This window comes from Myxocyprinus asiaticus, chromosome 7, assembly GCF_019703515.2.
Source record: "Myxocyprinus asiaticus isolate MX2 ecotype Aquarium Trade chromosome 7, UBuf_Myxa_2, whole genome shotgun sequence".
NCBI classification, from domain to species: Eukaryota; Metazoa; Chordata; class Actinopteri; order Cypriniformes; family Catostomidae; genus Myxocyprinus; species Myxocyprinus asiaticus.
Window position 1 is genome coordinate 25283712 of NC_059350.1, and position 128973 is coordinate 25412684.

Sequence of the window (128973 nt, forward strand, 5' to 3'; positions counted from 1 at the left end):
CATTACAGTAATCCAGTCTAGTTATGACAAGTGACTGGACAAGGAGTTGTGTGGCATGTTCAGAGAGGAAGGGTCTTATCTTCCTGATATTGTAGAGTGTAAATCTACATGATCTTGCGGTCTTTGAGATGTGGTCTGTGAAATTTAGTCTGTTGTCGATGGTTACCCCTAGATTTCTGACCAATTTGGAAGGCTTTACTGTAGTTGCACCCAGCTGCACAGTGATGTTGTGTTCAACAGCAGGGTTGGCTGGAAAGACAAGGAGTTCAGTCTTGGCTGGGTTGAGTTGCAGGTGGTGCTCCAGGCCGAGATATCCGCCAGGCAGGCAGAAATTCGAGCAGTCACTGTGGTGTCGTTGGGCTGGAAAGACAAGTAGAGTTGCATGTCATCAGCGTAGCAGTGGTAAGAGAAACCATGTGCCTGAATGATGGGTCCCAGTGATGTTGTGTATATAGAGAAGAGAAGTGGCCCAAGCACTGATCCCTGAGGTACCCCAGTAAGTAGCTGATGTGGCTTGGATACCTCACCTCTCCAGGCTACCTTGAAGGACCTACCTGAGAGATAGGAATTAAACCATTCAAGCACAGTTCCTGTGATGCCCAGCAAGGAGAGGGTAGAGAGTAAGATCTGATGGTTGACTGTGTCAAAGGCTGCAGAAAGGTCCAGCAGAATCAGGACTGATGATCTGGATTCAGCTTTCGCCCGTCTCAGGGACTCAGTGACAGACAGCAGGGCAGTCTCGGTGGAGTGTCCACTTTTAAAACAACCACTTTAAAGTCCACTTTTTAAAAAAAAAAAAAAACAACAGGCAAATTAAAGCAAAGTCATCAGAATTGCAAACAAAATCATGTTTTCCTTGGTTATATTGCTGTTTTTTGTGCATTGTTTAGCCTTTTAAACTTTCATAAAAAAAATTCACAAAAATCTAACCTTTAATTAAAGTAAAACAATTGAAACAGGGAAATATCTCATTATTAAATAAATAATTTTCTCCAAAATGCATTGGCCATAATTATTGGCACCCTATTATTCAATACTTTTTGCAACCTCCCTTTGCCAAGATAACAGCTCTGAGTCTTCTCTTATAATGCCTAATGAGGTTGGAGAACACATGGCAAGGGATCTGAGACCATTCAACCATACAGAATCTCTACAAATCCTTCAAATTCAGAGGTCTATGTTGGTGGACTCTCCTCTTCAGTTCACCCCACAAATTTTATATGGGGTTCAGGTCAGGGGACTGAGATGGCTATGGCAGAACTTTGTGGTCAGTGAACAATTTTTGTGTTGATTTTGATATTTGTTTGGATCATTGTCCTGCTGGAAGAACCAACCTGGGCCCATTGTAAGCTTTCTGACAGAGGCAGTCAGGTTTTGATTTTTTATCTTTTGGTATTTGATAGAGTCCATGATGCCATGTATCCGAACAAGATATCCAGGACCTCTGGCAGAAAAACTGCCCCACAACATTCAAAATCCAGCACCACATTTAAGCGTGGGCATTGGGTACTTCTTTATCTCTGTGTACGCCAAACCCATCTCTGGTGTTTGCTGCCAAAAAGCTCTTTTTTGTTTGTTTCATCTGACCATAAAACCCTGTCACATTTGAAGTTCCAGTAGTGTCTGGCAAACTGAAGACACTTGAGTTTGTTGTTGGATGACAGCAGAGGCTTTTTTTCTTGAAATCCTCCCAACAACTTGTGGTGATGTAGGTGACGTCTGATATTTTTCTGAGACTTTCTGACCCCAAGACCCAACTAATTTCTGCAGTTCTCCAGCTGTGATCCTTGGAGTTTCTTTGGCCACTTGAACCATCCTCACTGTGCGTGGAGACAATATAGACACACGACCTCTTCCAGGCCAATTCTTAAGATCTCCAGTTGATTGGAACTTGTTAATTATTGCCCTGGTGGTGAAAATGGGCATTTTCAATGCTTTGGCTATTTTCTTATAGCCACTTCCCATTTTGTGAAGCTCAACAACCTTTTGCTGCACATCAGAACTACAGGTGCATCTCAATAAATTAGAATGTCGTGGAAAAGTTCATTTATTTCAGTAATTCAACTCAAATTGTGAAACTCGTGTATTAAATAAATTCAATGCACACAGACTGAAGTAGCTTAAGTCTTTGGTTCTTTTAATTGTGATGATTTTGGCTCACATTTAACAAAAACCCACCAATTCACTATCTCAAAAAATTAGAATACATCATAAGATCAATAAAAAAAATATTTTTAGTGAATGGTTGGCCTTCTGGAAAGTATGATCATTTACTGTATATGTTCTCAATACTTGGTAGGGGCTCCTTTTGCTTTAATTACTGCCTCAATTCGGCGTGGCATGCAGGTGATCAGTTTGTGGCACTGCTGAGGTGGTATGGAAGCCCAGGTTTCTTTGACAGTGGCCTTCAGCTCATCTGCATTTTTTGGTCTCTTGTTTCTCATTTTCCTCTTGACAATACCCCATAGATTCTCTATGGGGTTCAGGTCCGGTGAGTTTGCTGGCCAGTCAAGCACACCAACACCATGGTCATTTAACCAACTTTTGGTGCTTTTGGCAGTGTGGGCAGGTGCCAAATCCTGCTGGAAAATGAAATCAGCATCTTTAAAAAGCTGGTCAGCAGAAGGAAGCCTGAAGTGCTCCAAAATTTCTTGGTAAACGGGTGCAGTGACTTTGGTTTTCAAAAAACACAATGGACCAACACCAGCAGATGACATTGCACCCCAAATCATCACAGACTGTGGAAACTTAACACTGGACTTCAAGCAACTTGGGCTATGAGCTTCTCCACCCTTCCTCCAGACTCTAGGACCTTGGTTTCCAAATGAAATACAAAACTTGCTCTCATCTGAAAAGAGGACTTTGGACCACTGGGCAACAGTCCAGTTCTTCTTCTACTTAGCCCAGGTAAGACACCTCTGACGTTGTCTGTGGTTCAGGAGTGGCTTAACAAGAGGAATACGACAACTGTAGCCAAATTCCTTGACACGTCTGTGTGTGGTGGCTCTTGATGCCTTGACCCCAGCCTCAGTCCATTCCTTGTGAAGTTCACCCAAATTCTTGAATCGATTTTGCTTGACAATCCTCATAAGGCTGCGGTTCTCTTGGTTGGTTGTGCATCTCTTTCTTCCACACTTTTTCCTTCCACTCAATTTTCTGTTAACATGCTTGGATACAGCACTCTGTGAACAGCCAGCTTCTTTGGCAATGAATGTTTGTGGCTTACCCTCCTTGTGAAGGGTGTCAATGATTGTCTTCTGGACAACTGTCAGATCAGCAGTCTTCCCCATGATTGTGTAGCCTAGTGAACCAAACTGAGAGACCATTTTGAAGGCTCAGGAAACCTTTGCAGGTGTTTTGAGTGGATTAGCTGATTGGCATGTCACCATATTCTAATTTTTTGAGATAGTGAATTGGTGGGTTTTTGTTAAATGTGAGCCAAAATCATCACAATTAAAAGAACCAAAGACTTAAACTACTTCAGTCTGTGTGCATTGAATTTATTTAATACACGAGTTTCACAATTTGAGTTGAATTACTGAAATAAATGAACTTTTCCACGATATTCTAATTTATTGAGATGCACCTGTATATTCTTAAGTCTAACCCACCGTGATTGATGATTAAGGGAATTTGGCCTGTGTGTTACCTCATATTTATACCCCTGTGAAACAGGAAGTCATGGCTGAACAATTTCATGTTCCTAGTCACCCAGGTGTACTAAAAATGTAAAATATGAATGGGAATATACTTCAGATATGTTTTACTCATAAGAATTTCCAGGGGTGCCAATAATTATGGCCAACGTGTTTTGGAGAAAAATATTTATTTAATAATGAGATATTTCCCCTCTTTCAATTGTTATACTTCAAATAAATGTTCGATTTTTGTGAATTTTTTGAATGAATGATCAAAAGGATAAACAATGCAGATTTCTTTTCACAGCCTTCTTCGATCATATTTACCAAGGGTGCAATATTTTTGGCCACTAATGTATTTTAATTTTTTTTTTTTTTTTTTTTGGTATGCTTACGCTGTATTTTTCTTTGCTTTTGTTTCCAAATTCTGCGCTTTGTTTTCCAAAACTTGTGAGTAGATTTTCATGTAAATCAGGGGGCGTTTTGCATCCCCATTGGTCCACTAGTTCTTGATTGACAGCTCCTCCTCTAGCCTATCATCCGAAGAGGGGAGGTGACGTCACTCCAATGTGACTCCGACGGCTGCTGCTTAGTTACACGATGGTAGATGAAGATGGATAACCATCAGTTGGCAAATCCTGGACAATCACAAGTAACTGAATATAACTATATTATTTGTGGTTGATAGATACGCTGCTTGTGTCTGTTTTGAGTATTTTCTGCCAACTCTAGGAAACAATGTGTTGTCCGAGTAGGCCATTATCAAAGTCCGTTAACATGTACCGAGTCAGCTGAATTTAGTTAGCAGAGTCTTTAGTTCAGGCATTATTTAAGACTTCCTTTTTTGTAGGTTATTGGCTGCATATCTAAAAAAAAAAAACAAGGCTGGGTTGGTGTGGATGTTTGATGCATGTTTTTACTAGCTGTACCAGTGTAGATGCAAGATCAGAACCCAACTTGATACGCTTTTCCATGTTGCTGAATGTGCCATTATGTACTGATCCTACATTGGCATCACTGGCACGGCTACATGTAGTTTCTCTTCCACGATAATGCAGCGAAATCAGAAACAAGTGACCAAGCGTCCCTACATCAATAAATAATGCAATAAAGTTGGCTTGACATTGGACGTTCTTTATTCACAAATAGTCGCAAATTTAGGGACCGTCTCTAGAGATACAGGCAACATTGGAGCATCATATCCAAAACATTTACAAACATTTACATAACATAGAGTATACAACTTCAATAACATTTGAAGCAAATGATTTACAGTCATACAACCAACTTCAAAGTGTGCATGTAGGTGTCAGCAATAATGCACACCTTTTAGATTTTTGATATATGTAACGAACTTCACAGCAGAAGGGAAGGAATTCACAGGGAAGCGGGTTTTCCAGGCTCAGGTAAGACTTTTAATCGGCCACTTCAGTGCTTTACAACTTCACAAACTCATCACTTCACAGGCACGTAGTCACTTAAACACATTAGCTTTTACAGGCACGTAGTTACTTAAACACATCAGCTTCACAAATACAACAGAATGAATGCAACAGCTTCAGGAGCACCATGGCCTTCCTTATGCCAGACTCTCTCTCTCTCCTCTGCTGGTGGCGTGGCTGCTTATATGCTGCTCTCCCCATGCTCACTGGAATTTGAGACAGGTGTTACATATAATCTAGCTCAGGTGCAAGTGCCCTTACTGCTTTCTCTCTCTCCGGACGGACACTTGACCACGCCCCCGCTGCCACAATATCATAATAAAAAAGCCCAAATAAATGTAAGCATTTCTATAGTCAGCTGGCCACCAGGTAAGACCCTTTTGGATATAACATATTTTTGTAATTCCCCAACCTTCAGTACTTCAATAACTGTGTTTACAGTATATAAAGTTGATGTATCTTTGTGTAAATTTAATAGGCTACTCTTGTTTGGGTGAGGCACAAAGAGTCTGCAAAGTAACATACAAACAAGTATTTCCTGACCTAAGATAATAATTATGACACCAAGGCCTATTACAATACTGATGAATATAGAAATGCTTACATATAATTTTACTTTTTTTTTTTTATTAAATAAAAAATCTAAAAGGTGTGCATTATTGCTGACACCTGCATGCACACTTTGATGTTGGTTGTATGTGTCACAAACTCAAGGACTCCTCCTGTTCACCACCAGAGGTCCCTCTCGCCCAAGTTCTCAGGGCACCTCAAACTACACTTCCCAGCATGCCAACCTGGACTGATTACACACACTTGTTCCCTGTTTCATAGACTATTTAAGCGCTATCCAAACAGTAATCATTGCGAAGTCTTGTTTTGCTCCTGCTAACATTTCTGAGCATTTACCTCTGTTTATACTGCCTGCGTTCGACTTCTGCCTGTTTCCCACCGTTTGATACTCTGCTGCCTGCCTTGTTTACCCATTGTTTACCTGGACTCTTACTGTGATTGTTTGCTGCCTGCCCTGACCATTGCCTGTTTATTACTACATCTCTCATCTGCCTACTCTGTTCCATTACTGGTGATTTACCCTGCCTGTCTGTTTATGAGTTGCACATTTACAATTAAACTGCATATGGATCTTAACCTCTGTTCCCCGGAGTCTGTGTTACAGAAGACTTTGCCAACTACAGATTCAGCGGTGCTCCAGCAATTGTCTACTGAAGATTTCGCTCAATCTAATGTGTTGGCTGCCCACCAACAGCAACTCACCCAGCTGACTGCTTCTATGGAGGAATTAGTAAAGATCTTGCAAAACCTCCGCATTCATGCATTGGACCAACCACCACACACATCTCAACCCATTCTGGTGAATAACCTTCCTTCTCCAAACACCTTCACCGCCAACCCACATCTTGCTTTTCCGGAGAAGTTTGATGAACATCAGCTAGGTGCAAGGGTTTTTTGATGCAGTGTTCGATATTTGTGAAGCAGCAATCCACACTATATCCCACTGATGACAGCCGCATCTCTTTTGTCTGATCCTTATTAACCGGAAGGGCTCTAGACTGGGCTACCGCTATATGGTCTTGTGAGGTTTCGAAGTTCACCACCATTGATTTTCTCCAGCGATTCCGAGAAGTATTCGAACATCCCGAGGGAGGAAAGAATGCTGGTGACCTGTTACTCTCACTCCAACAGGGGAAGGACACCGCTGCCGAGTATGCGCTTGCCTTCCGCACTCTCGCCACTCAGATTGTATGGGTAGAGGACACAATCAAGTTGCTTTTCCAAAGGGGACTCAATCTGGAACTGCAATCCGAGCTGGCATGCCACGATGAAGGGAGAACCCTGGGCCAGTTTATCGACCTAGCCATTCACCTCAATCTCATCTGCTCTCGAAGACCGGTCCACTTCTCTACTGTCACTTCACAGACCACATCCAGCACTGGTGGTACTGAACCCATGCAGATTGGGCACGCTCATCTGACATTGGAGGAGAGAGAATGCCGCATGAAGCTCCATCGGTGTTTATACTACGGTCTGGCCGGACATCTATGAGCAACCTGTCCCATACAGTCCAGTCCAATCATCTAAACCGGCGGTGAGTGATGTCTTGACTCCTCTTTTCACTTTCTCCTGTATTAAAGTACCTGTCACTATTACTGGTTGTCAGAACATAATCACCACCCAAGCCATGATTGATTCTGGTGCCGCAGGCAATTTTATTGATGAGGGCTTAGCCAAGAGGTTTGAGATACCACTAATCCCCTGTGAATCTCCTTTGGCAGTGGCAGCATTAGATGGATGCCCCCTGGGAACCGGCCATGTTCACTTCACTGCTACGGACATCACCCTCCAAGTTGGCTCTATTCACACTGAAAGAACATGCCTCTATATCATTCATTCTCCTCACAACCCTGTAATACTTGGATTACCATGGCTTCAACTACACAATCCTCAAATCTCTTGGTGTGAAGGACAGATTTCCCAGTGGGATTCAACTTGCTTCTCCAGCTACCTAAAGTCCATTTCACCTGTTTCCATCGGATCCACTACTGTCATGGAGGTTCCCTCTTCGGTGCTCAAACTACACTCTGAGAATGATGACCTCATTGAAGCCTTTAGTAAGGCCAAAGCCTCTCAACTTCCTCCTCACCGCTCTAGTGACTGTGCTATTGAACTGTTGCCCGGCACTACATTACCCCAAGGTAGGATCTTTCCTTTGTCTGAACCTGAGTCTGTGGCTATGAAAAACTACATTGAGGAAGAACTGGCAAAAGGCTTCATCTGACCATCCACCTCACCCGCGGCAGCCGGGTTCTTCTTCATAGGCAAGAAGGATGATGGGCTCCGTCCTTGCATTGATTACCGCGCTCTCAACGACATTATGGTAAAGTTCTGTTATCCTTTCCCTCTGGTCTCAGCAGCACTTGAACAGTTACGCACCGCAAGATACTTCACCAAGCTCGACCTTCGCAGTGCATAAAACCTCATATGCATCCGGGAGGGGGATGAATGGAAGACAGCATTCTCCACCAGCAGTGGCCACTATGAATATCTGGTCATGCCTTTCGGATTGGCCAACAGTCCTTCGATCTTCCAGTCATTCATTAATGATGTCTACAGAGACATGCTTAACTGGTGGGTTATTGTCTACATCGATGATATCCTAATTTATTCAAACTGGAAGAACACATCACCCATGTTCGAGCAGTCCTTCAGTGTCTGATCCACCACCAACTCTACGCCAAAGCCGAGAAGTGTGAGTACCATCAGACCTCTGTGTCTTTCCTTGGCTACGTCATCAGGCCAGAAGAGGTCACCATGGATGACAGCAAGGTACGTGCGGTACTAAACTGGCCTCAACCTACTTCCGTGAAGGAGTTCCAATGCTTCCTGGGATTTGCCAATTTCTACAAGTGATTTATCTGAAATTTCAGTTCAGTTGCTGCTCCGCTAACATCCATGTTAAGGGGAGGGGGATCCAAACTGTGTTGGTCTGTAACGACCCTCCAAGCCTTCAAGAACCTGAAGTCTCACTTCACCTCCGCTCCCATCCTGCACCATCCTGACCCCAACACTCCTTTCACAGTTGAAGTGGACGTCTCTAACATGGGAATCGGAGCCATTCTCTCACAACGTCATGGAACGCCCACGAAACTCTACCCTTGCACATACTTTTCCCGTAAGCTATCTCCTGCTGAGCAAAACTATGATGTGGGCAACTGAGAATTGCTGGCTATGAAAGTGGCACTAGAGGAATGGCGACATTGGCTGGAGGGGGCGAGACATCCTTTCCTCGTGTTAACAGACCATCGAAACCTCGAATATTTATGCTCTACTAAAAGACTGAATCCTAGGCAGGCTAGGTGGGCGTTGTTCTTTACTTGATTCAGTTTCACCATTATCTATCGTCCAGGTTCCAAAAATTCCAAAGCCAATGCTCTCTCTCGTCTGTTTGAGTCTGACACTCAGAACCAGACATCTGAACCCATCATCCCCACATCTCTAATCTTAGCTCCGGTTCAATGGGATATTATGACCGAGATCGCCCAAGCTCAGATTCAGGACCTGACTCCTCCTGACTGCCCTCCTGAGAAAACCTACGTTCCACAACTCCTTCGGGAAAAGACCTTACAATGGGTCCATACTACCACCAGTTCTGGACACCCAGGTATTGCAGCCACACTACAACTGCTTCGGAACCGTTTCTGGTGGAATACCATACAGGCGGAGACCATTGCTTATGTCAACAACTGTCCCACCTGTGCAGCAAACAAATCCTCCAGGCAACTTCCTGCAGGACTCCTCCAACCTTTGCCTATTCCCCATATACCTTGGTCTCAGATCGCCATCGACTTCATCACTGATCTCTCTGTCTCTCAAGGTAACACCATCATTCTTAGTGTCACTGATTGATTCTCTAAGTCATGTCGATTAATCCCTCTGCCCAAGCTCCCCACAGCCTTCGAGACTGCAGAACATCTCATTCATCAGGTGTTTCGCTTCTACGGACTACTGGAAGACATTGTCTCCGACAGGGGTCCACAGTTTACATCCCGGGTCTGGAAGGTGTTCTTTCAACAACTCAACATCAACATCAGCCTCACTTCAGGTTACCATCCTCAATCAAATGGCCAGACTGAGCACTTAAACCAGGAGATCATGTGCTTTCTCAGAATGTATTGTCATCAGAACCAGGCTGACTGGAACCGTTATCTGCTTTGGGCCGAGTACGCACAGAACTCCCTTCAGAAGCCATCCACAGGCATGACCCCCTTTCAATGTGTGCTGGGATTTCAACCCTCTCTGTTCCCCTGGTCTGGAGAACCCACAGAGCTACCAGCCATCATTGACTGGCTTCGGCGGAGCGAAGAGGTTTGAGACCATGCTCATGTCAACCTCCAAAGAACTGTTAGGAGGCAGGAACAGGCCGATCGTCATCTACGCCCCAATCCTGTCTACACTCCCGGCCAATGGTTTGGCTGTCCACACGTGATCTTCGTCTCCATCTGCCTTGCAAGAAACTCAGTTCCAGGTATGTGGGTCCTTTCAAAGTTCTTAGACAAATTACTCTGGTGTCTTATCACCTTCAACTGCCTCTAACTACCGCATTTCTCCTACATTCCATTTTTCTCTGCTTAAACCTGCTGGTGGCCCGAGGGAGGAGGAGGAGATCGATGATCCAAACCCCTGCCCATAATAGTGGATGGCGAGGAGGCCTATCAAGTTCGAGAGCTCCTGGACTGCAGATGTCGGGGTCGCTTTCTTTAGTACTTGTTTGACTGGGAGGGGTATGGCTCAGAGGAGCGATCCTGGGTCACAGCTGATGATATTCTTGACCCCACACTCACCACTGAATTTCACAGGTCGCATCTGGAAAGACCTGCCCCTCGACCCCGTGGAAGACCCCGGCGTCGAATGCCTCCTCGCGTCAGGATCCGCTCACGGGGGGTTCCATTACTGGTGATTTACCCTGCCTGTCTGTTTATGAGTTGCACATTTACTATTAAACTGCATATGGATATTAACCTCTGTTCTCCGGAGTCTGTGTTACAGTATGACTAAGTAATTTGCTTAATGTTTTTGAAGTTGTATACACTGTTATGGAAATATTTGTAAATGTTTTGGCTATGTATGCCCCAGTGTTGCCTGTATCTGTAGAGACGGTACCTAAATTTGCGACTATTTGTAAATAAAGATTGATGTGGGGATGCTTGGTAACTTTCTGATTTCAATGTATTATCGTTGAAAAAGAAAATACATGTAGCCGTGCCAACGATGCCAACTTAGAATCAGTACAACGGCACATTCAGCAACATGGAAAAGCGGATCAAGTTGGGTTCTGATCTCGTGACTACATTGGTACAGCTAGTAAAAACATACATCAAACATCCACACCAACCCAGCCTTGTTTTTTTTTTTTTTAGATATGCAGCCAATAACCTACAAACAAGGAAGTCTTAAATAATGCCTAAACTAAAGACTGCTAACTAAATTCAGATGACTCGATACATGTGTTAACGGACAATGATAATGACCTACTCGGACAACACATTGTTTCCTAGAGTTAGAGCAGAAAATACTCAAAACAGACACAAGCAGCATATCTATCAACCACAAATAATATAGTTATATTCAATTACCTTTGATTGTCCAGGATTTGCCAGCTGATGGTTATCCATCTTCATCTACCATTGTGCGATTGAGCAGCAGTCATCAGAGCTGCATTAGAGTGACATCACCTCCCCTCTTCGAATGATAGGCTATAGGAGGAGCTGTCGATCAAGAACTAGTGGACCAATGGGGATGCAAAATGCCCCCTGATTTACATGAAACTCTACACAAGTTTTGGAAAACCAAGCGCAGAATTTGGAAACAAAAGCAAAGAAAAATACAGCATAAGCGTACCAAAAAATATGAAAATATAACCAAGGAAAACATGATTTTGTTTGCAATTCTGATGACTTTAATTTTTCTGTTGTTTTTTTGCAGCATATTTTAAATGTATTTATATATTTTTGATTCATGGTTGTTATTTTTTGATCTGTGCTTATTATTTTGATCTGCACTTTTTATTTATTTTTGTGCTTATTATTTTTTTATTCATGCTTATTATTTTGATTCACACTTATCATTTTTGGATTCGTGACCACAATACTTTTGACGGGATTTTGATCTCATAGAATTACAGGACAAGAAACCTACTCTCAAATTCCTGAGAAATCAAGCCAAACATGTACAGGTAATATGCAAACACTGCCCAAACTATATTATAGATTTCCAAGGTCAAACTGATCTCACTGCAACAGAAGGTAAACAGTTCTTGAGCTAAACTCGGTCTGTGGTTACCAAAATCTGAAGCACTGCCCACAGTGACGAAAGAGGGAAGTTGTTTTTTTTAAACATATGGCCACGTGTGAGCTCGAGTTTCCAGGTTAAATGTCCAGTGAGTGGGGCCAAAAGCTGGTGGTAAAGCAAATTTTTTTTTAGTGGTAAATTATGTAAAACATAAAACCTTTAACCTCACTGTAACAAGGAAGGACACCGGGAACTGGATTCTTCAAACACAGGCAGGGAACTTTTAATTGACCACTTTTCTGGTTTACAGCTTCACAATAACTCATCAGCTTCACAGTAAAGTTCTCGACCCAGTCTCTCTCTCTCGATCTGGTGCTGGCAAGGTCCTTTTATGCCGCTCTCCCCAATCTCACTACAATTAGAGACAGGTGTTAGTCATAATTTGGTTCAGGTGTATGCACCCTTACTGCTCGCTCTCTCTCGACGGACGCTCGACCACGCCCCCGCTGCCACATATCCCCACCGCCCAACTCAGGCCGGGGAGACATCCGGACTGCCTACCACTCCCCCCCATTTCTGGACAGGAAGTCGGCGACAGCCATCTGCGCTCCCGGTTTGTGGACCACCTTGAATTTAAAGGGCTGGAGTGCCAGATACCACCGGGTGATCCACGCATTGGTATCCTTCATGCGGTGGAGCCATTGGAGTGGGGTGTGTTCTGAGCCCCAGCAGATAGTAACGGAGAGTGAGGACCGCCCTCTTGATGGCCTGACACTCCTTTTCTACGGTGCTGTACTTTGTTTCCCTCAAGGAGAGCTTGTGGCTGATGTACAGCACCGGCCACTTCTCCCCCTCCACCACCTGCGAGAGTACGGCCACCAGCCCCCTGTCTGAAGCGTCCATCTGCAATACAAAAGGGAGAGAGAAATTAGGTGCATGTAAAAGCGGCCCCCCACAAAGTGTGGCTTTAACCTGCGTAAATGCCTGTTGGCACTGCTCCGTCCACTGGACCGGGTCTGGAGCTCCCTTTTTAGTGAGATCAGTCAGCGGGCTGGTGACGTCCAAATAGTTAGGCACAAATCTCCTATAATAGCCAGCCAGCCCTAGGAACTGTCTCACCCCCTTTTTGGTCTTGGGTCTCAGGCAGGTCGCAGTCTCCACCGTCTTGTCAATTTGGGGACGCACCTGCCCATGGCCCAAGTGGAACCCCAGATACCGTACCTCCACCCACCCAATCGTGCATTTCTTAGGGTTTGCTGTGAGCCCTGCCCATCACAGCGACCTCAGAACTGCCCTCAGATGCTGCATATCATTGCTATAAATGATGACGTCATCCAAATAGGCAGCGGTGTAAGCCGAATGCGGTCTGAGGATTCCGTCCATGAGGTGCTGAAATGTGGCGGGAGCCCCAAACAAACCAAATAGAAGTGTCACAAATTGGTGTAATCCGAATGGAGTGGAGAAAGACGTTTTTTCACAGGAAATTGGTGTCAAGGGGATCTGCCAATAACCCTTTGTCAAATCCAGTGTCGAGTAAAAACGAGCAGTGCCCAACTCATCAATACGAGGCATTGGATAGGCATCAAATTTAGACACCGTGTTGCCTTTTCTATAATCCACCCAGAACCATACAGACCCGTCGCTCTTAGGCACCAGAACAACCGGGCTGGACCAGTGAGAGATGGTCTCCGCAAGTGACCGGGGTGATGTGATTGTGTTTTGTGTATACCTCCGGCCCAAGCTCTGCCCTCTCCAGAACTACTGTAGCCAACGTCACGGGGGCCGCCTCCCTCCACAATTTCAGGAGGTTAAGGTGATAAATTTGATGTGTGCCCCCTCTATTGGTTCGCTTTACCTCATAATCGAGATCCCCCACTTGTCGTGTGACTTCAAAGGGTCCTTGCCACTTGGCGAGTAATTTGGAGCTCGATGTTGGGAGTAATATGAGTATCTTAGCCAAGTTCCCCTGTCGTACAGTTGGCTCTGTCGTTCTTGAGCTTGGAGCAAATTCTCCTGTGTTAGTTGCCCAAGGTGTGGAGTTTTGCTCTAAGATTAAGAATGTATTGAATTTCATTCTTACTGTTTGAAGGTCCCTCCTCCCAAGCTTTAAATCGCTCCACCAGGCCATCTGTCTGTGGATGGTAAACGCTGGTGCAAATTGACTTAATGCCCAATAATTCGTAGAGCTCGTGTAGTGTCTGTGACATAAAGGTTGTGCCCTGATCGGTGAGGATTTCTTTCAGAATCCCCACCCGGGAGATTATTTGGAAAAGTGCCTCTGCAACACTGCATGCTGAGATGTTGCCCAGGGGCACAGCTTCTGGATATTGCGTTGCATAGTCCACTAGGACCAATACAAAGTGATGTCCGCGTGCTGACCGCTCTATTGGTCCGACGAGGTCCATGCCAATTCTCTTGAAGGGGACCTCGATCAGTGGAAGGGGCGCAATGGCGCTTTTGGGGTGGCTGGTGGGTTCACCAGCTGACATTCACGGCATGCCGCACACCACCTGTGAACCTCGCCGCCAATGCCCGGCCAATAAAAACGGGCTATTAGTCGGTTCAGTGTTTTTCTCTCCCCTAGATGCCCTGCCATGGGATTATAATGAGCCGCCTAGAACACCATTTCCCGGCGGCTCTGTGGTATTAAAGGCTGGGTTGTATCTTCCTTTGTTTGAGCGTCCTGCGTCACTCACTGCAACCGCTCATTTATAATTGCAAAATAGGGATATGAAAGTCCAACATTCGGCTGGAGTTGTTGACCATCGATCACTCTCACTTGGTCGAAGGCGTGCTTGAGGTTTTCATCTCATGACTGCTCCAAAAGGAAATCCCCTTCAGGAAATCCCCCGAGGATGGGAGGGCTGCAGCCTCTCCCCCTCACGTCATCCTGACATGGAGCTGACAAAGACGGCCCCGGCACCGCCTCCCCTGCCAGAGCATTGCACATTTCACATCTCGTCGCTTTTGTGCAGGAACCAACTGTGCATATTCCCTTTAACGCATTTCTAAAATCAGGCCAATTAGTCCCCAAAATCAGCGGATGGGTGAGGCAGGAACTAACCGCGGCCTCCACTCTATGCTTTGTTCCCCGAAATTTAATAACGAGGGTCACCGCAGAGTAGTTGTGAATATCCTCATGTACACATTTCACCCTCACCCTTTTAGTTGTGCCCAAAGCCTCGTGTTGAACCAAGCATTGGTGGATAGTGGTTTGGTTACAACCCGTGTCAACCAAGGCTTGGTGTGTACTCCCCTTGATTCCTACCGGTATCCAGTACCCTCCAGCCTGATCAGGGGCAGCCTGTGGTGCATCAGGGATCCGGACTACAGTTCCCAGCTCCATCACAGGACACTGATCCCGGAAGTGTTCCGGATCCCCACAATGCCAGCAGGCCAGCCCAGGCACTACACTCACACTTGTGGGGGTGGGTACATCTGCCTGAGGGGGAGAGTGGGTAGACCCTGAAGTCGCCATGAAAGGGATAAACAGTCGCAAGCGAGGAGCCGGCTTCGGCGGCGGGTTTCCACGCCTCCGGGGTGCAGGGCCTGGAGAGAGGACAGAGTGAGAGGGGAGTGGAAAGAGATGGGAAAAAACACAGGGGGAGGGGAGAGAGAGAGAGAGAGAGCTCCTCCGCGCTTGGGCATGCCGCCATATGATCCTCCGCCAGCTGGACCGCTTCCTCCAGCTATACCGGGCGATGCCACTGGACCCACTACGCCGTCCCTTCTGGAAGCCGGCGGATCAGCTGTTCCAGCACCACTTAGTCGACCACTCCCTCGACGTTGCGCCCGCAGCCATTTCTGGCAGGCATCACGGAGCCGCTGAGAAAAGGCAAACGGGTGACCGGCCCCTCCAACCTCATCGAGCGGAACAGTTGACTGTATTGCTCTGGGCTCCGGATGACCCGCTGCAGGATGGTCTTCTTCAGATCGCTGTAGACCAGGAGATTAGCCGCCGGCAGTTGTTGTGCTGCAAGCTGGGCTTCGCCGGGCCACCCACTGAGCATGCAGCCAGCCCCAGATTTCAGCGGTACGCTCAAATATGTTAAGGAAGGCTTCAGGGTCATCTTCCGCCCCCATCTTCAACAGCGTGGGCAGGGGCAGGGGGCTGCTGTTGTCCGGGGTTGCTGCCGGGGCTTTCTCCTGGGTGAGGAGGCTCCAAATGATCTGCCGGTCCTCTGCCTGAACTCTAAGGACCTCATGGAAGCGGCGTTCCTGATCTTGGCAAGCAGAGCCTGTTGGTGGGTGTGATGTAGGTCGGCGAGGGACTTGATGATGTCGGTCAGCGGGAAGGACTCCATGGGGTGTGCAGTCATCAAATCAGATCCCGGGTTTCGGCACCAGTGTAACAAGGAAGGACATCAAGAACTGAATTCTTCAAACACAGGTAGGGAACTTTTAATTGACCACTTCTCTGGTTTACAGCTTCACAATAACTCATCAGCTTCACAATAACTCATCAGCTTCACAGTAAAGTTCTCTACCCAGTCTATCTCTCTCGATCTGGTGCTGGCATGGTCCTTTTATGCCGCTCTCCCCAATCTCACTACAATTAGAGACAGATGTTAGTCATAATTTGGCTCAGGTGTATGCACCCTTACCGCTCTCTCTCTCTCTCTCTCAATGGACGCTCGACCATGCCCGCGCTGCCACACTCACCTTCAGTGGAGAAAAATTTTAATCTTAGAGCAGTTTATTTTTTACACAGTTTTGTATTTTAGTCATAGTTTTAGTCTTTTGATGAAAATATCCTTTTAATTAAGTCCTTTAAATCTAATATTTTGTCATGCCAAATTCATTCAAATAAGCCATTTTTACTCTGACTAAAATGGCATATCATTTTAATTAATGAAAATAATATATTCATTTTGCAAAATGACAAAAAGTGTCAAACTGTTACAGACCAAACTTTCATTAAATATTAAAGCATTTAGAAAAATGTATAAACATTTATTAAATGAATAAATTAATTAGCATATAATGAATACTAAAGTATTAGTTACGTTTTAGAAGTTACTGTATTCTTAATTCTTACTGCTTTAGAGACTGTTATTAATTTTCCATGTTTTAGCCAGTTTGTGAATTGCCTTGCGTGTAGTGCATTTTTTTGTTTTACAAAAACAGAATAATTACAAAGCATGTTACACATTACGACTAGCCCGTAAGTTATTTCAAGTTCACCTGTTCATTTGGGCCATTGTCTATGCACATGTAAATTGTACTACAAATATGTTTTATATATATATATATATATATATATATATATATATATATATATATATATATATATAGTGATTCATCTCATTTATTCAACAACAGTTAGTTCCGGTCCTCGAATCTGATTGGACGAGAGACATTCCAAGAGTGCTTATATAGGAGTCATATCAGCACTGGGACACTTTACTGTTTTTATCACTCCTTTTGTGTTCATTCTTTTCCAAACTTAATTGTAAGAGCAGTGCAAATGTGTTGCAGCTAGATGTGAGGATTTTTATTAATTCCTGTAACATTAAAGATTTCAGCCAGCAGGTGGCGACAAAAGATCATCCTTTATGTGTTATAAGCAGTTGAGTTGACATTGTGAAAGACCTTGTTATCAGTACAGGAGTTTCATTATTGTCATTGGCTTTCGGATTTCTGCTACACTTCCACTAAGAAATAGTTAAATTAATTTCAGCATTACTGCCAATCAGTGCTGGGGGTAACGCAAGTTATAAGTAACTCACTTTATGTAATCAGATTACTTTTTCGAGTAACGAGTAAAGTAACGCAATATTTTTTTATATTAGACCATAATATCTGAGTTACTTTTTAAGTAAAGTAACGCGATGCTTTTGTACACCTCTACTATCCCTGTAGAAATCAGGTGTAAAAGTGTGCAAATTTCAGGGAGGAGAGGTAGTGCATGATTGGCATTGTAGTTCTATAGAGTGTGAGTCACTTCTATTTAAATGAATGGGAGAAATTGGAACACCCAAACAAGAAGCTCTAGCACCCAACAGTCAATGGATGTAGAAAGGAAGTCCCACCTTGCAGGTAAAAGTGCCAATCACCTTTAAGATACAGACATCGCCTGTCAATCAACTCGCTAACGCACATGCACATTTCGTGTTTTAGAGTAATATGACGTCAACATTCAGTTGAGTGAAACGCGGTTGATTCATGTGTTAATACACATTGCATTAAAAAAATCAGTAAATGTGTTGAGACAGAGGGATTATAAGACTAGTCTTCCACTGGCCACGACATGATACACAGGGTGAAATACTCACTCAATTCACTGACTTATGCAACTGAACTGCTCCGTGTTACAGCTCCCCTGTAACTGGGATGAGAAAAGATGTTTCTGGATCAGTGGCTCCGAGAAAAGTTCTACATCGATTGTGTATGCAGATAAAATGTCTTAGTTTCTAAAAAGATTCTACATTTTTGTTTTATAATAAACAAGTAGTTTGATTCATGAAACAAACCATTTTTACGACATTTTGGTAGCATTAAAAATGAATCCATTCAAGTTGAGTCAAAATGCACTTTTGAAGTTGTGGCGTCTGTATGCACCATGGATCAACTCAAAACAAGCATGCACTGAGATTACTTTTTTTTTTTTTTGACACTGAGTGAAAAATATATATATATATATATTTTTTTATCAGAGTTATTCCTTGAACATGTTATACTGGCATTCCCCACTGAATTTTATCCTGACTGCTGAAGAACATCTCAAGTTGACTCTGGCATTGTCGATGGGTACCGCATATGATGACATATGATGCAGGTTCTAGTGTTGGACTTTGCTGCTATAGTGGTTATTCTTCATTATTCATACTGGCTGCCATGTTGATGGAAAAACAAATCATGCATATTGATTCTTTATTATAAATATGACGTGAAGACTTACTTTCTAAACATGTTATGTTGTATCTATGTTGTTTTGACATGAGTGTTGTACAGTAGCTAGCATGACCTGCAATGTCTCTTGTATGCAATGCATAGCATAGCAGAAGAGAAAGTGGCTGTGAGAAAAAAGTAATGCAAAAATAACACAAAAGTAAAGTAACGCTTTACTTTGCATAAAAATAACTTTTTTATTAATTAAGGTACTTTTTGAAGGAGTAGGGCAATATTCTAATGAGTTACTTTTAAAAATTAACGTTACCCAACACTGCTGCCGATCACAGCTGAAAGTCATGAGAGACAGAGTAAAAAAACATGTTCAGGGTGCCTACTTGGTGCGTTCAATTACTCCTGGAAAGTTCATACTTATGAGGTCAGAGATCGTAAATTAAGAGCAATTAGGTGTGTAAATTATGCTTTATAAATTTATTTTATCATTCTCGTGCGGCCACATATAATGATGGGAAATGTAGTTTTGTTGCACAAGCCTGGCGCTTCATAAACTAGCTAAATGAGTCTTATTTTCAGTCAAACTTTATCATTCATTTACAGCAATGTTCATTAACAGAACAAAAATGCATACAGACTGAACTGTGCAGTCAAACTTCACAATTAGAACTGAATTGTTACAAATAACAATATGCTTCAACCAAGATTCGTAACTCGATACGCCCCCAACTCAACAAAAGGGCTCAACAAAAATCCAGAGTTTCCCCACTCATAATTACGACATTGTGGTGGCGTTCATACAATCATTCTATACAATCATTCCGACATGACTTGAATGCACCATGATTCCCAAGTTTCCTAGGTGAGAGGAGATGTAAACTTGCAACAAGAGTACTGTAGTTTCTGTGTCTGTGTCATAAAAGAGTTCCCCAAGAAATATATAAGAATGAAACTGAAACATCCTCCATGTTTTCTCTCTGATAACAAAACACTTGAACATGAGTAAAATATTCGTAGGATAATTCTGATAGCAGGTCCAAAACGCAGCATCACTCCACGATAGCTTAGAGCAGATTACTACCACACTACAGCTGAGGAATAGAGTTAAATTAACAGCTTAAGCATTAATGTTCATAACTCCTTTTGAGTGGCAACAGGTGCTGGCGATCACACACACTCAGTCGCGCTTAGGGTTAGGGTTACTCTTTCTTTCTGTATAAAAACAATATCACACTCACCATCATGCTGTTTTTTTCATAGCAAACTTGCTCTTGTGATATTGCTTTAATATACATAGGATGTGTCTGAGTGAGATAATTAGCCTGTTTGTAAAGCGGTTCACATCTTTCTGTTCACACAGCTCAAGCGAGGAAATGCCAACATACTGGATTATATGAATCAATTCTTTTTAGATTCTTCTAAATTCTTTCTGTTTTTGCACTGTTAATATCTTGCAGTATTATTTTTTTATCAACATATTTTTGTCAACAGTATGTTTTAATTAAAATCGTTTACTTATTTTCATGATGTGTCTTTTACATCTTGTATTCGTTAGTAACTTGGAAGAATGGTGTCGATGTCAGTGTGCTGGAACATTCAGTAGTAACATGTCTGCTTCCTGTGTTATCATGTTGCTGAGGTAGCCATCTTTCCAGAGTTTGCAGATTAGTGCTATGTTTCAGCCAAATATTTAATTTGTATTTCAAGGACAAGCTGGTCCAGGATCAACACGAAAGAATAACTTCTTTCCAAGGCATAACTCACTACACTGGCCTACACTAGCAGTGAGTCTTTTATAGACAGCTTGCTCACTGCTGTAGTTGAGTGAAGGTTATTTGCCAGCTGAATGACCCCTCTTGTTTAGGTTTGATGGATGTTGTACAGAGTGAGCACAGCAGGGGGTCTAAGGGGCAGAATGTGTGTATGTGAGTGTGTGTAAGGAAAAGGATACTCTATGATCTGTAAAGAATCAGAGCGAGAGAGAAACAGTGTTAGCATCAATGCTTATGAGGCTTATCAATCAAACTCAACAAATAGCTAAGCACGAATGAATAACCTTCACCCTCTCTCCGCCTCAGGAGGAAAGGATAAAAAATTGCACTGCCGTTGAGGTCACAGAAGTTTTTGGAGGAAAAGTTCAGTTACACGTTTGAAAGGAAGTTTTGTTCTCAAAACAGGTTATAGACCTCTGGAACGCATGGTAAAGTGAAGAGAGCCCCATGAAATACAGTAGGGGAATGAAAAATCACTAGACAACTCTGATTGGTAAAGTTCAGATTCGGAATTGAAAGTATTTTTCCCAACAACATCGAAGGCTTGAACTAACAAAATGTTGATGTTACATGTGTCCCTTTTGTGTCCAAACTGCTAGGGACAGTATGTTTTGTAAAAGGCACTATTAAAATTGAAATAGTTTGACTCATTTGAGTACACAAGGCTGATCTAATCTGAAACAGTATAACAAAGCACAACTTGCTTCTTTTCCACAGATTTTAAATGAATGACTTAGCCATCCACAAACAGAGAACAGATTCTCATTAGTACATGGGAATAGGGGTTGCACGACTACTGAATTTAATAGTCAATTATTCTAGCCATATTAGTCAGGTCGAATTCAACTAGTCGTGACATCATTCCACACACAAACCACAGTACACCTGACCAACCTGCGAATGTGCAATACAGATTTGGAGAATGCATAAGATTGTTGTTGATATGTTGATGCGTTGCATTGTTGAGCAGAGTAATACATTAAACAAACAACATTTCTGAAGTACATTCTGTGTGTGCATCTGACAGAACATCACAACCTATATTTGAGCTGTATTTCCTACAGACACGTTTCATAAATCATGTGGTGAGCACCTAGTTGACTTCAGGCTGACGGTGTCAACTATGTTAGTTGTAGTCGAAGAGTCGGCTAGTCTGTGCAACCCCTACAGGGGAAAGAATGGATTTTAGAGTGTTGATAAGTGTATTCTGGCTGTTGATTTGCTACCAGTTGTTTCATGGAGAAACCGGACAATTCAGATTACTTCTATACTTCTATTACTCTTATTTTTAAAGGGAAGGTATGACAGATACATTTAGAAAAAAACTGCAAGTACTGTCACTTCTAATTTAACTTTTGTTTTGCTTTCACTTTGATTCACATCCCAGAGTCTTAAACTCATTGCTGCAACCTTGTTACCTCAGTATGATTTTACTCTCCTTTATATTTCCTTTCCTATAACACAGGAAGAGGACCAGGAGGAATGAAAGAAAGCTAGAGAGGTCTTGATTTTACAACCCCCCTATACACTGTGACACACAGTGAAGCAGAGGTGCAGCATATGGAAGAAAGGAGGTTAGCTTACTTTAACTGCTGGGTGATTGACTACTGTTGAAGGTATGTTGGATAATATGTCATATGTATAAAGAGCATAGTGACAACTGTCAATCACAAAGTACCAAGAACAAAGAATGTGTTACCTCGCATATGTCTAATAATAAAACGAAACTCGTTAATATATAGTGACATGTTCAAAAAAGTTCAGTTATCAGCTCTTTGGGAAAATATTGTTATGCATAATTACCCAAATTTGATTAGAACAGAACTTGACTTCTTGAGATGACTTTTAATGAATGTAAATCAGGCATCTCACATCCCCACAATTAATTTTGTCTGTACCAAAAAAATAAAATAATAATAAATAAATTGTTAGAAAACAGAAAAAAAATGTGCTAAAGCGCTGACGGAGGAGTGCTGTCAGGCATTTTCTGCTTGTGGTGATGAAGGCGTGGTTGTGTATCTAACTGTGGGAGAGAGAGAGCGGTAAGGCTTGTCACCTGGGTTGTCATTCTTTCTAACACCTGTTTCTTGTTGCAGTGATGGCAGGGGAAGACATACAAAGGCGCAAGTGGTGTCAGAGTACCAGAGAATGACCAGAGAGTGACTGTTCCTGTGTGTGTGTGTGTGTGTGTGTGTGTGTGTGTGTGTGTGTGTGTGTGTGTGTGTGATTGTTGACTAATTTATGTGTGATTGCTTGGCCACTGAGTGCCCTTTTTGTTTAAGTTTTGTGAACTGTCTCGCTGAACAGTAATAAAAAATACTTATGTTGACAGTTCGCTGCCTCCTGACTCCTTCCTTGCCCAGATTGCGAACCTGCTACACTGCTCCATCTCATCTCCATGTCTGGCACTCTAGAGATATTTCCCCATCCTGACTTTGATCATAGAAGTGATGTTCTTGATGAACCTGGAGTGAATTCCAATGTGAAGTGGGCACATCTTTAGCACACCTAAATAAAGTTGGACTGGACACTGGCATTTTGGCAGAGCTTGAGTTATTGCATCAAGCGTCAGTGGCTGCATCAAACTCCATTCTCTTCTGAAGGACCTTTGTGGAAATGGCATGATTAATCCATCAGGGAACATGGCTATGTGGGGTGTATTCATGGCGAAGGGAATTAAATTACAGGGCTGTTGAAGGGACCATCCCAGCACAGTGCATTTGAAAGTGTGGCAGCTTTAGCTGATGGATGTTGGTGGTCTTAATAGGCTGATGGTGTGTGAATTGAGGCATTGACTCCTTCACACTCTGTGTCCTGTGTATTGCTGTTAAGGCTGACATGGGAGATAAGAGAAAGTAAAACATGAAGCCTAGTGGATTCATATGCAAATGTGAGAGTGAGATTTAACAAAATGTAATGTTCATGAGGCCTAATGAGCACATATGATGGATGTTCTAATTGCATATGTATGTAGTAGGTGTATTGATTGTGGGAACAGCATCACTAAAAGACGTCATGGAGGAATCAATAAGCATGTGTATATCAATAGTACATACAGTAAATTCTCCTATTGTAAATTGTATGCGCATAATTCTCTATCTCTCTGTCTATCTCTCTCTAGTAAACATGATTGAACTTATTGATCGTGATTGTGCAAAGGCATCTGATGTACATTATAACAAATGTTCTCTTTGCAATAGGGAGTGACAAATGTGCCCAACCGATGAAGAGAAGGTCAGGGAATGGACTCTGGCCATAGCTCTAAAAGAGAAGTCAATGAGGAACTATTGTAATCACTGTAGTGAATTGAATAAAGGAATGTGGAACTGAGAAATGCAGGCAGTATAACTGCTTCAAAGTAACTTGAAAAGATCATCAGTTTGAAATTCCTCCAGAAATGCACACTGTAACATTTTTTGTAATTTTAACAGAAAAACAATGAAAAAATGCTACAATAATAATAAAAAGTTAAATTGTTTAACCTTTCCATATATGGTGAAAAATAATATTGTATTTAAAAAGACAGTACATTTTACTGTAAAATATTGTGTGCGGCACTGTGGCTCAGTGGGTAGCACTGTCGCCTCACAGCAAGAAGTTCCCAGTTCATGCAGGTGAAGTGAGTTGGAAACTCCAAAACTGCCCATAGGTGAGAGTGTGAATGTGTATGTCTGTGTGTGTTAGCACTGTGATGGACAGGCCATCTGTCCAGGGTGTTTCCCTGCCTTCGGCCCATGACAGCTGCGATATGCTCCAGCACTACCTGCTACCCTACATAGGAAAGCTGCTATAGAAGATGGATGGATGGATGGATGGATGTTAAATATTGCTAAAAAATATGATTTACCCTATAGTTAACGGTTACATTTTATATTATATTTAACAAGACAATACTTGTACTTTTATGGTACACTTCTGTTAAAATTACTGTAAAAAACTATAAATGGGCGTTCCTGGAAGTCCCTGCTTGACCATCATATTTGATTATATTTATTAAAATAGTTGTTTATTTTTTATATCAGTTATTTACACTGGTGTGTTTTGTTACATTTTATGTTGTTTAGTTGATGCTTATTAGATTATTTTAGTGTCCTGTGTGTCACTGTTTTTTGTGTTTGTGTGAGTGACACTGAACTGTTTATCCATGTGTATCGGCCATTACTCCTGGAAAGGCCAGTCTTGATGAAATTAAAGTAATCATGAGGCTTTATGTTTCACCACCTGTGTTATTATGGTGGTTAACAGCCATGGTTTTACTGTAGAGCTTTACTGTTGATGTTTGTGTAATGCAAATGTGCAAGGTTATTTAACATAAGAATACAGAACAGATCATTAGCGTCTGACAGATTGCATGTGTGAAATACACTAAACAAAGCATGAAAGCAGAAGTGAACTCTTAAATGTTGCATAAAAAAGGGGAAAAATAATTAATTTTCATATAGTGATAAAAAAAAATGTAAAAGGAAAAAAGATGGAAATTATTTTAAGTATAATTCACCATTTTTTTAAACACATAATCATGACCAGTGACATGATTTTTGAGAATTACAATGCTGCTGCTGTTGTTGTCGTTGTTAAGTCTATTCAGTGTATTTAAATTGTTCCACTATTCCTGCACACATGCTGAAAAATTTGTCAACTAAATGTGTTGTGCACTGTCACTAAACCCAAGTGACAGACCTTAAGTAGGGCTGAAATGAGGTACAAAAGTGACTTCCTGCATATATCATGAGGCCTAGAAAATGATATAACATCAATTGTGATTAATGCAAGTCTGACACAATACGTGTTAAAAATGAGAGTTAAAGATTAACAGCTGTAAATGTTCTGAATTCTCAGAAATCATAAGATCTACAGTCTGTGATGAGCACTTTGAGCATTTCCAAATAGTATATTTGAATTAAATGAATTCATTCATTTTTTTTTAATCCTTCACAATAGATGGCAGCATAAGCTTTAAGTCCTGTCTCTCTGTGTATGTGTTTGTGTTTGACATCACAATGTAACAAAACAGGAAAAGTATTCTTCTATAAGCAGCAAGTAGGCTATATTTCTTTGAACTTTACTCCACATCCAAGCAGTGTTATGGCATTGCACAGAAGTTGTTTACCCCACTCTCTCAGAGCTGACCCGTTATATGCTGATACCCATAATGTTCATAAGGGGATGATGTATAATTGCTTTAATAATTTCTTATTAAAAATTTCACCGTGCTTTCTAAGGCATATCAATTTTGTTAATACCATGTAATTAAAATATGTCAGTGCACTACAATGCTCTGGCTGTATTAATGACCATGAAAATTGTTTTAATTAAATAGCCAATTATAGTAAAGCCCCAACCATGAGAAATGACATATAAATGAGCTTTATTTAAATTGCTTTCAATTTTGTTTCATCAGAATTTCTCACGTGGCAAATTAATCACTTACCCATGTGCACGTACAAACGGCCACTAACTATTTAAGTGCTGTTATTATTCATTTCACCTCAAGCTTGCAATGATACAGTACAACTTTATGTGACTGAATAAACTGAGTTTTAACCCTGGATACAGTACAGTAGACACTTATTGCGTAGGTCAACATGATCACGTGAAATCGACATGCTGCTTCCAAAAGTTCATGTACCCTGAAATCGACGCCATTCTGCCGAATTACTGAAAAGCGGTAGAAAGGTAGATTTTTGTATAAATGGCTGCAAAAATAAATGCTAAATACGAAAATGTTATTTCACACAACCTCAATGTATTGTTCTGTTTATTTATCACTAGTGCCTAAGTATAAAAGGGTACCTTGTAAATCACGCACAATAGCATGATTCTTCTGAAGTTCATTGTTTTGTTTCAGATGTACCTGCTCTGAAAGAGAGAAACACACGTGCGTGCTGTGTCTCTTCCAAACTCTCTTTGTTTCTTGGCTCCTCCTCCGGACCACACTAAATGTGACAGATTCAACCCTTCCGAGCACCAGCTCAGCTCTTCACTTATTACCTGTCACTACCACGCTTTGATCTATGTCGTGACGCACAGACAATTAATTGTTTTTTTCACAGTGCCAGGCTGTTTTTATTTTTCAATCAAAACGGAATCGTTTCTGTAGTTTTTCCATCAGTTTCCCCCGTAATACATTACTTTTTGTCCGAAGACTTTGAAGACATTTATTTTGTGTTAAACATGGCCACACCGGCTGCGCTGCTGCCCGCGACACCGATGGCTCACGCGCCTCCAATCTCGGTCTCCGCCGCTGCCAATTCCTCGACCCCCGCGACCCTCTCCCCTCCACAGACAGTGGTAATCCCCGCCGGACCGAGCCTCTTCAGATCGGAACTGCTCTCCTCCGCAAGCCCGGGTATCCCCATCGGTGGTCTCCCTCACAAACCCGTATATTCCACCCCTTCTCCTGTGGAAAACACCCCACAGAACAACGAGTGCAAAATGGTCGAGGTCCGAGGCTCAAAACTCGCATCTTTCACTGTAAACGGCAATGAGCTAATTTGCCTCCCGCAGGCGTTTGACCTCTTTCTCAAGCACCTGGTCGGTGGACTGCACACCGTGTACACGAAACTCAAGCGTCTGGAGATAACGCCAGTGGTGTGCAATGTGGAGCAGGTTCGCATCCTCCGTGGACTGGGCGCGATTCAGCCTGGGGTCAATCGCTGCAAACTAATATCGAGAAAAGACTTTGAAGTCCTGTATAACGACTGTACCCATGCAAGGTAAATTTTGTGTTCTCTAAGTCACATAAAAAAAAAATAAATAAATAAAAAAAAACATGACTTTGCAAACTTTTTTTAAGTTTATAAAGTTGCAACAAACCAAAGAAGTAATAAAGTGCAATCACACTTGGCACCTTTAACTATTAGGTTAAGACAATTTGATAATGCTTCACTGTTTTATTGAGCTCATATCAGTACAGTATCTTGCATAGACCTTACTTGCATCTTTCTTTGCTGAGCTAAGCGCAATTATCTGCTTATGTTCCACAACAGTTTGGCCTTTGATAATCATGCACATATCAGGTTACTTTTATACTGAATGTATCAGCTTCAGCAATACACACTAAATATACACCACACACACTTTGCCAGGCATGGGACACCTTTGGGCAGGACAGTCTATCACCATCCATCATTCAGAATATATAGTCAGAATAGGATTGGATGTTATTCTTTGTCTCTTTCTACCACGTACCATGTGTGAACTAACACTTTGGAGACACAGATAGATATATCGAGAGAGAGAAAGAGAGATATGATATCAGTCTGTGAATATTTATTCTATATGAATATTTAATGGGACTTCTCTGCTTTTGTTACAAGATAAAACTGAATGTCAACTCACAGGTTAATCGCCAGTTGTCCCGTGCTTGGGTATCACATGTCCCCACATCTAGTTTGTTGTGTTCAATGATTTTAAAGGTTGTGCTTATGCCTCTCATGTACTATCACACGTGTAATTTCCTTATAATCAAAATAATTACTGCGGTGTGTGCAATGAAAACACTCTGCACCACTGTGTGCTCATTTAAACATTACTAACGCTGCTTTCTCAGTAAAAACTCATTATGAATTTGCAGTGACTCACAACTTGACCTGAATTTATTACTCCAGGTAGCAATTGAATGTGGTTATTATCAGTGGGATGCCTTGCCATAAAAAGTTCTATATCATGTTATATTTAAATATAGTTTGCCTTCAGCTGGTGCAATTGTCAGCAAAGCTTGCATGCTTTGAAAACATTGAAAACTTTTATTTGCGTTTTAATAACACATGTTATATTTGTCCAAGAATTTAATGCAAGCCAACTAAAAGTCGGACCTTAGAATGGTAGTAAACATACTTATGCGTTTGCTTTGGGAGAGAAGCGTTTGCTTATCTAAACCATGGTGTGTGCGAGCAAATTTACGACACCAACTCAATAGAGAATGCTTATAAAGGAGCGATTGACACTGAGAAGATGTTAAGCGCTTGTGACACAAGTTACTGGAACGCAAGGGCGTAGATTTGTCTTGTTTCCATTGATCGTGGTATAAATATTGTACTTGCTTGTTTTGATTATTGGGGGGGGGGTTACCTTACGCCTCTGCTGGAACGAGATTAGAATCTCTGATTCCTGTCCATGTGATGCTCTCGCTCTCCGGCAGTGTCTTATATAGAAATTGATTCTCCGCAGAAATTAATTAATTTTTCATATTGCCTGGAGCGGCAGTTTTAAAAGGGCACTCTCTAACAGCCCCCCGCCCTTTTGGTCTCCACTTTGAATTATAACCTAATCATATTAATACCTTTTGCTTCAGGATTAAAATAATTTTTTTACCAATGTGTTTTGAAGTTTGTATCACTGTGTATTTATGATTGTATTATGTACGTAAATTAGGTTATGAGAAGGTATTTGGGAATCTAAAATCTGACTAACTCTGGTCAGGAAGCTCAAAACTGCCAGGCACAAAGTTTCAAGTGTCTTTTGTATATAAGCTGTGAGATCAGACAGCAAGGCTAGACAGCATGGGCAAAGCTCAGGGAATGAATTCTTGAATTCTCTGAAGACCTAACTGAGAACTGTGAATTAAATGATATGATGATATGTAAAGGATAGTATTTGATTTAAAAGTGACCCATGCTGAGTCAAAGTCCGACACTGCTCTTTTAATCTATTACCGGATAAAGGGGTTCTGCTCAACTGACACGTTATTTTTGTTTTATTTAACTCATTAATGCAACATAAGTTAAAGTGATAGTTCACCGAAAAATGAACATTCTCTCATCATTTACTCACCCTAATGCCATCCGAGATGTGTATGACTTTCTTTCTTCTGCAGAACATGAACAAAGATTTTTAGAAGAATATTTCAGCTCTGTAGGTCCATACAATGCAAGTGAATGGTGGCCAGAACTTTGAAGGTCCAAAATGCATATAAAGGCAGCATAAAAGTAATCCATACGACTCCAGTGGTAATATCCATATCTTTAGAAGCTATATGACAAGTCCGGGTGACAAACAGATCAATATTTATGTCCTTTTTTAGTATAAATCTCCACTTTCACATTGTTCTTTTCTTCTGAGCGATTCACATTCTTTGTGTTTATCGCCACCTACTGGGCTGGGAGGAGATTTTATAGTAAAAAAGGCCTTAAATATTTATATATTTCTCACCCACACCTATTATATTACTTCTGAAAACATGAATTTAACCACTGGATTTCTTTTATGATGCCTTCATATGCTTTTTGGACTTTAACATTTCTGGCTTCCATTCGCCTGCATTGTATGGACCTACAGAGCTTAGATATTCTTCTAAAAATCTTTGTGTTCAGCAGAAGAAAGAAAGTCATCCACATCAGAGATGGCACGAGGGTGAGTAAATGATGAGATAATTGTATTTTTTAGGTGAACTATTCCTTTAACGAATGAAGAAAAACTACATTTAAACAACTAAACCAAGCCTTTCCTATGCATGTCATGAGTGTCCTTCAGACTCAAGTAAGCGGTTATATTCTCCGATGTCCTTTTTAGAGTAAGAGCTATGCTGTTTTTCATCAAGTCTGACTACTTCCTCAGTGCTTCACTTTGTTGAAAAGATTCATCTTCTTGGACTGTCATCTAATCCATGAGCTCTTTCTGGCAGACAGAAAGAATGCCCTATAGGTGCTGACTTGGTCTGTTTGCTTTATAGTCATTCATCACTCTGAGCATTTCCTTTTATGACTAAATTCTAATGGTAAATGTTCAAAAACAACAAAACGTAAATTGGATCAGCATAAAAAGAGTTGATTTACTGCAGTAGTTCACAGTGCCCAATAGATTAAGCACTCTCAGTTGTGCAGTTTTCTGTTGCACACAAACACAATGTTATTATTTAAAGGCTGATTCACTACCATGAAATTTCTGAATGTCCCCAGAGGTGTTTGGCTGTCAGTGTTTTTGTTTTTGCTCATAATAGTAAAAAAAAAAACTTAAAAAAAAAAAAACTTATGCCCTCTTACAGTTAGCCTGCACTTAGTCAGCCTTTATTTATTGAATAATTTGTTTTCTCAGAATTGCATTCAATTCCAGAAAGTCTTAAAAGGACGTGATGTGTCACGACTCATTGGCTTTATGTTGTGACCTTTCTCTCAGAAACTCTCCATCTGTGAAATGTAGCTAATGCAAGCCTGTGTTTTGTGTGTGTGTGTGTGAGACTTGAGACCAAGCAAGAGAGTGTGAGACAAAGCTTAGCCCAAACCTTTTATTATTACGCTGCAAAAATGGGTATTTGTGACTTTGAAGATTTTCTTGTCGTAGAGTTAAAGTGTGAGAGGTGTGTGCCAGTGTGTTTTCTGTTTCTCTGATCTTCAAATTGAAGGCATTTTAAAGGCTTCGGATTACAGTAAAAAAAAAAAAAAGCCCATTCGAGGAGCACTGGCACCCTAGACAGCAAATTATCCTCAGACAATTAATGGATGTCAGCAGTGGTGTGCACAGACCTCAGCAAGGGCAGGGGCAGAAGAATAAAAAAGGGCCCTGATATTTTTTTGAATGAGTATTACTTATTTCTTTGCTTTTTCAGTATTTAAGCATTTTCTTTTATTGTATACATATTTAAATGTTTCCATTATTTCCTTCATCACAAACAAAAGCCAATTCTGTTATCTTTCTCACAAAAAGTACCATGGTATTTCAATATTTTTTTAGACATAGTCCATGGTAATGCCATGTTTTTGACATATGCTATAGTAAAACCATGGTATTTGAAGTATCTTGGACTACCATGAAAATTAGGGGTGCTCGATTATCGTAAAAATCATAATCACAATTATTTTGGTCAATACTGAGATCACGATTATTTAACACGATTACTCATTGACTTTGGAAACATCATTCATTTATTGAACTTATTGAAAAACCTTGTCTTTTTAACAGTGGATTTCCTTGAACTTGAAATGTAAACTGCACTGGGTAGGGGAGGAGGCTATTGTCATATGATAATTATTTCATGTTACGTATGGTAGTCAAATAAAGGAAAGCCTCCATCGCCATCATTTACAGCAGGGCTGCTCACACTTCTATGAATTTAGATCTACTTTTTCATCATGCTATTGCAGCAAGATCTGCCATGTACAATAAAGGCTATACATTATCACAATACCAAAATTTCAGTAGTCGGTAGTGAAATTTGACGATTCTCAATACCAGCTTCATTGCCACAACACATAATAACACTAACTAATATGTTAATTATGGAAGAATGGTTTCAAGTTCTTAATTATTCAAGACTAGTAATCTAACAGTAATAAAATAACAAAAAAATCAGCAATGTATAGAAATAGATAAAAAATAATAGAACAAAAAATTCAGTGTTTTTTTAACAGCAGTAGGCTATTAAGTATTCAAGTAAACATTCAGAGTGAAATGCAACTGTTCATCACTGTATGATTATATACATTAATCCTTTTTAAAGCTACTAAAGTTACCCAGTCAAGAGAGTGAGTGTTTTCTTGTTGTTGTTTGATTATTATAATGACACACTACACTAGATGGCAGCAGGTCTATTAGCTTGCGTTTATACTTAGAAGTCCGACATTTTACTACAAATCCGCTTTTTTCTCTGCTGTTTACGTTCACTTCAGACATCACTCTCTGTGTTTACATGAATACCTCACCAAGACGGGCATTTTGGCGGAATTATGAAATGTATTTTACGTTTCAGCATTTTAGGAACACACGTGCATGTTCAACACACACAAATAAGCCGCCTGTCAATCAAACAGGGCGCAGCAGTTGCTAGATCGCTAGCGAATTATAAAATTACGTGCTCTGGATTACTTTCAACAGCAGAATAAGAATATGAACTTTCTAATAAGTGATACAGGCCTAGGCTATCACAAATACAGCTGGTTATTTTTTTCTTTATTGACGTTTTAATCAGTCTGCTTGTCCGGTCGGATAAGTAACATTATCTTTCACTTGCCCCTTCAAAAATCCACTTGTGCCGGACAAGCGTTAATGTCGAGCCCTGATTAAATATTGTATTCAACATTCTCCGATAACAATTTTTTTCTTCTGCAGTATAGCTCCTAAAGTAAATGTACATTGTTTTAAAGGAATTTTAGATATTATTTTGGAAAACAAGCCAAAAGACTTATCAAAAACATATCTTGTTCCCGTGTATAATGGGCTAAGAAGACTACACTCTCTCACTTTTATGTTCACTATCCAACTTTAACTCACAAAAAACAAACTTTATCTTCTTAATAGAGCTTGAATCGGCGATTTTCTTCATAAGATACACATATATTATGATTCACTACTTCGCGAGCCATCATGTTATAATCTAGCTGCAGCAAATGCGTGAGTGACGAGCGTACTCGCGCCAGAGTGTGCATCAGCCAGGAGAAGATTAATTCTCTTCCCCGGTCACTTCACGCAACTCATAGACACGGCGTTGAACCGCACAGAGAAATGTCCGTTTATTTTCATAACCCTCTTCCTTATTATTTGAACTTTAATAAAGGATGCTTTAAGGATATAACGCCAGGGTGTTTCATTGCGAAACGGAATGCTGCACAATAATCGTTTTATCTTGATTATCTTGTTTTCATAATCGTTGGAAGCCAAAATCGTAATTGAAAATAAAATTTGATTAATAGCCCAGCCCTAATGAAAATATAATGAAATACGAATATAATAATGATTTAGTACCATAGTATTACCCTTGTAACACCACAGTGCTTCACAGTGCAAATATTTGTCTTATCACTCTTCTCTTCACTTTCTCTCATCTCTGCTCCTTCACTTCATCCTTCATCATCTGCTGCTTCTACCCTGACCACATCATCCCCTATATAGAATTGACACTTCCTGTAGTAATTTTACTTAATTTCATTTCATTTTAATGTAATGCTATTTTACTATATTCTGTGATTAATATTAAGGACCCTACAGCAGAAAAGTGGCAGAACCATGGTACAATGATGATAACAAGATATTATAATTATGAATGGTTACCATGATAGCCTACATGTCCTTAAAATGGTAATTCCATGGTACGTTTATGAAAGTAGTGATAAATGATATGACTTATTTGTTTAAAGAAAAAGTAGTTCTTCAGTTTATGACATATTGAATTTCTATCCAAACTGAAAGTGACGTGACTGCTCCCATTAAAATTAATAAAACTGTCTAAACTGCAAGTTTGCGATGTCGGAAATGCCGTAGGACTCGAGAATTTAAAAACAAAAAACAAAACTGATACTACAATTCTGTACATAAAGTGGACTTTTTATCTGACTTGTTACTTTTCTGAGGCAACACCACTACGATGATCCTGGGGGCAAATTCCCAACAGCATTTTTGCACCCTTGAATGCAACTACGGGAAGGGGATGCCACTTGAAGGGTTGTTCCATACGAAAGTGAGAAAATGAAGCTTTTCTCGAAGGGCCCTTCCTCAAGATTGATAGCGAAGGGTACAGTCACACAGTAATGGTCCCATGTTCCTTTCAGAGTACCTACTTCAAATCTCTGCTCTTCAGAGTGAGCAGGGCAAAGAGATGATCACTTTTGATTGGAATTCGCCATGATCTGCTGTAGCGTGCGCTGTTAAAGGCACCTTCACTTAATTTTCTTTAATGCTTCTGCGATTTACAAAGAAATTTCACATTGACACATTATTACTGTTATTGTGAGATTATTAAGAGATTTTAATAATTTTATGTTTATTATTACAATTTCCCTCTGTTTTCTGCACGATCAGATGGGCACCTTTAGATTTGTGAATAAAAAGGACAGGGACTGGCACCCATACTGCCCCCCTTCTGTGCACGCCACTGGATGTCAGTTTGATTGCTTTGATTTAAAAAAAATTGTTATCTTCCACTCACCCAAATTTTCCCCACTCTCTTACACACACACACACACACACACACACACACACACACATACTCATTAACCTCAAACAAACGTTTCTACATTTCTCTCTCTTCCCTTGACCTTCAGGTCCTATCCAGCAGTAACATGAGCTTCTATCAGTCAGCAAGGTTTGATTCAGCCAGCCTGTCCACTGTGTGTTAGTGCGAAGCGAGGGATGAGTGGAAGGAAAATAGAAGAGTGTTTGGATGTGTGACACAGAACCAGATCTGTTATCCATCCATCCAGTTTTCCTGTGCTTGTATTGTAATGAAAGGTTTCGATTGCCGGTGCTTTCAGGGCTGCAGTATATTTTTAATCCTGTAATATCAATCATTACATATGGCTGTGGACTTTATGGTCGGCTGTTGTACATGTGTGGTTGAAATAGATACTCTTTGTGTGTGTGTGTGTGTGTGTGTGTGTGTGTGTGTGTGTGTGTGTGTGTGTGTCCAGATATCTCAAAACTTTAGTGACTCTATTCGAAACATCCAGAGCAGCTGCTCAGACAGCTGATAGCTTTGTAGTGGCATGCTGTGTATCATAAAAGAAATGTGTTTGCGAATAAGGGCTTAAAAATACTGTTGATATCTTTATGGTGCTATTGTGTTTGTATGAGTCCATCTGCCTTTATGTGTGTAAGAGTGTGTGTTCTCAGATGAATGAGGTGGATTTTGTGATTGATGAGTACATTTGGGAAATATCACTTTACATAGTGTGTGTGTGTTCGTGTTTGTGTGTAATTGCATGTTTAGTGAGATGCAGAATTCAGCTTTTTAGGTAGAATGAATCAAAAAGTAAATATATGGAATTTCTAAAGCAGCCAAAAAAATAAATGTAAATGTAAAAAAAAAAAAACACTTCATATGTCAGTACAATTTGTATGTGTGTTTGTGTGTAATGTTGACATTATTGTACCAGATCATGTTATTTGCATTTTTGCAATAAGCATATATATATATATATATATATATATATATATATATATATATATATATATATATATATATATATATATATATATATATATATATAAAATTTAATTTTGTTATTTTTTTTACTCTCCAAAAGTGCACAGACACTCTCATACACACAAACACACAGATTTATCACGTCCATGCATGCGATAAACCTGAGATTGAAAGTGGGAAGCACAGACAATGTTTTTTGGTGTCTGGGATGTTGCTCTAAAAGCCGCTTAAACTACTACTCATACAGTGAAATTACTTAACGAAAATGAACTAAGCTTAAAGCAGTTTTTGCAACAACTTTGCTAAATATCCTATTGTGAAAAATGAAATAAATGTGTTACATCAGATTGCAAATAACTACGTGTGTATCGACGAAAACTCTGCGCTCCGGCAGTGATGCTCTTCATGCGCTGTCAATCATGTCCATCAATGTTTCAATTATTGGCCATTTGTTGCGAAGTCGCACTCTCAACCAATTGAGAGTGCGACCAATCATCATATAAAGCAGCAAGGCAACCAGGTGGGACAAAAATGCATTGATTGAAAGCCCAATGTCATATAGGTAATCAGATACAGATTAAATGCAAATAGCACTCATGAAGCTCCCATAGACTCCCAGAGAAGCACGGCATCTGGGCGGGACTCAAAATAATGTGTTTAGAGCCTCTCATCCAATAAACATCAATCTTTTGCATCATTAATTTGAATGGTACAGGTATCTGCCATAGACATGCTTCAGTGGGGCTTTATCAGTCATGCGTCCATTGACTTCTACAGACATATTCATGTAGAAAAAAGCGCATTGCTTTACTTGAATGAACAGTGTGATAGTGATGTGTGATATTTTACACATTTATTCACAAAAATATTAAAAAAGTTCTACGAATATTATATAGATTATTTGTACATACTGTATATTAAACTCATCATTGTCGTCCTTCTCGTGTAGTCTTAAAGCAATCACCACTGGTTAAATTTAACACTCCAAGGAGCTTCAGTAGATATCTGCTCTTTAATTGTGATCTGAACTGAACTGGTTTAAAGGAATAGTTCACCCAAAAATGAAAATCCTGTCATTATTTACGCATGTCATTCTAAACCTGTATAACTTTCAGGTTTGTATGACTTATGATTATTATTATTTTTTAAATAGCCTAATAACAGCATTTTAATTTGTGGATTAACTATTCCTTTAATATATCTCTTGAAATGGTCGAGGTGTGGAATTGGGTGGACAGATTACTTTCATATCATCATTTGGCACTCAAAAATGGTTGTTTATTATTGTTCTTTCTGTTTGATCAGTGGGAAACTCCAGCTGCTGTTTCTCTCCCTCTCTCCTCTCTCTCTCTCTCTCTAACACACACACACACACACACACACACACACACACACACACACGTTGGTGTGGCTATCCTTATGAGGACTCTCCATAGACGTAATGATTTTTATACTGTATGAACTATAGATTCTATCCCCTAAACCTAACCCTCACAAAAAACGTTCTGCATTTTTACATATCCAAAAATCATAGTTTAGTATGTTTTTTTAAGTGATTTGAATTATGGGGACACTAGAAATGTCCTCATAAACCACATTTATAGCATAATAACCTTGTAATTACCAGTTTGTAACCTAAACAATTTCCTGGTAAACACACAAACCTGCCCACACACACACACACACACACACACACAGAGAGAAATGTATAGTGTTGACTACCCTCAGTGTTACATGTGGACACACATCTTTACAGTGCACACCCACTCTAAACTATCGTATTCGTCTTTAGTACATAACGGTGCTTAGGCTTTTTCTTTTTTTGCTGAGCAGGTGAAACACATTGTAAAACGAATGATGGATAACTCTGATAACAGCTGTTCTCACAGTGTTGTGTGCAAATTAAATATGATGTCTGTAGACTAAAGGGGTTTTATCCTTAATTGACAAAATTCTCATTTGGGTGCTAAAAAGACATTTTTGGATCCATTAGCTGTTTGCTTATGATGTGTTGTAGTGTCTGATAGTGCTCTTGTGTATTCAGTGTAAGCACTGCTCTAAAAGTTCCCCTGGTGTTTACAGAATGTTACCAAGCTAATGAAACACAGGAGGACATTAGAGATAGAGTAAACATGTCTTTTCAAATGGAGTGTGTGTTTGTGTATGCGGTCGTGCTTGTGTGTGTGTGGGCAGCTGAAGAAATAATGTGTATGTCTGTGTGTGTGTGTGTGTGTGTGTGTGTGTGTTGGCACTGATGGCCTCTGTGGGAAGGCGAGCCAGCATGGAGGAAAGGAGGACGTCAGGGGGAGATTTTAATTAAAGTATGAAATGAGAGGTCACGCGCTCTGACCCCCCCCCCCACTCACTACACACACAAGGACATGCTATCTCTTTTTTTACTTTCTCACTTCCTCTCTATCTCTCTCTTTCTCATACACACATATACACACACTAGCGGTCTCCTCCTTTCTCTCTCAGCTTGATGAGTTTTCTATGAAAGGGTTTTTCATTAATTCCACCTCAGGGAGTCTCTGTGTTCCGGCTCTCTCTGTAGCACATGGAAATCTAAAGTGTGTGTGTGTGTTTATGTGTGTTTCTGTTTGTACATGGCCGCCATTATGTTTTGATTCGGTCTGATCATTAACACACTGTTCTGGCTTTTTGATCAAGTATCAGCCTCACAAGCTCACACACAGCCACACATGGTCCATGAACTCGTTGATGAGAGAGGATGATTGACAGGACAGATATGGTTCATTAGTTTCCTGTGATTGCTTCATAAAGGGACATTATAAACACCAAATTACAGTGGTTTTAGGATAATGCAATCCTGAATAACACTTGGACACAGAATGGGAAGTAAAAGGAATAGTAAATACTGGATACGCTTCAAAGTATACATTAAAACTCTGTGGTTTTTGTTTTTATCTGTATGTTGTATTAGTGTAGTTGAGGTCATAAAATCTGATTGCATCACAATTATAAAAGTATTAGCTGTTTAAAATAGTTTTAGATGAATTAGCCTATAGTATGTCACACTGCAGAACAACTCAACTTTATAAAAGGAAGAATTTACTAATAATAAATTGCGCTCCGTAAAAGCGCTGGTTGATTTGCAAACACTGTCTGCACTCGTTTAGCGGCTGATTCACTAAAGGAATTGTGCAGATCAGACAAAACCACTGCTGAACGCAATTTGCATGCACAATTCCGAGCTTGCAGGCAGATTCTGAGTGCTGTAAAGCGGAGGATGCAGCAGACAACTGTTATCTGATACACTTTAGCAGGACTGAACAATATCACTGACTACTGTGATTCAGACACCTGAATCATCTCTTTAACTTGACGAAAGTGCACTGGTCTACACCGTGCATTTGGATACAGTCTATGCCAGGTTATAACGCTCTTCCCTTTGGTCGTTATTTGATAAATTACTGATACTGATCAATCTTTGTGAATGAGGCACAATCTATAATGAGCCTAATTTAAATCGAAAGGAGCCGTGTTTTGTGCAGGATGACTAAATTGAATTATGAAGATGGATTAAAATGTCAGTGCTGATTGCGCCTGCTTAAACTAGATTGTGGGTGGTTAGTGAATAAGACACAGGTTTTTGCACTGAAATACCACATGCAAAAGTGGCACAACTGTTAAGTGAATTCGCCCCACAATGTTTTATTTAGGTGCTCACTTCTGCTTTGAAACGACATCGGAGATGATCCTGATTATAATGCCTGTACTGAGCTAGTTAGACACCTTTGTGCACGCTTTATAAATAAAGCATGATATTAAATGTGCTGTACCTGTGACTTAAGCAGAGAATAGCTGCCAAAAAAAGCCCTTTAAATCTTTACTAAAAGAAAAATGTGGTAAAGTAAATATAGCAGAGAAGGTTCAGTACTTTCTACATTGAATAAGTTAAAGTGTGAACTTTTGTACTCAATTCAAACATGTAAAAATGAATGGTCTAGCTTATAAGTAAATATTATTTGTGATTGTTTGTGTTTGTGTTGATTTTGTTGTTACCTTTGGTAACTTCTTGTTTTGTGAAGTCTAAAGTTCATTTTCTATTCAAAATGACCCTGAATTAATTATCTGTTAATTGTTACCGTCATCGTTTTTTTGTGCACCAAGTGTTGAGGTCCGCGTGTGCTGCTCTCGATCTTGTTTCTATCATGATTAAAGCAAGGCGATTTTGTATAATAGACTACATAGCATGGGTTAAGATTCCCCCTGGAAGGTTTCTGTGTGTCATGTGGTACATGATTAAGTAAGTTAAAAATGCATAGAAATGCTAGTACACTTTTAAAAGCACAAGTTAATTCCATGCTACATCGCTTAAGTACAATGTACAAACAAAGAGTGAGTAAAATTTACTGGAAACCGAGTATTGCAAAGTAAATTTTACTTGAGAATTTCTAATTAAAGCATCCAAGAATTGTGTTGAGCCTTTATTTGAAAATATGGCCTGTTACATTTACTAGCAATTTCTGCTTGGAAATATTTTCTTAGGTTTTTCTAAGTAAACCTCACTGCAATTTTTTTTAATCTGTAGTGAAAACTGTGAAGCTAGTTGAGTAGCTTCTTCTAGTGGTTGCCCAAATTGTTTTTAAATATCAGCAGATGCCCATATCGATATCTTTTTCCTTTTTTTTTTCATTTGCCGATATCAAATTCCTTTTTTCTTACCTGAAAATGTAACGTGACATGTACACAATTAAATGTGATTATTATTAGAGAAGCCATCATGCTTTGAAAAGCTACTGTAAGAGACTGGACTGTGGAAGTTTGGAAAGTGTTACAAACCTTCACGATTGCGCAGTTTCACCCCACTGGCTTTGAAGCTAATAAGATTATGTCAAAAAAGAACAGAGATGTCCAGACACTGGATTGATGTGGCATGGCCACTGCTACCCTTGCACAGTAAAATGAATTGTAAATCGGACAGAAAAGGCCATCTAAGTGTGCACTCGTGTTTGTTTGTGATGTATCTAAGAAGCATGGTGTGCAGAATGTGGCTGTTTGTGAAGTGTCTTGGTGGCCAGGAGGCTAAATAGTTGCATGCTTGTTAAACAGCAGTCAGTTGGGGGGCCAGAAGAGAGCGGGGACGACCAGAGAGGGAAAGGGAGAGAGATAAAATGCAGAGGTTAAATTGGAGGGAGAGAGAGAGAGAGGTGGAGGGGAGTATCCGTTTGTGGGACAATTCAGCTTAATGAGCTGTGTGTAAACATACTGTATGGGAAGGCAAAATGGGCATTACGGTATCGCTTTAAACTGTTGTTTTATCTTTTCTCTCTTTCTTTTGTCCGCTCTACATTTGCTCTCTTTTTCTTCCATCTTTTTAAAGGTAGTGCTTTTTAAGTAGAACAGGATACTGTTGCAGTAACACATAAAGGCTTTGCCTAAAGCTTCCTTTATGACTGTGACCTGATTAGTGGAGAGAGGACAGAGGAAAGAAATTTAGTGTCTCCTTAAAATGTGCGAAAGAGACAAAAATAGAGATGTAGATGGGGTGGAGAGATCAAAGTAAAACACTTACAAACAAGGAGAAAAAGATGAACCCGTATTACGGCTGTGTCGATTTTACCTCATGTTTGTACACAACTGCTTTCACTGAGCGTCAAAAAAAGCTGCAGTGCTTTTAAAATGTCTCTGGAAGAAGGTAGAGTTTACACATACTCTCTCACACACACGGCTCATATATGCCAAAAGCCACTGAGAGAGAGAAAAGCGAGTGATTTATATGCCAGCATGTGAAAATTCCTATTTCTGTTGTGGACCTTTATTGTATGAAGGACAAAATGATGAGAGGCAAAGGAGTGTGATGTTAATTGACCTACATATTCTCAAGACATGGCTTAGATTATATCCTATTTAGAGGTGAATACACAGCTTAGATATCATTCCCATAAATGGCAGCTGTTATTAGCTTTTATTACTATTGTTCCAGACCACATAGATGTTTCTGTGGAATTGAAAAGCCCTCCATTCAAAACTCGGAGTATAAACTAGGAGAATGTTTATCACTTTTGTTAAGCACTTACTGCGTTATGATCTTATCTTCATTTTTTTTCAGATATACTGTATATTTTTTAAGGTATTAAAATCCATGTGAAATGCATTTCGCAACCCATTTTACTTCTGTAATGTGCTGTATTTCCAAGCAATACAGCATATCCAATGAGAAAAAAATTATGGCGGGACTTACAGCGTGAATTTATTGAATTGTGAAAAGTGTCTGTTACATACCAGAATGTATCAAGGTGGTTGGAGGGAAGGAGCTGAAAAGTCATTGCAAAGGTAGAGCAAGTTATAACCTTTTGATAAAAGATTACAGAGACAAAAATATTTTTTCTTTTGAATAAAGTGCACCAATAAATCATGCAGAATAAGACCAGGAACATGTATTTAAAAAGTAAATAATAGAGGTGCGCAGATACAAAATCTGTGTGCCAACACCGATATCCGATTATTTAAAACATCATCTGCTTATACAATACATACGAATGGCTGGGATGGATAACACCAAAAAAGTTACAGGCTTCAGTTTTAAGAGTGATCAAATCAGTTGTGTTTTTGTGAAATTATAGCAGTACAAAGCTTACAAATTTCTGTCATTGTCACCCATTTCAAAGTAATTCCACACAAGCGCTATTTTTTTTTCTCATACAGCACAAGTTGTAGGTTAATTGATTGACACATTTTTCTGCCCCCTTTTGATTGACAGCAAATAATCATCCCTGATCATCGGCTGTTTTTAAATAATCAAGCGATGTCTGATAGTGCAGATAATTGCTTTAATCGGCCATTATACTGATAATTGGCCAATACCTCAGTGCATCGCTAGTGAATAAGGTCAATATTGATTTCATGTTGCCTTCTAATTTACTGTTAATCCTAATATATGATCGAATTTTGTAAGTTACTGCATCAGGATGATATGGATGGAATTGGTATTTCTCTCATTCATGGTTTTAGAGGTTGTTTTGACAGTTGTCCCCAAATCTTTCAGCTCCTCAGGAAACAAATACACATTTTCTGTCTGCCATACTTAGAAGAAAAGAAGAGACAATGTGTGTTGCTATTCACTGACACTCAAATTAATATTTAGCAGTCTGTCTGCCATCTTTTTTTCTTCACCTGTAGAAATGTACCCCAATATCTATGCTTCATAAATCCTGGACTAAAGTCCTTAGAAATGAAAATTCTCTCATCATTTACTCACCCTCATGCCATCCCAGATGTGTATGACTTTCTTTCTTCTGCAGAACACAAATTTATATTTTTAGAAGAATATCTCATCTCTGTTGGTCCATAATATGCAAGTGAATTGTGGCCAGAAATCAAGATCAATATTTAAGTCATTTTTACTATAAATCTCCACTTTCACTTTCACAAAGTGGTACCTGTGAAAGTGGAGATTTATAGTAAAAAGTACTTAAGTATTGATCTGTTTCTCACCCACACCTATCATATCGCTTTTGAAGATATGGATTTAACCACTGGAGTCTTATAGATTACTTTTATGCTGCTTTTATCTGCTTTTTGGACCTTCAGATTTCTGGCCACCATTCACTTGCATTGTATGGACCTACAGAGCTGAAATGTTCTTCTAAAAATCTTCATTTGTGTTCAGCAGAAGAAAGAAAGTCATGCACAACCAGGATGGCATAAGGGTGAGTAAATGATGAGAGAATTTTAATTTTTGGGTGAACTATCTTTTGAAAGCATTACTTTAAAGCATTAACATAAGGAAATACTGGCTTACATTGATCTTAAAATTCCTATAGTAATCTAGAGTAGCTGGTTTATAACCCTCCCCTGATGATAGGATGTCACCTGGCAGGTCCCTATTGGCTAATTCTGTAATGAGAGACAATAATAATAGCAAATTAAACAGGAGCACGAACCTGAACAGAAGAAATAGGCTTTTACAATTAACCTTTTAACACCTGCCAGATATGAGATTGAACTGTTACCTGGTTACAAACTGATCAAATCGACCTGTGAACTTACATAGCTGAACTGAAAGGATTCATAGATGTTGAATTATGCTTGTCAAATGATAAGGGAGTTTGGTTAATTCAATTTGTTCATAAGCTGTACGCTTCATTCTTTTGTTGATAAACAGAGCAGTTTCTGTTTTTTAGGTAATTTAAAATGGTTCTCTCTCTCTCTATAGGTGTTTGTTCCTTATGTGAATCATTGGTATATTTGTCAAAACCAGTTGAACTTCAGCTTAGCGTGACATGTTTTTAACAACCTCTTGAAATGTCATGCACAAAAACAAGACAAGGGGGTGAAATAGTTCACTTTGTCATACATATTTACTTACAGATGAGTTCAGTCAACAACTCCTAAATGACTCAGTTGCACTCATCCATTGCTTAGCATTCATTTCCGCCACATGTGTTTCTTTCCCAGCGCAATCCCAGCAATGACAACATGTCTTCTTTAAGTCTTTGTATCATATTTATTAGGTTTTACAGACTATATATTTTTCCACAGAGTTCTGGTCAACATATTTGAATGTGTTTACATAATTCTGATGAATGTTTCCTTGTCATTATGACCTCTCATAGTTCCTGTTATAGTGCATTTTTACAGTCAAAAACATGCCTGTGGAGCTCAGATTTGTAAATTATATTTCATTCATTTTTTTGTTGTGCTGCTTTGCTGTGATTGTGTGAATATAATCTGTTATGAGAATGATCTGAGTTTGTGTTTATAATGCAAACAGACTTGTAAAAGACCGCTGGCAGTGTCAAAGAGAATATTATTGCAATACACACACAATCTCATTGCAAAGTTCTTGTGAAAATTTGTTTGTGTGTGTTTGGGGAAGCAGTCTGTTTGTAAAATGTTTACTGGACTGCCTTTTTCCATTGCTGTTATTTCCTGTGCATATGCATGTCTCTGTGTGTGTGCACGTATGCTTTGGGAACAAGAGTGTTGGAAGTGTCTGTGTGTGTGTGTATGGGACAGATGTTAAGTCTCTCTGTTCCCCCCCGCTGGGGCCACAGCACATATTTACATTTCATTTATCACAGAGCACCGCAGATTGAAACACAAACAGTGGACTATTTGGGTTCAGTCTTTCACTGTGATAAGAGCTCCGATTACGCCCCATCATGAAGGAACTTCCTGTTTGAACCCAGAATAAAGGATGTTTGCTATTATCCTTTCTTCTTCCCTTTCAACTGTGTTTTTCTCATTAAAGATTAGTTCCATCAAAATGTTGTCCCTTTTTGTTTCATGTTGTTTTCAATTGTGTATCATGTTATATGTTGCAATTCATTTAAATTCATTAAAAAAGTCCAAAGTTTGTAGAACAAATAAGTATACAAATAAATGAAAACTGATTGGACACCCTTTTCAAAAAGGCACTGTGGGTGAATTCACTAAGAATTAATTGTGCCCAATAAAAGTGCTGGTTATTAGCACCTGCCGTTTGTGCTGGTTAAGTGCCTGATTCCCTAAAAGAATTATGCAGATCAAGCAACGGTGCAAATGTGCCCTCAAAATCGCTGCTGAATGCAATTTTAACATTCAGTTCCGATCTGGGCAGATTCTGAGCGCTTTATAGCGGAGGATGCAGCAGGCCACCGTTACATGACACACTGTACTGGGACTGCACAGCATCACCCCACTACTGTGATCCAGACACCGGAATTATCTCTTTAACATGCTGAATGCACACTTGACTGCTCCCCGCTTGTGGATATATGCCAGGTTATAACGCTCTTCTCTATCATTTGATCATTAAAAAATTAGTTACTGCTGATATGTCAAAAATGTACACAAACATCTCTTTTAAATAAAATAAATTTTGCCGCCTGCTTTTATCTCATGGTAAAAGTGCGATGTAAATTGCGCCAGGCACTTTTTGTGAATGAAGCGCAATTTATAAAAACAATGACTTAATGTAAATACTTAAGATGCAGCGCAATGTCATAGTTGATTGCGCCTGCTTAAACAAGATTAGTGAATAAGACAGGTTTTTGCGCTGAAATACCATGCCTTGTGCTAAAGTGGCACAACTGTTTAGTGAATTCGCCCCACAATCTAAAAACTCTTTTTTTTTTAAATTGGAGATTGCTCAGTTGAACCATGCGCTTTGTGAAGTAAATGTGGGATTGTGTAAAAGTTTGTGAGATATTAAAAGAATTCCACTGTTTCAAGTTTAAAATCCTCCACCTAATGACAGAATTTTACCTGTCTGTATACACATACTACAGCCTCTAATTGTGTGCTTCATTAACTCTGAACATTAATATGGTCATCTTTTAAAAGAGAGAAGAAAATGCTCCCCATATCTTTGTTTTGATTTCCAATCAAACTATTATACAGAATCAAATTCATCTTCCACTCATTGAAGCTAGATCATTTAGGCAGATGCCAACATGGACGGGTAATGTGAAATCATCATCTGAAAAAAAATAAAAATAATTATGATGAGAAAATTACCATTAAGATAAAAGAAAATTCAAAATCATATGTTTGGACCATTCACAGTTTTGTGTGATGAGTTTTTGGCTGCCGAGAGCCTGAAACCATCAAAACTGCATATTGTTGAGCCTATTTTTTTCATGGAAATATTCATTTTAATTTAAATTCACCTTGTACGACAAACAGTTTTGCACTGAAAGTACTAAAAAGTACTAAAGCACTAAAGTAATCAGAGTAATCCCTCATCTCCTCATCTCTGTGTGCAGTGGACACTCCAAATAGTGCCGATCTACTGCTTTCACTGGACATAATCATTGAAAAGTGCATCTGAATGTTTGACACTATTTTTCATTGGACTACAGGGGAATTAGATTAAACAAGAGTGCACCCAACCAACTTTTATTTCTGGCAGAGGGGGTTGTGCCCCTTTCATACACCAGTAATTGATGAATTGTATGTGGTATGCAAATGAGAATCCATAAATCTTATGAATGACAGCTTAATTTATGTGAGCCTTAATGAATGCAGGATTAGATTTTAATTAAATGTCCTCAAAGGCACCCTGAGTTGTACGTTGCATTTTTGTTCTCTCTCTCCCCCCCGACTCACTCTTTTCATACACTACCATGTTAATCTTAAGTCTTGTTTCCTGTGCACATCTGTCCTCTCAAATGAAGTATCTAGAAAAATCAAAATTTTTTTGAACAGAAGGGGGCCATAGTTAATGAATCATACCGAGAGGGAGAGAGAGTTAAAATGGGGCTGTATCTACTGATCTCTCTTAGAATTTCTTGAGTCATTTCCGCTGCACAGCTTAACCACATTTAATCTGATTCCATCAGTATCAGTTTAATTAAAATATGGCCCTATTAGGAATTATTAAAAATGTCAGCCTGTTAGGCATTCAAATTCAACATGGCTGTGGGAAGAGAGAAAGAGAGAGTACTTCAGTAGAGCTGCGTCATTAGCGCTAACATTCTAGCACATCTCTCAGAGTATGCTGTTACCTAAATATCACACGAGCAAGAGTGCTGTTAGGTAATTGAACAGAGGTTATCACAGCCATACTGATATTCAGTACAAGTGCAAGTGTGAAATTGCCTTTATACAAAAGTTCTACAGTATAAGCAAGAAGTTTATATTGAATAACTAACATTTTAGACACAATATGGCCAGTTATTTTGCACAGACTGACAGCCTGTCTGGAACGATGCAGAACCAAACAAGCAGAGTGATACAAACAGTGAAGCTTCCGAGTACTGTTATACTAAATATGAGCACTCTTGGAATCGTGCTTGTCCAATCAGATTCGAGGACCGAAACTAACCGTTGTTTGTAAATTGAATGGGACTAGATGTTCTGATAGCCAGAACATCTCAGCAAGGGTTTCAACTGGTTTATATATGTGATAATAAAGAATAATTGAAAAAAAAAAAGAAGAATAAATGAAGTATTCAGGGTTTTGTTGAAACAAAGTGCCACAACCGACATTATAAATATAATGTTCACGTCATTGTGTTGTCGTTTGCTTTTTTCCTCATATGCACCTACATCCATGGACAACAGCAATCATCATCACCGTCAAAAACAAATACACACACACACACACACACACACACACACACACACACACACGCACAGATTAGTCTGTGAACAGGATGAGAGAATGGGTGAGAAATAAACCTGTGATAATCCTCTCCCGTTTCAAATGTCAAGCGCTGTGATAAAATGGCTATTTTGTTCATTTATTTACTTTCTGCAGTGTACAGATAAAGAAACACTACAATTAGGGAATTGAGAGAGGGAGATTTTAAAAGGGCAAACGGTGGGGAGTTTAATATTTTATGAAGGATGATTGGCGCTCACGAGCACTAGGGGAGGTGTGAGCCGAGTCTCGGAGCGAAACATAATTTTTTTTGGAATGCTCAGCAAAATGGTAAAGTACGTTTTTAAAAAGAGAATTCTTTCCATTAAAGAAATTCTTAAAGATCAATTTCAATTTGTAAAGATATAGAGAGGGTAAGAACAATCAGAAAGTGCACGGAATTGAGTGAAACTGGACCATAAGCTACCTCCTCTCCCACTTAGGCTCAATTAGGTGAAGAGGGTTGTCTAGAGGAACACCTCAAGTTAATGCAAACGTTATTTGTGTGTGCTGCTGCTAAGAGCTGTGGCTGATTTTAGCGCATGTTAACTCGACAAATTTAAATTGCACATGAATGCACAGGAGCAGGTAACAAGGTGCGCAGCATGTATTATGCATGAGCAAAAATATTGGCTAATTATGAAAAAGGGAGATGAGTCTACTGTGTGATCTAATTAGAGAGAGAGAGAGAGAGAGAGAGAGAGAGAGAGGAAAAAAAAGAAGGAAAGAGGAACAAGAAAGAGTTGCCAGAAAAAGATTGTCGTTGAGTGTATTTTCTGACGCATGCTAGTATGCATTGTGGATTTAGTCCAACTCTTAATATAAATGTGTGTGTATGACTGTGTAAGCCATACCTTCTTTTGTGGACATAGGGGTTGCTATATAAATTTTACATCGTGTGCACACATCAAAACTACAATGCTCCCATTATTATCAACAAAGCAGTTTCACTCACTTGCGGTTTAGATCAGTGGTTCTCAGTTGGCTTTGCTTCAGGACCCAGATTTTACATTGGACAGCACAGCACCCATCACAGTAGCAAAGTTGTTTATCATAGAAAACATAAAATCAAACTTAAAATACATTCATGTTACCATAAAATGCATAGGCCCGGCTATTTGCAAAATTATGATATTGACTTACTTGGCTAAATAGGAAAGATTTAGCAGAACAACAGCAGAAATGGGATTTACCTAGGGCTGTGTCGTTACAATCAAATATGGAGATATCACAATACTTTTTTCTCACTATATTGTATCAATACTTAGATTCATGTATCGTGATATATCGTGATATTTTCAGTGCAGTCTGAGATGCTTCTATGAGGCACGAAAGAGTCTGAAACTGATCCAGCATGATTCACGGTGTCTCTCGTGGACATGCTGGACCTCTTTCACGCGTTTGGATCTTGGACTGGGCAGAAATATTGATTTTCTACTTTATCTTCATTTGTAAGGTCCAAATATCGATTCTTAAAATGCCAAGATCACTCTTTCTTTCTATCTGCAATCCCCACAGTCATATTTGCGTGAATACTTCCCATTTGTTACAAAAAATTTCTGTGATTAGCCACTGGCAGGTAATTTTTTAGATCTCACTCACCAGTGTTTGATTGGTGTAGTGGCAGCACTTAGATATTTTTACTGCATGCCGAGAGTAAAAGTTTTGACTCTTTCTGTGTAATGTGAGTCCAAAGACTAGATTCAAGCAAACCATTTGTTGTTTAATAATGTCTTTTTTATTATCCTTTCTGTTATCTACAGTCAGTTACTTATCAAAAACAACAAAATAAACATTTAATTCTAATTACACATAGCATGGACCAAGCCAATCAACCAAACAAACACTACTGTCAAACACTAAGTCCCTGCCACAGGTCTTAAAGAGACAGTAAAATTTAGCACTTGTTCTGCATATCTAAGTAAATATTGTAAATAGTACAAATTAGGCATGTAAACAACAAACATGTAACAATATACTGTATATATGCAATGTAATATATGAAATTTCAGTACATCATGTTTACTGACATAATACATTTAATATATATAAAAAAAGCTAGAATGATAATGATAAATACAAATTTGTAAAATCGATACTGTATGTCTGTAATTTAACAAGTTAGAAGGTCCCCTTTGAATAATGAATAAAAGCATTAGCTGAAAGAGAATTTCTTTCATACCATAAGCAAAATGGACATTTTAGCTGAAATATACCCAAATTAATTGAAATTAAAAGCGAAATCGAATCATGATATTGTGATGTATCGCGATATATCGAATGGTGACGTGTATCGCAATACGTATCGTATAGTGAGGTGGCTGGTGATACCCAGCCCTAGATTTTTCCAGCTCAAAACATTGAACAAACACCAAATATTGTATTAGTATTAGCCATATTAAATACATTTTGCTCTAAATACATATAAAGATATGGGAAGTGTTTTCTCCTCCCCTTAAAAAGTTGATAAGCCTATTTATTGTGTTATCCTAGCTACAGTATACACAAGTAAATGGTTAGTTAGATTTTATTATTTTGTATTTAGTATTTTCCTGCTGTCCGTGACCTACCAGTTCAGAACTAGTGGTGTTAAAAGTGTGCATTGTAGTGTTACATGCAACAAAGTTAGCCTACAGTAAAACACTGGAGGAAGTGCCTGTCTGACATTTGGTGTTCATATTTCAGCTCCAGACCTGGCAGACCTCCCAAACGGACACAAAGTGTGACATCATCCGAGAGTCCTCACGTCCTGCCCCATTCCGTCTCTGGACTCATGTCCTCAGGAATGATGTCTCACACTGGTAAGATGATGAGGAAATGCTCTTGCCTTATTGATACTTCCAGAACAAACAAATCTCATTACTTCTCAAATGAGACAAAAGGAATTTAGGATGATCTGGATTCATGATTAAAAGTGAAAGAGAACAAGAAAAGGAAGTAGTTGATTAATCAGTCAGAGAGGGTGAAATAGGAAATACTGAGATTTACATTAGAGCTTAACTTCATTTTTCAGCACTTGTGCATGGCTTTGTTTGCATGACCTTTTTAATTCAGTTGTTTGTTGCTGAAATGGTGTAACGTTTCTAATGAAAACCATAATATCTGGTGACCAGCATATGTGTGTTTTAGATGCAGGTATGCTGCTGGTGGTAAGCTTAAGGAGTAAGACTTGGTCAACCAGCTTTGTTTCAAAAGTCTTTCTTGTTTACCAACTTCACCAGCTAAGTTTTGCTGGTAAACAGTTGGTATATTTACATGTACTAAAAGTTTGATTTCAGTCAGACTAAAACAATAATTTGTCTTTTGTTAATTTGATGTATTTGCTTTATTCCAACTGACATCATACCAGTCTGATTTTTGTGGAGTCTGTCTAACAGACCTACATAATGTGTTTGTAGCTCAGCTTTGTCCAGCATGTAAACGCATTTATCGGACCATATTAATGGGCTTTTGTTTTCGGTCATGGTGGTGTGTACACTACAAGACTGGGTGTATAAACTTCATGACCATTCATCCCCGACTGAAGCCCTGTTTACAACAGGTATTAAGATGTGTTTTAATCCGATCACAAGTAGACCTGGACATCTCTTTTGATCACTTGTGATTGGGTTTTGAGGGTAGAGTCTCTGATATCATGACGGCATACATCAGTCATTACAGCAGTGTATTACTGCATGATAATAAAGTGCAAAAATTAAAGAAGAAATAAAAGCGCTATAAACCGGCGAACCATTTCACTTAATTATACTTGCATTTAATATGGGCACAAACATGATGTTTAAAGCAGAGTTATTTTAGTGGAATACCTGTATTTACTGTGAGATGTGTGTGATTTTCATCTGTGAAACTACATGTTGATACCATGCGCAATAAAGAAGATCTGTGAAGTTCTTGTGCATGTAAATGTATTCTCTATTTTTTCTTTTTATGATCGGACTGTTATTTCCTTTCAAATTCACACGTAACCGGAAACAGATCAAGCGGATCACCCAAAGTGCATCTTAAAGATATGATCCCGAAAATTAATTCACAAACTCATGCAAATAGCAACAGGAGATTTTATTAGTGATAACATGTCAACAAACAACATAAAAGAATGGCTAGCTCAAGTTTATTGCCCTGATTTGCACAGAACAGAAAAAAAAGCACAGTGGGTAGGGAGATGTTGGTGTTGAATTATTTTCTTTTCTTATTATATTTAGTCTTCTGCTTCTCAATGCATTACTCTCCTCTTGCTCTTCTCTGTATTTCATTGGCTGTTGCTCATTGTCAGTCTCTCGTTCATTGGAACAGTTTGCACACCTGGTGACTCATCGGCCAGATTTCAAGCAGGTTTGAAATCTGTCATAGCGTCTGCGACTAGTCTGGACATGTCACAGAAGTGCACACACTACACAACCTTCAGTCGTGGGATCTGAGACTTCTCGTTGCGTACGAGTTGTTGACTCAAAACATCAATGGAGATGAGCTTGAGCTGTGTAGTGTGCGCCGGGCAGATGTCCTTCCTCAGGGCTCCAGACTGCAACTAAAATGGTCGCAAATGTGACAAAAAATAAATAATTGCGACAATAATTTAAAATCTGGAGAGTCACGTGACTCCTCTGCGCACTTTGCTAGTTTTAATACTTTTTTATGTCATAAACTGGTGAGATTCTATACACCCTGATCCTTAACTGTTCTAGGAAGACAATGTCAAAGAACTCAAAATCCTCGGGCTCTGGAGACTTAAAAGAGCAGGCTGTAAACCCAGGAGCCGATTTGGCCAGAGCAGTGAGGGAAATTCGGCTTGAATTGTTGAACATGTTGGCAATGCTGACGAATGTCGTTGCTGACTTGGAGAATCTCACTGTAATATGTCGATCGATCACTGCCGTGGAGACGAAATTCACTGATGTGGTTACAAGAGTGGGGGATGTCGAGAAACGGATTGATTATCTGGAGTCATCGGAGAGGGAATTAGCTACTAGTCCGCTAGTGACCAAGGTGGATTTGGAGCATGTCTGGGAGAAGTTGGAGGGCTTGGAGAAGTGTAACCGGCAGAATAACGTCCAAATTGTTGGAATTCCTGAGAACGAAGAAGGTTGGGATATGGTGAAATTCCTGGACGGGCTCTTTCTGAGTCTGCTCGACATAACAGGCCATAAGCTGGAAATCGAGCGAGCTCACAGGGTTCCGGCTCGGCGATCCGCTGAGGGAGACAGGCCCGATCAATTCTAGCCAAATTTCTGAGATCATCCAATAAAGATCTCGTGTTACACGAGGCGAAGAGTAAAGAAAGGATTTCTTGGAAGCACCACAGCATTTTCTTGTTCCCAGACTTTCGACAAGAGAGAAACGTGATCGATTCAAGGAATGCAAGAAACTCTTACATCAACGGAAGGTCACTTTTGCACTGATGTTCACGGCCAAATTGAGAATAGATGCTATGGATGGCCGTAAAATATTTACATGTCCCCAGCAAGCGATGTTCATCAGTCAATGGACTGTGTAAGTTATGTTTGTGGTACTCATGTTGCAGCCAAGTGGACTGACTCAGTGAACATTAACTTGACCATCCGAGGAAACCGAGCGCCTTCTTTGTTTCTTTTTGTGCTGGTTCCGCCTAGCGGCTGGATTTTGTTTTGTGTAGTAGCACTCCTTCGGGACAGTGTTGTGGATGAATCTGCACGTTCTTTGTGCTTATGCCTCCTAATGGTTGGAGTTTGTTTTGTGGAGTATTTCTTGCAGGACATTGGAGTGATTGGGTCATTTGTTGCACTCATGTAGCAGTCAAATGGGCCGGCACACTGAACATTCATTTGACTGTCAGGAAACTGAACGGCCTTTTTTTTGTGCTGGTTCCGCCTAGCAGCTGGAGTTTGTTTTGTGTAGTAGCACTCCTTCGGGACAGTGTTGTGGATGAATCTGCATGTTCTTTGTGCTTATGCCTCCTATTGGCTGGAGTTTGTTTTATAGATTATCTTCTGTTGTGTAATTCTGTCTCACAAAATTTGTATAGAAACACCGGACTTGAGCAATCCAACAGCAAAGTTGTCGCAGAGGCTCTCGTAGGCGTACATGGACTGTTTGAGTTTAGAGGGATGGACGGCAGTTGGCACTGTCATGCGCAGGGTTAATGCGCATGTTTTTCTTTTTTCTGTTTGTTTGGTTTGGGGGGAAGTTTGGGGTTTGATTGTTGCACTAATGTTGGAATGTGGTCTTTATAATATTATTTTTGACACACAATCTATTTTTTCTAATATGTCATAATGTCAAATGTTAATTAAGAGTGGATTGTCTCTCTCCACATGGAATGTGAATGGGTTGGGGCACCCCATAAAAAGAAGGAAGGTTATTTCTCTTCTTAAACGTAAGAAATATGATATAGTGTTTCTTCAAGAAACACATCTTTCTCTGCAGGAAGCTGAAAAATTTGGGAAGATATGGGGTGGACATATTTTCTTTAGTGCTGGCTCAAGTAAGAGCAGGGGAGTCATTACATTGATAAGTAAGCATCTAAAATTCAAAAGTCTCAAACAGATTAAAGATGAATTAGGTAGAGTCATTATTGTTTTAGCAGAAATTCAGGGGCAAAGTTTGATTTTGGCTAATATTTACGCACCTAACGCTGATGATCAGGGCTTTTTTATAGATCTTGAAGGGATGTTGCAATCCACTGACACCCCTCATGATATAATATTTCATCAGTCCATAAGATTTATTCTAGAATATAATTTTATATATATATATATATATATATGTAAGTCCCTCATTTCATCTGTTGTGGATTGCTCAACTGGAAACATCTTAGTCTCAGATCACACCCTGGTGAGTTTAGAGGTGTTGCCACATACGGAGAAAAAGAAATCATATAGTTGGTGATTTAATGTATCCCTTTTGCAAAATCCTGAATTCCAACAATTGTTAAAGGCTGAAATCAATGTTTATATGGAGACCAACTGGTCTTAAATATCCTCTGTGGGCGTGGCTTGGGAGGCACTTAAGGCGGTTCTTAGGGGTCGTATCATATAGTATGCCCAAAAAATCCAAAGTACAAGAACTCGTGGAGTTGAAAGGGAATATTAAAAGTGCTGAGGCAGAGCTGAAGCGCCGAATGTTGTCTGATGGCCTCAGAGAATTGACACGATTGAAATACAGATATAATACTATTTTGTCACGGAAGGTGGAGTTTTGACAATTCAGAGCATGACAGTCATACTTTGAGTCAGGGTACAAAGCAGGGAAGCTTTTGGCTAGATATATAAAGCAGAGAGAGTCTTTTTCTACCATTGCCTCAGTGAAATCTGCTGGTGGTGAAATATTTACCTCAGCCATTGATATTAATAATGCTTTTAAGGATTCTATCTTGATCTATATAGTTCCACGTCTTCTGATGAAGATAGTAGAAACTTTGTGGAACCATTAGAACTCCCTAAACTGACAACTGAGCAAAAAAATCATTTCTTGAATCTGAGATAACCTTGGAGGATCTTGGCGAGGTAATTAAGGCCTTGCCTACAGGCAAGGCTCCGGGGCCAGATGGCTTTGCCGCTGAATTTTTTAGATCTTATGCTACAGAACTGGCTCCACTTTTGTTAGAAGTTTATACGGAATCATTAAAGAATGGAAAGCTTCCACCAACCATGACACAACCACTCTGATTTTTAAAAAGGACAAAGATCCAAGTGAGTGTAAGAGTTACCGTCCAATTTCCCTGATCCAGCTAGACATAAAAATATTGTCAAAAAGTTTGGCTAACCGATTAAGTAAAGTTATGACATCTCTTATACATATAGATCAGGTGGGGATTATTTGGGACTGCAGCTCTTCTGATAACATTAGGCATTTTATCAATATCATGTGGTCAGTGGCAAATAATCAGACTCCAGTCGCTGCCATCTCACTTGATGCTGAAAAGGCATTTGATATGGTAGAACAGGATTATCTTTTTAAGATTTTGGAAATATACGGGTTCGGGAATACTTTTATTAAATGGATTAAGTTACTTTATAGACACTCGGTAGCGGCGGTACAAACAAATGGATTAATTTCAGATTATTTTACTCTGGATAGGGGCACCCGGCATGGTTGCCATCTTTCCCCCTTATTGTTCTGTCTTGCCCTGGAACCATTAGCTGAAGCGATAAGAAATGAAGATGATTTTCCAGGGGTGGTGGTGGGAGGGATGACGCATAAGCTTTTGCCTTACACAGATGATATTTTATTATTCATCTCCGACCCCACTAGATCTATGCCTTGAATCCACAGAATTATTAATTCCTTTTCTAAGTTCTCAGGATACAGAGTCTAAATCCAGTATTGCCCAGTAACTGCTTTTCAGCCGGGCACGTTCCAGTGGCCCAAACAGGTCATTAAGTATTTGGGCATTTTATTCCCAGCAAATTTGTGTGATTTAGTTATTTTGAGTTCATTTTGACACCTTAATAAAAAGGTTTTCGAGCGATGTGGGCAGGTGGGCTTCATTACATTTATTTATGATTCGGAAGGTTAATGTTATTAAAATGAATTGTATTCCAAAATTTAACTACCTGCTACAGTCTCTCCCTGTAGATGTACCCCTCTCTTATTTCAAGCAATTTTATAGCATAGCGAAGTCCTTCATTTGGAATGGTAAGCATCCCAGATTACATTTCAATAAGTTACTGAGAGAGCCCATCCCTGGTTTTGTATTGAACAGGAAGTTCTTGCCTCTATTTTGCCATTGCAAAGCCTTTCTATTAAACTAACCGGAGAAGTTAAGTTACACCCCGTTATCTCGCATTTGCACGTGGTATGGACAAAAGTGTCCAGTGTTTAATTCGGACATTTATTTAAATGTTGCCTCGAGCATATGGCTGAACCCAAAGTTATGTATTAATAAGTCCCTTTTCTGCTGGTCAGAGTGGATTGTGAGGGAGGTTAATACGCTCGGTGACCTATATGAGAGTGAAGTGTTGATATCCTTTGAAAATATGGTTCAACATTTTAGGATTCCCAGATATCAGTTCTTTAGGTATTTACAGCTGCGCCACCTGCTCTGTACTATTTTTGGGAGTAGCATACACCCCCCTAAAGCGGTAGATACTCTGGGAGTGGTGATTACTGCTTTTGGAAAAGGTCATGAGGCATCAGTGTATTACTTCCTGATACTTCAGAGTCTGGGGGCCGGACCTTCAACTTCACTCAAGAGATTATGGGAGAAAGATTTAAACTTGGTATTGGAGGAGAGAGTGCGGGCTAGGATTATGTTCGGAGGGAAGGGTTTTAAGTTCATATAATTTGATTCTGTATTTTCTGTCATGTTTATTTAATCTGTGACTGGAATCAGTAAAAATTGTTAATAACAAAAAATTATTTAAAATCTAGTCGCCATTGACTACTGTCGGGTCGTGTGCATTTATGTGCGGTTTCTTCAGATATCATCTTGTGAGTTATTGGATTATATCCTAAGAGCACGCACCAGTGTGTCTTCCACTGCTTTTCACACTTTGTGGTGCTGCACGCAACAACAACAACAACAGCGCAAGCCATGATGTCCGATTTGCCCGAATTACTCTTATGAACTGGATGTTTTAATAAATCACCCGAAAAGATTCACAAAACGGGTTTGAACTAAGGAGCTCAGGTTAGCAATCAGAGTTTGAATCAGAGTCACTTTCTCAGCAAATCATACAGTGAATCAGTCATCAGTGAATTCACATCTGGGAGCACCTAGGAGCGCAGACACGTCAAAATAACAGTCCATTATATTTTTCAGGCTTGTTTATAATTAAAAGTCCCACATTATGTACCAAATATTTTTTTTTTCTGTTTATTATTGGGATTTTTGGAAGCACATTAAACTGCATCTGGGATTTCACTCAGTTTGGACTCTTGTAGTCTCTGTGTCTGTGCCGTAATGTAAGGAAGGAAAACTAAGCAAGTAAGAAAAGACTATGTACATTTTTAAAACATTTTAATATAATAATAATAATAAATGTATATATGTATGTATTTATACACTGCATGCCCAATTATTAGGTAAATTGTATTCCTCAGGATTAATTTTATTGTTGAACAAACACAATGCTCTCAGTCAATACAAAATGTTATTGAACCTCAAACCTGAATGTTTAACAAAGAAAAAGTGAGTTTTGTCTTTCTCAGGGGAAAGTATGCACAATTATTAGGCAATTATTAGTGTGCACAATTATTAGGCAACTAAATTACAAAAATAATTTCTCCCAACTCAATTGTTTATTCTCAATTTTTAGAGTAGGTGCAACAAATAAGTAACACAAAATGACAATTAAATAACATTTTTGGCCTTTCAAAAATATTCAGTGACCAATATAGCCACCCTTCTTTTCAGTAACTGCTATGAGCCTTCCATCCATGGAGTCTGTCAGTTTCTTGATCTGTTCACGATCAACTTTCGCTGAAGCAGCAACCACAGCCTCGCAAATGCTGTTCAAAGAGGTGTATTGTCTTCCCTCACTGTAAATCTCATGTTTGAGAAGGGCCCATAAGTTCTCAGTAGGATTTAAGTCAGGTGAGGAAGGGGGCCATGTCATTATTTGGGCATCTTTGAGGCCCTTGCTGGCTAGCCAAGCAGTGGAGTACTTGGATGCATGTGATGGAGCATTGTCCTGCATAAAGATCATGGCCTTCTTGAATGCTGAGGACTTCTTCCTGTACCACTGCTTGAAGAAGGTACTTTCCAGAAACTGGCAGTAGGTTTGAGAGTTGAGTTTCAGTCCATCTTTAACTCAAAAAGGTCCAACTACATCATCCTTTATGATAGCAGCCCATACCATTACCCCTCCTCCACCTTACTGGCACCTGACTCGAAGTGGTGCCCTGTGTCCATTAGTGATCCAGCTACGGGCCCATCCATCTGGTCCATCAAGAGTCACTCTCATTTCATCTGTCCATAAAACCTTTGAAAAATCTGTCTTCATGTATTTCTTTGCCCAATCTTGATGCTTCAACTTGTGAATATATTCAGTGGTGGTCGTGTTTCAGCCTTCTTGACCATTTCTCTGCGCACTTGACACCTTGTACTTCTGGACACTCCAAGTAGGTTGCAATTCTGGAATATGGTAGCATTGGAGGATAATGGGTTCGTGGTAGCGTCACGTTTAATTCTTCTTAAGTCTTTTGCAGTTAATTTGTGCCTTTTCTTCTCCATGCGTTTTTTGCGCCCCAGTTGACTATTCGCAACAAAACATTTGATTGTCCTGTGGTCAAGCCTCAATAGTTTAGCTATTTCAAGAGTGTTGCATCCATCTGAAAGGCATTTTAAAATATTTGACTTTTCAGTGTCAGTTAAATCTCTTTTTTAGCCCATTTTACCTGAGGTAATGAAGCTGCCTAATAAAATGTGCATGGAAATAATGATAAGATCAGAATACTCACTTGCCTAATAATTGGGCACGCAGTGTATATATCCCTTGCTGAGGAGGCAAGGGAGGCAGTACCTCCTCAAAAATTCGGGTTAGAAAAATAATGGACTGTATATAAATAAAACAAGTAAAATATTACAAAATGTGAGCTCTTACAATAAAGTCTACAGCAGTTGTATTTCTAAGTAACTCAGACAGATAAAGTTTCAGAGGGAGGCAGCATCTCTCACGCCTCCCTTGAGCACATTGCGATCTCATTTAGCTCCTCTGTAGCGTGAATATGCGGCGGGATAAACCACAAAATAAAATACAGGTGAAAAGTCACCATAAAAAATTAGAATATTGTATATTTAAAAAGATAATACATGTAATTTTATGGTAAAATGTTGTAAAAGATGTAAAGAGTATGATTTTACTATATAATTAATGGAAAAAATGTATAATTTGTTTAAATAGAGAGTACATGTACTTTTTACGGTAAATTATTGTTAAAATTACAGTAAAAAAACAATAACCGGGCCCTCTCAGAATTCCCTGCGTGACCCATCACATTTCATTATATTTTATGGGAATAGTTATGTTTCTTCTTATTTTTAATATCACTTATCTACATTGGGGTGTTCTGTGTTATATTTGATGTAGTTTAGTTAATGTTTATTGCATAATTTAAATTTCAAATGTGTTACCCTGATGGTGTTTAATGTTTGTGTGAGTGACACTGAGCACTGTCTCTACATGTTTATTGGTCATTGCTCTTAGAAAGGCCACTATTGATGAACTTCATGTCATCATGTGCCTTTCTGTTATTACTATGGTGAACAACAATACATTAAAAAGTGAAAAGCAGATTTTTACAGTTTCAGAAGGTTAAAGTATTAGGTTTTTATCATTTAATAATATAAAAGGCAATGCACTGTAAAATATACAGGCATCAAAATTACATCCCGTAAAGCCTGAAGCGTGGTTACCATATTTTTTACATTGAATTTCTGGCAACCACAGCTGCCAGTTTTTTACAGTAAATTTAACAGGAATTTTTTTTTTTTTTTTTTTTTTTACAGTGTAGGTGTTATTTTTTAATGTAAAAATAATAATGAAAATAAAGGCCATAAACTTGCTTTGTCTTTGATTTGACTTGATTTAAGATAGCCTTTTAAGATGAACATACAAAAATATTATAGTATTGTATGCTTATTAAAGTGTAAGATAAAAGTTATTTCATATGCCTTCCCAAACAGAAATCTGATATATGACCATGAACATTTAAAAATGTAGTTCATATATTTATTATAAATTGAGCAACTCTGTAGTTTGGCGACCAAAAACATCCATTTGGCTCCTAAATGTTTCAGTTTAGGAGCCAATGACTTGATGACTTGATTATATCTGCGCATGTAAAACGTACTGACTATGAATATGCTGGTCCACCAGGTAGGCCAGTACAAAACCAGCACTATTCATGCTGGTCTAAGCTGGTCTTTTCAGCAGGGTTTTGTTTTCAGACCAGTTGCAACCTGTCATAGCCCTATGTCAGCCACTTTAAACAGCACTTATGTGACGCAAATAAACATAATCTGACTCATGTTGTGCTGTGGGAAAAGTCCCAAGACCAAAAAAACACACAAAGCTATTGTTTCTACACTCACAATGCAGGTTTGCCAGAGGTAATATGTAACCTCATCTTGCCAACTCTAATTCTCCCTTTATTGTGTTGTGATATTATGATTAAAACCTATTACATTTGGCCTGAAGACATGTTCACCTCAGTCTCTGTGGTGTCAACTCTACTCTTTCTCAAGAGAGTGCCATTAAAGGTATCACAACTTGTGTCCATCCCGCATGTGAAGCTAAACACACACATGCTGCCTCGACTTCTAAGCTGCCCTTCTCTTGTGTGCGCACTTGCAGTCTGCTCATTGCAACTTCTCAAAGAGACCCCCAAAAAGCCAGCACATTTGTAGTCATTTAGAAAGAGCAGGTGATGGAAAGAGAAAGAGTGAGAAAAAAAATGCTCAATAGCACAGGCCTCTTTTATCTTTAGCAGAGGTCACACTATCAATGTCAGCCACAGAGATGGGAACTCAAAGGCCACTAGGGAGATAGAAAGAAAGAGAGAGAGAGGACACTTTTTTTCCCCCTTTGAGTGGATTGCAGACGGAGAGTGGGGAATGCTTTGATATCGTCCCCTTCACAGGCTGAATAGGGACCTTGGCTTTCATGCTCTGATCTTGACATTTAGTGAAAGCATTTGGAGAGCAACTGAGAGAGCAAGAAAAAAAAAAACATGCTGCTCCAAAAGCCTGTAGCCAAAGCTAGCCTCATATTGCACATAACTGTTGCTGAATTTCAGCCAAATGCCAAGGAGCCAAAGTTCTAGAACTAGATTTGAGAGTGGTTTGCCCAGTGAGGAAGTGGAGTGCAAAATTTCACTCTCTTGTTTTGTTGAAACTTGCTACTGTTTTTATAGTTGGGGTCCCAGACACCCCAATGATGGGTGTGCATGTGTAACAATAATAATAATACACTGGAAAAAAAGTGGTAACTTGCGGTTGTTACCTCAAGGAGCTATCTCTGCCTGATCTATCCCTTAACATTAGTTTTGTTAGTGTAACCTAATGGATTCAGATTGATTCAGTAATATAAAATAATGTTTTGGCCTGAATAAAACCAATTAATTTAGATGTTACCACATGATGCAACATTTTTAGGTTAACAATTATTTTCATTGAATCTGATTTAACCCTAAAAATTTGTTTTGTTTGTTTAATCTAATGTATTCGGGCTGAATCAGTGATGTTAAATAATATTTTGGCCTGAATAAAACCAATTAATTTAGATCTTATGACATTATGCAATTTTTAGAAAAAATAAAAAATAAAAATCTGTGTAATTTCTTTGTAATATTAACCTCTTTTTTTCCCTTTTCAATTATTTTAATCAATTCCTCTGACCTAATCAAAAACCAGTTGGCAGATAACATTGAGGCATTTCTAGCAAAAATGTTCTGTTTTGGATCATTTTGACCCACTTAAGAAAAATACAATAAAAGAAATCAAAATAAACAATTTGCAAGAATGAACTGCTGCCATAAGTACACCAATTAGATCTTATCACGTTAACATTCATTCCCTATCTGTCACTCACTCGACGTTGGTGTCAATGTAGTGACACTAGGGGTCACTCTTGGGAGCCCGAGACACCTCTGGTCTTTGATAAAAGGCCAATGAAAATTGGCAAGTGGTATTTGCATGCCACTCCCCTGAACATATGGGTATAAAAGGAGCTGGTATGCAACCACTCATTCAGATTTTCTCTTCGGAGCCGAACGGTCACGCTCACTGAGCTGAATACTACTGTTCATTCACCTCTGCTGGATCTGACGGCGCATTTCAGCGGCTTCTCCCTCCTCTGCACTGGTGCACTGCAGAGAATGCCCCTGGGCGCTTCGGCAGAAAAACTAGAGAGTATATTTTCTGAAAGAGCATTTTTCCCCCTAAAAGAGTATATATTTCTCTAAAAGAGCGCACACACGGAACGTCTTTTTAAAGATGCTTTTCCGATTGTGTGTTATTCCTGGTTGTGCTCGTTATCTCTCACCTTCTAACGGTCACGATCGCTGTCTTTCGTGTCTGGGCACTGCTCACGCCAAGACAGCGTTCGTGGATGGTCATGTTCTCACTGCGAGAATATGTCCATGGCAATGTTGCGGTCGCGGCTCGCCTTCGTAAGAAAGCCTCGGTCCTTTTACCCACGGGTTTGAGGCCAGAGCGGCTAGCACTGGGGGCGATTTGGGGACCCCAATGGGAACGCCTCCGCCGGGTATCCCCCCACGGACCTCCCATTCCCCAGCACGCTTGTCTGCCCCGATCGGGCTTCCGGGTGAGTCCGCCGGCTTGTCTCACGGCGAGTTCGACCTCTTATTCGGAGCCCGGGAAAGTGATGAGCTCTCGAGCGCAGCATCGGAGAGCGGGCTCGTCCAGTGGGAAGCCTCAGCTGGGCTCCTCCCTTCGGGGTCGATCGCCCAGTCACAGGCTGACGTGGAGATGACGACATGCTTTCCCGGGTCGCTCAAAGCCACGCCCCGCCCCGTTCCTTTCTTCCCGGAAGTGCATGAAGAGCTGACAAGGTCGTGGGAGGCACTTTTTACTGCCCGGTCCCGATCTTTTCAGCTTCCCCGCTCTCACTACCCTTGATGGTGGGGCGGCCAAGGGTTATTCGGCAATCCCCCGGTGGATAAAGGCGCTCGCGGTGCACCTATGCCCGCAGAGCGCCGCCACCTGGCGCGGGTGCCCAAAGCCCCCGTCCAAGGCCTGTAGGTTTACGGCGTCTCTGACGGCCAATGCCTACGGTGCTGCTGGACAAGCCGCCTCCGCCCTGCACGCCATGGCTCTCCTGCAAGTCCACCAAGGTGCTAAAGTAACTGCACGAGGGTAGTTCCGCCCCGGGATTGATGCAGGAACTGCGCTCGGTGACCGACCTCGCTCTCCGAGCGACGGAGGTCACGGCGCGGTCTCTCGGGCGGACGATGGCCACACTAGTGGTCCAGGAGCGCCACCTTTGGCTCAACCTGGTCGAGATGGGTGAGGCCGAAAAGACACGATTCCTTGCTGCCCCCATTTCCCAGGCGGGCCTATTCGGCGACACCATCGAAGACTTTGCCCAGCAGTTCTCGATGGTAGAGCAGTAGATGGATGCTAGCCGGCTTGTCCTGCCCCAGCGCGGCTCAAGATCCTGCACCCCATCTACTCATTGCCAAGGGCGTCCCCCTGCGGTGACTGCACCGGCTCCGCTGCAGCCCGCCCCTTCGGCCTGGCCCCGGCGTGGAGCCCACCGCAGGAAGCAGACGCCACCCGTGAAAGGCTTCAAAGCGCCCTTGAGACGGGCGACCCAGGGACATTGAAACCCGCTGCTCTGGAGCTGGTAAGCAGATCTTCATCTTTTTGTTACCTTTTGCATTTAATTGCGCTGCATGCCCAAGTGGCTGCAGTACTCAAGAGCTCAGCAAGAGTGGTTTCCTTGTTCCCTGGGTCACATATCCAGTGTGTACGGCTGGCATCACGACCACCGTCCACCACTCCATTTGGCAGGTTGGCGCTCCAGTGGCGGTCTCCCGCCCTGAGCGCCCAGCTGTGGCACAAATCCGCCCCCGATGTGACAGTCTCCATGGGTCACGAGGACAGGCCTCTTCCTCCCCTGTCCCAGGCTGTTCCGGGGGTGGTCACAAGGAGCCAGGTAAGTGCTTCGATGTCCTCGGACTCAGCACGGCCACGACGTTACATCTGATGACATTGTCCCTTTGGTCCCCCTTGCGCGGAACTTGGACGCATGACTTGCGCTTTCCAGTCCGTCACGAGGGCTGGTCCGGACCGTCCGACTTGGCTGTGCGATTCACTTCGCCGGGCATCCGCCCAGGTCCAGCGGTGTCCACTTCACCTTGGTGAAAGACGAAAACGCTGCTACCTTGCGCGGAGATCGCTACCCTCCTACGGAAGGACGCAATAGAACCTGTCCCTCCAGCCGAGATGAAGAAAGGGTTTTACAGCCCCTACTTCATTGTACCGAAAAAAGGCGGAGGGTTGCGGCCAATCTTGGACCTGCGAGTACTGAACCGGGCTTTACACAGACTCCCGTTCAAGATGCTGACGCAAAGATGCATTCTAGTGAGCGTCCGGCTTCAAGATTGGTTCGCGGCGGTAGACCCGAAGGATGCGTACTTTCACGTCTCGATCCTTCCTCGACACAGACCCTTCCTGCGGTTCACGTTCGAGGGTCAGGCGTATCAGTACAAAGTCCTCCCTTTCGGCCTGTCCCTGTCTCCTCGCGTCTTTACAAAGATCGCAGAGGCTGCCCTTGCCCCGTTAAGGGAGGTGGGCATTCCTCCCCACTGCCCGCTCTGGTACGCCCTGACCGAGGCCTTCCGCGGCATAGACGCGCTGGCACACAGCTGGTCCCCTGGCATTCGCAAATATGCGTTTTCCCCCAGTGAGCCTGCTCGCACAGACCCTGTGCAAGGTCAGGGAGGACGAGGAGAAGGTCGTCCTGGTAAGCATCCTACTGGCCCGCCCAGACGTGGTGCTCGGGCCTCACGCTCCTCGTAACAGCTCCCCCCAGGCAAATTCCCCTGAGGAAGGACCTTCTTTCTCAGGGAAGGGGCACCATCCGGCACCCGTGCCCAGACCTGGCCCCTGGACAGGACGCGGAAGACCTAAGCTGTCTCCCACCTGCGATGGTAGATGCGTTCACTCGGGCTAGGGCTCCCCCTATGAGGCGCCTGTATGCCTTTAAGTGGCGTCTCTTCACTTAGTGGTGTTCTTTCCCTCTGGAAGACCCCCAGAGATGCGCAGTCAGATCAGTGCTTTCCTTCCTGCAAGAGAGGTTGGAAGGGAGGCTGTCCCCTTCCACCTTGAAGGTGTATGTTGCTGCCATAGCAGCACACCACGACGCAGTCGACGGTAAGTCCTTAGGGAAGCATGATCTGATCATCAGGTTCCTAAGAGGCGCCAGGAGGCTGAATCCCTCCAGGCCGCGCCTCGTTCCCTCATCGGACCTCTGTAGTTTTTCAGGGTCTACAGAGAGCCCCCTTTGAGCTTTGCAGTCAGCCGAGCTTAAGGCACTCTCCTTGAAGACTGCCCTCCTGACTGCGCTCACTTCCATCAAGAGGGTAGGTGACCTGCAAGCGTTCTCTGTCAGCGAAACGTGCCTGGAGTTCGGTCCGGGCTATTCTCACGTGATCCTGAGACCCCGACTGGGCTATGTGCCCAAGGTTCCCACCGCTCCTTCTAGGGACCAGGTGGTGAACCTACAAGCGCTGCCCCAGGAGGAGGCAGACCCAGCCCTGTCGTTGCTGTGTCAGGTGCGCGCTTTACGCATCTATTTGGATCGCACGCAGAGCTTTAGAATCTCTGAGCAGCTCTTTGTCTGCTTTGGTGCACAGCGGAAAGGAAGCGCTGTCTCCAAGCAGAGGATCGCCCACTGGCTCATTGACACCATAACTATGGCATATCTTGCCCAAAACATGCCGCCCCCGGTAGGGCTACGAGCCCATTCTACCCGTGGTGTAGCGGCTTCTTGGGCCCTGGACAGAGGTGCCTCTCTAACAGACATTTGCAGAGCAGTGGGCTGGGCAACACCCAACACCTTTGCAAGGTTCTACAACCTCCGGGTGGAACCGGTTTCGTCCCAGGTAGTGGCACGCAACACAAGCGGATAAGCCTGGGATAGCCAGCCGGGTGTATTGCTTGCACATAGCGCCTTCCACCTCCTTTTGAGCTGAAGACGTGCTCTGTTAATTCCCAGTAGTGTTCACAAAAGTTGTTCCCTGGTTGACTTCCTCCGAGCCCTGTGGCAGTCGAGTTTTCGGAGAGACTCACTGCCGGCCCAGTACACGCGCTAAGAGCCCGGTTCTGGGGTAGGTGCTCCGCATGTGGCGGTTCCCTGTAAGGCTAACCCCATGTGATCTATATCTTCCGCTAATTCATTTCCCTGCTGGCAAACTGTGTCTTCCTTGGGCAGAGCCCCTCTGCCCCAGTCTCCATGTTGTAGTAACTCCTCCCCCATTGGGCAGGATCTACCTTGAAGGCTCTCCACATGGTTGGAAAGACCATGTGATGTATTCTTCCACTTAAATATCCCCCCCTCTCTTGGGGCGAGGTGTGGTCTCCGCGGTGTCCTCCCCTTGGGAGGGACACCCCCTGACTAGACCTGGCGGCCCAGTCGGATAATCCCCCTTCTTTTTTAGGGAGTGGAAAAAGAGAAGGGGAAAGAGGCCACGATTGGGTTAAGCCTGTCTCTATCTCTGGGTAGTCGACTTGTCCCCAAAAAGGGCCATTCGACACTCATAACTGTGTTGGGGGAGGTTACGTGTCGACCTGGTGTGCTGGCTATGAGGCACACAGCAAGTCTGCCCACCACACACCTCCAGTTCACGTAACACAGTTCAGCCTTGTGGCGTTTTGTATAGGGACCCCTAGTGTCACTACATCGACACCAACGTCGAGTGAGTGACAGATAGGGAACGTCATGGTTACTGGTGTAACCTCCGTTCCCTGATGGAGGGAATGAGACATTAGTCCCTCCTGCCACAACGCTGAACTACCCGCTGAAATGGCCGGACCTTATATCGGCTCCTCAGCGTAAAACCTGAATGAGTGGTTGCATACCAGCTCCTTTTATACCCGTATGTTTGGGGGAGTGGCATGCAAATACCACTCGCCAATTTTCATTGGCCTTTTATCAAAGACCAGAGGTGTCTCGGGCTCCCAAGAGTGACCTCTAGTGTCACTACATCGACACCAACATCTCGTTCCCTCCATCAGGGAACGGAGGTTACACCAGTAACCATGACGTTGTATTCATGCATATTTTATATCTGTTTTATTAACTTATAAACTTAAGTAATGTAACATTTTGGTTTATTAAGAATAGTTCAAGCATGTTAGCGAGTTTTTGTTTTTAATCTGTTAAAAATAAAAAAAAAGAATCTGGGTTACAGTGAGGCACTTAAGTGAATAGGGTCAATTTGTAAACATTAAAATACTCACTGTTTCAAAATTATAACCACAAGAAGTAAACAATATGCATGTTATCAAGATTTTAGTGTGATAAATTCATTTACTAACCTTTGTGTATTCAGTTATATACAATTTGTAATGTCAACAAACCCTAAAGCTGTTGCTGTAACTTCCTGTTTGCTGTTCCTGTTGCTGCCGGTGTCATGATAAATTGAGTCCGCATGGGGGTAACCGTTTGTAATGCCTGAGCAATCTTGTTATTGTGATAGCATGTCATTGAAATCTAGGCTAACTGAAAAACACAAACAATGACACATCTTTAATTTCACAATCTATAACTTCAGTTATATACTATTATGTGTAAATTATGGTTTAAAAGTAATTAAATGTTGTATTTACAAAGTTATATCGACATACATCATAAAACAATTTAAGGATTTCTATTCAGGCAGTGAATATAGTACTCATTAATAGGTCCCTCAGCCAATGGAATTGCTGTGACATCAGAAGGAGACCCGATTTTCAGGGGGGACTCGATTTCTTACAACACCGGCATGCTGCACGAGTCTGTTTGTTTGTAGCTTGCTTGTTCCTCTACGCTCATCGTTTTATTTTACTGCGTGCTTCATTTTTTTCTTCGCTTTTCTACTGTTTTAACTGCATGTATATTACTGCGTGCACCCGTTTTCTTTCTTTTCTTTTCTTTTTTCCACTTGTCTACATCTTGCATTTCAACTGCGTGCATTCATTTTCTCTGTGTTTTACACGGATTATTGCATCAATCTCAAATATCTGCCGATCAGGAACTAACACAACAACAGAAAACAAGTGCATGAGGGATTCATATCGATCTCAAACCCTCGCCGCTCAAGAACAACCATAACAACAACAACAAACAATTGTGGTAAGTCGTGGCATCCACTCATATTATTGCTTCCTGCATTGCATGCCACGTGTTTACTATAGTTTCTTCCATCAGCAGTGAGGGGTTTACATGTGATAAATATAAGGAATTAGTCAGGCTGATGGAGAAGGTTAATGACTTAGAGACAACTAATGGAGGTTAGTGAGAAAGAGAATCCGGTAGATACTGTTTTGGAATGCTGGCAGTACAGCGAGAAACACACACACTTTGGTTCCGGCTGTAGAGCCCCTGCAGCAGGGCGTTTGGGTGACGTCTCGGCGGCATACTCGCTCAGCAAAGCGACACCACTCTCCCGTTCCTGTTAGGGTTTCCAATTGATTCTCCCTAATCATTGATGCACCCACTGAGAATCATGTTGAAAGAGCCTTGGTCATAGGCGATTCTATTTTAAGGAACGTGGAAATAGAGACTCCAGCCACTATTGTTAAATGCATTTCCGGTGCCAGAGCGTCTGACATCAGATCAAATTTACAAGTGCTGGCTAATGCTAAACGTAGATTTTCTAAAATTGTTATTCATGTCGGCACTAACGATGTCCAGCTTCGCCAGTAGGAGATCAGTAAAGATAATATTAAAGAGGTGTGTGAATTGCAAAAATGATGTCAGACACTGTAATATTCTCTGGCCCCCTCCCTTATCATCGTGATGACAAGGGTTATAGTAGATTAGTGTCACTGAATGGCTTGATGTCTGAGTGGTGTCTGGAGAATAGAACAGGAACAGTTCAAAGAGTTTTTGGGGTAGACCTGACCTGCTAAAAAGAGATGGACCCCATCCCTCCAGGGAAGGTGCCACTCTCCTCTCTAGTAATTTAGCTCATAGTCTTAATAGTGATAGTATTTGACTAACTGGGGCGCAGGTCAGGAAGCAGACAAACTGGCTTAACCGAACGTCTGCTAGCTGCCTTGAGACATCACACAGGTCACTTAAACTACAACACATAGAGACTGTATCACCTAGATATCACATAGAGATTGTGTCTGTTCCCTGAACTACCAAACACAAACACCTCCCTAAATCATTTAGAAAAAATTTGATTAAGGTAAAACTTGAAAATTACAAAAAAATGAAGATAAACATCATATAAAGGTAGGGCTACTAAACATTAGATCTCTTTCAACCAAAGCACTAATTGTAAATGAAATTATTACAGATCATAGTTTGGATGTGCTCTGTTTGACCGAAGCCTGGCTTAAACCGGATGAATATATTAGTTTAAATGAATCTACTCTCCCAGGTTATTGTTATAAGCATGAACCTCACATGAAGTGTCGAGGAGGAGGAGATGTTGCTGTAATTTACAGTGAAGTTTTTGGTGTTACTCAGAGGACAGGATATAAGTTTAAGTCTTTTAAACAAATAATGCTTAATGTGACACCGTCAGATACAATTAAAAAATCTCTTTTGTGCTTGCTACAGTATATAGATCACCCGGGCCATATTCTGATTTCCTTGGTGAATTTACACATTTTCTATCAGATCTAGTAGTTTATGCGGATAGAGCTTTAATTGTTGGTGACTTGAACATTCACATAGATAATGAAAATGACAAATTGGGATTAGCATTTATCAATATTTGAAACTCTCTTGGAGTCAGACAAAGTGTGACAGGACCAACTTATCGCCACATATGCTAGATTTAATTCTGTCATATGGAGTTGATATTGATACTAAAGAAATTCTGCCGCAGAACGATGTCATCTCAGATCATTACCTCGTCTCTTGTATGCTGCAATCAGCAAATGTGGGAATGTAGTGGGAATGTTACTCAATCTACACCATGCTATCGTTCAGGTAGAACTATTCTTTCGACCACTAAAGATAGCTCCACTAATAATCTTCCAGATTTATCTCATATACTCAATAAGCCAAAAAGTCTAGAAGAACTTGAAGTAATATCAGAAAATATAAATACAGTCTTCTCTAGCACTCTTGATAGTGTCGCCCCCTTTTGATTAAAGAAAATTAAAGAAAAAAGCCCCGCACTATGGTACAATGATCACACTCATGCTCTCAAGAGAGCAGCTTGGAAAATGAAGAGCAAGTGGAAGAATACAAAATTAGAGGTATTTCGCAGTGCATGGAAGGATCATGTCTGTAGCTACAGACAGGCACTAAAAGCTGCCAGGTCAGCATATTATAGCAAACTCATAAAAAATAACCACAACAATCCTAGGTGTTTATTCAGTACTGTGGCTAAATTGGTTAGGAACAAAGCCTTGACTGAACAAGATATTCCGTCGCAGCACACTAGTAATTATTTCATGAATTTCTTTTCTAATAAAATTGAAATAATCAGAAATAAAATTGGAATTATGAGTCGTCTGTCACAGTACCTCAGAAAACAGTATCTCATAATTTTCTTCAATCCTTCAGTGTCATAGGTCATGAAGAGCTAACAAAACTTATTGAAACATCAAAAGCCACAACATGTACACTACCGATCAAAAGTTTTGAAACACTTACTCATTCTTTATTATAATTTTTTCTTCACATTTTAGAATAATAGTAAAGTCATCAAAACTATGGAATAACATAAATGGAACAATGGGAATTATGTTGTGACTAAACAAAATCCAAAATAAATCAAAACTGTGTTATATTTTAGCATCTTCAAAGTAGTCACCCTTTGCCTAGAATTTGCAGACATGTACTCTTGACATTTTCTCAACAAACTTCTTGAGGTATCACCCTGGGATGCTTTTTAAACAGTATTGAAGGAGTTCCCATCTATGTTGGGCACTTATTGGCTGCTTTTCTTTATTATTTGGTCCAAGTCATCAATTTTTTTATTACATTTTAGTTTTATAATGAAATACATTTATATGGTGGCACAATTATATTTTTGTCTACAAAACTAATTTCAAACATTTAAGCATATGCCTTCAGATCAAAAGATTTTTAAGATCATGAGAAACATTTCAGTCAAGTGTTTCAAAACTTTTGACTGGTAGTGTATGTTATATCCAATACCAACTAAGCTCATAAAAGAGATATTCCCTATAATCTCAGAACCTCTTCTTAATATTATTAACTCCTCGCTATCCTTAGGACATGTCCCAAGAAACTTTAAAATGGCAGTTATCAAACCGCTTATGAACAAGACACAGCTTGATCCTGGAAAATTGGCTAATTATAGACCGATTTAAAATCTCCCATTTATGTTGATAATACTACAAAAGGTAGTGTCCTCCCAACTATGTTCATTTCTACAGAGAAATAGTATATGTGAACAATTTCAGTCAGGATTTAGGCCTCATCACTGTACAGAGACTGCACTTATCAGAGTTGCAAATGACTTGCTCTTATCATCTGATTGTGGCTGCATTTCTCTTCTAGTGCTTTTAGATCTTAGTGCTGCCTTCGACACTATAGATCATGACATTCTCTTGAATAGGCTTGAGAATTATGTTGGCAATTGTGGACTTGCATTAGCATGATTTAGGTCCTGCTTAGCAGACCGCTACCACTTTGTCTGTGTAAATGAGGAGTTGCCAAATCAAACAAAAGTTAAATGTGGAGTGCCACAGGGATCAGTTTTAGGCCCTCTGCTTTTCTCCTTATATATGCTTACCCTGGGAGATATTATCAGTAATCGTGAAGTTTCTACTGTTATGCCGACAATACCTAACTTTTATATTTCTTCAAAACCTGACAATATTTCATGGGGCCTGGGTAGCTCAGCGAGAATTGACACTGACTACCACCCCTGGAGTCGAGTTCAAATCCAGGGTGTGCTGAGTGACTCCAGCCAGGTCTCTCAAGCAACCAAATTGGCCCAGTTGCTAGGGAGGGTAGAATCACATGGGATAACCTCCTCGTGGTCGCGATTAGGGGTTCTTGCTCTCAATGGGGCATGTGGTAAGTTTTGCGTGGATTGTGGAGTGTAGCATGAGCCTCCATGTGCTGCGAGTCTCCGCAGTGTCATGCACAATGAGCCACGTGATAAGATGCACAGATTGGCGGTCTCAGAAGCGGAGGCAACTGAGTCTTGTCCTCCGCCACCCGGATTGAGGTGAGTAACCGTACCACCACGAGGACCTACTAAGTAGTGGGAATTGGGCATTCCAAATTGGGAGAAAAAGGGATCAAATAAAAACCCCACAAAATTTCACAGTTCTTCAAATTAGCAGTAATCAAAGATTGGATGGCCAGAAATTTCCTTCTACTCAATTCCGACAAAACAGAGGTACTAATTATTGGACCAAAACTCTCTAAAAATAAGCTGCTAAAATATAATTTGACTCTCGATGGATGTACTGTTACATTGTCTTCTAGAGTGAATAACTTAGGTGTTATATTTGATACCAATCTGTCCTTTGAAAATCAAATTTCCAATGTTTGTAGAACAGCATTCTTCCACCTCAGAAATATTGCTAAGTTATGAAACATGCTCTCTGTTGGTGATGCCGAAAAACTAATTCATGCGTTCATGACCTCAAGACTAGATTATTGTAATGCATTACTGGGAGGATGTCCTGCAAGTTCAATAAATAAACTTCAATTGGTTCAAAATGCAGCAGCCAGAGTGCTGACTAGAACCACGAAATATGATCATATTAGCCCCATTTTATCATCAATACATCGGCTACCTGTTAAATTTCATATTAATTTAAAAATTTTGTTAACTATGTACAAAGCTTTGAATGATCTAGCCCCACAATACTTAAGTGACCTTCTACCACGCTATATTCCATCACGTTCATTACGATCGCAAAATTCTGGCCTGTTAATGGTTCCTAGAATATCAAAATCCACAAAAGGAGGTAGGTAATTTTCCTATTTGGCTCCTAAACTATGGAATAGTCTCCCTAACACTGTTCGGGATGTAGACACACTCATTCAGTTTAAGTCTAGACTAAAGACTCATCTATTTAGCCAGGCATACACCTAATTTATCCATCAACTCACAATTAGGCTGTTTAGTTAGGTCTGCCGGAGCCATTTATCATGCTCTATAACTCTACAAAAAATGTAATGGCATCTACGGCAATATTATTCTGTTTGTTTCCCTGATTCATATCCCGAGGTTACCAGAGCCAGCCAGATCCACCTCCGTTCCTGCTTGGTGTCGGACTCCACTGCTATGTGTGTCTGAGTGATGACGACTAAATGCAGCCGGTGCCAGCCAGACATCACTTCAGTCTATTACGATGGTCTTCAGGGGGTGAACTGATGCCAACTCCAAAAATAAGACATGGGATACTTCATATGACACTGCCTGAACATTGAACTTAGGATAGACCTCACTGAAATAACCTGCTGATTGAACTGCGATGCACTTCACTGATCTCTGCCTGCATCACCTTGGTCTAATGATGGACTACACTCTTAAAATGGAATACATAGACTTTCAATATAGACCAACAAAAGTCTTCATCAGCCAATTAACAAAGGACAAGGCATCTATGTGAACTTCTGCAGTTAATCCAGACTGAATTTCAAAGACATTAGTCATTAATCTTACAGTTCATTCAAAATCTTTGTATAAACACTGGCCCTTAACACTTACTTAGTTTACTAATTTTAAACCATGACCTGCACTGCACATAAATAACTAATATTGGCATTATATTCGTGCTGGTCAGCCAGAGGGGAAGTGGCCCCCACAGTGAGCCTTGTTTCTCACAAGGTTAATTTTCTCCATTAACCAGCATCTTATGGAGTTATGGTGTTCCTTGCCACAGTCGCCATCGGCTTGCTCACTGGGGTTCTAAATACAATTATGATTTAATGATTTATTTTTATACATATTTAATCAAACTACACAATGATGTCTCTAAGACTTTATAAATATTACAGTTTTCTTTTTCTGTCAATGCATGATTTTCTGTAAAGCTGCTTTAAAATGATGTGTGTTGTGAAAAGCGCTATACAAATAAAAATGACTTGGCTTTACTTAAAACAATTGTAAAAATTATGATTGAAATAACTTTACAGCTCACGTAACACACAAGTTTTAACAGAAGAATTGATGTTAGTGCTTTTATAAAATTATAAGCTTCACATTTCTGTCTTTAAACCCTCAAAAAATTGGCCCCATTCACTTCTATTTTAAATGCCTCACTGTAACCTCGATTTTTGCATTTTTTTGTGGTAATCAACATTATGCCACAAATGCAAATGTCTTTCAGACCCCAAACTGAACAGGACTTTTAAAAATGCTTCACAACTAATATCCTTATTCCTGTATTAGAATTATCTTACATTCAAAAACCTCACCTTCAGTTTGACTGATGGGGATCATTTTAAAGCTAGAGTAAGAGGAAAGAGACGTGTAGCTTAAAGCAGCTCTCTGTGCAATGAAGGGAAGCTAATCTAATTTTAATTGAATTATAACATGTGTGCACTGGGGGCACTCACACAGTTAACAAGGGTTATTGGAGACTTGTGACTATGGGCAAGTGCCTGGCAGCCTGAATTAAGGAGCAGACCTTAACTTACAGACTTATCCTAGTTCAGCTGATCCAGGACCTGCTTACTAAGAATGAGGCACATAGTCGTGCTGTTCAGCCTGGAAGTGGAAGCTTTAGGATGACGCTATTAGGTATTAATAGACCTACTGTTATCATCTAATATTACACTGCCAGTGTGTTCTGTCAAATTCAATTATGGGATGGGAAATATTCATAATTGCTTTCACATTTATGGAAAAGCATTTGCGTAGCTTTATTTGATCTTGCGATTGATGCAGTGAGGTGAATCTGTTAGCAGTTTTACATGTTCACTTATTCTCACAAGATTTAGGCAACTGAATTAACAGCATTGTTTTATTTTTTTTATTTTTTTGGAAAAGTCATTTTGACACACTGAAAAGTAAGCTGAATGATTATGATGCTACATTAAGTAAACTGAGTGATTATGAATGAACACTTTATCTTTTGTTCTCTGTTTCTTTCTCTCTGTTTAACACTGGGACAGGCCTAACAGCTGCCACGCTCGCTGAAGCCATGACGAAGAAAATCAAATTGGAGGTGATGAATAGTTACCATGGCAATAACAACCACAGTGCAGATTCTGAGAATGGTGACATCACCTCCAGTATGGGTGAGTGTCAGTTCCCCCCTTAAACAGATGCTCGCATGTCAAGCCATCCCAAATGCTCAGACCCAAACTACAAAGCCTGACCCAAAACTGAATCCACTTAAATGAACTTTTGCTGTATTTTTCCTGTCAGATACTTTCTGTCCATGATAGATAGATATTGTTTATTAGATTTTTATTATTTACACTTTTTAAGATTCACTAATTATGCTATATGGAAACATTTCTAAAAGTGGCTGTAACAGTTCAAGGATGGGCAAGGAGGAGACGGGAACCGGCTGAACAGTCAACATAAAGGTTTAATGATATAAATGAACTTAAAACAACATAAAACATAAGACAAACTCAGACACACATGCAGCGCGGCTGTGTGCATCTCTCTCTCTCTCGAACTATTGCCTCTGGCTCCCCTTTATCTCGCTCTCCTTCTGATCAGCTGATTCAGCCCGGCCACACTCTCCTCCTCATCACACTCCTCCTCTGCCCAATTCAGGGCGGGACGCCACCGGTCTGACCAACCAGCCCCCCCCCCCAATCTCTGGAGGGGAGATGCTGCCCTTCCGGCTGTTCTGTCAGCTGGTGGTCCACCCCGCCTCCTGTGAACCTGGGGGAGAGACGAGGGGAGGCATGGTAGAGGGAAAGGGCGAGCAGAAAGAGAGAGGAGAGAGAGAGAGAGAAGAACTTGCTCACCGGCTCCTGGATGCTCTGTCGCCCGGTCCTCAACCACTCCTCCGCCCTCTGGCAGATGCCAGATCGCTCCTCCCCCGGCGGATGGTTTTGAGTCCTCCAGCCTCTGGCAGACGGCCGCGGCTGCTCCCCTGGTTTATGGCAGCGGCGAGGACTCCACGACAGCATACCTCCTCCCTTGATTGAAGTCAGATTTGAGTGAAATCAGGCTCAGTATAGATTGTGCTTTATTCATGAAACTCTGCCAGGGCTGGCCCTAGCATTTTGAGGGCCCTATGAAGATTTTCAAAATGGGGTCTCCCTACCTACTTGTACAGCTAACCAAACATACCCAACATCAATAACAAAGCAAGCTGGGGGGCCTGGGTAGCTCAGCAAGTAAAGACACTGACTACCACATCTGGAGTCGCAAGTTCGAATCCAGGGCGTGCTGAGTGACTACAGTCAGGCTTCCTAAGCAACCAATTGGCCCGGTTGCTAGGGTGGGTAGAGTCACATAGGGTTAACCTCTTTGTGGTCGCTATAATGTGGTTCTCACTCTTGGTGGGGCGCATGGTGAGTTGTGCGTGAATGTCATGGAGAATAGCATGAAAGTCTCCACACGCATTAGGTCTCTGCAGAAACACACTCAACAAGCCACATGATAAGATGCACAGATTGACAGTCTCAGACGCGGAGGCAACTGAGATTCAGCCTCCACCACCCAGGTTGAGGTGAGTCACTATGCCACCACGAGGACTAAGAGTGCATTGGGAATAGGGCATTCCAAATTAGGGAGAAAAGGGGAAGAACAAAAAGAAAAAAATAACTAAGCCAGCTTAAACTGCAAATAAGCAAGTTAATTTATTAAAAAATATAAAGCTTAAAAATGCATAACTCTTAACTGTACTTTATTAAAATAAGCATAACTGGTTTAGAAGTGCAAAATTTAAAGAATATAATTTTTAAACTAACCAAAACACTAATCATATTAACAAATTAGTAATTAAATTGAATTAAGTTCCATTTGCTCAAACGAATAAGAAAGAATTAAATGACCAAATTAAGGTAAGGTATATGCTATTTACACTGTAAATAGTGGCACATGCTACTTGCAGCCTGGTGTAAATTGTGGCAGATACGATTTGCACAGCAGTGTAATAAAGTGTATTCTAAAACAGTATATATTATAACATTGTACCCGCCCTACCCTCCATACTTAAACCAAACCCTTCTGACTTCTCTGCACTGCCCAACCTTCAGTGAGCCACCGATCATGGCGAGGATACTGCCTTCACTTTCAGTTACCACACTCCCCTGGCCCTTAGACATGTTATTTACACCTTTGTGTTCATTTTTATTAAAAATAAATTACTCTCCGATGTTGTACAGCTACTGTCTGTCTTTACTTACCTGGAATGGATATGGATTTTTGGAAATTGAGTTTTTTAAGCGTGACCACGAAACCGATGCTATGTCCGAAACCAATATTTTATAGATCCATGTCCAAAACCAGGAAAATGCTGCCTTCGGAGGCAGGTTGAAAATAAGGTGCTTTTCAAACTGTTCGGAGACCAGTTCCTTAAGAGTTACATTCATTCAAAACAGCTGTCAGTTAAACCATTAACTGATTAGGCAGCCAGTCAGCTGCTTACCTTTTCGGATGCAGCGCGGATGTGGTAGATGAGTCGATAGTAGAGGAGTGGGGAGAGACACAGAGAAAAATCAAGATCGTTTTAATGGACCTGGGACAAAAAAGTCGTATATATTTTTCTGAAATATTAGACTCAAATTGCTGCCCGAGTCCGCCATGACAGTTGTTGATTGAAAAGAGAAAATCCGCTCTAGCGCCCCTTGCGGCAACGCTGAGAATGCAACGCGTACTTGCTTTGGGTTATGAATTGAGCACTGACACATTTCACAACGCAACGACGCGTGAAACCGAGCTTGCGATGCAAGGTGTGTCTGTGTTCCCGTACTTGCGTAGAGTATGTTTGTTTTCATCCTTTTCTTTAAAAATATTATATTTTTCCTAGTTTTGACAGGTGCCATTGGATTGTTGGTATGCATATAGCTGGGCTATGTGGCCAGTGCTATTTACACTTAGTGCAAATAATTATTTTGCTATACTGAACCTGTGGTAAGGGGCCCCCTGGTGGTCACTGGACCCTATGCAGCCACTTATGTCACTTAATAGGTAGGGCCGGCCCTGAACTCCGCATTAGGGTTGTCACAATGCCAATATATCAATTTCGATGCCACAAAAAAATCCTTTAGTCTGTTAAAAAATTTTTATGTTAATGTAAATGTTAATTGCTTCACATTTTTTTTAAGTCACAGTAAAGTGCCTTGACAAGCGCAGTTCTATTTGTTGTTTTGACGCATTTCCTACTAAAACAGGAATTGGGGGTGGGACATGTCGAACGGCTTGTCCCTTTAAAAAAAAACAAAAAAAAACAGCAATAGGCTTTAGTTTATACACAAACACACACACACACACACACACACACCCTTTCCACCATGCTGCTCATGCCAGAGCCAGTTACTGGGGAAACTGAGAATCGATCTCAATACCAGCCTGCTTTTAATCTGACTTGAGAACCGAATAATGATCTTACTGACAACATAACCACACCCACAAAAGCACATAGCCTATTGTGATCTTTGCTTACAATACTTCAATGTTTTGAATCCAAATACACAAAATATAAAGAATAAAGAACACATTATTTTACTGTATATCCCAGGATACCTCAGAAAACCGCTTGCATTAAAAAATATGAATGAACTCAAGCCAGTTTCTCCGCATTCAACTCGCGTTTCATTCAGAGGTGATCACCTCTGGAAATGTTCAAGTGTGAAATGCCTTGAACACTAACTTAAATTCGCCGTTATTCCTTCTTCTTCTAAATGTGGCCCGTAACCAAGTTTGGGGGATGGAAAAGTGTTTTTGGAGAGAAACAGCCGAAAATACACCTCTTCACCATCTCTGTGTTTGCTGCTTCGACCAACAACAGGTTTGTGTACATGACAGGATCTTTAAGGAACAGGGTTAAAACTGACTAAAAATTTTTTAACCATTGGCTTAACTGCAGCACGGCCTCGCATACGTCAGCAGAGAAGAATCAGTTAAATCAGCAGAAGTGCAAGTTATGACATTTTGATTATGATTATGAGGTTCAGAAATTTTAATGAATCACTCACAATAAGACTGGTAACATGCATTAAGAAAATAAATAGGGTAAATTTTGAAATCCGTTTTATTTTTTTCTAAATTCAATGTTTTACATTTTGTTTTTCTGAATTCCATGTTTTAAAATTAAATAAAATTTCATCATTGAAATCGTGTCTAATCAAATGAATTCATAAAACATTAATGAAATGAAAATAGAACAATTACTTATCAACATACCATTGCATTTTAATCAAATGAAGTGCTTCAGTAAAGATTCTAATCACACAGAATATTCTAAAACACAACATTGGTCCTATTTGTAGTCAAATAAAGTGCTGCACAACAAAGCATCACAGTAAAAATGAAAACATTGATGAAAACCTTTATATAGCACACTTGCTTATGATATATTGCTTGAATAATTATTATTTCTATTATTACAGTGAATATTACATTACTAAATAGTAGTAATATGTTTCACAATGTATTTAAGTATTTTTAAAATTATTTTCAATTATTTCCAATATATTTCACGTGTCTAGTTAAATATATTAAATAGATATTGACTAAACTGTAAGATTAATAATTAAGTGAGTTTGATGTTCATCCCAAACTGACTGTGGAAGTGCATGTAGATGCAGTGGCCTTGGCTGATGAAGGCTTAAGTTGGCATTAATTTATTGTCTATGTATTCCGTTTTAAGAGAGTGTAGTCCATCCTGTGACCAAGATGATGCAGTCAGAGGTCAGTGAGGTGTGCCTCACAGTCTGGCTGGAAGCTTATGGCAGCTAATTTCTGTTGAAGTCCATCCTAAGTCATGGTGCCCCCTTGAAATCAATAGGTGCATGATGCCCCTGATCAACAGGCCGGAATTTTGCGATCATGGTGAAAGTAATAGATTATAGTGCGATAGAAGGTTGCTTATGTACGGAAGAGTCAGACTTTCAAAGCTTTGTAAATAATAAGCAAAATGTTTAAATTGATACGAGAATTAAGAGGTAGCCAATGTAGTCACAATAAAAATGTGATGATATGATCATATTTCTTGGTTCTAGTCAGCACTTAAACTGCTGCATTTTGAACTATTCAATTTGATGTGCGCAGTACAAGCAGACTATACATTTATTTAAGATGTCACTTTTTCAGTGTTAAAATATTTTTTTCTATACCAGCTTAATATGCAGACACAGCTATAAGTAAGCTATTCATAGGTACATTTTTTCGAAAACTGTAAACACTGTGTCTCTGTGGCGCTATAAACATTTTGTGTGTTTGTTCTGAGTGACCCACTTAGACCTGCCCCAACAGCGTTACTTAACCAATGGGGTGACTTGGGGGTGGGACTATCTAACTCTTTGAACAACAGCAGATATTCGGAAAGTTGTTTTGAAAACGTTTCGATTTTTGCAATTCCGTTCGATGGCGCTAGTGTCGCAGAAATTACATACTTCAGCTTTAATTAAAATGCATCCTTTTGTGGTTTAATAATCAATAACACTAGGACATATCAAGATTTTAATTTGATTAACTGTCCATTTCGGTGTCAAAGGAGTAATCAAATCATGCTCAAATAAGCATGCGGGTACCAAATTGAGTCTGTACTCGGTACTGCAGAAACACTGGTATCGTTAAATCTTTTTTATTTTATCTTTTATTATTTATTATTTATTTTTGACATCCCTACTCCACGCTATATTATATTTCCTGGCTTAATTAACGTCACGCTATTACCGCCCACGGAAAGCACTCTGTACAATATAGCATTCAGAACTGACCCACAAAATTTGGAATTATGCCGTGCAAATTGCATTCAGCACAGATTATTTGGCCACGTTTAAGTCATTGCCTGACCTGCACAATTCCTTTATTAAATAGAGAGCTAAACCTGTGCAGACAATGTATGCAAATAAATGGCACTTTCATTGTCAAAGTCAGCCATGTCTTGTTGTCACTTCCAGTGTGAGTACGGTGTGGGCGTTTGGCTGCCGCTTCAAATCGGAGCTGCTTGTTTGTCTTTTTTTCTGTCTCATTGTTGTAGTTATTTAAATGTACTTCGTTTCACACACCCATAAAATAGACATTCTTGGATTTCATTCCAACGGACTTTCAGCTGTTTTTTGGTTCCCGTTCCACCGGCCTGCTACGCTGTCTCACCCGACCTTCCAGATTCCACCAACCTGCCTACCTGGTGGCGTTTGCAGCGTGGTTGCTCTGGACGGTGTGCCTGCGTTGTCTGATGGAGGGATTATGTGGCGTGATGCCTATCATCACCGTTTGTTCCTGTTCGCCATTTGGTTTCCTGGAGTTTGTTCTTGTTTTGGAACAGTGTAGTGGGAGATGTGGGATGACGTGGGTTGCTTGGTGCCCCTATTCATTGAGGGACTACTCTGGTCATGCAATATTTACCCTAATTCTTGTTTCATTTGAACTGTTAAGTCAGACATGTGCTTTCACTCCGGACTCTACGTTTGACTCCCGGATCTTTGTATTGTGTTTATGTATATTTTTTTATTTTTATTTTTTTTATTTATTTCTCCCAATTTGGAATGCCCAATTCCCAATGTACTTTTTAAGTCCTCGTGGTCACGTAGTGATTCGCCTCAGTCCAGGTGGCGGAGGATGAATCCCAGTTGCCTCCACCTCTGAGACCGTCAACCCGCGCATCTTATCACGTGGCTTGTTGAGCGTGTTGCCACGGAGACATAGCGTGTGTGGAGACTTCACGCCATCCGCCGCGGCAACTATGCTCAACTCACCATGCGCCCCACCGAGAACCAACCACATTATGGCGACCACGAGGAGGTTACTCCATGTGACTCTACCTTCCCTAGCAACCGGGCCAATTTGGTTGCTTGGGGGACCTGGCTGGAGTCACTCAGCATGCCCTGGGTTTCAAACTAGCAAACTAGCGAACTCCAGGGGTGGTAGCCAGCGTCTTTTACCACTGAGCTACCCAGGCCCCCTGTGATGTATTTATGTTTGTTGTTGCTTGTAAAGCATTATATTAATTAAACATTATTATTATTATTATTATTATTGTCTGTAATTTATTTGTGAATTCCCCCCAGAATGTTTGAACTTTTTGGGAAAAACAATCTACAAATGGCTTACTCAGTTGTCTTTGCACATTAAATTAGAACTGGAGAAAGTATTAACATTGAAACTACAAATTATGCCACCTTTAATAAGAGAGAAACGACATGTCATTGTGTTTATTTTTCTGAAACTGGGCATTGATGCAGCGCTTATTTTTCTGAAACTGTGCTTTGTAAGCAGATTTAAGCAAGAAAATACCCTGAAAATGAGGTTGTAACCTTTCTGGGGGAAAGAAATGAAAACAGAGGCCAGGATGTCACAGTGAGAGGGATAAGTGTGAATAAGATTAGCCAGGATTTACCCACAAATGCTAATAAGGAGGAGCTTTTTTATCTTCAGCAATTTAGAGTGAGAATAACCTTGAGTGTGGGCTCCTGGTGTGGGATATTAATATAACCGAAGAGAGCTGAGTGGTGCAGAACTGCTCTCTCTTTTCAACTCTCTTTCCATCTACCTGCTTATGTTGCCTGTAATTTTACTACTTCAACACAATTAATGCCTTATTTAGTGAACATATCTGAAAATATGCCCACATTCTGAACCTGATCCTTTATCCCCTGATCATATAATTATTTTAATTTGACAAATAAAAAACTGTTCCCAGAATAGGACTCTCAGTCTAAGGAATGTGACACATGTAAGCCCTGAAGATTGAACAGATCTGTAGGGCTGTGTGACATGTATGATGCTTGCCAGACAGATACAGCAGTGTTAAAACAGAACCTCAGTGGCGCTGATCCAGTTTGTGATTGGGGCACTGTTTTTAGCAGCTCCCCCTCTGCCCTGATTACCAGGATATGAGCTCATCTCTGGCTAAATAGAGGTTCTTATAACAGCTGTGCCCCCAAGCAGGAATTGGGAAGGAGGGCTCTGGATGTAGTCACACCGTCCTGTCAATGAGGTATTTGGAGAGGATGTGTTTTGTTGACTTTTAGTTCGCAGAAGACAGCAACTAGTCTCAGTTATGTGTATTGTACACACATTTCAACTCTCACAAAAAGGGGCTTTTAGGGTAGCTTGTCATTAGCTGGTCAAATGTGGTGCAAGCTGATTATTACATGGTTGATCTGCTACCATGTTGGATGACCAGCTACTTTAAGCTAGTATGACCTGGTTTGTGAATGTTGGTTTGTTGCTGGTCCAAGATGGTTTACCATCTTGCACCAGTTAATGACCAGATTGGACCAGCTAATGACCAGCTTCGGCCAGCTAATAACCAGCTTGGACCAGTTAATGACCATCTTAATTCAGCTAGAAACCAGCTAACATTTTCCAAAGCACAGATAACATCTGAAACTGGATTTTCCAGCAGGAAGAAAAGATAAGATAAGATAAGATAAGATAAGATAAGATAAGATAGGAGAGGATAGAATATAATATGAGAGGAGAGGAGAGAAGAGAAGAGGAGATGAGATGAGGTGGAGAGGAGAGAAGAGAAGAGAAGAGAAGAGAAGAGAAGAGAAGAGAAGAGAAGGCAAGGCAAGGCAAAGCAAAAATGGGATTCCTCCAGAACATAATCATCTGAGAATTAGCATAGAAATAAAATATTTATGAATAAAAAAATTAACTGAACAAAAGAAGACATCACTGAATTGGTTTAAAAGTCTTTGCTGGTCTGAAGTGATTTAAGTGTTGAGCCATAATGGCTGACACTAGAAAATGTGCCTGTAAGGACTGACTCACAATCAGCAGTTAGACAGATTAAAAAACAGATGTAACATCTATGCTATAATTGAATAATCTTTCTTTACAATATTCAATAATGCATCCTTATTAATCAAACAGTAGAGATTATATGAAGGTGTTGTCTGTATAGCAGAGTAATGGTCAAAACCAGATCCTAAAAGACCCAGACACAGACCAGACTCCATAAAATCCAGACCTAGACCAACACCAGAACCCCATAGACCCAGTCCACTAAGACCCAGACCAATAACAGAACCACTAAGACCCAGACCAATACTAAAACCCCTAAGATCCAGACCAATAATAGAACCACTAAGACCCAGACAATACCAGAACCCCTAAGACCAATACCAGAACCCCTAAGACAAATACCAAAACCCCCAAGACCCAGATCAATACAAGAAGCCCTAAAGCCAATACCAAAATCCCTAAGACCATGACAAATACCAAAACCCCCACTACCCAGACCAATTCCAGAACTCCTAAGACCAAGACCAATACCAAAACCTTTAATACCCAGACCAATACCAAAACCCCTAAGACCAAGACCAGTACCAAAACCCCTAAGACCCAGACCAATACCAGAACCCCTAAGACCAATACCAAAACCCCTAAGATCCAAACCAATAACAAACCCCTAAGACCAATACCAAAACCCCTAATACCCAGACCAATACCAAAACCCCTAAGATCCAAACCAATAACAAATCCCTAAGACCAATACCAAAACCCCTAATACCCAGACCAATACCAGAACCCCTAAGACTAAGACAATATCAAAACCCCTAAGTCCCAGACCAGTACCAGAACCCCTGAGACCAAGACCAATACCAAAACCCCTAATACCCAGACCAATACCAGACCCCTAAGACCCAGACCAATACCAGACCCCTAAGACCCAGACCAATACCAGTACCCCTAAGACCCAGACCAATACCAAATCTCCTAAGACGAAGACCAATACCAAAACCCCTAATACCCAGACCAATACCAGAACCTCTAAGTCCAAGACCCCAAAGACCCAGACCAATACCAGAACCCCTAAGATCAAGATCAAGACCAATACCAGACACCTAAGACCCAGACCAATACCAGAACCCCTAAAGCCCAGATCAGTATATTCAAGACCCAGATACAGACTTTAAGTTTGAGACCCAGACTAAGACACCAAGTAATGAAACCCAGACCATTTACATTCACTCATTTAGCCGACGGTTTTATCCAAAGCAACTTACAATTGAGGAATACAGCAAAAACAAATCATCCTAAGGAGGCAATAATATGAGAAGTGCTGCAATACAAAGTTAAAATTTTTAAATGAACAAGCAGAGAGGAAAGTGAAAGACAGTGGTTAAAGAATGAATTGAGTGAATTAATTTTATATATATATTTTTAGATTTCTCGAGCAGGTCGCGCTAGAAAAAATATTTATCCTTCACTCATGGTCTATTTGTATCCGTCATACTTGTTTTCATTTCATAAGTACGAAGGTGACATTCAGGGTTGTAGCATCCATTATAATGGTATATAGACTACATGACAGTGGATATACAATAGATTTTTGACTCCCTATGTGAGTGTGATGAAACCAAGCAGATCTAGGGTGAAAGTTGTACCGCTGCACTAATGCAAGATTTTTTTTCAAGTTTACCAGTTACGAATTACTTTAAAGTATCCTGAAATGTGAAAAAGCGCATACACACATGAACAAGTTTACAAATCTTCTACAGTGTGTCTAATATCAACATAAAGTGACAAATGAGAAACACACACATATGAAGTTCAGTTAATACAGCTACACCACTAAAATAACTAAGAACTTTGCTCTAAGCATCATTTTTGCGCTTAGATTAAATGTTTAAAAAAGTATAACTGGCAGATATGAATCACCACTTTTTTGCGCTTTCTTTTTTTCTTATGCTCGTTTGCTGTTTATTATCATGCAGTAACACACTGAAGTAATGATTGATGTATGCAGTCATGAAAGAGACACATATTACGAGCAGGTTTAAATGGTGATTGCACCTGTCCACTCAAGATCAGATCGCCAGGCAATAAACAGGATACACAGCGGTAGAGAGTGAAGTTAAAAACTGATGTACTAGGTTAAAATGGTTTTCTTGTTTGTTTGTTTTTTTTTTTGCTTTTGATTTCTTTCTTCCCCTTTTCTCCCCAATTTGGTATGCCCAATTCCCAATGAGCTCTAGGTCCTCGTGGTGGCGTAGTGACTCGCATCAATCCAGGAGGCAGAGGATGAATCTCAGTTGCCTCCGCGTCTGAGACCGTCAGTCCACGCATCTTATCACGTGGCTTGTTGAGCGCATTACCGCGAAGACCTAGCGTGTGTGGAGGCTCACGCTATTCTACGCGGCATCTATGCACAACTCGCCACATGCCCCACCGAGAGCGAGAACCACATTATAGCGACCACGAGGAGGTTGACCCAATGTGACTCTACCCACCCTAGCAACCGTGTTAATTGGTTGCTTAGGAAGCTTGACTGGAGTCACTCAGCACGCCCTGGATTTGAATTTGCAACTCCAGGTGTGGTAGTCAGCGTCTTTGCTTGCTGAGCTACCCAGGCCCCCTAAAATGGTTTTCTTGTTTGTCAAAATCTGTCAAAATGACTGACAGCATTTGGAATTATCCATCACTGTTTCAAAGAATCCGTAAGTGATGTAAAATATTCGGTTAACACAACCCCTCGAGAGCAAGACCACAAGATCAAGACTTTGCTGTAGGGATAAAAGAAAGAAGAGTGTGCATTTGTTTTATGCTTTGCATTTATTACAGCAAAATGCAGATGTAGTTAGAGGAGTATGTACCATAGTCTTGACTACAGAGTTTGGGGATGTGATATCATCTATACTAAAATGTGTTTCACTTTATTTTGAGCACTTGGGGTTGAACTTGGGGTTTTTTGCCATAATGAGGCTGTCATACAGAATACAGTGACCTTTAGAGAAAGGCCTAAAGCATGAGACAGATACAATGTGAGAAAACACTGCTGCACTGAGCGAGTGCTCTTTATAATTAGAGCCAGATAGATTAGTGTGGGACCAAAGAGAGAGAATTATCATTAGCCTTTTCACAAAGTTTGATTTCATTTTAAGTTTTTGCTCTCTAAAATGTGCTTGCGAACTCTAAGACCACCTTGAAGTAACCGCAAAGAGAAGTTGCAGTGGGGCAGATTCACTAAACAATTGCGGCACATTCCACATGGTATTTGAGCGCAAATACCTGCGTCTTATTCACTAACCACTAGCGGGCGCAGTCAGCTCTGAAATTGCGCTGCATCTTTAATATTTAAATGAAGTCACTGTCATTCCTTGTCGCGCAAACACGCCTCCTTTCTGTGTAAATTAGGCTCATTAAAGATTGCGCTTCATTCATAAACCTCTGTGTTGTCCTGCACAATTTACATTGCTCTATTATTGCCAAATGAAAGTAGGTGGTAACATTTATTTTATTTAAAAGAGATGTTTGTGAACATTTTCAACCAATAATTTCAGCAGTAATGAATCAAATACTCATCAAATGCTGTTGAAGAACATTATAACCTGGCATATATCCAGATGCGTGGTGTCATCAAGTGCACATTCTGCTTGTTTAATAGATGATCCAGGTGTCTGGATCAAAGTGATGCTGTTCAGTCCCGGCAGGGTGGGTCAGATACGGTGGTCTGTGGCATCCTCGGCTATGTTGCACTCAGAATTGGACCGCAAGATCAGAATTGCGAATGCAAATTGCATTCAGCAAGGATTTTGTGGGGACATTTGCACCGTTGCCTGATCTGTATAATTCCTTTAGTGAATCGGGCGCTAAATGAGCACAGTTAGTGCGCGCACAAAAAAAAATGCCGCTTTTGGCGGGCACAATTAATTCTTAGTTAATCTGTCCCAATATGTTTGATTGTAACAAATGAGAATATAGAGAACCAAGTGGTTGAGATATATATTAATTAAAGAGATTATACTACATACAGTATGTTTTGTTTATGGCCATACACTAACACACCCACAAACAAACACTCTATATCAAAGGACTGTTTTTCAGTTACCTAACCCCTAACCCTAACCCTCATATGTTGCTACTTTAATAGAACAAACTGACATTCTTGCGTCACTGTGGCATTAACAAACCTCAGTCCTCAAGGGGGTGATAGAGTTGAGTGTATGTGACATTAAACTGGATATGTTATAATTCAGGTAGCTAGCATGTAGAGATTTAGCTAATTTAACTCTTCAGACTGTTGCTCCGCCATGACAGTAGTTGACCTGAAAGTAAAAATTATCTGTAGAAGAAGACAACACTGCGGCAACACTGAAAATGCAATGCATACTTGTGTTGTTTTGAACTGTTGTTTGACACATTTCAAAACAATACAATGCACGAAATCAAGCTTGCATTTAAGTGATTGTGTTCACATACTTGCGTAGAGTATGTTTCAGGCATAATAGTCTCGATAATAAACACACACACAGACACACACACACACACACACACACACACAGTTGATGTTTGGCTCATTTAAGCTGTTGTGCCTAGAAGAGTTGAATTAAGATGATAACATTGACTCAGTTAAATGAGTCTGTACAGATTGTAATAGCATGTATGTGTGCTTGTGCTCTAATAATGTGTATGTGCTTTTGTGTACATGTGTCATTAGGTTTTTCCACAGACTGTGTGTGAGTGTGTGTTTTGGATTACATGCAGCAGATGCCTGACGCTCATTGTAAACACAAGTAATCAAGAGCAGCTGGTTAGGACGACTGCCTCTCTGACTTTGTGTGGCTGTGGGTGGCAGTCTCAAAATGTGTGTGTGTGTGTGTATGTATGTGTGTGTATTCTCTGTAAAGAGCACTAAATAATTCTGCTGCATGTTCCTTTGACCAGACAAACAGTCTGAGTGTGGGAGAACACTATAGTTAAACACACCAACTGGTAATACTTCCTTCTTCAGTTTTGCTCTTATCAAATGTAATATTTCTTTATTAGACTTTCTGAGCTCAAATTTACAGCAATTTCTACACTCATATATCTGAATCTGAGATAAATTGAGCCTGTCACATTGTTGAGTTTGTCACAGGGCATCTGATTTTAGCCTAACACAATTTTGACAAAATGTAATTACTGCTTTTTGACTTTGCGCTGTAGACATCCTCTTAGATTTTCATTGGGTGACTGTTCTTTTTATCAGCATAGCAAAAATATCTACACCTTTAATTACTCTTCCTGAATGAGGCCCTGAAACCTTTCAAGGGCCTCAAGTTACACCACATAACCCCCTTTTTTTTTCATTCTTTCCATCTCTTTTTCATCCCTTTCTCTCCCCCACAGTGGCTGTTGTTGCTTGTTATGTGATTATTTCCATAAGGGAAGTAACTCAATGTTAAGCACATGGAGGCATCATTAATTTCATCTTAAGGAGAAACAAGACTTCCGGTTTTCCATAATCCCCTCCCCTCCCCTCACCGTCCTGTTGACGGGAATGTGGAAATTACTCCACAGTGTCTAACCACTACAAAGACCAGAGCTAAACACACAGACTAAACACCTAGACCACTGCTGCTTACTGGCAGCCGCACCTTTGTCTGGGAAATCAAGCTCGTCAATCACTAACGTTTTATATGGCTGTCAGGCTGGAACACGTTTAGTGCCTTTAATGGGGAAATAGAAAAAAGAACGGTAGTCTTATTGTACGGTAGGTTAATAATTAATTGGAGATGTTGTAGTGTGTGAGAAATAGTAGAGCATTGGCATGATAATAGAGTTTTGCATATGAACACGCCAACAATGCTTCTCAGATGTACATGTTCATAGATAGTCTCTTCCTCTCATGTACAAACACACAGTTATGCACACCTGCTGTTGGTCTGTCTGTTTGGGGAGGTTGGCCTGAGGTAAAGAGAACCGCTGAGTTGTCCTACAGCGGGTTGAAACACATGACATGAGCAGAAATGTTTATGACTTAGATTAAAGTAGCAATAAATAGGAAGGAGCTTCCAGTAGCACTGGGAGAATCGGAAGCCTTGTTTCTGTGCATAATTAATCTAATTTGTATAGTTTTTTAACCCTTTAATGCATACCTTGGGTCTATAGTGACCTGGGACCTCATTCCACCCCTGTACCTCATCCATTTTTTGGAGTTATGCTCACATCTCTTTAGTATTCCTCAACCTGTCTCTTCTGAATTTTTTTTACACTTCCATAAATTATATTTTAATGATTATTTCATATCTAATCTATATACTTTTATTATCACAGGATATATGTTTCTTTGTTTATTACAAGACAAATGAGTACTATATTCATACAAATGACTACTATATCACGTTGATTTTCTATGTGACAATGATGAATTGTCAGTATACCATATGCGTGTACTCATACAGTACATAATACACATGCTATTTCTTACTCAAGGTGACCCTGATGTGTCAGTGATTGACTTGATTTACATTTGACATTGCTATTTGATGAAGAAAAAAGGTGAAAGTAAACTATAGCAAGTGTAACACATGAACAGTATGATTTGACTATTATTTGGGTGTGCTACTGAAATTATGTAAATTGTACAACTATTTAAACTCAAAAAGTGCCTGAGAAAATACATATGTATATCTTATGTGTAGATTATGTGTTATGTGTAAGCACAATATGTGTTTGACAGCCAGTTGCGTCTCAGTGTGGAAATAATGAATCTGTATAAATTCTATTCTATTATTTTCTAATTGTCTTGATATTTTTTTGAAAATGTAACACTAGCTGGGCATTTTGTAGATCTGTTTGTGAAAGATATATGTGCCGGGTCTCTAAAGACTCGAGTATGTAATAATGTTTGGTAAAACACCCATGCATTTAAGGGTTAATCTATTGTCTAAGGATCTGTAGCAAAGCTTTAAACACTGGATTTGCAGAATTTCTTTTTTTTTTTTTTTTTTTAAAGTGCACCATTATCAAAGATATGTGCAGGAAATATCAGCAAATAAAATATTCATGGAGAGTCATGGAAATTTCTGTAGTGACTATAAATCTTTCTTGTTATACTCAGCTCTAAAATATTTAATTGGCTAGGAATTGCTCTTTGTGCATACAGTCTCTTTAAACAGACTGAATGCACAGTGGATTCAGCAACAGCAGGTCAAAAGTTTTGCTGCTGAAATCGGTCTGCGCTTACCGAAATTCAAATCAATGCCCTCCTGTGGCCAAAGCTAGAAGTGTTGTTGAGGCCATGTGGGCGCACCATTTTCTGGGTGAGTTGTATTTTTAGTTGTAAAACAGTAAAAAGGTATGCATATTTAATTTGAACTCTACCCCCTAACCCAAACCCCAATCCTAAACGTAACCGTCGGTGGAGTACAAATTGAAAACACTACAAATCGCATTCCAAATTGCGTTCACCAGCATTAATGTGAACGCAATTACTTCCTAGTTCTCACAGGACCAGAATCTGTGTCTCCGAGGTTGCTCATGCAACGTGCTATCCATAACCCAAGAGGGAAATGTGTTTATGCATTCATTGATGAAAAAATGGGATTGTGAATGTCAGTCATTTGGTTGAATAGGGTTGAATTCAGGGTACATGAACTTTCGGAAGCAACATGCTGATTTCATGTGTAATCGTGTTGCTATAAAATGATTTTCAAAATCCTTATCCAGTATTCACAAATGATTGGAAAATTCATAGAAATTCATTGATCAAAAGATGAGGGAACCCTGTATGAAAATATGTGCTGATTCCTCATTCAGCCCAAACGTTATATCTGATAATCAGCATGTAATAATCGTCACGCTTTATTCTAGCAGCAGGTGAAATTTTATATTTTTTGTTTCTGTTTCTTTGAATCCTTTCCAGGTGTTGTGCTGTTTTGTTGTTCTCCCTACTATTTTACATAATAGTTTTGTGGCCAAATTTGTACCAAGATCCCTTTTGTGTTTGGATTTATCCAGCCAAGTTCTTGGCTTCAGCCCAGCCTTGTCATTAGACTTCCTTTGTTTCCTTTCCTTAGCATTCGGGTTGTTTTGTTTCTCTTTATTAAACGCTAAATATTTATACAATTTGCAACTTCCTGTCAAAATCATTTACACTCCCACAATAGCTCGGGCTCAACCACACAATGGCATCTGCTGCCGGGGGATATTTTAGAATGGCGTGTCTCCAATTTTTTTAAGCCCTGGGCTCTTTTGTTTTAGGTAAATAAAGATTGAACGCACTTTGTGAGTGATATCGGCCACAATGTGTTTCTGAAACAGGCCTCAGTGGCACTGCAGTGTTAGCCGACGCTTGCAGACCATTGACCATTCTTTCTGCAGCTGAAGCTGAGACATAGGCCCCTCGAGATATGGATAAAGGGTGACTGATGTTGATGCATTTGGCTGAGTTCCAGTCTCATCGAAAAGTGTCTTTTTGGATGGGGAGGGGGTTTAGTGTTTTCCTGCCACTTTGGCCCTTTCCTGAATGTGCTTAGAGGGCCAGATATTGCTCCTATCAGCATTTTCTTCTCTTTGTATTTTCCAGCATAATATGACAGTTTAAATTCAAATTGAAATGGCAAAAACAGACACTAGAAAGAATTTGTCTAATGCATGGATGGCAGACATTGTCATTTTATCTTTCAAAGCTGATGTGTGTAATTTTTTGATGTTTATACACTTTCTCCTATTGTAGCTTAATATTGAGAGACAACTAGACGTAATCAGTGGGTTGTTTTCCCCTGAAAAATGTAAAAACTTTGGCACTGTGGTGCTGACAGAACACTGACTACATTTACATGGACACCAGAAAGCAGCGTATTGCAAGAAAGCGGCGTATTGCAAGAAAGTAGTGTTCCCGTTTACACGCGCTGTATAAGCGTTGTACTCTTTACTCCCATATTCATGCGGATCGGTCAGTAAGCAGCTTTCTTCACAGCAATGTAATTTCCCTGCGACAGTTGTGTAAATAACAAAATCCAAAATTGGTATCTGAGGAAGACTTCACTATTTGTATTCCCCGTTGCTTTGCTTTATTTCCAGATATTCCAGAGTTGTTGCTATGTTTGTTTTCTTAACATTCTATTGCGACATGCAGCGGAATTGCGAAGCAATAGTGCCCCCAATGTACTCGAGTGCATATATGCGAACATGAGGGACTGTCAGTATTTTACATTGGTTTGTATAAATGTTTATTGTTTATAGTTTATGTGCTTGTATAGTGTATGTTTTCCACTGTATTTCCAGAAATGTTGAGTTCTTTCAGCTGTGTTGACTTATGTTGGGCTTCATCCTATGATGTTTGTTATCCAGTATGTTCACGCACAAGCACACCCCTCAAAAACCTGGAACAACGCTGCTTATGCGTTTACATGATCACATAAGCCGCGTTTTCCAGGAGAAACCTGGGTGTGTTAAACCCGCTTTCTCTTAATCCCTTGAACGGCGTAAATAATTTGCCGTTCTTGTATACATGACGTTTCAGTAAGCCACTTTCTGCGAAAACCCTGTAATAAGCTGCTTTCTGGTGTCCATGTAAACATAGTCATTGTTGTGTTTAAGCACCCCGATCATCTAAAACAGCAACATTGCCTCAACCAATGGCATGAGTTTGCGGCAGGACTCTCTGTTTCTCGACCAGTGGCAGATGGGGGAGTGTTTAGAAAACAATCATTAATTTTCTTATTCCATTTGGTGATGCTGGTGGAGCAGAAATGACATACTTTAGCTTTGACATACATACAAATTAGTGATGGCCTACAGAAAAAGACGGAGCAGCTTGCATGTTTTTGGCATGTGGTTGTGCTTGGCTCAGATTCCCCCTCCATCCATACATCAATCCCCCTTAGACAACAAACACACACACACACACACACACACAATTATTTTCTTTGATCTCTCCTTCACTCTCTTTCTCTTGCCTGATCTGCGTGTCATCTGTTTCATGAAAATCAGGAACTTTTTATTCTTTCCTTTCACTCTCCATCTCTGTGTAAAAATGTCATGGAGAAAGGAGGGTTAGGTGGGGCTTGGAAGGAACTTTCATTTGTAAGTGGCTCCTTCAAGTCTCTGTGGCAGAAAGGTGACCCTTTACCCTCAGAGCTGCCTGGTATTTGCTTGAAACGCAGAGTGAGATGGAGGGTCTACAAAACTATCACCTCCAAAGGGCTCATCATCTCTTGGCCTTCCGTTTCATCATTGTCTTGCCACAGCCTCACTGCAGCGCAAGTGTCAACCCGTGTAAATCCATTACCACGAGACCGGCACAGTTCAGGAGCATCTCTTAAGGCAACTGATGGGAAATGAAACTGTCTTTGAGAGAAACTGCCAAAATGTCCTCTATCTCTCTCTCTCTTTCTCTGTCTCTCTTTCATCCTGCACTTTCAAAGTGGCGGCGAAGTACAGGCAGCCATAGAGTGGCTGACTGTTACCTTATGCCCTGACCTGTTCTGTTGTGAGAGGATCCATTTCCTTTTTTCCTGCTGTTATTCCTCACTGGAGATTATCCGCTCACATTCCTCTGAAGTACAGCACCGTTAGAGTGCTGCGCGAGATTGGATCGGCACACTAAAACAAGCAAAACACCAGTCACACAGCAGGCGTATGTACTGAAGTCTTGCTGTCACATACAGTAGCTTGTTGTGCTACAAATGGAGTGTGTGGTCTCATTTATCACAGTGTTGTTGTGTATAACACAACAACATTTCAGCATTTTGAGAAGCAGCTAATTGGTTTGTGGTGCAGACTCCAGCAGGTCTACTTATACATGTAGACATGCTGTGCCGTAATGGTACAGCATCTTAAAAGAGAGCTCTAACAAAGCAGAAACTAATTAAATTTCATAACGTTCATAATGTTAAGAATTATAATTTTAAACTATTTACAAGATGTTCTCCTTTTTTTTTTTAAAGGAGTAGTTCACACAAAAGTTAAAATTCTGTAATTATTTACCCCCATTCCAAAGCCATTTCCAAGGACATTTCCAAAAATAAAGATAGATAATGTTCTAGTCACAGACTGAAGCCTTTAAGCTTAAAAAAGGTTGCAAAAGCACAATTCAGATATTAAAAGTAATACATATGATTTTTCAAATCTTCTGAAGCCATATGATAGCTTTAATTGAAAATCACACCAACATTTATAAGATTTTTATTACTGTACAGTAGGTGCATGTACATGTCATTTTAATGAGTTTGACTTGAATCACAAAATAACATTTCTGTAGAAAAAAAGTAGTAATATATAGTCCTGGGTGATTAATTAACATTTAAGTGCTATAATGTGTTTTTACGCTTTTCTGCTCAGGTTTGGAACTGCCATTTATGATGATGCCACATCCCTTGATTCCAGTCAGTCTCCCTCATGCTTCAGTCACCATGGCAATGAACCAGATGAACCATCTCAACACTATAGCCAGTATGGCTGCTGCTGCTCAGGTCCAGTGTGCCCCATCCAGAATGGTGACTTCAGTCATAAAGGTACATACTGTAGACACAAAGGGTACAAGTTAAATGTTTCTTGCCATGATTTAGGCTAATATGACACCAACATAACCCTAGCAGACTGTAACAGCAGCTTTTGAACTTGTACAGAATGTCAAAAGTTATCTACTCACACTAATATTGTTCCAAACCCATATTACTTTTTTTTTTTTTCACAAATTTTGGGAACATTTTACAAAAAGGTTCCATTCGTTAACAGTAGTTATACCACGGGTTGGTTGAATGCTTGATTATGATTGGGTTGACAGACGTTATAAGGTGTGTAATTATTTTCCAGTAAATGCACGGCTATGAAGTTGTTCCAGGCTTTAAACCGCATAAAAGTTCCAAATCACTTCATCAAATTATTTCAGTCATTTCAAAGAGCCGTACAGGCTACCACAACAAAATAACAAGATAAAACAAAGACATTGGCTGAGTACATTGGATAAGAATTACAAAAAATGTCTATAATATCCAAAATTTAGTTCAATTTCAGTTGATAAGCATCCTTGCACTCCCTCTCTCTCTCTCTCTCTCTTTGCCCCTGTCTCACCCACACTCACACACGCTTACACGCATACATACGCACGCGCACACACACGTAGAGACTCGCACACCCGTGACTTGATCAATACAACATTTTCTATATTATCTGAAATAACTTTTAATATGTTTTATGTAATGGGACGTCTAGAGATCGCCCGAGATCAAGATCTAGAGCGCATTGTACGCAACAAATACGGACACACCAAGATATATTGTTTGTGGGCTGGTTATGCAGTAACAGGTTTAGGTAGATCATCATTCTGTTCAAGTCATCAAATCCTATTTTTGTTATTGAGATCGCTTCTCGAGTTTCCCCGGTAAGCGACTCTGACATGAGCAGTGGAAAGTGGTATGTGTGTGTTTGTGTGGCTATACACTCAATCCTATTGGCTATTTTTAAAAATGAGAAGAGTCGTTCGACTTTACCGACCCAAATTCCTGTTTCAGTAGGAAATACGTCAAAACACCAAATCGAACCGTGCTCGTCAAAGCACTTCATGGGGACTTTAAACATTAGTTATCATGAACTAACAATGAACAATATATTTTTTACAGCATTTTCTTTTTTTTTTTTTACAGGCTTTTTTAATGCTGGTTAATAAAAATACAGTTGTTAATTGTTAGGTCATAGTGCATTAACTAATTTTAACATATACAACTTTTGATTTAAAAATGTATTACTATATGAAATTAACATTAACTAAGATTAATAAATGTTGTAAAAGTATTGTTCAGTGTTAGTTCATGTTAACAAATGGAACCTTATTGTAAAGTGTTACCCAACATTTTTTTTTAATTTTCTACTTGTAATTTATTTTCTATGCAATGACAATAAATGAGGAATTTTTTTTTTTGGTGAACTTTAGGAATTAAGATTAGCTTTAAGATTTAGAACAGCATTTTAATATCACAAAAGTGAAAGATCATGTGCAGTGATTTCAAATTTAACAGATGATGATTATGTTAATGTATGTGCCCACTAAAAGGAACGAGTTCCAGACAGCCCGTCACCCGTGCCATCTTTGGATGATGGCCGCAGGTCAGGTAGCCACTTATCCTCCAGACAGAGCAGCAGCGTGTCCAGCTCTCCTGCCCACACAGAGAGCTCCTCCGATCGGCCACGTATGTCTGCTTGCACTCTTTCACCCACATCAGAAGAATTAGTCCATCATCTGACCACATTAAAGTCCATTTATCTTTATGTCTGTTTGCAAAGCATACTTTGCAAATAAACTCAATATTTCAGATTTTTTAATTTTTCTTTAAAACTAACTTTTTGTATGACTAAAACCAAACAATACTATTTCAGCATCGAGTCTGGTCCCGGGGCACTTAGCACTATGCTCTTAGGAGAATGTGAAACTGGACATATAGCCTTACAAATGTGCTTTTAGAATTAAGAATAAGGTGATATCACAAAATCCACTAAAAGCAAAGCCTTCAGAGCCATACATGTGCAATGCTTTAACCGGAACTAAAACTACATAATTACAGAAAGTGCTTTCTACTTTTTCAGTGTATCATTAGATGCATTTAAAAGTCTTAACCAAGATATAGGATGTCAGTGGTATGATACAATTTAGGGTGGAATATGTGTTTTAAATCCTATTTTTGACAAAACTGTGGTTCAACTCTTGTAATCATTTTTAAGCCTTTTGAAGTTGCATTGCTTCTATAATATTATCTACTTACCACTTGCATAGAGTTCTTGTTCAGTACAAGATTTATTTAATGTTACCTTCTTGGATAGAAGTGGACCTTGCATTATTGAGTTAAAATATCATACACATATCTCCAAAAAACATACATTAATGATTTTATAGGACAGATTTCATATCTGTTATGAGCACTATGAGTCTTTATCAGTAGTTTCTAAAATGGCTTTACTTTCTCTTTAGATTTACATCAGAACGGTCTGTCTCTTGGCCACGCCTTGTTAGGCCTGTCTCCAAGTGCACCACCAGGACCAAAAGAGGGTGATCTGGCAAACCACGACACAGGCCATGAAACAAAGAGGACACATACAGAAAAAGGTTAGATTGCAGTACTATCTTATTGTCATTTGCATAAAATAGCATTTGCTGGGAAATGTCTAAAACACACTTTTATCACAATAATCTGAAGTGAGACCTAATAACAGTTATTAAGTTTGCAGGCATAATCTTTGGTCACAAGAAATAAAATAAATATTGTGAAAATCTGCAAACAGCCTTCATATGGTTTGTATAGGCTGATTATGTACAAATGTATAACTTATCTATGTATTGTTACAGATTTTATGCTTTCAGAAATAATTACTTTAGTGTCTTTTGTCTAAGTTGAAAAGACACAGAGTATCCCATTAATTTGTAATGTAGTAATAGGTACTGATCGAGGATACAAGAAACAAGTTCATTACAATAAGGTTCAGCAAGGTCAAAACGTTTAGCAGTGATTGCACATTTGACTGTTCTTCTAATAGTATAGAAAATGTTTCAAATTACGTATCAGGAAAAACACTTCATGGAAAATGCAAGCATTTTTCCTAAACAGATTTGAAATTGTATCTAATATTTTTCCTTCAGCATTGCAGCTCATTTATCAGTGTACAGATCTAATTTAGATTGACTGCAGGAAAAGATTACTGATCCCCCTAGTATTTCATTTAATATTAAGTATGTTTTTTTTCTAGTCATGCATGAGTCTCGATGTGTGTATTCGGAGAAATAATAAAATAATAACTCTTGCTCACAATTCTGTGAAAATAATCCATAGAGGTAGAAAAGTCATGGCAGCAGAGCTTAATTAGTTAGCGATTTGCAGACCATGAATTAATGAACATGTCCCCCCTCCCATCTTTCTTACCCCGGCCCTCCTGGAGGTGTAATTTTCCTAATAACCTCCCAGAACCCTTGTTTGGTTTTTGCGTTTGAAGGCTTTCATTTACCTAATGAGGACTTTGCAAGGGCGAGTAGTCAGCACAATTTTATTATTGCGCCGTGGAGTGAAGACAGTGCACCAGAAATCAGTAGGGGAGCTTTTGTGTGGCGAAATTGTTGAGATCACACAGGTGCTAAAACCCGGTATCACTTAGCAGCGACAGTGGAAAACAAGAAGGGCGGCAATTACATCTTGCACAGGCAAGGTTATGTTTATGAGATAGAACGTGACATACTGGATTCGTTTTTGCAGAGATAGTGGAACAATCATCAGGCATGACCAGTCAGTAAGTTCATTCTGATAACTGGGCGACTGTGCAAGTATCCTCTCTCTCCACTTCTTGGGTTTGATCTTGATATTAGGGGAAGGAACATATTACAGTGCTGTGGAAAAGTCTTTGCCCCCATCCTGATTTCTTCTGTTTTTGTGTATATCTCATACGAAATTGTTTCAAAAATTCAAACAAAATCTAACCTAAAACAAAGGCAATCTGAGTAAACACAAAATATAGTTTTTAAATGATAATATGATTTATTGAATTATCCAATATCAACTAGGCCTGTGTGAAAAAGAATTTGCCCCTTAGTTATTAAATCCTCAAATCTATGAAACCGCATTCATTATGGCAGTGTTTCCCAACCACTGTACTGCGGCACACTAGTGTGTCATGAAAGATTGTCAGGTGTGCCGTGGAAAATTATCAGATTCCACAAAATAAATCTGGGCTCCGGACTGAGACTAATTTTTCAACCATTTTTCCTAACAGTGCGATTAAAATTTGCAAGAGGTCGCACTGGTGCAACTATAAAGTTGGCTGACTCTCTGATTGTGCTCTGTTGTTTTTTGTTCCGTATGAGAAATATCAAATGGCAAACGTTCCAAACACGAAAGGAAACAGCTTTACCCGGATCAGTCAGTGCTGCTCAATGGACAGATCAGTGTGTCGATGATTAAACTAGTTAAAAATTTTATTAAACGGCCCCAACATTCTAAACAGCATTGAAAAGGAACAAAGGAGAAATCTGCACAATGAACAGACAGAAATTGTAAGGTTTCAATCCACACATCACAGATATTTAAAAAAATATTTACCATGAACTTATATCAATATAGTAGTGGGAGAATACAATTTAATTTCTGGATGTGTTTTTCTTAAGAAAAATGACATAATTTGTTTTATGGTTACTGCTAATCATGGTTTTACTTATACTTTTGGTTACTATGATATTATTGCAAATGCCACAGGTAAAACTATGGATACGATGGAACTTACCTTCTGTGTAAACTCTTTTCTAATGCCCTCTGATTGTAGAAAAAGGCTTTGTTTGTCTTCAGATGACTGTATTTTAATCATCAAGATCCTGATAAAAAGAAAGTAACTGTGAAAGAAAACTCATTTTCTTTTAGTTGGACCGGTGCAACCAACTCAAGTGCTCATGCGACCATTTGTAGAATTTAACACCGGTGCTACCACTCTTAAATGTTAGACTGGAGCCATGTAAATAAATAGATAAATACAAAAATTATTTGCTGTGGCATTGCAAGAAAAAATAAGAAAAGATGCAAATTTGTTGCTTTATTCATTACCCAATTAGCACTCTTGCCACCTGTGATCTCATTATACACCGTACCTACGTGACTTGCGTTTTTTGCATAGCCGAATTTCAAACATTACGAGTAAACGCAACTAAAGTGGACAGAAAACATGGAAGTTCTTGAAAAGGAAAACTGTCAACGATGGTTATGTGGGACAGTGTGATAGAGGTGTGCCATGGGATTTGTTTAATTGTAAAAAGTGTGCCATGGCAGAAAAAAGGTTGGGAAACACTGCATTATGGGGTTCAACTGGACTAAACTCACCCAGGCCTGATTACTGCCAGCCCTGTTTAATCAAATCAACACCTAAATAAAACTTTTTCAGCTGCATGAAGTTGGCTAAAAGGTCTCACCCAGTAGCACACTATGCCAAGATCAAAAGAAATTCCAGAAATGATGAGGAAAAAAGTGATTGAAATACATCAGGCTCTGGGACTCCAAAGAACCACAGTGAGAGCCATTATCTCCAAATGGAGAAAACTTGGCATAGTAGTGAACCTTCCCAGAAGTGGCTGACCTTCCACAATTCCTCCAATAGCACTCATCCAGCAAGTCACAAAAAAGCCAAGGACAACATTCAAGGAACTGCAGGTCTCTCTTGCATCAATACAAGTCACTGTTCATGACTCCACTATCAGAAAGACACTGGCCAAAAATGGCATCCATGGAAGAGTGGTGAGGCGAAAACCACTGCTAACCTAGAAAAACATTATGGCTCATCTGAATTTTGCCAAAACACACCTTGATGATCCTCAAACCTTTTAGGAGAATGTTCTGTGTACTGTTGAGTTGAAAGTGGAACTGATTGGAAGACAGGGGCCCCGTTACGTCTGACGTAAATCAAACACAGAATCCCACAAAAAGAACATCATACTTACGGTCAAGCATGGTGGTGGTAGTGTGATGGTGTGGGGCTGCTTCAGGACCAGAGCGACTTGCAATAATTGAGGGAAACATAAATTCTGCTCTCTATCAGAAACTCCTAATGGAGAACATCCAGTCATCAGTCCATGAGTTGAAGCTCAAGCGCAACTGGATTATGCAGCAAGACAATGATCCAAAGCATAGGAGTAAGTCCACATCTGAATGGCTCAAAAGAAGCTAAATTAAAGTTTTGGAGTGGCCTGACAAAATCCCGACTTGAACCCGATTGAGATGCTGTGGCAGAACCTTAAACGGGCAGTTCATGCTCGAAAACCCTCCAATGTGGCTGAACTAAAGCAGTTCTGCAAAGAAGAGTGGGCCAAAATTCCACCACAGCATTGTGAAAGACTGATCACCAGTTATCAGAAGCATTTGGTTGCATTTGCTGCAGTTAACCTTACCCCGAATCCTAAACCTAACCCTACCTCAACCTTTACCCTAACCCTAATCTAAACCCTACCCATACCCCTAAACCTACCGGTACCCCAACCTCAGTAGCAGCAAATGTGAATCTTGTTTTTGAAATTTGCAGATCAACATTTTGTTACACAATAAGTACATAGTATTGTATGTATTTTAATGTTAGTACATAGTATTTAAAGACACTTAATATAAAGTGGGACTGAATTGTTTATTTCCATTATTTATTAATAATAAATGTAACTGTTTATAGAACATTGGTGTCCGCTTAGCGTTGTGCCTAAGAACCCCCCTGTGAACCTGTGATAAAATTGTAACAATGCACAATCTCTCGTGGCTTACTGCTTTATTTTAATTCAGGGCAAAGACCATGCGAAATGTACACAGGACTTTTATAACTGAGCTTCTTGAACTGTGAAAGAAAACATTTCATAAAATGCTCCATAAATTTAAACTGCCATAAAAACAGTGTCCTGTCCTTTAACTAGTTTTGATTTGAAGTTAGCCCCTTGGCACAATTCCAGGCCTGCTGAACTTTTCTGAAGTTTTGTCTCAGATGCTGATTTTATGAAACATACTTAAAAAATTAATGGCTTCGCCTTTGTAGAACATCATTCTAGACTCCCACTCTGCCAGGGAGGACACCTTTACCAGTCACTACATATGAGGACTGAAGTATAACGTCCCACCTTAATGTTCCTGAAATTAATCTTTGGGGGCAGCTCTGAAAGTGAAAAGATCAGAAGTCGTATCTCTCCTTCATTGCTTGTCAAAGACAGAAGAGTTCAAAGACGATTCCTTTATCTGCCTTTGAGCTTTTCAACCTTTATTCAGTCTCTGTTCTCTCTCTTGTGCTGACTGTGGAGGACTGTTGCAGTGGATGCAGAAGCTCATTAGTCCAGGGAATCCAAAACAAGAGGGGGAAAAAGTGACCTTGGTTTAGGAGATACATTTATGATCTAACAGGCTGCCAGTAGTTTTTTTTTCTTTCTGGAAAGCAAATGCACACACTATAATAATTCAGTGGAGGATCAATCAGATTTGAAGGCACAGGGAGAGATAGAGAAGGGAAAATAGAGTAGTGCTAACTCAGCACTGATTGTCCCTCCGGGGCACCGTAGTTCAGTGGCATGGCTGAAGCTTCCTCCCGCTGAGTGCTTCAGCGGCCGACACTAATCACATTCCGGCAGACACCATGCTTTTAGGAACCCTAGAGAAGAGGGAGGGAGGAAGACAGGGAAAGAGAGAGAGAGAGAGAGAGAGAGAGAGAGAGAGAGATGGGCAGAGAGGAGCTGAAAGTGAGCGAGAGGCATAGGAAGCCAGAGACAGATTGTTTTTCCTCTTTGAAACACCTTGAATGTGACAGAGGCATCTCTCTCCTGCCAAGATGTGAAGATCAGATAGTGTGAGATTAAGATGCTTTGGTCAGCTAAGTGAATCTGCAGAGATAAGGGAGGGGTGAGTAAATCTAATCAGACCTTATCAGGCACAGGGGAAGGTGAGATTTTGAGCACCTACTTGTTTAAATGGATCCCGAGTTATATATACTTAAAATACACTATGGGCAAAAGAGCTGTGTAGAGGATTTTAATGCATTTTTTAAAGTGAAGGACATTCAAGAACAGAAAAGAAGAGATACGTTGAATTTTGGGGGTTAAAAGATGAAAAGGTTATGTGAGGTATGAGGAACAATGGACTGAGATGAGAAGGACAACGTTTCTAAGGATAAACTTAGTTCATAAAGATTTAGTTACTACCCAATGTTCCCTGTTATTTTATCAACAGGCTGCCTGTGTATGACCTCACCACACTAGCTCAATCAGAGCAAATGACATCACCAGAACTTCTTTTAAAAAGAAGATATGAGGTTTTTCTTCATACCATCTTACATACACTCACTGAGCACTTTATTAGGAAGACCTGTACACATATTTATTCATGTGATTATCTAAACAGCCAACCATGTGGCAGCAGTGCAGTGCATAAAATCATGCAGACACGGGTCAGGAGTTTCAGTTAATGTTCACATCAACCATCAGAATGGGGAAAAAAATGGATCTCAGTGATTTCGACCGTGGCATGATTGTTGGCACCAGACGTGTTTGAGTATTTCTGTAACTGCTGATCTCCTGGGATTTTCAAGCACAACAGTCTCTAGAGATAACCAAGATTGGTGCCAAAAACAAAAAACATCCAGTGAGTGGCAGTTCTGCAGAAGAAAATGCCTTGTTGATGAGAGAGGTCAACGGAGAATGGCCAGACTGGTTCAAGCTGACAGAAAGTCTACAGTAACTCAGATAACCACTCTGTACAATTGTAGTGAGCAGAATAGCATCTCAGAATGCACAACACATCAAACCTTGAGGTGGATGGGCTACAACAGCAAAAGACCACATTGGGAACTTTATTAGGACCATAGTGTTCCTCATAAAGTGCTCAGTGTGTGTAAATATATGACAACTGTGCTGTTATTTTTGAACTTCCATGCCCCAAACCTACTGTATATAATTGTAATGTCAGTACCATATGGGGTACACTATTATGCTAATATATGAGCTGTGTTAGAACAGAAAGTCACCTTTCTCTGGCTTCCCTGCTGACATTTTTTGTTTGCATACACAGGGCTGGTTATTAGCACTACGGGACTATGGATACCTGTGAAAACCCTGTGCTTTAATAAAGCTCTACAAAATGAACAAATTACATCTGCTCTCTGTGCAAATGTATTAAAACTGCTTTGATAGGTACAGTACTGGAGCCCTAATAGTGTTCATTTCAATAGATGTAGAAATGAAAAGCCTGAATCTTGTGGTAATACATTTTTAGCTTGTATATTGGCATAACTATTGCTGTGACATGCTGTGACTTGTACTGCCAGTTTACAGTAAACTGCTCGAAAAAACAGTCCCAACTCTACTCCTAATGTTTTTTTCCTTTTTTTTAATTTTTCGGAATATTTTAAATTATGGTTGCAATTTAATGTCAGTATAATTATGGGCCGGGGTTTCAACCCAACTAAGGAACTCATAGTGTAAGAAGTAAACTCTATTCAATCTGCATTCTCTTATTTCCTGTTCTTAGGCACCCATGCAACATGAAAATACATAAGAGTTACAGCTTGATCCTTTTAGAAGGATCTTGACACCCAGAATATGGTATTTTTTAAAGCAGACTGTTGTTGCTAACTAAACTATAACAAGGTTGTTGTGATGATCATATTAAGATTTTCTATCCACAGTTTATGAAATAAAACAGTTCTGCTGTTAAACTGTGCTTCATCTCACACTTTTGTTATACTACAACTTATCTTAATTTGAATTTCCATGTATATTATTTACAAGCATTAATATAATGGGCCCACAAGGAATCTTTGCATGCAGAACCCTACATAAAGCTCCGCAGATTTCACAAGGTTCTACACATCCCTTAACTCTTGCATGTTCATTTATTAAATGATTTGGCTAATATGATTATGCTTTCAGCTACCAATAAGAGTGAAGTGCTATCAGCTCTGTTTATTACATTTTAATTTTTTTAAATCCATTCCTCCGAATTCCAGCGATTTTCCCCCTAAAATAGTGCAGTAAATGCTGAAAAAGTCTACACATTTCATCTGGGGTTTGAACATCACAGATGATTCAGTTCTGAATATCAGACAATAATTTTCCTAACAATTAAAAATTAAAATATTAAATGATGTGTGATTCATGAATAGTAGAGTAAGGCTCATTAAAGAAATAAAAATCACAGATGTGTATGACATTCTTTCTTCTGCTGAACACAAACAAAGTTTGTTAGAAGAATATCTCAGCTCTGTAGGACCATACAATGCAAATGAATGGTGGCTAGAACTTTGAAGGTCCAAATAGCACATAAAGGCAGCATAAAAGTAATCCATATGACTCCAGTGGTTAAATCTATATCTTCATAAGCAATATGATAGGTGAGGGTGAGAAACAGATCAATATTTAAGTTTAAGACTTTTTTTATTATAAATTATCCTCCATGCCCAGTAGGTGTCGATATGCTTAAAGAATGTGAATTGCCAAAAGCAAAAGAAGAAGAATGTGAAAGTGAAAGAGGAGATTTAGAGTTCCCACAAACCACAACTACCCACACTTATCATATTGCTTCTGAAGACATGGATTTAACCACTGGAGTCATATGGATTACTTTTATGCTGCCTTTATATGCTTTGTGGACCTTCAAAGTTCTGGCCACCATTCACTTGCATTGTATGGACCTACAGAGATGAAATATTCTTCTAAAAATCTTCATTTGTGTTCAGCAGAAGAAAGAAAGGTATACACATCTGGGATGGCATGAGGGTGAGTAAATGATGAGAGAATTTTCATTTTGGGTGAACTATTCCTTTAAAGATTAAGATCATATTTGGAAAGCGACAGAGAGGAGGATTTTAAGATGAACTTGTCTGATTGAGATGTCATCTGGTGTTGCTGTTAGCTCTGGACAGTAGCAAGAGGCCCATACATTAGCAAAGTCTTTGAAGTGAGTGACAATGACAAGATCAAGGCTTCCATCTGATAAAAAAAAACAAATGGCCTTTTCCTGTACTTTAAGTGCTGGTCTTTGGTCAGTGTTCCCAGGTTTTTCTCTGCTCTATTCAGAAGCCTTGACAAAAATGTGGGATTGCTGGGTAAGAACTCAATGTGTTGTAATGGAGAAGAGAGGTACAATGGAGGGATACAATGGAGGATGTTTGTTTGGTAATCTTATGAGATTGCTTTTGTATCTCCTAAAGTAGGGCCAGGATCAATTTCATTCGATATGTCTCAGTAATATTTTAAGCCTCATGACCATCCTAATACTGCTGTTACTAAAACCTGAGAAAAGAGCTAGAACTATCAGAGAGTATCTTCTATGGCTGAAGTTTTTACTTCCTTTGAGACCAAAAAACTTAACCAGAACCAGTGCAGAGTGTTTATAGCTCATTGAAAGTCTTCTGTTTTTGAACAAGCTGTCGTGCTATTCTGTCCATGATCAGACTTATGAGAAGATGTTATGGAATATGCGTCTAAATTAAACAAACAGCTGCTTCATGTTTGGAGTGCTTGAGTTGAAGATCTGCGACCAAAAAACATGCTCACTTCAGTCCGGTTATCGACTGCGATCCATTCTGACGAGTGATTCCAATCTCACCATGTTGTTTAGTATAGAAGTCCGTCCTCATTTTTGTTCCAGGAATGCTGTTGAACATGCACCGGTCAGGAACCGCTGTCACGTCTGCACATGATTTTGAATTCTCTGCTGTAATGTGAGCTCATGCTTGAGGCAGCGTAGTGATTGGATGGAAGCGTTCCTTCTCATGAATAATGTAGCGAAACATTCATAACTGAATTACATTTTAGCGCACTCTAGTACCAATCACAACTCAGAGTTTACGCATATTCCTCACATTTTATGATGTTGCTTCAAGTTTCGAAATGAACAAAATAGCTAAAAAATATGTGCAACCTGTACATATCTGTTATCTGTTGCTGATTCTTAGCAAATTGATAGACAGATTGAAAATAAATTTACTGAAATAAAGAAAGAAAGAAAGAAAGTAGCGCAGATGTGCCATGGTGACTTTGAACTGTTATATGACTCTAGCATTCTGCATAATGTGTTATGAATCTCAAAAATGCAAAGACACAGAGTATGGAGGACTGTTTGCAAATGGGCTTGGAAGAATCACAGTACCTAGACTTTTATAAAAATAAAATAAAAAAAAAATAAATAAAAAAAACGCTTTTTATTACACGCCTCTGTGGAATATTTAATTCTGATTCTGATGACGCTACATCCTGCAGTCAGATAATTTTGCAAAATAACATCTAAACTGTATATTTGACCATTGTCCCAGGCTCCTACACTGCTAATCGCATGTCTCTTGTAGAACTTTGCAGTCACATAGTATAATACAAAAATGTCATGTTAATTTATATACTTATCTTGTAGGTAGCCATGAAATAACCAGGATAATGTACAGTCAGCTGGTTATTATTGCAAAATACATGAATACATGAATACTTGTGTCATCCTGAATACCTGATCACCCTGTCACTGTGTATTTTGACATAATGACTGGCTGACTGTACATTATCTCTTACATAAGGTTTTAGCTTAAAAAGAAGAGAGAAAGACATATATTCAATAAATATTTGAATAAATATACAAAAATAAGCAAAAGAGGCTCTGAAGAGCCATTTTCTATGTAATAAAAACTTCATTGCAAATATTATTGTTGTGTTCTCTTGTGACAGATGAGAATGTCCTGTGCACCCCCGCATCTCGAGACAACTATGAGAGAGTGTCTCACCCTGCGCAGACATTACCTTCAGGATTCCCTGCTCCGCTGCTCTTTCCTGAGGGCCTGTCCTCCATAGAAACCCTCCTCACCAACATACAGGTAGACTGACAGCACAAACATATTTAGCCTGAAATGTGAATTAAAATGATGGTTATTCGTGTACACAGCACATTAAAAACTTCCTTTGTTCTACAAAAAAAAAAAAGGAAAAAAAAAAGGGCTTCAAAAATTTGACAATGAAAAAAACATATGCAGTGGGGTTCAATAGTTCAAGCCTGTGTGTGAAAATGCTTATATTGCATTTTTTCTAATTTAAAGGTACACTCAGTAATTTTTGGAAATTGCTGTCTTGGACTTACACTGACATTAATGGGCCTGGATACAGCATCATTCAAACATATAATTTTTCAGTTACTGATGCCATTGTAGAAACTCACTATTCACAGTCAGCCATGATTAATATGAGTGAAAGTGTCCAATAACAAGGCGGCTACTGAGATTAAGCGAGTAGTATGTGGCTGGTCATGTGATCCTTACATGGCAGCCCCCATGAGAGGAACCTCTCCATGTAGAATAAAACAGCTTTTATAAGGTAACTGATATGACTGGATTCTTAATTTCATGTGTGTTCATGATTTTTTATATATGTTTAAAAATTTACAATTCATTTCTTTAGGAGTTGAACTTTTTTAATGAGGAAAGAATTACTGAGTGTACCTTTAAAACAGTTCATTGCTTTAGAAATTATTATGAGCATAACTATTTGAGTGAATTGAGTAAAGATTTAACGTTAAAAAAATAACATGAATTTCAGAATTTCTTCTTATTTTATAGGGTGAATATAGTTCCATACTGACAAATACATGCACAGAGATTTTACTTTAATAATAGCATGCACTCGAGTTGGCATGGATTCCACAGATGTGTGCAAAATCTGATGTTCCATGTTATCCCAGTATGATTTGAGAATGTTCCAAAGAGTCTTGTGTGCTTCAATGGAAGCAAGGAAATCTGACCTTTGTAAAAAAATAAAAAAGTTAACATGCTCAGTGTTTTAAATATGCTTAATTGATAAGTGACCTAGAAATAGTGCAGAATCTAAAATATTTCACATTTATGTTGTGTCATAACATCGCTTTTTTTATTTTTAAAAATTCTTAAACTTTATTTCCAAGTTCAAATTAGATTTTGAATCCCAGATTTTAAATGTGGGCTTTTTAAAAATCTGTTGAACCCCACTATATTTAGAAAGTTTCAGTGTGAAGATTCACACATCTTAATGTATAGCCCAATTTCCTCTTCTCCAGGGACTATTAAAGGTAGCTATTGACAATGCCCGGGCACAGGAGAAGCAGGTGCAGCTGGAGCATACAGAGCTGAAGATGGAGCTGTACAGGGAGAGAGAGCTGCGGGAGACGCTGGAGAGGCAACTCTGCGTTGAGCAGAAAAACAGAGGTGATTTGCTAATCTAAAAACAGTCTGCTCACAATGCTGTGATTTAAGAAGTGGGTTTCTGTGTATACCTCTGGTTAGCTCACATTTGTGTCCCAGATAGCACACGTACATCGCCAATACAGTGGCAAGAAAAAGTATCTGATCTCTTTTGCATTAGCTGGTTTTCTGCATTAACTGGTCATAGAAAGTGATCTCATCTTCATCAAAGTCACAAGTATAGACAAACACCATGTCCTTAAGCTAACAACACACAAACAATTATAGTCTTTCATGTCTTTTTTGAACACATCCCATAAAACATTCACATTACTGTGGAAAAAAGTAAGTGAACCCTTGAATTTAATTACTGGTCGATCCTCCTTTGGCAGCAGTTACCTCAACCAAGCGTTTCTGGTAGTTGTGCATTAGACCTGCACAACATTCAGAAGGATTTTTGAATCATTCTTCCTTACAGAACTGCTTCAGCTCAGCCATATTCTTAGGATGTCTGGTGTGAATGCTCTCTTGAGGTGATTCCACAGCATCTCTATTGGGTTATGGTCTGGGCTCTGACTGGGCCACTCCAAAATGTGAATTTTCTTTTTTTAAGTCATTCTGTAGTGGATTTACTTCGATATTTAGGGTGCTATTGTCCTGCTGCATCACTCAACTTCTACTGAAATTCAGCTAGTGCACAGCCACCCTGATATTATCTTGTAGGATATCTTGATAAACTTGGGAATTCATTTTTTCCTTGATGATGGCAAGCGGTCCAGGCCCCGAAGCAGCAAAGCAGCCCCAAATTATGATGTGACCATACTTCACGTTGGGATGATGTTTTAATGTTGGTATGTGGTGCCCTTTATACGCCATACGCAATGCTGCGTATTCTTCCCAAACAATTCAACCTTAGTTTCATCAGTCCACACAAATTTTTCCCAATAGCGTTGTGGAATGTCAAGGTGGTCTTTGGCAAATTTCAGTGACAACTTCCATCGTGTTGTCCTGCCATGAACACCATGCCTGTTTAATGTTTTCCATAAAGTAGACTCATGAACAGAGATGTTAACCAGTTCCAATGATTCCTTCAAGTCTTTAGCTGTCACTCTAGGGTTCTTTTTTTTTTTTTTTTTTTTTACCTCATTGAGCATTTTGCAGTGTGCTCTTTGAGTCATCTTGGCTGGACGGCCACTTCTATGGAGAGTAGCCACAGTACTAAATCATCTAAATTTTTAGACAGTTTGTTTAACTGTGGACAGATGAATATCTAAGCTCTTCGAGATGACTTTGTAACCCTTTCCAGCTTCATGCAAAGCAACAATTCTTGATCGTAGGTCTTCTGGGATCTCTTTTTTGTGAGGCATGGTCCACATCAGCAAATGCATCTTGTGAATAGCAAACCCCACATTTTTGAGTGCTTTTACAAGTCAAAGTAGCTCTAACCCACACCTCCAATCTCTTTTCATTAACTGGATGCCAGGCTTGCCAACTCCTGACTCTAATTAGCTTTTGTTGACGTCATTAGCCTAGGGGTTCACATACTTTTTCCAACCTACACTGTGAATGTTTGAATGATGTATTCAGTATGTACAAGAACAATACAATAATTTGTGTGCAATTAGTTAAAATAGATTGTGTTTGTTCATTATTGTAACTTGAAGATCAAACCCTATTTTATACATAGATGCATGTAATTCCAAAGGGTTCACATACTTTTTTCCCTTGCCACTGTATGTCTATTTGATGAGTTCATTTTCAACCGGAACTTAAGAAGAAAAAAGAAATAGTTCTCTCATTTGCAATACTTCTCTAAAATGTTCTGTTTTTGGCATTACAACAACACTCAACAGCTTAACTCTCAATGTTTAAGGTTTACACATGTCCTACCCAGCCACAATACAATTCCAGCAACAAGCATTTTGCTTGTCCACATTGAACATGAAACTGCAATGTGGGGTGACACAATTACAGCCAATCAAAACATATTTGGCATCTTTATAAAAATAAGACATTTAAAATAGAACGTAACGCCTCGGCGGCATACAATGTTGGAGCCCCACCCCCACCAAATACACTCACACACTACAAAACATTTCAAATTATGTGGCCTTTGGAGCCCTTTTAACTTTTTATTAAATAGTCATGTGAAGGTGACAAAAGAATTGGCACCTAGAACGTTACCATTAATAACGCAACACTTAACTTAATAAGGAATATTCTTTTTAAAAATCAATAATTCAATAAAAATGTTACAACTTAATATGATGCCAATTATTTAATCTGAACTTTTATATTTAGAATTTAATATAGAATTTTTGGATGAACAGTCATGTGCATAGCAATGAAACCGTTTATTTATAAAAAATAAAAAAACTATTTAATTTTATCTGCATCGTTATTTTCCATCCAAACAGAGCTCATCTTCAGTTACATGTAATGTTGTCTGCCCACATATGCAAGTGTTTACATACCAGAATCTATCTGCCTGGCATCTTTCACATCTTTCACATTATTTCAACCACCAAATAAATTTTCAAGCAATTTAATCACTTAATCTTCTGTTCACCTGAATGTATGTACAATCTAATTCTACATAAATCAGAAGCCTTGGAGACTGCCGTCATAAAATGGAGGAATCATTAAAGAAGGCAACAGGGCAACATGCACCATTAATGAATGTTGCTTAATTAGAGAGCTCCTCATGTCGTATTCTCCTGTCGCCCGCATTGTCCTTCAGCTAGTCAGAGTACTGCAAATTCAGCACTTTCCTTCAGGAGCACACACACACACAAACACGCACATACAGACACAGAGAATTACCCATTGTAATTACAAGTACATATTATGATATTAGTGTGAATGATTTATTATCAGCGTAAACAGAATTGCTGTGTTAATATTCGCTTGCATCACATTTGATGAGGATAATGAATCTTCTGCATAATTCATCATATCAACTGGCTGTTCCATTAGTGAGAGATGTCTTTATACTCCAGCCAACTGACTTCAAGTCAGTTTGTGTTTTATGCCTAATGGTGAGAGGAAACATTAGGAAGAAGAAGGCTGGTCCTAGATCACTCAAAGAGGGATGGTTCACAGCTATCGGACAGAATGTGTTTTATTTCTGCTGACTTCGCCATGTGAACTAAGCTCTACTGCAAACTGGAAAATTAACATGTTCCGCTGGGCTACAGCCTAGTTTCTCAGATGTTCATTATATCAGACATAGTATTTAGAAAAATGCTGTAATGATTTAAAAAATATCCAGTGGTGATAAGTTTATTCTTCAACATTTTTGGAAGTTTGTCATTTTAAAAAATAGGTATAGCATATAGGGATATAATACTATGAAACACAGTGTGGATCAGAGTCATTACCCTTAATGAATTTGAGAAAGTTTTTACAAGCAATTACATTTTTTCATTCAAATTAAGAGATTAGTTCATATCAATGTAATTTTGTAGTTTTAACTCAACTTTATTAGGTTCGTCAAACTAAATTTAATAATGTTTAATTTAATGTTCTTATGTTGGTTAAACTTTTTTTTTTATTATTATCATTAGTATATGCCAGGTGAGCACAGTGTAAAGACAGTGAAACAGTCGATTTGATAGCAACTGCTTATAGAGCTAAGCAGCACTCCCATCAAACATCACTTGAAAGTGAAAGTCCATCCTCAACCTAAGCACAAGAGCCAACTTTCACCATGGTAGCCCCCAAAACTCCAGCCTATCAGACACTCTTTTAAATACCAGTTTAACAGAACATTAAACATTAACAAATCTCCTATTCTCATCTTGCTCTGAAATGGATAAAATTACACTTGATTTCAACATTTGTTCACCCCATCCAGTCCAATGCAAAGTATGTTGAAATGAAATCCCCTGCCCAATTACATCAATGCTACAAAAAAGTATTAATGTAGTCCAAACTCAAATGGATTATGTAAACTATTTAATTGGATAGAACGCAACAAAATCAAGTTTTGAATGGTGTTGCTTTAGTTCATTTTAATTAAGTAAACTGAACAACCTGCAAAAATCCTTTTTTGAGTGATCTGGAATTAAAAATTTAAATCTGCAAATAAACAGGTAGTAGTAGGATTTTGAAAAAGTTTAATTACAGCTACACTATGTAACTTTTAAGCGGTTGAAGCATAAAACTGCAGGTTACTTGCGTGAGTTTGGCTTCGCCTCTGCTCTATGAAAATTAATCTGATTGTTTGAGGAGTAACCATGGTTACAGGTGATCATCTTCTCAGAGCGAATGTCACTAACGACTACAATAAATGAATAAATAAATATCAAAAGGAAGAAAAAAACAGATATCTGAATGCAGCAGGTAAGTAGCATATCTTCCACTGTTGTTTTGACTTATTGAAAACAGTTGTTTTAAAATGAATAGTGTTAAAAAAGTTAGGCAACGATGACATTAGACATAACGATTGCTAGTCATATCAGATCAAATCAAACAGTGGAAACTATTATAACTTAGCTACAGCCAAATAGTAACTGGCTTAGAGATTAGAATTGTTACCAGCATAAAAGTTACATTTTTTCCATTGTCCTTCCTCCCTCAAAAATGGAATTAAAAGCACTGCAGTATCTCAATAATAAAATGCCCCATTAGAGTGGCTAATGCTATCTAAGAAACTACCTCGCTATGAGAGCTACCTGGCTAACTGTCGGTCCAATAAAATATCTAACCTGTCCAGCAAGAAAACTCCATCTCTGTGTCGGTTTTAAATCCTTGAAGATCTCGGAGTTGTCGCCACCTATGAAAAGCCAATCCAATGTTTTATTTTGGGCTCTGTCACTTTTCCTTTTTGCTTGCAAACTCTTCTCAGTTTGAGGTTTCTTTAGTTTGAAAATGGGTGATTCCCCAGAGGGTTACCTTTTTGAATGATCCATGGTCAATGTCACTAATTTGTTGTGGCTACAAGCTTTCAGCTTCATTCTACTACCACACCAATCACTGCACATATACATGTGCTGTAGTAGCTAGACCTTCTTTTTTTCGGACATGACGTAAACACGCACGGACGAATGACAGAAATATGCAATCCCCGGCATTCTAAAATAGAAATCATTATTATAGGCTTACCATAGTGAATCGGGGTAAGGCAAAAACATGTTTGGAAGATGGATTGTCGGTGTACTTGCTTTTTAATGAAATGATGTTAATTTCTCACACAAAAATCATACATAGAGTAGTTTTAAAGAAATGTTATGATTTTATACCAAATACTAAGTCATTCTGAAATTCTGAAAATGAAGTTTAATTCTCAGTTCAACTTTTCACTCCAGTTCTTATGCTGACAATATTATTTGTAATGAAAAAAGTTTATTAAATCACAAAATAGAAAATGTATCTCAAGTGGACTCTTGAACCCAACTCTACATTCCTATCAGAAAATAAATCATTTAATTATCCATATGTGCTCATCTCAGCAATCATCCAGAAGCGACTGAAGAAAGAGAAGAAGACCAAAAGGAAATTGCAGGAGGCTCTGGAGGTCGAGTCCAAGAGGCGTGACCAAGTGGAGCAGACCCTGCAGCGGACGGCCTCCAGCAAGAGATCACCCACTCAGAACGGTTAGAACACACACGTCTCTCCCAACTTAAGGGAAAACAATAAAATGTCAATGCTAAAATCAATATTGTAAAGACAATTTCCTGTATGGTGTCTACTCCCACACCCCCACACCACCCTACTTCTTTCCCCAAGCTAAAGGAGATCTACATCCTTGCACCTGCTATACTGTAATTGTCAAATAAAGCATACATTAAAAGAGGCATGAGTCATGACCATGCAACCAAGAGTGACAAGAGATATATGCCACATCACTGACTAGAAAAGCAATTTGAAATTGATTTGCTCTTTGGTCGTCTTCAGTGTTTTACCATCTGATAAGATACTTTAAAATGTGTTTTAATGCTATTTGAAGAACAAATGTGACAAATAATTCATAACCAATATCTCCATGTTATCAGACCCTCCACAGGAAATGGAGACAAACCATAACATCATCAAAACAGACACTGACAGAACAATACAAGGTACTGAATGGACATTTAATCTGCTCATATTACATTGCATTGTTTCTTTCTGTCTTTACTCTTTTTGTCCTGTCATCCTGAATGTATTGAAAGAAAAAGCTACTACATAACATGTTGTCTGTCCTTTCTGTTGTTGGTATCTGATCATGTAGGCTGCTAAATACTGTTTTGTCGCTGCTTTCTCAGAATCTTTAGCACAAAGTCCAGGCTCTGGAACATGAGACTAGACAATGTACATTACCATGAGCCTTTGTTGGAATATTAAACATTTAAAACACTGAGAGTGAAACAAAATTGAATGCAGTGAAGCAAAAGAAAAAAAAAAAAAAAAAAAAAGGAAAAAGAATGACAAATAATGGGAGCAGTAATTAATGGGTCCCTTAATTGTCCTCATGAAATATTTGCATGGGGATAATTTACATAATCTACATGTTGTAATTAATCTTTCAAAGGGTTTGCTTTCTCTTTTCGTCTTGGTTGAGAGGAAAGGGAGGGAAAGGGCTTCTTTTTTTTGTGACATTTATTCTAATACTGCATCTTCTCTTTTAACAAGCCTTTCATCTTTCTCTCAGTCTGCATATGTTAGAACATTATGGATGTATTCATTCATTATATGCTGCATGTGACATCAGTCAAGCTTCATTTGTGTCCTTTTCTGTCCACAGATGGAAGGCTCTTTCTAAAGTCGGCAATGATGTACTGAGTAATGAAAAGAGGGGGCAGAGGAAACACATTGGTCATACTGTATGGGGAGGGTCTGTAATCAACTGGCTGGTAAATAATGTCTGCAATTCTTCTGGTGGACTGATGAGAACAATGAGGCAATTCTGTAACTTGATGTCAGTGTATTGCAGCAAAGACTTGACAAGATTATTATGGACATTGAATGTCAACATTCAGTAGGCTGGAGTGTGAGCCAGGGTTTAACTAGGGCTGAAAAGGAAGTGATGTCACCATGCACACCTGGTTGAATGTTTTCAGTGGGCTTAGAATTAAATAACAGTTAATAGAGCATTTAAATCTGCCTGACTACACTGACATATATATTCAAATTAGATTTTGCCATTTAATGCCCTTTTACCATTTCACATTTAAGTCTGTTGATAGAATAATTTCTAATAATTTCTAACACTAAGAAGGTGTTGGAAGAGATATTTGAATTTATTTAGTAATTTATCAAATATAAACACTGCATTTAAACGCGTATTGTGTATTTGTCTGTTATTTCAAAAAAAGAAGGTATTGCTGTCCAGATTTTTGTTTGTCATTGTTGTATAAGGAATCAGAGCAGTCTCAAAATTCATAAAATATGAAACATGTACATAAAAGTGAAGAAATGCTACTGTGCATTGTATGCTGTAGATCTAGGAAATCAATACAATTTTTTAATAAGATTTCTTGTATCTAAGTTATTTTTTTGTTCAGTTGCTGTTTATTATCATACCCAACATTGAGAGCATGCTGGCATGTTGTTACTTCTGTCCTGTCCATCTGGAATACAATAAAGATTTTCCCACATGCTTTACAAAGGAGACTTTTCAAAACGGACTGATACTTGTTTAGTCTGATACTTGTTTTACAAATCAAATTAATTAAACACAAATAGTCTTTTTTTTTTATCAGTCTTGTTCTTGTGTACTACTGATAAAGGTTTGCCATGTTTTCTTTAAATTAGAGCTGTCAAAATGAATGCGTTAATGCATGCAATTCATTTAAAATATGTGATTAGCGCATTTACCGTTAATAAAGCATAAACCAGCAAAAACACTGGTTAGAAGGGTGGAACTTTGGCGATGTGTTCGCCCAGAGTCATTACACTGACGGACACACCACAACACACACACAACAGCGATGGGAAAGGATCTCTTAATGCTATTTGTATGTACAAAACAAGCCCAGATGGGACTTGTGACAGAAAGCAAGGACTTTGCAGCCTATGTAAGGTGCAATTTTAATTACAACAGAAGCAGGTCAAGTCTTAACTATAACCAAAGCGCAAAATGAGATGTTGTCTGCAACAATTTTCTTCTGGAGATCAAAGCCGTGCTTACAAGAATCATTAACGCGGCTTCATGATTGCTGTAGCAAAGCGGATAGACACAGTCTCCCAGGTGATTCATATTGTGGAGGATGAGAATTTATAAGATTTAATGCCCATTGCAATGAATATGCAACCTATGTGGACAAGTTCTTTCAATAAGTCGTCCTCCCACTTGGACTTTGGAAAAAGTTTAATTTTACTATTTTAGTTTATTTCTATCTTTATACTGTGAAGGCTTTGTTTGGAAAATGTCAATTAAGCATTATATTGTTACATATTGTTTTGCTTTCTTTCTTAAAAAGTAATTTAATACATTTTGACAAGAAAATAATATATATACAGTAGAGTCAAATTTAGCATTTCAAAATTTGCAATTAATCACGATTAACTACGAAAAATTATGCAATTAATCGCGATTAAACAATTTAATTGACCTACAGCACTCCTATAAATATTGTTTATTCTTTATATTATTTTTCTTAAAACTTCAAAAGACAGAAAGTCATACAGATTTGTTGACTCAGCATTTAGCCAATCACTTAAGGTGGATTGTTTAGCAGTTTTCTCTCTCTCTCTCTTTCTCTCTCTGAACATAATAAGCCAGGAGAGATGAATAATTGACTGATTGTTGCATTATTCAGGCCCCTACTGTGGAAAAAAAAAGCCCAGTCTCTGGCACATCAGGTCTCTCTGGCATATTGAATATGAGGTTAAAGTTTCAATCAACCTTGAAAGCGTGAGGCATTTTCCTTGTGTCGCTGGCACTGTAAAAAAGAATTGTTGAGCAAACTTAAAAAATCAAGGCAACATGATGCTGTAAGGTTTTTGAGTTCTCTTAACTGCTGTCTTAATTTTCCTCAGTAACAATGCTTTGCTTTGCTTATTCATTTTGAATTTGTTCAATAAATGCAAAAATTCTTCTTGAGAGAACTGCTAATTTCTTGTTCAGCCAACTATCAATTCACAATATGAGATCTTTCATTCTGTCACTATTTCAATTGTTTTTACATGAAGTTAATTGCAATCCTTGCCTCTGAAGAAAGGTATGTCTTGCAAAGCAAGACGTACAATTGTTTGACACAGACACAATAAACACACAAACCCTTAACACACAAACCTCAATAACGGTCACAATCAGCAAACCTCATTAAGTAATAATACTTTAAAGTATTGTTTTTAATAACCTATTCTGCACAAACCTTTTTATATTTATCTAGTGACTTAGAGTGCATCACGTTACTACTCACTGTAAAAAAATGTAATTGCATATTATACAGCTTATGGAGTCTTTTGAGTCACATATACTACCAAATGTGAATTACTTTCATCTACATAAAACACGTTAGACCAACAGTATTCCCCCAAATGTTGTCCCAACTAGCTAACAGAGTTCCCTATCTGTCACTCACTCAACGTTGTGTCAATGTAGTGACATTAGGGGTCACTATTGGGAGCCCGAGACACCTCTGGTCTTTGATAAAAGGCCAATGAAAATTGGCGAGTGGTATTTGCATGCCACTCCCCCAGACATACGGGTATAAAAGGAGCTGGTATGCAACCACTCATTCAGATTTTCTCTTCGGAGTCGAACGGTCATGCTCACTGAGCTGAATTCCCACAACTGTTCATTCACCTCTGCTGGATCTGACGGCGCATTTCAGCAGCTTCTCCCCCCTCTGCACTGGTGCAATGCAGAGAATGCCCCTGGGCGCTTCGGCAGAAATAAAAGAGTATATTTCTCTAAAAGAGCGGCACACACGGAACGTCTTTTTAAAGACGCGTCTTTCTAAAGATGCTTTTCCGATTGTGTGTTATTCCTGGTTGCGTTCGTTATCTCTCGCCTTCTGACGGTCAACGATCACTGTCTTTCGTGTCTGGGCACTGCTCACGCGGAGACAGTGTTCGTGGATGGTCATGTTCTCATTGCGAGGACATGTCCATGGCAACGTTGTGGTCGTGGCTCGCCTTCGTAAGAAAGCAAGCCACCCCAGAGGCTCCCCGCCTCGGTCCTCTTACCCACAGGTATGAGGCCAGCGCGGCTAGCACTGGGGCCGATTTGGGGACCCCAATGGGACCGCCTCCACCGAGTATTCCCCCGCGGACCTCCCATTCCCCAGCACGCTCGTCTGCCCTGATCGGGCTTCCGGATGAGTCCGCCAGCACGTCTCACGGCGAGTTTGACCTCTTATTCGGAGCCCGCGAAAGTGATGAGTTCTCGAGTGGACTCATCCAGTCGGAAGCCTCATCTGGGCTCCTCCCTTCGGGGATGATTGCCCAGTCACAGCCTGACGCGGAGATGACAACATGCTTTCCCGGGAAGCCGCGCGCGTCGGCTAGAGTGGAACCCTCTGCTCTTCTCTGAACCCTCACGGCTCGGTGATTGGTTCCTGGGCTCGTGGCGCCACTCAAAGCCATGCCCCGCCCCCGTTCCTTTCTTCCTGGAAGTGCATGAAGAGCTGACAAGGTTGCGGGAGGCACTTTTTACTGCCCGGTCCTGATCTTTTCAGCTTCCCCGCCTTCATTACCCTCGATGGTGGGGCGGCCAAGGGCTATTCGGCAATCCCCCGGTGGATAAAGGCGCTCGTGGTGCACCTATGCCCGCAGAGCGCCGCCACCTGGCACGGGTGCCCAAAGCCCCCATCCATGGCCTGTAGGTTTATGTCATCTCTGACGGCCAAGGCCTACGGTGCCGCTGGACAAGCCACCTCCACTCTGCACGCCATGGCTCTCCTGCAAGCCCGCCAAGGCGCTAAAGGAACTGCACGAGGGTAGTTCCGCCCCGGGATTGATGCAGGAACCGTGCTGGCGACCGACCTCACTCTCCAAGCGACGGAGGTCACGGCGTGGTCTCTCGGGCGGACGATGTCCACATTAGTGTTCCAGGAGCGGCACCTTTGGCTCAACCTGGTCGAGATGGGTGAGGCCGACAGGACACAATTCCTTGCTGCCCCCATCTCCCAGGCTGGCCTATTCGGCGACACCGTCAAGGACTTTGCCCAGCAGTCCTCGATGGTGGAGCAGTAGACGGATGCTAGCCGGCATATCCTGCCCCGGCGTGGCTCAAGATCCCGCACCCCGTCTACTCATCGCCAAGGGCGTCCCCCTGTGGTGACTGCACCGGCTCCACCGCAGCCCGCCCCTTTGGCCCGGCCCCGGCGTGGAGCCCACCGCAGGAAGCAGACGCCACCCATTTCGCGGCCGCCCAGAACCCGTGAATGGCTTCAAAGCACCCTTGAGACGGGCGACCCAGGGACAACGAAACCCGCTGCTCTGGAGCTGGTAAGCAGATCTCTCCATCTTTTTGTTACCTTTTGCATTTAATTGCTCTGCATGCCCAAGTGGCCTCAAGAGCTCAGCAAGAGCGGTTTCCTTGTTCCCTGGGTCACGTATCCGGTGTGCACGGCTGTCATCACGACCACCGTCCACCACTCTATTTGGCAGGTTTGGCGCTCCAGCGGCGGTCTCCCGCCCCTGAGCGCCCAGCTGTGGCACAAATCCGCCCCCGATGTGACAGTCTCCACAGGTCACGAGGACAGGCCTCTTCCTCCACCGTCCCAGGCTGTTCCGGGGGTAGTCACAAGGAGCCAGGTATGCTTCGATGTCCTTAGACTCAGCACAGCCACGACGTGGTGTGGCACCTCGAGCTCCACCCCGCCACGAGGCCCCACCTGCCGGTACGTCCGATGACGTTGTCCCTTTGGTCCCCCTTGCGTGGAACTTGGACGCGTGGCTTGCGCTTTCCAATCTGTCGCGATGGCTGGTCCGGACCGTCCGACTCGGCTACGCGATTCACCAGGTTCAGCGGTGTCCACTTCACCTTGGTGAAGGATGAAAACGCTGCTACCTTGCATGGAGATAGAACCTGTCCCTCCAGCCGAGATGAAGAAGGGGTTTTACAGCCCCTACTTCATCATACCGAAAAAAGGCGGTGGGTTGCGGCCAATCTTGGACCTGGAGCACTGAACTAGGCTTTACACAGACTCCCGTTCAAAATGCTGACGCAAAAATGCATTCCGGCAAGCGTCTGGCATCAAGATTGGTTCGCGGCAGTAGAGCTGAAGGATGCGTACTTCCACATCTCGATCCTTCCTCGACACAGACCCTTCCTGCGGTTTGCGTCCAAGAGTCAGGCGTATCAGTACAAAGTCCTCCCTTTCAGCCTGTCCCTGTCTCCTCGCATCTTTACGGAGGTCGCAGAGGCTGCCCTTGCCCCGTTAAGGGAGGTGGGCATTCACATTCTCAACTATCTCGAGAACTGGCTAATCCTAGCTCATTCTCGAGACATGTTGTGCGCACACAGGGACCTGGTGCTCTCACACCTCAGCCGACTAGGGTTTCAGGTCAACTGGGAAAAGAGAAAGCTCCTCCCGGTTCAGAGCATTTCTTTTCTTGGTTTGGAGTTGGACTCGAGTGCGCCCAGTCAGTGCTGGCCTGTTTGAAGGCATTCAAACAGAAAACAGCGGTTCCACTGAAACTTTTTCAGAGGCTCCTGGGGCATATGGCATCCTCGGCGGTGGCCACCCCACTTGGGTTGATGCATATGAGGCCGCTGCAGCACTCGCTCCAGACTCGAGTCCCGAGATGGGCATGGCGCCACAGGACACATCGCGTGGTCATCACACCAGTTTGTCACCGTCTTTTCAGCCCTTGGACCGACCTCTCATTTCTACGGGCAGGCGTTCCTCTAGAACTGGTCTCCAGGCACGTCGTGGTCACGACAGATGCCTCCAAAACGGGCTGGGGTGCTGTTTGCAACGGGCACACAGCAGCCGGCCTCTGGACGGGTCCGCGGCTGCATTGGCACATCAACTGCCTCGAGTTGCTGGCAATTCTGCTCGCCCTGTGGAGGTTTCGGCCGTTGATCCAGGGCAAGCATGTGTTAGTTCAGACAGACAACATGACAACGGCAGCATATGTCAACCGCCAAGGCGGTCTGCGCTCTCGTTGTATGTCATAACTCACCCACAGTCTCCTCCTCTGGAGTCAGCAGCATTTCAAGTCGCTGCAAGCCACTCACATCCCAGGCAACCTCAACACTACAGCGGACGCGCTGTCACGACAGGTTACCCTCAGGGGAGAGTGGAGACTCCACCCTCAGGTGGTCCAGCTGACTTGGAGTCGATTCGACAGGCACAGGTGCACCTGTTCGCCTCCCAAGCATCCTCCCCACTGCCCGCTCTGGTACACCCTGACCGAGGCCCCCCTCAGCATAAATGTGCTGGCACACAGCTGGCCCCTTGGCATGCGCAAATATGCGTTTTCCCCCAGTGAGCCTACTTGCACAGACCCTGTGCAAGGTCAGAGAGGACGAGGAGCAGGTCGTCCTGGTAGCACCCTACTGGCCCGCCCAGGCGTGGTTCTCGAACCTCGTGCTCCTCGCGACAGCCCCCCCAGCGAATTCCCCTGAGGAAGGATCTTCTTTCTCAGGGACGGGGCCATCTGGCACCCGCGACCAGACCTCTGGAATCTCCATGTCTGGCCCCTGGACGGTGGTAGACACGATCACTCAGGCTAGGGCCCCCCCATGAGGCGCCTGTATGCCTTTAAGTGGCATCTGTTCGCTAAGTGGTGTTCTTCCCGTCGGGAAGACCCCCAGAGATGTGCAGTCGGATCAGTGCTTTCCTTCCTGCAGAAGAGGTTGGAAGGGAGGCTGTCCCCTTCCACCTTGAAGGTGTACGTTGCCGCCATAGCAGCACACTATGATGTAGTCGACGGTAAGTCCTTAGGGAAGCACAACCTGATCATCAGGTTCCTAAGAGGCGCCAGGAGGCTGAATCCCTCCAGACCGCACCTCGTTCCCTCATCGGATCTCTCTGTAGTTCTTCAGGGTCTACAGAGAGCCCCTTTGAGCCTTTGCAGTCAGCCAAGCTTAAGGCACTCTCCTTGAAGACTGCCCTCCTGACACGATCAAGAGGGTAGGTGACCTGCAAACGTTCTCTGTCAGCGAAATGTGCCTGGAGTTCGGTCCAGGTTACTCTCACGTGATTCTGAGACCCCGACCGGGCTATGTGCCTAAGGTTCCCACCACCCCTTTAAGGACCAGGTGGTGAATCTGCAAGCGCTGCCCCAGCAGGAGGCAGACCCAGCCCTGTTGTTGCTGTGTCCGGTGCGCGCTTTACGCATCTATTTGGATAGCATGCAGAGCTTTAGAATCTCTGAGCAGCTCTTTGTCTGCTTTGGTGCACAGGGGAAAGGAAGCGCTGTCTCCAAGCAGAGGATCACCCACTGGCTCATTGACACCATAACTATGGCATAAGTCGCCCAGGACATGCCGCCCCCGGTAGGGCTACAAGCCCATTCTACCAGGGGTGTAGCGGCTCCCTGGGCCCTGGCCAGGGGTGCCTCTCTAACAGACATTTGCAGAGCAGCGGGCTGGGCAACACCCAACACCTGTGCAAGGTTCTACAACCTCCGGGTGGAGCCGGTTTCGTCCCAGGTAGTGGCTCGCAACACAAGCGGATAAGCCCGGGATAGCCGGCTGGGTGTATCGCTTGCACATAGCACCTTCCACCTCCTTTAGTGTTATAGTAAACAAACTTGTAATAGTGTTCACAAGTTTGTTCCCTGGTTGACTTCCTCCGAGCCCTGTGGCAGTCGAGTTTTCGGAGAGATTCGCTGCCGGCCCAGTACATGCGCTAACTAAGAGCCCTGTTCTGGGGTAGGTGCTCCGCATGTGGCGGTTTCCTGTAAGGCTAACCCCATACGATTATATATCTTCCGCTAATTCGTTTCCCTGTTGGCAAACTGCGTCTTCCTTGGGCAGAGCCCCTCTGCCCCAGTCTCCATGTTTGTAGTAACTCCTCCCCCATTGGGCAGGATCTACCTTGAAGACTCTCCACATGGTTGGAAAGACCATGTGACGTATTTTTCCACTTAAATATCCCCCCCTCTCCTTGGGCGAGGTGTGGTCTCTGCTGTGTCTTCCCCTTGGGAGGGACACCCCCAACTTGATCTGGCGGCCTAGTCGGATATTCCCCCTTCTTTTTTAGGGAGTGGATAAAAAGAAGGGGAAAAGAGGCCACGACTGGGTTAAGCCTGCCTCTATCTTTTGGGTAGTAGACTTGTCCCCAAAAAGGGCCGTTCGACACTCATAACTATGTTGGGGGAGGTTACGTGTCGACCTGGTGTGCTGGCTATGAGGCACACAGTAGTCTACCCACCACACACTGCCAGTTCACGTAACACAGTTCAGCCAATTGTGGCGTTTCGTATAGGGGCCCCTAGTGTCACTACATCGACACAACGTCGAGTGAGTGACAGATAGGGAACGTCATGGTTACTTGTGTAACTTCCGTTCCCTGATGGAGGGAATGAGACGTTGTGTCCCTCCTGCCACAATGCTGAACTACCCGCTGAAATGGCTGGACCTTATATCGGCTCCTCAGCATAAAACCTGAATGAGTGGTTGCATACCAGCTCCTTTTATACCCGTATGTCCAGGGGAGTGGCATGCAAATACCACTCGCCATTTTTCATTGGCCTTTTATCAAAGACCAGTGGTTTCTCGGGCTCCCAAGAGTGACCCCTAGTGTCATTACATCGACACAACATCTCGTTCCCTCCATCAGGGAACGGAGGTTACACAAGTAACCATGATGTTGTCTTAACAAATAATTTAATGTTAAACAATTTTGCTGATTTGCAGTTCCCAGCATGCATTGCAACATGAATAAATTATGCAGTTAGTGATAAAGGAATATATATATATATATATATATATATATATATATATATATATATATATATATATATATATATATGATATGTAAAATTGCAACCATTTGCTCACTTTGGCAAATTAAGGTAATTTTTATTGGATGTTAGATGAAGTCAGTTTCCCTCAAGTTCACACAGGTGTTCAAACAGATCAGCCACAGGTGTAGTTTATCACATTAACTACAATTATGTTCCACGACCATAAAGGGTCCAAATACTTTTGCCTTAATTAAAAAAAGAAGAAAAAAAAAAAAAAGGTTTTGATTATAAAATGAGCTTCTGCTTACTGTAAAATACTGTAAGTCCCACTTGGTTTGATATTTTGTTATATTGTGCAAAGGTATTCATACATTTTTAAGTGTGGCTTTTCTAGGGCCACTGTACTGTAAATGAGCTTGCGATGACTTTTAACCCAGACTATGGTGAACTTAAATTGCAGAACTCATAATCACTTAACACTGGAGGGAGGTAGATGTTCCTGTTTCAGTGATCCTTTGTACATCAATTTCTATAAATCCCCCATTCCTCAGTGGCACTGTTATATATCACAATGACAATGTGTTACAAGACAGACCCAGGCCCCATTGAATGGCTCGTCAAAGTCTGTAATACATCCAGCCACGATGGAGTAGGAAGATAACGCAAATGTAATCTAATCAGAGAGGGTCTATTATGCATTAGTGCAGGCAGCGGTAGAGGTGCAGGACAAGTTATCCAAATGAGTGTAAGAGCGGGATGAGAGTCAAGCCATGGATGGGTAATGAAAGGGCAAGAGAGTAGCACTCAGCATTTCAAACCTTTCACTGTCATTACTAATTCATGTTGCTCCTTCTTACTCCTAATGAGAGAGAGAGAGTCAGGGGATAGGAAGAATGGTGCAGGGATAATGTGCCATGAAATTGACTCATTTGCGAGGGTATGAGGAGGAGGAGAGAGAGGGGATCAACTTTTGATTTTTAACTGCCCTTTGAGGAAATGATTGGGAATTTAGTGCTCCTGACAAAAAGAGGGGACTGCTGGGATAACATGGATCATCAGGTTTCCTTGCCAGCTTGAGTGCATGCTGGGTCATGTCATATCTTTTTTTTATTATTTTAATATGTTCCTTGAGGTTCACTTATAATATTAGTAAAGGATGACACCGGTGAAGAGAATAACATTGATCATCTCCTAACAAGGCCACATGTCAAGGTCTGGGTAGATTAGATGGTAAGTGAACTATCAGTTCTCGTAGTCAACGTGTTGAATGCAGGAGAAATGGGCAGGAGTAAAGACCTGAGCAACTTTGACAAGGGCCAAATTGTTATGGCCAGACACATTTCTGAAACGGCAAGGCTTGTGGGGTGAGTACCTAAGGACAGAGGTCCAAGGAGGGACAAACCACAAACCGGCGACAGGGTGTTGGGCGCCCAAGGCTCATCGATGTGCGAGGGCAATGAAGGCTGTCCCATCAGGTTCAAACCGACAGAAGGTCTACTGTGGCGCAAATCACAGAACATTTTAATTGTGGTTACGGGAGGAATGTGTCACATCACACAGTAAATCGCACCCTGCTGTGTATGGGGCTGTGTAGCCGCAGACCAGTCAGAGTGCCCATGATGACCCCTGTCCACCGTCGAAAGCATCCACAATGGGCATGCGAGCATCGGAACTGAAATTTGGAGCAGTGAAAGAAGGTTGCTTGGTCTGTTGAGTCCCTTTTTTTAAAATCACGTGGATGGCAATGTACGTGTGCTCTTATTACCTGGGGAAGCGCTGGCATCAGGATGCACTGTGGGAAGACGACAAGCCGGTGGAGGGAGTGTGATGCTCTGGGCAATGTTCTGCTGGGTAACCCTGTGTCTGGCCATTTTTGTGGACATCAATTTGACTGTGCCACCTACCTAAACATCATTGCAGACCAGGTACACCCCTTCATGGCAATGGTGTTCCCTAATGGCATTGGCCTTTTTCAGCAGGATAGTGTGTCCTGCCACACTGCACACATTGTTCGGGAATGGTTTGAGGAACATGATGAAGAGTTCAAGGTGTTGCCCTGTCCTCCAAATTCCCCAGATCTCAATCTGATTGAGCATCTGTGAGATGTGCTAGACCAACAAGTCCGAGCCACGGCGGCACCTCGCAGCTTACAGGACTTGAAGGGTCTGCTGCTGATGTCTTGGTGCCAGATACCACAGGACACCTTCAGGGGTCTTATAGAGTCCATGCCTCGACAGGTCGGCTCTGTTTTGGGGGCACGTGGAGGACCAACAGCATATTAGGCAGGTCATCATAATGTTTTGTCTGCTCAGTGTATTTGTAAAACATCATTTTCCACCCTCATTCTGACCCTCTGTGAGAAACGCTTGGTTTTGGTGCTGCTGCTTATTTAAGACTTGACAGTACATGCCCACTGTTATTTGGTTCTCTGCTCTTGACTGACCTGCTCTCTCTCCTTGCCATCTCTCTGCTCACTGCTGCTGGGCGGGCTACAGAAGTGATTAAAGGTAAAGTAGGTTGACGTTGATGTGGATGCGGTCAGATGCAAATGTCTACCACATCATGTGACATCACACTGTGGAGGAAGTAGGAAACAATCGTTTGGGCTGCTTGGTTTCAACAAATGCTCTTTTTGTAGTGAGGAGGTAGTTTTGAGTTCTGAAACTTTCAGAATGTTTTAATAGGATAATGACCTCTTATGTCAAAAGATCATGGAAAAACAATTTGATTCCTCATGTCATGACCCCTTTAAACAAAAAGCGACATAAAAAGTACAATGCTAAGAAATTCTGAAAATCATGTTTGATCAACTTTTCACTCAAATTGGTATGCTGATAATATCATTTGTAATGGAAAAAAAAAATGTAATTTAAAAAATGCAACAAAAAAAATCACAAGAGGATTTTTGAACCCCACAGTATGTCAACAATGTTATTAGTGAACAATGTAAAACATTTACTGACACTTACTGTAATTAACTGACAATTCATTTTAGACAGTGGTAAAGATGAAAACACATGGTTTGACCCCACAACCCAGCGTGACATGTCTTTCATATTCTTCCCTTTGCTGTAATGATTTCTGTGTAATGCATATTTATTGTTTTTATTATTATTATGTGTATGAGTGTGTGCATGCTCTCACTCAGATGTTTGACAGAGGCACAGGGTGCTTGGGAGGACTTATGTCTGGCTTACTTCTGACAGCTGAATTGGCTTGTTTTCCCTCCCTCTCCCTGGGTGCTTCGCTTTCAGCTCTATAATCAGGCAGATTGTGAAGAGAGAGATTAATGGACAATGAGGATAGCAGAAAGGGAGAGAAATAGAGAGACAGAGAGAGAAGAAAAAGGGACTAGAGGAGGCCAACTGCCATCTGCTCATTTCCTTTTAATGGACAAAGAAAACAGCAGGAGACAGTGCTGCCGACAAATCTGGATTTTCTTTATTACAAGAACACACACTCTTAATTTGTCAAGGATGACAAAGACTGAAACATTACTACTTTTCGTCTATTCAAGTCATTCCCCCTCTGTTTGTCTGTTCTTTTTTTATGTTAAAAACTGTGATTTGGTCATAATTTGTCTGGCTTTCAGATAAAATGTTAGTTGTTCTCTATTTAGCCAGCATTTGTGACAATGCATTTTACATTAATT

General features: G+C 40.5%; 1 protein-coding gene across 2 annotated transcripts; it reads left to right on the forward strand.

Annotated features, from left to right (window-relative positions):
• Window positions 1–26434: 26434 nt before the first annotated feature.
• Window positions 26435–117151, forward strand: dachc (dachshund c). 2 transcript variants are annotated; one of them, XM_051702496.1, is made up of 11 exons: window positions 26436–27218; window positions 50136–50251; window positions 75170–75295; window positions 95196–95368; window positions 96907–97042; window positions 97819–97953; window positions 108046–108191; window positions 109400–109547; window positions 114977–115120; window positions 115520–115585; window positions 116251–117151. In XM_051702496.1, the coding sequence occupies exons 1-11, from the start codon at window positions 26677–26679 to the stop codon at window positions 116286–116288; spliced, it is 1770 nt and encodes a 589-aa protein (XP_051558456.1). In that variant the 5' UTR covers window positions 26436–26676; the 3' UTR covers window positions 116289–117151. The 2 variants fall into 2 exon arrangements, with proteins under 2 accessions (XP_051558457.1, XP_051558456.1); XM_051702497.1 differs by lacking the exon at window positions 75170–75295 and having other exon boundaries at window positions 26435–27218.
• Window positions 117152–128973: the final 11822 nt, after the last annotated feature.

Bases quoted from the DNA above. Each gene is read 5' to 3' on its own strand.
- dachc (XM_051702496.1), top strand. From the start codon at position 26,677: ATGGCCACACCGGCTGCGCTGCTGCCCGCGACACCGATGGCTCACGCG. The intron at 75,296-95,195 runs GTGAGTGTCAGT...TTTTCTGCTCAG, and splicing joins TGACATCACCTCCAGTATGG to GTTTGGAACTGCCATTTATG. The intron at 115,121-115,519 runs GTTAGAACACAC...CCATGTTATCAG, and splicing joins GAGATCACCCACTCAGAACG to ACCCTCCACAGGAAATGGAG.